This window comes from Gavia stellata, chromosome 9, assembly GCF_030936135.1.
Source record: "Gavia stellata isolate bGavSte3 chromosome 9, bGavSte3.hap2, whole genome shotgun sequence".
Lineage (NCBI taxonomy): Eukaryota > Metazoa > Chordata > Aves > Gaviiformes > Gaviidae > Gavia > Gavia stellata.
This window is the reverse complement of record NC_082602.1, coordinates 35,200,654-35,344,832: the sequence shown is the minus strand read 5'-3', so window position 1 is coordinate 35,344,832 and position 144,179 is coordinate 35,200,654. Positions and strand designations below refer to the sequence as shown.

General features: G+C 38.9%; 1 protein-coding gene across 1 annotated transcript; it reads right to left on the bottom strand.

Annotated features, from left to right (window-relative positions):
* Window positions 1-29,162: 29,162 nt before the first annotated feature.
* PLPP4 (phospholipid phosphatase 4) lies at window positions 29,163-91,006 on the bottom strand. The gene is made up of 7 exons (XM_059821318.1): window positions 90,951-91,006; window positions 70,919-71,027; window positions 65,815-65,905; window positions 62,413-62,476; window positions 60,697-60,821; window positions 33,858-34,028; window positions 29,163-29,362 (listed from the first exon to the last, which is right to left on the bottom strand). Exons 1-7 carry the CDS (start codon window positions 91,004-91,006, stop codon window positions 29,163-29,165), a joined length of 816 nt encoding a protein of 271 aa, XP_059677301.1.
* Window positions 91,007-144,179: the final 53,173 nt, after the last annotated feature.

Genomic DNA, 144,179 nt, shown 5'->3' with positions numbered 1-144,179 from the left:
CGTCATTTAATGAACGCACAAATACTTCAGAAACAAAAAAAAAATAGGAAGACTAGTTACCAGCTCCCTCTACACCATAAAGGTCTCTCTACTTCATCAATTTGCCACTCTCAGGATTTTGCATACATTAATTAATACATATATGATACCCTCCAGTTCCTACCTGGGCTTCATTATATCCTTGTAGACCCTCACAGCCCTACCCTCAAATTAAACTGATTCCACTCAGGCTGGAAGAAACAGTGTGGGTCCAGCAGTTTGCTATAGCTGGTTTTAAAGTGAAAGGTGAGATTGTAAGGAGGAACTGAGGAAGAACAGTCCTTTTGCTTTACCTGTGCTTTTTTCTAGAAATGAGTAAAGGAGAGGAATGTTCAGAATGGATCCATCAGAAACTGAGAAGAACAGAGCAAGTTAAATAAGGTCAAATTCCAAGATTATGGATCTTGAACAGCTTTTCCATCAAGAAATCCTCTTTCATTTTCAGTATTTAAAAGCTAGTCTTCACTGCAAGACATGGGACAGCCTTAGCATGAAGCACTGCCTAGCTAATCCACAGAATCCTGCTTGTTAGCAGAATGTCAAGTTCAAATCCATGTGAAAAATCAGGAATTTTAGCGATACACAGCTTAATTAATATCAAAGCTATGTTAATTATGAAACTTCATTTTATTCTCAATCTTGGGCATCTTCCAAGGAAGAAAAGGGACTTAAATTTAAACAAAAGATAGACGTGTACTGCTTTTATTGTAGAGCACAGATCACTATAGGAATACTTTTCCTTTTGATGCCCCTCTCTAATCTACATTTCTTTGGTATCATGATTAAATTATTGGACTGTAAAACAACTGTCCTTTCCCCCCTCCCATTCATTTACATCCCTCTTTTCACTTGTAAAATACTTTTTATCTTTTCAAACAGCCTACTTGAAGTGTTTGTGTCCAGCTATTCTGGCAGTTACTGTTTGAGATAGGAAATAGCTAAAGAAAAATTTTTTTTTTTGGAAAGCATAAAAACACACAAGAGAAATCAGACCCTTCACAGATAATGGTTTAATAAATATTATGTAGTTTGGCCATAACCTCTGGAAATAGATTGCATCTCCATTTTCTGTACTGTACAGGCTAAACGTATTATCACACCTAATTATTAATTAATAACCGTTCACTGAGTAACCTCAGCATCAATTTTTCTATGCAATTGCAGAGACTGCCAAACTTGTTATTCAATCCATGCACATCCTGCAGTATTATGAGATCATGATTACCCCATTTTCCTCCCATTTACTTTTAGTTTTATCCTCAGTGAATATTTTTAGGCTAATCAGTTTCTGGTAAATCAAAGCAACAATTCCCTCTTCTCATCAGCTCATCTAAGCTTTCACTTTCAGAATTTAACTGTGCGTATCAGAAGAACCACCTATATTTAACATAAGTTCAGGAACATTTTCTATGAGGACATAATATACCTAGAAACTTGTTTTTAAACGCATGCAGCATTCAGCAACAATAGCACAGAACAACACAGTATATGTCACTATATGTTAAAAAAAGTTTTAGAAGAGGACACTCTCTTACATTGCCATTTACCAAAAAGTTCTTTTATTAGCCATCAGCAACACTAGTGACGTTCAGTGGGAAGGAGGAATAGACACAGCGTAAGTCCCCATTGTTACAGGACGTGCTGAGCAGGTGGTAAGTCCAAAGGTATTAGAACTGTTCTGTTAATCATGTAAGTTACAAATAGTCCCAAGATTTCACTGAAGGGAGACTTGGTTAAGGCAAATTCGACTGAGAGTTTAGGTCATGTAGTGTTTTGGTGCTGTGACTCTAAGTTCAAGTGGAAGAGTATTTTTGATGTTTGCATCATTGCTGAGAATTGTATTTCTCCTATGAACAATATCACCAAGATCAAAAATATGTTCATTTTCTAAAATTTATAGCTTTTGATCTATAAACCTTTGTGACTACTTCAATGAAAATTGAAATATATTGGTTGAAAAATCTTTTTGTTCAAAAGCCATTCTGATGGAAATATATTTGCAAGCTTTTTTTGCCTGGCACGCATCGCAGAGAAATTGGAGGTAACCCCTGTAGAGATGGAAACTCTCAAAACCCAGGAGTACTTTGCTAATATCAAAATGAAATCAACCCATTTAATTAATTGCTGAAGTCAAGTGAAGTAAAACGCTGTGCAAAACCAACGTAACTTGTGAAAAGCCATTCGCATAGATGGATTGCCATGCAAGATTGAATTGGGAGGGTGCGCTGGCAGACAGACAGCCCAGGTAGCCCCTGTGCTGTGGGCAAACAAAACTGGTACAGCTGGCAACCAGACAGGACTTGGAATTCATTAACAAAATTCCACCTTTGTGCTCTCAAAGACCACATTGCTCACCACCCTGGAGAGAGCATATGCAGGAGGGCTGTCAGCAAAGCATGACCACAACCACCTCTTCCTGCCTGTAAAGACAACAAAATTCAGTTTTTACTTACCCGAGATGTCTACCTACTTCTGTCAGGTCACTCGAAGCTAGGTTGTAATTACAGAACTGCTGCTGCTAGTTTAAATAACGCCTGAAATTCACTGATGCACAGATTGTAAGGATATAGCGATATACTTGGCATATACACAAAAGAAGATGCGGACTTAAGTTAAAGAATGAGCTATCTAATATTGTAAAAAATTTGAGTACAGCCAAACAGCTATGAAAAATGAGGAAAAAAAATCATTGTTTAGAAGCTGATTTGTAAGGCTTTAAGCATGGCTGAATTTCAGAAAGTACTGAAAAATAGCACAGAACTGGAGTCATGGGGGACTGTTGACCCCATCTAGATAAGGAATCAAATACAACTCTATGACAGGGTGATTTAGAGATCTGCATCCCTCACTCTTACCTCTCTAAAGTTTATGCCAAAAAAACCCAGATTGCAGACAATTTGTTTCTATTGCCTTGCAGCTGTTCAGGCTCCAGAGGTTCCATATAAACAATGAGACCTTATGATATTTATACAAAATGAAATGACTCTCTCAAAGTTTCGGTGTTCACTTGTCCCTTCTCTGCAGATTGTAATTTTTCATCAGCAGCTCCTTACAGCACAATTAAGTTGGTGGCAGCTCTGACTGGAGAGATCATGAGAAGAACAATAGCATTAGTCCTATGATAAATCTCAAGGTTTTGTGCTGAGCTGGTGAAATTAGTACGACAAATTGCACGTGATGGATGCAAATGATCCAAGGAATCCCAGCCTGGAGCATGTAACTGCCTGGGAATTTGCTGAGTGTTTCTGCCTATGGAGATCCTTTATAGAGCCCAAGGCACCGACAGGCTGAGGAGCCGTGGGCTGTATTCCACATTTAGCCCCTGACTCACTGCATGGCCTCAAGTGAGCCTGTGCGCTTTTCTGTACCTAAATTTCAGCCTTCATCTTGTCAAATTAGTAAATTATTAACAAAAGGCCCTCCCCCCCATCCTAAATCAATGAAGTCCTTTCTCACATGTGGTCTTCATTACGCATTATGTAAATATTCATAATAACTGTTTCCCATTCACTGGTTAGCTTCCTACTCCATAAACTTGTTTTAATATTGGGGTTTTTTCTTAGTCTGTTTAAAGACCAAGATAATGACAGTATAAACAGAAGCACTTTCAGAGCAAAAATATGTGGTGCTATTATCTGAACACTTTCCATTTTCCCTCTCATTAACCTTCTGTGATACAAAACCGCCGCTAAGTCCCTTTGTGTGATTTACTGGCGAGACAGAAATGCACCCTTTTCCAATCACTTGGAAAGAGATTATATTCCTATTTTTGGAAAGAAGTACTAGTATCCAGACAAGTATACTATGTGCCCAAGTGTCTTTCATTGTTAGGAAATGTTTGTGTGGGGACATTTGCTGCAGAAATTTAACCCTGGCAGAAGGACCAGGCCAGGGATGTTCCCATCAACCTTGCTGGGATCCCAAAATGGAACCTGTGGTCAATGCCATGACACTCCTCAGTCGCCTGCATGGATTTGGTGTGTTAGCTACCTACAGCTCTGTTTTTCCTACACGTTTACCAAGCAAGCCTGTGTTGGTGAAGATTGCTGTTGATAGACCTGTAGCAACTGCTGCGGGCTGGATGGAAACACGATGAGCACAAATGTCTTTGAAAAGCTCCGGGTAGTTTGGATATAAGCCCTTAGGAACCCATATAAGCCCTATATCAGAATCCATTAGGTTCTGATCTCAGACTTCTTGTTATGGTCTGTCTTTTATGACAGCCCAGATCTTGCAAATTAAAGACCCCGGTGGGCACCAAGCCTCACTGCCTTTAGCAATGGATCTGGCAGCACACAAAGATGTAATGGCAGCATTTGGACCATGGCACACGTGTCCTTGAAAAATCACTTGAAGAGCTACGCTCTGACTCTACTGCAGCTGCTCACACCCACAACCTTTTATACTTCAAGAATGTGGAAAAAAAGACAAGGTCTGACTTGATTCTGGGGACAGCATTGGTGTCTGATTAAAGCTTAGTGAGTTCCTCTTATCTCCCTTACACAGAAGTACCACAACCTCTGCAGGTTGGAAACATCAGAATGATACTCCCCTTTGTGGACTTACTGAAGTGTTTGAGTAAATTCCTAAGATCTCATTTCAATGTGCTCATTAATATACTATTCATACCATCAAACCTGGTTTTGCAAGTAACTTTTTGTCCATCTTGTGGGTTTTAAATTTTTAATCAAATTACCTGATACAAAGCTACAGCTTATTTCATGAAGACAGAAGGTAAATCCAAAGCTCACCCAGATATTCTGAGCTATGTCAGGCCACTCCAAATTTCCTATCAACTTCAATAGGTGTTTCAGGATTTGGCTGTTCCTCTTTTCTTTCAAAATAAACTTGTAGGTGCAAGGCTTTGAGCCACAGTAGTCAGATCCTTGTTAAAAAGGTAGTAAAAAGCTTAACTTGCATAGCTCTGTACCACACAGGTTATTAGGATAAGGCCATAAGAGACAACTCTATAAGCTGTTAAAACAGTTTACATCCAACTACAGTAATTCACATCACATGACTGATGACATGAAGCGATTTTGCCTTCCTAAATGATAGATTTAAAAGAAAAAAGAAATGTTAGATTTAACTATACAAGAACTACACATCCCTTAGATAATGATGAAAGAAAGATCAGAACATTTTTCAATTTCTGTACATCCAAGGTAACAAAAGAATGAGAACTAAGGTCTAAACTAAACAAGTTACTCCATGAGACTTTTTTTTTAAAACTTCCTCAGGTTTCAGTTTCAAATAAAATATTAGAAAATATTCCTAACTCTGATATCTCAAACTAGAAAACTTTCCCAAGCAAAAAGAGTACAGTGTTTGTTCTGTTAGCAGGATGGACAAGGTTAGCTATTTAACGCAGAACTTTTATAGACTGTAAGAAATTAGAGGTGAAAAATCTGTTATTTAAGTTCAAATTTTCAATAGCCTGATAATCAAAGGTTTGTCTGTTTGTTTTGTACTGGAGTCCATACCTGCAAGTCCAAGAGGTGAGAAGGATTTAATTCTGTTTGACTATAAGCATGTCACTAGAGGGAAAACTATCCATTTAGTACATTTAAGCAGAGGGTTACAAGGGCTAACTCATGCACTCACAAGAACTTCAGGTGCATTTTTAAAGCTCTATTATGAAACTGGCCTTCAGCTCTTTGTGATCTCCCTTTTCCAATTTTAAGTATGTTCTTGTAGAATATTAAAGACATCTGTGTTTATTTTGGGCTAAGCATATTAGCTTGAGATACTCTTGGACATGCCAGGCAAATCATCAGAGCTCACTTGATACCACTTCTATGAACTACGCTATGATGGTTTGGGGCTCTCCCTACGACCATTTTCCCCACACAACTGTTTCCTCATTTTGTGATAATAGTTCAATATTCCTTAAGTCCAACTTCTCCTTATCAAGTGTATTTATTAAAGCATCAAGATCTTTATAATTACCATTATTGGCAAGGGTAAAGAATTTGTTCTAATTAAGCCAGTATAAAGCTAATTATCCAGTGCATTTATATAAAAATTTTAATTTCCTATTCATCTGTGTTTAGTTCCTTTTATAAAGTTCCTACTAAGCTAATGACTTTTTGTGTGTTCTTTCTTCTCTAGAAGAAAGAAGCATCCATTCTTCTTGGGGTACTTTTAAATCCTAATACTGAAAACCCACATATTCACGTGAGATACTGCTTTATTGGTCTGTTCGGTGGCCACTCCTTATCGAGCCCTACTAGCACTGAAAACATCAGCAAAACTTGCTTTAAGGGAACCTCCCGAGTGCTGAGCAATCAGACCATCTGCCAGTAAACCCGACACACCTCCCACTGGGATTTGTGCTCTCGCTCTTCCTCAGCTGTGCGTGGACCTAGAGCCAAAATTGTCATGCATTGTTATCAAGCTCAAAGCAGCCCCAGGGCTTAGGCAGACTGAAATCAAATGTCAGCTGGTGTCTGCTTTGGCTGTGGAGCTTCTCCAGGCTTCATCCTTAGAGTCAAGGTCACTCCTCTGCCCTGAGAGACACCGTTACTCATCCAGAAAGGACAGCTTTGTAGTTTAAAAGCCAGTAGTCTAGGCTAATGGGCCTTAGGATTGCCCCATCCAAGTTTTTTTCTGCTGTGAGGCAGAATGAATTTCATGTATTTGCTTTCTTATTTAGTATTTTATATTTTAGTGAGATAAAAAAGGCACACATGCAATGCTTGATAGGCAGTGTGACTGTAATACGGTCACAATTGACTGTATTAGGCTAATAATATCAGCAAACATTTTGTATACAGACTGTTAAACCAAAATAACTTTTCTTTGAGGGGGATTCCTTCTTTTGTCAGTTATATCGTTCATCACCTGCATGAGAAACACAGTAGTGTGAACTGCTGTTCTGTCACACAGAGAGCAGCAAGGGGCAGCACGTCCCCTTTGCTCAACGCCGCTTAGCAATGAGAATGGCAATTTGCAACAGGACTGCGCTGCCTGAATGGAGGGGGGAATTGCACGGCACTGAGCTGACAAAACCTTATATTTGAGTTGATGCTTCGACCACCACAGTCAATAAGACATTTTTAGAGAGCTTGTAGATAATTAGATTAATGAGTTGACTCTCCTCAAACACACGATTTGCAGTAAGCCTTTCTGCTCATTTCTTTATTGACTGGCACAGTAATGGTATCTATTAAACTTCACTCAACCATCAGGTAATACAAACACATCCCTGCAGTTGGGTGCAGTCAGAAAGGCCAGGCACACTATCGCTGCAGTACACATATTTTCTGAGACAATTAGCAACCTCAAGTTGGCATTAATCAGGAAGAAATAGGACTTTAACAAAGGACCAGATTATCTCTTGCTGGAATAGAGTTCTCTGAGGTATGATATCCACAAAAGGATTGTTTTATAAGGATTCATCTAAGCCTTTATCTTTCTATTGGTAATGAGAGAAGTCAGTCAATCCTCAGTGTAAAAATCCTGGTTGCTCTGAAGAACCACCTTGAGAAGCAAGAGGGTTAGAAACTGCAAGAGCTTTACTCAAAGCACCTTATTCACCTCATCCCAGCAGCTGGTATTCAGGGTTTTAGCATGGAAACCTCTGTCATTGTCCTTCAGTGATTCCTGAACAACAGCTAGCAGAAGCAAAGCAAATTAACAAAAACACCTTGAGTAGGAGATAGTAGAAGGAGCAGGATGGTAGTTAAAGCCTTGGAAGGAAAGAGGATATAAATAGCAGAAGACATAAGTATCCTGCACCTGTGAGCTAGATACTAACAAATCTAGTCAGAAGACAACTTGTTTCTGACAATATCTGGTTTTGAGGCACTTACTGTTTTAACAGTATTCCGTTAACTCAGGAAGATGAGTTTAAATAATGCAATTGTGTTCCAGGAGTTTGAGGAGCCATGCACTCACATGAAGCATACAAAATCTGTGCTTTAAAGGGTGCTGAAAAAGCACTGATATTTTCTTCCGTTTTACCAGTTAGACTGAATGGGAAAATTTTACAACTTTGGCTAAGCAAGTAAGGTCCCAGAAAGGACTATGACTAGTATGAGAAATGAGAAAAGCCACACGGAAATGCAATTGGCCCAGAATTAGCCCCTGACAAGACAATTAGCACCTGCAAGGCAAAGGGACCCAGTCAGTCTCAGCAGATTGGGGACTATAAATGTAATAGAAAAATTACTCACTGAAGAGGTCTAAGCTGAACAGGCACCCAGGGGAAAGAACTCATTAATAACAGCAGAAGGAACAACAACAAAAAAGCAGCACTAGAAGCATAGAAGTCCAAGAACTTGACAAGAGAGTCAGACAAAGCACAAATCCCCAAAACAGCCGGCTATTAAAAGGGTTAATAAAAATACTAACTTCTTCCACCAGCTTTTGCAAAGCTGCAAGGCAAAAAGCATCTGCTGTAGTATGCTGTAAAGCAGCAGGTAGAGCGATAGTTAGCTAAATTGTAGAAAGTGAGATTGGGGTTGGGGGCACTTATTTTAGAGGAAACCATTAAAACAGATACTGCTCTGTGATGAATGCGGTATTTTTGGTGAAAAGCAGTAAACTGTTCATACGAGTGATTATCAGTTGGAAATGAGAAGTGTCCTGTTGGTGTGATGGTGTTGGATGCTGGCGCATGTGCCAGGATGGCGGCAGATGCCTCAGGAACTAGAAAGCAAACAGCGGGATCATGGAGAGAGAGCTCTCACTAAAACGTGGGACCTAAACGCATGCGAGGGGGACGTTTAGTAAAATATGTTGGCTGCTCTGTGGATGAAAAGGCTGAGTTAATTAGAAAAGTAGGGGAATAACACATCCCTTACAGAGAGTAAGGATGGATTCCTAGAGAAGGCAGAGATCAGAGCTGAAAGGATCTGTGCAGTCCATGAACTATATAACCCTCGGCTCTCCTGCTGTGGTGTGTTACCTGGTCATAAGGAAAGAGAACCTAATCCCTTACTTATAGACCCAGCAGTTCCTGATAAACAGATACAGAGGAACCCATCCTGCTGCCTACAAAGGCAAGAATTCCAAGTAAGAATTACAGTATTTAAATGCTACACATTGCTGGGGTTATGGATGGTATCCCTAAAAATAATTAAAAAATATATCAAATTTGTAGTAGCTATTTGAGCTATGCTTGGCACCCCAGAAAGAAGCATGTCAAGTAGTGTAATAGTGGGGAGGAAACAAATATGCCAATAACGTAAGGTTGGGAAGAGGCCTGAGCTGTTAAGTGAAAGCAACAACGGAAAACTTTCTTGACAGTTGTCAAAATGCTCTTAAAACAGCACTGCGGCATCTTATCACAGTTGATACCAGTCTCAATGCTTCAATGATAAGCTGGGTGTTTATGCGAAGAGCTCGCTCACAGACCTAAATACACAAGAACAGCAACAGTAAATGCAACTGTCACATACATCTAAATTCAGCCAGTTGTCTGGGGAGTCCCCTGGCAGATCTGGGGAGGGTGAACCCTGCAGGAGACCCAGGCTGAGCCAGCAGCACTGTCCTTCAGGCACCGGCTGGGCTGGGAAAGGTCCTGAGAGCTGGAAGGGCTGTTACAAAACTGATGCTGGGAGCAATGAGAGCTGGCAGAGGGACCATGCAAAGCACAGCTTGGTTTGGGGGTCACAACTCCACCACTGCAACACAGGATGCATCAAAAATAGGTGGCTGTGTTCTTAAGTGGCAGTAGGATTGGTTATCCAAAGTTGCCTGATGGCTACATGAAGTTATTTCTCCAAATTATGTGTAGTGTAGTAGGTGAGGTCATCTGCAGTCCCCAAGGTGGACACAGAAGATGCTAATCTGGGCTTTTCAACTAAGTCTGAGAAACATGAACTTCAAGAAGCAGGGACAGCTGCACTGCAGTCATCATAACCAAAACTAACGGACTTTGTTACCCAACTACAGTGTTGCTAACACAAAAACCACAGATCAGTACAAAACAAGGTGATATTAGCAAATACTTACAGGCACCAACTTTCTGTATTTAATGAGTGTTGGGTTTTATGAAGTTTACTGCTATATTTTGCCTGAAAAGGAAGATAAATGGTGCTGTACCTTCTTAAAGGGTTGTGCCCTAAGCCAGGTGACGGATGGCTGACATCTCCTGGAGGGGTTCCTGCTGGGAAACTGATCAGTGACAACTTGCACACTACGTTTAACAAGGGACTGCTGATCAGCTTAAGAGCTACCCGAAACTTTAGAAAGTCTTCAGCGCCAGAGAACTGACAGGGCAAGGACACATCCCGCATTGGAAATGTTTTTTCTTGCCCTAGAAAACATAGCTGAACTGTACCTCTGTGAAACCAGGCTTCCTCCAGATTTCCCATGTGGAGCTTAAACTGATGTTTTAAATATATTATTCATTATTTACCCAGAAAATTAAGACTTGTTATGTTCTGAAGAGTATACTCTCAGAAAGAAAACAGCACAGAATAATACTGTGAAGGGTATTACCCATGTAACCAGGCTGAAGATCTAAGCCTAAATCTACCCATGTAGGTCACTGCTAGCCCTCACGTTCTCCTATTTATGTGGAGGATTTGCCTAATTCTCCACCAACCCGAGGCGTAAATATGATTGAAAGTATAAGTAGGAGTATAAATACATGGCAGAATATGCAAGCCTTTATGTATTTGGCATGTGTTGCCTCCTGCCAAAGCATCCGTATCAGTACGGGAACTGCTGATAACCGCTGTCCCCTGTGGGAGATGTGTCATCCTTTCCAAGAGCACAGTGAGCTACCAGGACAGTGCATGACCACGAACACCTTATCTAGCTGCAATCCAGCAGGAGCTTAGGATACATGAATATCCTTACTAAAACAGATGCATCACTACTGCAAATCCCTGCTTTTGGGGGAGTTAAAAAAAACCATACAGACTTCTTTAATCAGAAAATCTTAATGACAACCTTAATCATGCCAGGTGTTTTCATTACTATCAAGTTTAAATCTAATATAAATCTAACAGTTTGGTTCATTCTTGCTCCACAATTTGGAGGTAGGCTCTTAGATAAGTTATGGAGAAAAGTTATACTTAGCTTGTTAAGTCTTCAGTGCAGTGGGTAGATCTCCCTTGGGAGCTCATGCATCCAGAGCCAAAACCCACTTAATTTCTTTTTGCTGGCAGAATTACTACATAAAATATATGCCTATTTGCATGTGTGCATTGCCAGGTTAAGAGTGCTGAATTATAAAGCGAAGACCCCAAAAAAACATTATCTCCTAGTAGATAAAAAGTATGTAGGAAAAAATACAATAAAAATTCTTCCTGATAGCTTTGGCAATAAATGTTTAAAAAAATAAACATGTATTTGTCAGTCAAAAAAGATTGCAGGAGGGGAAGGAAATGGGTGAAAGAAGTTTGACTGCTAAAATAAATCTATGATTTATTGTTCTTCCAGTAAATCCTGAAGACCTAAGCTAACTTCCCTTGCAAACTGATGAAAGGGGAGTAACTCCAGCCTAAGGAACTGCTCTGAAATTTTCCCCTTGGACCTTTTTACCTGTCACAGCCAGAGTCCAAATTCTAAAGCCAGAGATTGTTTCCTGGTTGCAAGTTTAATCATCCACTTATATAGATTAATAGATTTTAAACAAAAAAATATGATGATTTTTCTTTAGCCTCATTTCCCATTAACCTGAGATTTAATTAGAGCATATCTTTTAGAAAGACACACAGACCTGATGTATGGTCTTCAAATAATAATATTACAGCTGCTTTTAATTAACCATCAGAAACCATTAGGAATACACATTTTCACTTGGGAAAGTGGCGTCTTATTTCCAGTTCGATTATTTCTGTCTCAGACTTTCTACCACCAGTTCTTGTTCCAAGCTTTGATTTTTACTTTCAAGATCCTACCTGCAGTGTAGTAACAGGTTCCAAGACCTTCAGCCAAGGGTTAAATATTGACCCTGACCTCTTTATTTTTAAGCCTGTGGCCATGCAAGTCCGTCCCTTGCAACACCAAGGTAGGTGTCACTGTGTGGTGTGCCAAATGTGTGCTATCCCTGGTAGGAAAGCTTTTCCTGCCAGCTTTCTGCATAGATACATACCTGCAGCTAAACTGTTGCTTAACCTGCTCTGGAATGCAAAAGCTGCACTATTATAGTGATTGGTATGCCATTGGTCATTAAAATTCATTAGTAAAGATAAATGTAGGTTATTTAGCCAACTTTCCATGTAATTGATCCATAGCCTTTCTTGGGGATTTTCAGACTTATCCCTTGGTGAATTTAATTTTAAATATATCATTTATAATGGATAATTCATGACAAATTAATGTAGAAGAAATAAAAGCCGTTCATACATAAAGCGTTGGCAAAAACTCAAGAGGTATGGAAGTACCGTTCAGGAAGACAAAATTTAGAGCTCCTGCCAGAACTCATCCGATGCTATTTGCTGATCAAGAGGCAGAATCCTTGCGAGCAGAGGACGTCTGCAGCCAGTCTGCACTGCGGAGCACTGGGGGTGCAGGCAACGCTGCTCTTCGGGGGGCCTTCAGTTTTGCAAAACCTTCCTTCTCCAGAGACATAGGGATGATCTAATATTCAGTGAAAGTCTTAATGATGCTATTAAAATAGAACTTACACAAGCAAGCTACAAAATTTGCTGCCACATGAGCGTCTGTCTTTGAACAATTAATTTTGGTTTTCTGAAACAACATTCTCTTTAAAATACGCTGTTCTGATGGACGTGTGCAAAGTACTATTGATGTTAACTGGGAGGGTTAACCAGAAAAATGGAACATGCTATGCTTATGAAATTTAATATACAAGCTAAAAATAAATTAGAGATGCATAAGTTACAAACACTGGATCTTTACAAAAATAGCTGTGCTAATAAAAAAAATAAAGACATTTCCTGAGTAGAATATCAAAGGCATAAAACTGACTGAGCTGGGGAAGCAAATGTTTCTTTCCAGGAAATCCAGTCCCTATTTTGAGATTAATATTAGCTGATAAGCAAATAACTATTTAAGGTGAGAACACTTATGCAAATAGTTACTTGCTTATGTATTGGCAATAGCTTCCCCCCTTAAAGACAAGGTAAACAGTGGTTTAACTTGGAGAAATTCTATAGTTTATGAGTCAAAGCAGTGGTTTTTTATCATGCATAAATATGGATTAATGTAATTTTTAATAGGATATAATAGGATGTAGATGTAGGATAATAATGCCTATGTAAGGTTATTATAGATAACCGTCATTGAAAGGTCAGAGTGATAGATGACTTCCAAGAATAAATTAGTAGGAAACTGGATGGTCACCTAAGGATGGCAAATTCACTACTGAATTGCAGTGGACTTGTTTTTTTTTTACTTCAAGATGTGCAAGTGCATCTTCTGAGTGTCCTGAACATTGGTTTAGTCCTGTATCCAAAGTCTCAAAAAGAATTTACGTGCTTGGCTGTAACAAGGCACAACAGATGGGCTCGGCTCCTTGCAAGACTCCTGGTCCCTGGTTGTTTAAGAGCTTACACTAATCTGAAGCAAAGCTCTGGACTTGAGGACTGTTGTTGCCTGAAACCCTGGCCTTAAACTGCTCCCTATCTTCAGAATATGGATTATTCAAAAGCACCCATCTCTACTACTATAAATGGGGTAGGTTGGTTGAAGGCCAACTCCAAAACCCTTTTGGGGTGTTGGTAAACTGGAGCTGAGCTTTGATTTGGTAGTGAAAGGTTAAGCTGAACATCACCATTACACTCCACGCTGCACTTCAAGAAAGAGAATTACAAAAGGTTTGCAGTTCCTTGACACTCAGGAACAGCACAGAGTCCCTGGATAGAAAACCAAAGCGATACTATAGACCTTTGGAGTATATATACTATTTGGAGGTAAGAAACCTGTCTCGTTCAGGAATCAAAAGGTCATACAATAGTGATTAATTTGGTGTATTGTTTCAGAAATAAAAATATTCTACAATGATTCTTCATGATATTTAAGATCTTAAAGTTCTGCTCAGGATAAATATAACTAATCCCACACGTTCATCTTCATTCTGCTGGAAGTTACAATCTGTATTTAGTGGAAGTCCCTGAAATATTTTCTTTCGTGTTATGCGTGATTGAGGTAATCTTCACTCCTTTCCCCCCCATATGTGTTTTTATTTTTACATGAGGACAACACGTACATTTTAGGCTATTTCTAGAAAATTAGACCGGGGTTTCAAAGGAACCCACCACTTCCCCAGTGCAGATGTGCTCTGACAGGTAGCCCACACTGCACTGCTTTGTTTTGTATTTTCTCTCCATTTCAGACTTTGCCAACTATTTTAAATGTCCAAGGTGTGATCTCTTGCTGCAGTCGCATTGTATAACACTACTAGACTTTACACAATGCTCCAAGTTTAATTTTGGCCAACAGCTAGAGACACAAAAAGAAGCCAGCTTAACCATATCCTAAATGGCCTGCAGCTAGGTGCCAGGGAGTCGTTACAGTACATCTATCTAACCAAGGATAGACAGATTCATTTGCAAATGAGTAACCCAAATCCAGACTACATGGCTTGAGGGCTTGAAAAAGTTTGCAGGATAATTTATTAGTGTCATTGTCTGCAGCTTTCCAGATGTTCTTGTCCTGGAACATACACAAGAGAAGATCCCAAATATATCAATAAAATGGGTTTGAGACATCTTTTTGCTAGGAGGCACAAAACCCGAAAAGTTAAGTGTGTTCTCCAAAAGGGACTTAAATTAACGAATGACTTTGGATTGAGGCCAGAGGCAGGCAAAAATATCACTGCAGTCCTTCCTGCTTATATCAAGGTAGAATGGGTCTCTAATCACTATTGCACCTAAAGAAAATCATAGAAGCTTTCCCATGGGAAGAGGGATACCTTCCTGAATGCCCAGCCAGTATCCCAGGAGAGACACCTGCTTCCCAGTCTCACACACCATGTTGATAACACATTGTCTCACAGGCTTCCATTCACATCAGAACTTTGTTTAATAATGCTGGTGGCTAATCATGCTGTCACTGCTGTCCTTCACCCATTTAATGAAGGTGCACTCCATGGATGCCGCCCCAGCTGAGACACTGATAATCTCTTATATGGGTCACTGATGCTTGCAATATTTCATCTTTGAGCACAAAGCCACATTTCCGTGGATTTCACAGGTAATTTGCAATGCTAGATGGAGCAATTTAGTTTTACATTTAAAACACAGCCAATGGAACTGACAAATCCAAGCAAGTAGCCTCAAGTTCATTGTAGTCTCGTGGCAAATCAATCTTCTCCTTCATTCACAGGTAACAAATTTCCTGACTTGCAAAGTTGTAAAACAATTAGCAGACGTTAATTTGGACCATACAGAAATGCAGTAGGTCATTAGTGATTGCTGTGGAGGAAATGGAAATGCTTCCAGTTATTTCTTGTATAGCATGCATGCTCAAGTGCAAGTTGCCTTTGTTCCTTTTTCTCCCAAGAAGGAACATCTGCTTTGTAGTCCCAGGCTCAAGGTTTATAGCTCACAGCATTCAGCTCTTTTCCATACTCCATGGCTTCCCTCATTAAAATAGAGATGAGAGACTATTGCAGAACCGAGGGACTGCGTATAACCATAAAGCAGCTATAACAAATAACTGCGTGGCAAGTGAAGTATGGTCACTGAGATTTAGAAGGAAAAAACCAGTCCTCCTTCCACATCACAGTCTCACTAGTCACAAGAACTGGAATGAACAAAAGAGTTGAGCCAAACCATTTCTACTCCATTCCTAGCTGTGCCCAGAATAAACTGTCTATGCCCCGTCAGATGAATGGTGTTAATCTCCATCTGCTTCAGGGAGAGGCTGCTGGAGTGTGCCCTTGCACAAGGGATGAAATAGGCCTTCATTGGGGAAGCCTCCGGGGCTCACCTCAGCCATTCCCCAGCTCAGACTTTCAAAAAGATAAAGCCTTTGCCTTGAAAGATTGCCTGACTCGCCCTTTTCTGCTTAGCAACGAAGGCAGTCAAAATTAAGGCAGCCACTGCTTTCCACCTGCACAGAAGCAAAAGTCTCAGCTCAAAGCACCTCAGTCAGCTGCTGACTTCGTTCCTCTAGCTCAATCCTCTGTTGTGATCCCATTTCAACAACATAAGAAGTGACCCTGAAGCCAGGCACACTCAGGTAACAGGAGGGTCATGGCACACAGTCAACTAACAATGAAAAGCCCTCAGTTGTCCAATAAAGTAATAAGAAAAGGAAAAAAACCCCAAAAATACCACAGCCCATGAATAAAACAATCCATCAGACAAAGCAGGGAGTAACCCTATGTTTCATGTCCAAATTCTAATCAGGATTTTCACTTAGCACAAAACCTAAGGAAGAGAAAAGCATAATAATACATATGATTGATTATTAACCTACTTGATTTTAAGTATGTGAAATAAAGGTTTAGTTAATACCTAATACTTAATAAAAAAGTGGACGATTCTAACTAGAACTAGGCATTAATACTTACAGACTTGAAATATTCCAGACTTATAGCCTATAAAAACACACTGAATGGGCCTCCAGCAAGAAACACTGGACATCAAAGCGGTACCTCTGGAAGGGAGGCAAGTCAGAGTGGTGATCTTTCATGCTTTTCCTGTAGAATAATAGGGTGCTGCTATGCTTTTTGTAAATAAATTCGGTGGTTCTTCTTTAAGTTGATGGTATTGATGCAAATCTAAATATTGTCTCAAATACTGCCGTGCACCCAGTATGACATGCATCTTTTTTTAGGAATACACCATATGATAGAGGAATGCATTTTCACTGGACTCATTTTACCATAAAGAAATAGAAAAAAAAGTCATCGATTCACTTCCTTCCAGGACACCAATTCTGTGGGGATGAACAGCCCTAAGCATTAGAAATTATTTCTGTCACACTTAAGCAGTGGACAAACTTTTGCTGATGGCAAGTGTGGCCTCTAAATAGAACTGCTGTCTAAAACCACAAACCCTCTCATATCAAATTGGGTTTATAGTTCATTGATCAAAACTTGTAAGTCAATAACTTCAATATTAAATTTCTAAGGAGCATTCTGACATCTGCTTATTGTGACCCTGGAAGGGATTAACTGGTGCGATTTGCTTGCTTCAGCAACTACACTACTGCAGATGAAGAGTTGAGGCTCAGATATTAGAGCCATGGGGGACCTCAGAGTACCAAGACGGTGACTTGCTTCCATAGCATCAAAGACCTTCATTGTAACAAGCACTGAACAAAGGAAGAAGGGGAAAACAGCTCCTGCCTAGTGGAGTTTAATGCCACAAGAGCAAAAGGAAAAATGAGAGCTACTTTTATCCCTCAAGCCCATTCATGTCCTTCATTGGATATTATCAGGCATTAAAAAAATCTTTATAGGTGATTAGAAGTGATTGATCCAATGTGTACCCCAGATAGCTATCCATCCCACCATCTGCATTTGCTGTGTAGCAGGAAAGGCTGAGATATTGTATCAGAGCTCAAGTATCACTGTGAATAATTGATATTAAGATTTGTTGAAATGGAGCAGTTTGACTGACCCACTTTTAGATTTCAGGGAAGTTCTCATGTAAAGAACTATTTTGAGTTTATGATGACTTGTTTAAGAGCATGCGCACGCCTGCCATCTCACCTTATCACAGACAAATTTATAGAAAATAACACACAATACAGTGCTAGTATTCAACTATATTTGGCCTCCATTGATTTCAGCAGGCGTCAAAGGAAGTTCTATTTCTTAATGACCAGTAATGACATTAATTTTGATATGAACTTTTCCTTATCAAGTGCATAGACTGTAAACAGAGTCAGGGATTCACTTGCCGGTGGAGGTTTAAAACCTCCTCTAGAGCAGTCTAAGTACTGAATGGTCTGTTGACTATAGAGAAAGCCCAAAGCCACTAAGCCTCATTTAAGGACCTAATGCTAGGTAGAGCCTGGCTCAGAGCCCACTTATATGAGCCAGTTCTTCTCTGAATAAAATCTGAACTGCTCAGCTGTGTATCTGGCACTGCTGAAAGCAGCAAAGAAACCATCATTTAACTGAAATACTAAGAGCCAGAGCTTTGCAGGAGAGTCTCAGTTTCTTAAATAATCACCTTTGGGAATCACTGCTTAATAGTAGTGAGCAATCATCGCACAAAAAAGATACTGAGAACTCATTTAAAAAATGTTGCACCTAAAAACTCAACTTCTAGACGTCTTTTTCCTGTGTAGTAGCATTAGCTATCTTTTTAGCTAATGATAAAGTAGCATCTTTTTCCTTTTGTAGCATTAGCTTACAAAAGTTAGTGGGAGCACTAATGAATGCATTTAGAAATGACCCAAAACATAAACACGCAACTTAGCCAGAAGGTAGACATGGTGTGTTTTATGAAAGCACATCACTGGACCATAAAATATCAGTTGTGACTCTACACCGAGGGCAGGGCGAGAAAGGTATTGTGAATCTTTCTCTACTTACCTGAACATTGTATGATTAGCTTCCCATTTTGAGCTTAACCTTAATGCCTTTAACACGGCGAGAAGAGTAAATTATACCTCTTGCCCTCCTCTGAAACTAAGCGAAAATTCAGCGCGATGGGGAGGTGACAGAAAAGCTTTTAGTTGAGTTGAGCTGACAAGAAGATGTATTTTTGTCCCAGTCTCTCCTAGCAAAGCCATTGAAATTCAGGTCACAGGATTGTTTTAGATCATATTGTGCCTGTTAGTTCTGGTGTTTAAACAAATTCTTCACAATCTTGGTGTACCTAGGTGAGTGTCAGCAATGCTACCAGCAAAGATTTAGAAGAGGAAAAGCAAGCTTACAGTCCTTAATGTACTATTTACTTCACTAGGGTCTGAGAGCGTTACACCTCACATACGATTCTGAACATTATACTAATTACGGCAGTGACTCTAGTCATTAGTGGATTATCACAACACAACCAGGCAGTTTTTCTATGATTTAACTTATAAGTACCTTAATTCATAGCAGCATTAACTACCTTACAAATGCTTCTTATTGTATAGCCATTACCAGTGCCATTAAACTCAATAAACCATCCTGTCATGCCTATAGTTTTGCAGGAAGATAGTAGAAGTAATGTAAGTCTTCCTCTTATTTTACCATTATGTTGTCCTTGCTAAAAATACGTACTTACTTGCCTAACAGTTCTGTATAACTCCTTAGAAACTCCTATAAGCATTAAATAGATGCAGGTTCAAAAAGCTAGTTGACTTCTTCAGAATAATCACTCCATAAAAGTAAAGCTAGAAGGGATTAGTAGTCTTGATTGGTTATAAACCAGTCACTTCAAGTTAGAAGCCAGGCTTTATGTAAGAGCAGATAGGAATATACTTAAGAACACAAACCCTGGTGCTTCTCCATTTATTAAGAGTTAGGAAAAAATATGAAGCTGAAAAAGTTCATTAGGTGATCTGCTCCAGTTCTCCCTGCTGCAGAAACCTTCCACAAACTAAGGACCATCAAGAAACAAGGTCAATTCTTCTGGACCCACTTTACACATAACAAAAAGCTGTTCTACAATTTCACTACATTAAACCATGCAGTGTTTAAATTTCACAAATTCCCAGCTGAAATGCACTCACAACTAATTTATTTCCATTTACCTTGGGTATTCCCAAATAGAATAGAATCTGTTTTCATTTCTTCATGGAAAATGTAAAGCCACTTACTAGTTATGAATTCCTGTAGCACCTCTTCTTGCACCATAGGCCAGTAACCCCTCCATTCCTTGAGCTTGCTAGCTCTTACTTAAAATGCTGCTGCAGGAGGCTGGGTTTGTCTGTGATTGTGCTTGTACTTCATTAGCCTGATTTGAAGACTCAGATCAGCTGTGCTCATCTCTCTGGGGGTTAGTAGCACAGGAGTTTTCTTGGAGTATTAAAAAAGAGGGGACTCTAGCTGATGCTAAAAATAAACTGGTAAAAAATTAAAATGGAACTATTTCCCATCAGAAAAATTCACAGAAACAGAAGAGTTGCACCAACGTTTTGGGGGAGGTTTCTCAGGCGGGGATAGAATTAGGGGACAGATTAGGAAGGAAAATATCACCCACTTGAGAAGAACTCTGTTACTATGGACATTTGCTTGACACGAGTGGGTTGGAAGCCTCAAAAGAGCAAGGGTGGAAATCGTTCTCTCCATATGCTGGCAGAGGGCTTTATACACTGAGCTGTATGGAGAGATCATAAGCTTTTTCCATTAAAATATTGCTAAAATTCTGAGTTTTATTAACATATGGAATTAAAACTATTTTCTAACCCATCACATGTTTGTGAAATGGGATTCCTGTTTTCCAAAGAAGCCTTGGAAACATGATTTCTAGCCCTTTGTTTCATGAAATAATTTGTTTGAAGAGGCCAGTTCCAGTCTTTTTCACACTCACTGATACAGAGAATGTTTTAAGTTGCTTTATCTTTGTTGGACAATGCTGCAGATAGGAATTCCAGCACATTCACTCCATAGACAAGCTTATACCTCTTAGATTAAAGTGACACTGTGACATTGCCATAATGTTCCTTTCCCCTTCCTTTTTTGCAGTGTTATATTAGTCTCAATAAGAACTCGCATCTGAATCTTTCATTGTGGCTTCAATCCGCTGGACTGGAAATGAAGATGAAATGCAGTTTTTTATACACAAACACTCGGTAATGCTGATAAGAAATGATGTGCACCGAATACAGACTAATACAATAGTATTGTAAATTCAGCCTGTCTGGTAAGGGAGATGATAGTTATTTAACAGTCTGTTGAGTAACAATAAATGATTTGTAAACATTGCCCTAAATAAAGCGGGGACTCCTTTCTCCTAATGACGTGATACAAGGAATTGAATACAAAGCTCAAGGAGATTTCTGACAATAATGTGACTCCCGGGAGCCTTCAGTGAGAGTCACCTACTCTGTGTGTCCAGTGAGGGTCAATGGGCAAAGCTCCTGGGACTAATAAATCAAACATTCACAGGATCACAGAATCATTAAGGTTGGAAATGACCTGTAAGATCGTCAAGTCCCCTTGTTTAGATCTCTTCCAGGAATTATGTAATGTGCATGTATCTTAATTAGCATCTCTTCACTCTTAATCTTCTGCCTGGTGTCAGAAAGTCACTTTGAGAGAGTGATGCTAACTAGAATAGTGGCAAAATTGGCCTTAGCCATGGTTCTCATACCAATGGCTCCCATGACGGCAGATTAGCGTCGTCTTTATTTCACAGATTGTTCCCATTCTGCCGCAGCGATCACACGTCAAAAAGCTGGAGGATAGAAATAGGCTTCTAACAGCAGTAATGTCACAGTGCTGGAAATGTGGAACAAGGGGAATCAGAACAAAGCTTTTTGTATTTCACAGAACAATGCTTACGTAGTTTCATTAGACAGTGGTCTGAAGAACAGCAGCTTTATTTGGTATGCTCTGTCTCCTCTTGAAGTGGCCACATCAGGGTTCACGCTGTCTTAAATGGATGATAAACTGATACCTGTGCCAGGCTGAGGATGTTCCATGACAGGATAGACTAAGAAGCTTCTTGTACCTCAGAAGGTTCTTAAAAGTGAAACACTAGCCTGCCGTGAGCGTAGCAGTCTGCCTTCTGAAGGCATCATGGTGGAAGTGAGAATTTTCCTGAATCGTTGTCTCCAAACCACGCTCGTAACAGTGCACTCACCAGTCACTCAGAGCATCGCGCAGATCAGATGCGCGTTTGCTCAACCTGTAACATCAAAAATGTGAAGAGCAGGAATCTGCTTCGGCTCCAGCTGTGGATCAGGATAAGAATTCCCTTGAACTTGAGAGCCAAAGTGCATCTGAATGCTTCTTTTTACTTATTACCCTTTCTCACTGCAGCAGTAAGAATTGTAAAAGCCATTTCTTAGAAGTGCCCTGTGGCTTAAGAGTGAGAGGTTTTGTGTACCAGACAATGGCAACCTGAGTTCTGTTGGAGCTTGTTTGGATTCGGTTGGGCAGTTCTGTAATGAGATCTATCTAGTCCCTTAAGAGTTGCATTCTGTGTTGTGGGTAAATGTTTATAATATGTAAGTGCATTAATTAGATTTGGAAGCTTATAGATATTGACACTATTCTTAACCCCAAATACAAAAGCTCCCGCTCTGGGATAAGTGTCTGTGTAAGGGATTAAGCTGGGACAGCTTAAATATATGTATTTAAATACATATGTATTTATTTCTTAATATTCCAAGCTATTTTATTTCAGTGGTTTCCCGTTACTTATTTATGTTTAGTCCCAGTATGACTACTGCTATTCAGAGGTCTCAGTTTCTCCATTTGTTATTCACATGACGTGCAAGCACTCCAGATTTTTCCATTCCTGAGATTTTCCAATGCGCAGATCTAAGCATAGTGTTTCCTCATACGGGCTTGCTTAGGGCGGCAGCAGCAGCAGGGGCTGGTGAAGGAGACTTTGTTTTCCTACTCACAGAGCAGGTCTGGAATGGGTTTCACGCCACTTGGGCAGATATTTCCATTCTGCGTGCTGGGCGCCCGCAGAGCAGCACTGCATTGCTTAACCCAGGAGGGGCAGGGAAGTGCAGGGCAGACTCTTTCAAGTCGCAGTGTTTGTGATCCCGTGAGCTATTTCACTGGCATCGATCTACATGTGCAGATCCCTCAGTCACAGCCTATTTATTTCATTTACATCAAAGAGGGAAAGTTAACCCAAACAGTTGATCCTAAAGTAACTGCTGGCTGCTTTCTCTGAGTGTGGAAATGAGAGTTGCAAATGTTAGGTCAAACCATTCCAGTCTATGAATTAAATCAGTGCTCCGAAGCCGGGGTGGTGGTGGGGGGTCTGTTGTGCACATCAAGCTGACTAAAGCTGTGACATCAGAAAAAAAGCAGTTTTCGAACAGGAACAAGAGAATATACAGCAAAACAACAGAGAAGACCACTTTAAAATCCTCCAATTAATGTAGAGAGGATGGAAGAGGGAGAGGAGGGAGACAGACACCATCCAGGTGTCTATAGATGTCAGCAAACACTTCTCTTCCCATTCCCTTCATCAGCAGAGTAGCTGCTCTGGAGGTGAAAAAGAATAGGAAAGGACCTAAAGGAGCTCAGAGGACATGGGGGATAGTTAAAAAGCACAGTTATATCTGTGAACAAGAAGCTGAATAAGAGCAAACCATATATAAACATTGGAATAAAAACAAGAGCCTCCTTGTGCCCAGCCCCATCTACTCCTGGCAATAAACTTGTTTCAGGCCATGTGAATTGAGACTTCATATCAAGTGTTAAATTGTAGTAGATCAACAGAATAACGGATGACAGCTGTAAAGCTGCCAGTGAAATTAAGAGCTTTTTTGGAGAACTAACAGAGAAACTGAGTCCAAAGGTTTAAGGTTTACTGAGCTGGTTGAATTGTTTCATGCTTGACATTCTGCAATACTCATGAACTGGTCGAATGCATCTGTGTGTTGTTTTTATCGAGTCAAAGCCCTGAGCAAGGATTTTCTATTTCATTCCCCAAACATACCTTGCTATACAGATTGCATAATGTGCGCTACCCATAAATGCCTCTTGGTTTTCCCTTTGGAAAGTTTTCTCAGAAGCTGGCAGCAAAATAATAATGGGCAGATCTTTACTTCTGTAACTTCAGCGTACATCTGTTGCAGCTCAGATGTTTTTAGTATAGTTATCTGGGTTTAAACATGATCCAAATCTGGCCTGAATGGTCTGAATCATGATTTCTTGGCTACCTCTGCAAGTTTAAGCAAAAATCTTGCAGCACTCAGCCAACGTGCCAGGCATCTGTAAAAGGAATCTCATGTCAATTCCGTGTATCAGGAATTACCCACCCAGTCTTGTCATTTTAATTGTATACAAGTTGAGCAAGTTTTCACTTAATGGCAAAATGATAATGTTTTCTCTCTGTTCAGAGCATGTTCCTGAGCAGGGAATGATTTGCACACCTGTGGAACAGTGAGTTCTCTACATAATAAACTGTATGAAACGGAGCGTATCCTACCGGAAACTTTTAATTTAGTTTTAGCCTCTTAGGAGAGCAATGGAGAAATTCGGCTTACCAGATGAGTATGGGGTGTACTCTAAAATAGTAGATGAGATTATATACCTTTTAAAGATGGGAAAGAGCAATATGGAAAATGCCTATAGGTATGCCTGTGGGTGTTAATCCTGGCTGTTCAACAATAAGATCCTGCTCAGCAATTTCAAGATACACTTTAAACTGTGAGAATAAACCCCTGGTAGATGCTTTAATTTTGTATTTAAAATAGAGTCAATTCAATTAACTAATCTGGAACTATTTGTAACTGATCTTTACATTGTGTCTAATCCACCAGCTGTGCTGTTGTTTATTTATATAATTTTGTTCTTTTTGGACTTAAAGCATATAAGCACAGCCTTGAATTTTATTTTACAGCATCACCTGAAGATTACCAATCTTACTGAATGCATAGCTACAAATGACATTTGATCAACATAAGATACTTTTGCTTTCTCTGCGTAGAACTGAATTTTGCAAATTTTGTTAATTTTGATTTATATGCGCAATTTTAAAATCTCATTTATACTGTTCTTAATTTTTCAAAGTGTTCTTAACAAAAGGAGCTGCCTATATGTATAATTGCCTTTCTAAGAGAATGGAGAAAAAAATTAGAGAAAAACACTGGAACATCTGGCGAGGATGCTTAGACTCTTTGGTCAATGAGAATTCTGGAGAAAAATAACAAGTGTTTAGAATTTTCTCTTGCAGGAAAGAAATTATCTGTCATGAGGGTGTGTAGGATCAAGAACACATTCATACAGCTTTTAAACCTCTCTATTTTCTATTATACAGAGGGACCCTGAAGGTGAAGCAATGATATTTCCGTGTGGTTGATTTTCTCCTACCCTATTGAAACGGTAACTGTGAATCTCTAGCCTGTCCTTCCCAGCCAAATGTTTAGGCACACAAGCCCTGAAACTTTACTTTGTTTAGAGCACAGCCACAACGGGATGACTACTGCAATGTAACACATATGTCTGGAAAGGAACTATAGGCTCTCCTTTTCATGTTTCAGTTGATGAGACTTTACTGGAGGCAAGATCCAGCCTACAGTGACAGAAGACCAAAACCTCAAATTTTGTTTTGAAAATAAGAATATTATTGTGAAGTGACTCCATCCAATACAGCAGTGTTTACTCTGGTGTAACAAAGAGCAGAATTTCTGCTTTCTTTGCATTAATACAAACATAGCATAACTCTTCAATACAGGACCCATACTGTATTTGTCCCAGCTGGCACAGCACTACTGTAAGCGGTAACACTGGTGAGTAGGTAATACAGAAATTTTATAATCATTGTAACCTATTTCTTGCAGAAATTCTGAACACATTCTGGACATCAAAAGCAACAGAAACATGTCTAAACTTTTCACTCCCATCATCCTGATGCTGCCGTGTTCAAGACTTTTCCCCTTCCGTTAGGTCAGAGCAACCCAACAGTTTTCTAACTCAGGAGAGATATATGTTATCACCAGCAAACACAACTGCAGACAATTTTTTTGCAATATTTTGCTGATTATACTCCTAAAAATGTAAGAGTGTGTGAGCAAAAACAGCCTTAAGACTTTATTCCACCTACTGGATGTGATGCGATTAGTGATCCAGGGCAGCTCCACTGAAGTCAACGGAATTTTAGTACCATAAAACAAAAATAAGGCTCTTTTTAAAAAGAAATCCATAGTACAGTTAAATAGAAAGTACATTAAATAGAAAGAACTTGCTGTATGCACGGGGAAAGAATTGAGGGCCAAATCAGATTAAACTGCACATGACAAAATCTGAGAATGAATCAGCATAAACACTCCAGCTCTGTTCCTAACACGTTGCCCGAGATACGCATTCGCTATGGGGACATGTTGCTGACTGGTTCACAGTCTCATGCTTCTCTTGGTTTCAGGAGATTTCTGCTGTGTTCAACTAGATTTTGTTATCCTTTTCTAGTCTAACCACATTTTTTATTAAGTATGGCACTCCTAGTATTTTTTGAGACACAGAACTTGAGAGATAAAAGGGATCTGGTGCAGCTTAGCTGGTTGAATATTTCAGAATTTCAACCTTGCAGACTTGCAATGTACATTTTCTTGGATGAAAGTTGGATAGTATATTTTGGTTAAAGGAGGAAGGCTGTTCCATTTTAGAGGTATCAGTAATGACTTTTGGAACTGTTGTTGTTTATCAGTAATGCAGTCACATTAGGGCTTGGTTTTTTGTAATACTCCATGTGGTTTATTAATGAAACTAACAACTTCGTAACTTTTATTCTTCTCAAAAAAATGGTAACACACAGATGTACAAACCCACATTCATGTGTTGTTTTATTGGTGCATTACAACATTACATTTCCTTCACATTGAGAAAGCATGAGATTAAAATACATTGATCCACAGAAATGCCTTCCCTACACTGACTTTGCACTGGTAATTACAGTACCTACAGATTCCTCCACAAGTTTCACTTCATTAAGTCTTTCATAATTTTAATTACATTTTAATCAAAGCTTTTACATTGTCTATTTTATGACTTTCAATTTAATTATTCCCATTAAAATATGTTATTCTTTACTGCTTTGCGAAGTTCACCAATTACTCTTGCAATGTAAGTATTTATGCTGCATTACACTTCATATTCCAATCCTTTAACAGCCACTGCGCATTTGAGGGCTGTATAAGCTTTCCCCATCCCAAAGAAGATAGCTTCTTTGTATCAAAAGCCATTAAAATACTGGGAATGTGTACAGCACAGTTAGGAGGCCCCACTCATTTTTGAGAATAAGCCAGATCTATATAAAAACATGCAAAATGCTCTATGCATCAGTATTAAACTTCTAATTTTGATTTAAGATTATTTTTAACATTTGCATATAACCTGGAAGACTAGGGTTCCTGCTGAAAGAAAAAGCTAATGGCTAAGCCCTATACAATGTAAAGACATGATACCCTTACTCTAGGGCTTTCATTAATCCTCCCATATGAAGTAATAGAAAATGATATCCCTGTTACAGAATTCTGTAGGATGGTTTAAAAACTTTATAGAAAGATTAAACCTCCACTAAACTGTGTGGATTTCTAGAATAAGAACTCAGTTACACTAGAGAAGTGTTCTGTCAAATCCGGTGCAAATGCAAGACCAGAATAATTTTGCTTTGTTGATGCTAGTTTTGTGAACTAGCAAATATACACCAGCAAAAACACAGTTATGTTTGGGTAACTGTCTCTATTCTAGAGCTCAGAATAATGTAACTGTCAGTAAAAAATCCGACCTCTAACTGATGCAGTCACACTGGTATCAGTTTTGCAAGTAGATCAGGCCTAATTTCTACAGAACCCTCCTGGATTCATGCATATTACATTCTGATTCTTAATGTCATTTACTATTTATAGTTCTTTCCAAATATCATATACATTTATATATAGTATGGTTGCATCCTCTTGTACGCAATTATTACATTTATTTTTAAAGGGATTCTAATTTCCTTGCTTTCTATAAAAATTCAGGTGTTGCCAATTAGGAAGCAGCTCTTCTCAGAAAATGTACAAAGATTACCTTTGAGAAAAGTAAATGAGAAGCCTTACATAAAGACACTGAGCTGTTTGAATCACAAAATGCCTACAAGGCCAATACATATTCCAACAGGAACACATAAATTATAATTATGGCAGCAGTCTCCTCCAGTCTAAAGCACCGTAATAATGGTCGTTGATCAATGCTATCTTGATCGCTTTAATCAGCAGCTCCGGTTAAGAAATACTCAACTGCCAAGATGCGGTCTGGAACATTTGCCTGCTTTTTCACAGGATATCTAAGAAAAAAAAATCTGGAATCTGACATTCTGCCATCCAAATGTACATCATTTCACAGGAATGTGATGTATACTGCATAGTGCATACATAACAAAACAGGATCCTACCAATAATAAATTAACTAAAGTCATACACTTAGTAATCTTCTCCATACCAACAGTGTTTTGATTCAGGTGAGTTTCAATTCAGGTACCAAGCCAACCTTCGCAAACACGATGCTCAAGAACATGATGAGCTGAAAATGTGCAATGGGTCTAGCGCAAAATTGTCTCCAGCACTCCTCTGGACATGTTACAGTGCTGGAGACCACCACAAGCATTCACGGTTGTGCGCCCACAGTCACAAATGAAAATCTTTGCATTTCTTTAGATCACCAACGCTGCAGTAAGTCACTACACAAGAATGAACATGGCACACCAAGATTCACAGAAAACATTGTGTTTCTTTATACTCACAGCTTTAGGATTTTTTAGAATTTGTTTTAAAGACTTCAGCTTGTTGAATGTCATGGGCGTTCTTTTCTTTCATCTTGTTTTGATGGTAATTACTGCAAGAGCTCTCAAAAAATTGTTGATGATATAATACCAAGTTTCTAACCCATCCTATGAACATATATGTTATTGCAAGCTGATAATTTTTACAGCGTGGAATTTCTTGAATGTCAGCATCATGCTGTGGAACTACTAATGCACAAGGCTTGGCTCTTACAAACACTTAACCATCCATACCTTGAGGTTGCTTGATCGTTAGTAGCTCAGAATGACCTTCTCAAAACTTGACAATTAATACAAAGTTCTACCAGCATGTGGAGATTTCTTATGTTAGAACGCAATAAGATAAACATAAGGGTGGTGCCCAACTTATCAAATTATATAAAGAAATGGCTGGCCACAACAGATGCTGAACATCTGATGAAAAGTGCTGTGTGTACTCATCACCCATCAAAATCAATGAGTGCTGAAGACGACCAGAACTTTCTAGGAGACACTCAGTACTTCAGAAAATCTGTTTCCAGATCTACTATATCTTCAACCACATCTTCTTAAAATTACTCTCTTAACCATTCTCCACATGGGCTTGTTCTTATTAATGTTCTTTCCCCTTCCCTCAAGTAGTCTATCTGTTTGCAGTAGACTGAAAACAGATAATTCAGTAAGTCAATATGAACTGAAAATTTAACTGTAAAAGTATGATGATATTATGGCATTAAAAATAAAACATTTCATTTTTCTTTATAAAAAGGAAAGAAACAAAAGAAAAAAACATGTACAGTAAGAAACACCGTGTTAAGAGATCAGTTTGGAGGAAATGTGAGAAGGCTAAAAGTTCATTCTGCACATTTCTTAAAGTCATACAGGACCCTCAGTTATTCCCTCTAGAGGCAGGCCAGTAGCATTATCTGCTGTAGGTCTCTCTTCCTTCTTCACAGAGTTCTGATCTAGCAGGCTGACATAAGATTTATGACAAGCTGTATTACCCAAAGGAGGGTAGTGTTGTCTGTAGCAAATATAAGCAAAAATGAGGCCAATGATCCCTCCAACGAAAGCATCTAGGTAAGAAAAGCAACAAAACCAGAAGTACGTTATCATGGAAAGGACAGCCAGTAGTGACAACTGTAAATGAAAGACCTTTGGTTGACCTGGAAGTGTTTAATCCAGAAAATGTCAACCTCAAATTTTCATAAAGAATCTGGAGCCGAATACCACAATCACATAGAACACATAAAATCAGTATTTTTGGGGGGGACACCTCCAACATTTTGAATACCCAAAATGTAGATGGCTGGGTATGTTTCAGGAGATGAACAAGGGAAATAGAATGTTTTCCATGGGGCATTAAACACTCATGATGTTCCAGCTTACTTCTGACCAGCCTTTAAGGGTAGGCAACCCACAAGTCGTCTTTTCATGATTTACAATGACCACCACCAGGTTCTCTATTTATGAACAATACAGTTGAACTATGCTGTTTACAGCATCCAGAGCTCTCCTGCTGACAGGTACACCTCAAACTATTGCTAGTCTGCTCCTTGTCTCTGCCTAGGTACCCCCAGGAAAGATGGCAGCTAAAATGCCAGATCTACTTTTGACTGTTTTGTATTCCAGAAGGCATTCTCCAGTGCAGACAGGGAGCATGTAGGATGTAGGACGGAAAATCATCTTCCTTCAGGAAGTGGGCCACTGTAGCTACAACAACTCATTTCACTTGCAGCTTCTGAAAGACCCCTGAGAAAGACAGCTGTCAAGAACAATTTCAAGCTGGGTGAGTTCTTCCTAAAAGCACCTGAAAGGTCAAAGACTAAGCATTCCTGTTAACTGATTTAACACCTTTTGAACATCTTTCTTTGATGCTATTTACTAACCAATACTCCTACCAGAAAATAAAATAAGATAAAATAAAATAAAGCCACTGAATGAGATATTTGCAGCTCTCACACATGGGCTATTTTAAGTTTTCCATGGGAATTGCATAGCACCTGAAGGGTAAAAGGATTTGCTTTGTTGTCAGGTTCTCCTTGCTTCTTGCTAATATACTCTTCCTGATCTGTGTTTCATTTTCAAGCAACCAGAGCAAAACTTCCCTGAAAATACACACTGACTTTGAAATCCTCAGATTTGAACACAAACAATAATGAAAGTGAGGCAAAAGGCACTGGTTAGAATATGACTTGACACCATGTTTTATTTTAATAAGGCTTGCTAAGCACTGCATCATCTGTGTATACCTGTGTTTCTGTATTTTACTTTCAGTTACGAAGAAACTACAGTGTAATAAAAGTAGCAAATCGTTGAGTTTAATGACAAAGAAGGGTTAATCAATACAAATTATTTTTGTCTAAAACAGTTAAATATGGATTAAATGCCCTAGTTTGTCAGTCTAGTACATATTAGGACAAAGGGCATGTTGTTCAATTTTCAGTGATAAATGGCTTGTAGTCATCGGAGGAGTGAAATTCTGAAGAGCCTTTTAACAGGAATAGCTAAGGCAGGAAAATCTGAAAAAATTAAGATTGAGATGGATAAATTTAAGAAATGTGATTATAAGTCACAGTTGTCTGTTGAGGAAGAAGACTAGACTGAATGACCTAGAAGATCCCTTCTAATCCTACGTTCTCTTCCTACATGCAAAAGGACATAACAGATCTATTGCAAACAAATGTAATAGAGGCTCAAGTAAGATTTTAAAAGGTGATTGTGTGTACACAGTATTTGCAAGCACACGGGCACTTATCCTACCCATACTGGTAGCTAACTGATTTTGTACCATTCAGACTGTCCCTGTCAAACTGTCATGGTACAAAGGGTACCAAGGGCAAGAATTTTCATTCTAGTATACTATTACAGTATCAATCAACCTGTAAAATATTTCATTATTGTGACAAGATTCATTTTCTATAAACCTGTGTTGGTTGCAATTCTCAGATTACCATCCTTTCCTTGTGGTTGATCCTGTTCCAGATGCTTTTTTTATTTTGCTTAACAATGAGGTCAAGCCTATAATTATTATTCTTAATTATGGAGAAACACCAGATTTCTGCCAGTCCTCTGTAAGTTCCCCGGTATTTCAAGACTTGCTGAAAACTTGCCTAGATAATTTCTTTCAAAACACTTACATGCAAATTATGCAACTCTGGGCCTCAGTTTGGGCAGCACAGTAATACAAATTCGCTACGTGACTTATGCCAAAGACTTCTAGCTTACTGAGCTTGACTAGGGATACTGAGCACACAGGCAGGTATTTTGACTCCTGTTTTTGAAGACAACAATTCTGTTTTGTTTGAGCTCTTTTTTTTTGTCTTTTTCTTTCCTTTGCCCATAAAGGAAAAAGAATATTCTTTCAGTCTCAGTATTGATCTTCACATTTTTGCATACAAAACTTCCACTTATTTCATGAGTAAATTAACATTTTCAGGGTTATAAGCCTATACGGAGATCTAGGGACTTAAAAGCAGTCAACACGTTCATGATTCATAATGAAATAGTCTAATATTCACCAAAACAACCACTAAGATATTGAATACTACATTTTCCAGCCAAACCGAAGGGAGCTCATAAAGTACTCATAATATTAACGTCCTGAGCCCACTCAATGGCTTTTTAATGTAAGGATACTCCACTCCATCTTTCACCTATAGCATGCTGTGTCTTGGACATTATATTGATGGTCCTTGTTCATTCCCCACAGCATAGTTAAGACTATCACAAAGCCACCATAAGTAATTTAACACAATCGGTTGACTCTGCTGAGCATAAAAGATGAGGCCTGAGCTTCTGTGCTGTATATTACAGAGTGTACTATTCTCTCCCTTGAGAATGCAGTTCTTTCTGGTAAAAGCATAGGTCACCTGCACGATAATGTCTGCCAGCCCTGTTCCTAGCTTGGGAAGAGCTGAGTTTTCAGCTCCATCTCCTTATAATTCAAAGACAAAAATATCAGCGGCTGTAATGGACGCAGCCACAGCCCCTTGGGTGTAGTTTTCTTCTATCATATATAAAATGCACCATAATAATCTGCCTTGTAGCACATGTTCCAGTACATAAATAATTCTTATTCTTGGCAAGAGATAGTGAAAACTGCATACGTGTTCAAAACTTGAGAGTAAACCTGAACACTCCTATTCACATTCATTCACACTCCTCTCTCTCTCTTTAACAGAGACTTCAAACCAGCCAAGTGTCACACACAGAGCACAATATTTGTAACTCTGCCCTCTGTCCTGCCTGCCAGCCTGGCGAGGTACGCACCTCACCTTCAGCAGCTTTGTGCTGGAGGCTCTCTCTGACTCGGAGTGTCAGTGAGCAAAGAAATGAGCCCTGTATCAAGAGAATGTCTCTGCAGGAAACCAGGAGACTCCTTAAAGAACATGTCAAGGCTAATGGGTGGTGATTAAACAGCTATCGGAGAACAGGATGCAAAAAACAGAACAAGAAAAAGCATGGATGAGCCTTGCTCTGGTATGCTGACTGCAGTATGAGATAAGAAATGCTCAGTGGGACAGAGATATGCTGTACCTAATTGAAACTATGTAGAGGAACCAACCGAATGATATGTCTTAGAAAACAGGTAAACAATATGTAACCAGTATGAAGCAGATAATTGAAAGGAGCACTCAGGACCTTGAGGGGAGTTTAATTTGCAAGGCCAGCAGTACCATACCAGCAATACCGCATAAAGCCAAGATGACCTACATAACAGTATTAGAAATACCAAGTCTGGTATTTCTGATAGGAATATAGGGATAAATAGGGAAAAGCTAATTACAGGCTGGTTTACTTAGGAGGAGACATGAGTGAAGAAAGGCAGGTACAAAGGCAGCAAAAAAGAGGGTCATGAAATAGTAAAAGAAATAGTAGATGGTAGGATTTTCTGACAGTGAAAGTGTAGATGCCGACAGACAGTAAACTGAATCATGGATGCTGGAGGGAAGCCATATGGACAACCTGCTAGACTCTCTACCAGGTCCATGTCTGTGGGAGGGTAAGGTGTGGTATAATTCCAACTTAACAGAATGAAGTCATAGAATTGTAACGTAGTAATAGAAGTGTGTAATTAATAAAGAACATAGCCTTCTATATCAGTTAAGTCTCACACCCAAATTTTGTCTAATGCACATGCAACCACGTATTAGCAGCCACGCACGTACCCAACAGGCACCTAGCCGGTACCTGGAAAAGCAGTAGGCAAGGACTAGACCACACGACAGAGCTACTCTGATGGGCCAGATCCAGCCTACAGCTGGATCCATCCAAGACAGCTATGGCACTGATGTACATTTGTAAGAAACGATGATGTAAAAAAAGACACTGATGTAGATTTGTATATAAATATGATGATGTACATTGTGTATATAAAAACAGAGAACGGTAAAGGGCCCCTGCAGTATTTTCAGACATTGAAACCCTCAGCAACAGTGCAGGAGCAAGGAAAATCTATAGCATACTATCATGTCGTAACTCACGTGATTTAATGAAAAAAATAAATAAATCAAAGAAATACAAGGCTAATTAAAAAAAAAGTAGAAAAAACGTATCTCCATGGCTCACCTTGCCAGTGATGTTTGTAATCACACATACGTGACAGGGCAATCATCATGGCACAGTAGAGTGGGAGAATTGCTGCACAAAGCCGCCAGCTCTTCCCTCGGCCATTTTCCGTGAAGCAGTGTAACTTTCCAGCTAAGTAGAAGGTGGTAAAGCCAAGGCCTGAAAATGCAACTGATAAAGAAAAACACAAAATTACAGTATTTTGTCATTAACACTATACGATACTATCCCTTAAGATCCTTTAAGATCTGACAGCAAGATCCTTCTACTGCAGAGAAGTCTTGGACTTTCTAGGGTGACATTAGGAGCTAAGTTGAGAAGTCCCATCTGCAAGAAATTGAGGGAGTTTCATAATTTGAATGATGATACCTATATAACCATATAAATGATGCTGTTATAACTCAGTATTTTAAAGGGATGTAGAAAATTGCCTATGTAAAGAGGTTTTTTGTTTTCTTTTTTCTTTTTTAATAACACAATCATAATCTTACAAACTTTAAAAAAACACAGTACTTTGGGGGCTGAATGGAAAAAGGTATTCTCCCGCAAGATCCATGACGTACGTATGTTCTGTTCTCCACAGCAGTGGTGTTATCTATGTAACAATGCAAGCAATCAGGCAAGTAAACACTGCAAAGCAAATCCACTTCCTCCTCGTAGATATTCAGCTATCACAAAATCTGACATGTCTGCAAATACTGTGTTACCTCTAGACATTAATCTATCCAGTAGCAACTGAATTTTTTTTCCTTTAGCAATTTACCTTTTTCCTCCAGGGGAAACATCGGCTGTGGAAAGAATCCCTTATTTTATTTGCATATTAAATTAAACATTCAGGCAAATTTTTAACCTGAGTCACAAAAGCTCTTTCTTGCTTAACCTTCACCATGTCTTTCCTGATTTTAGACCTATTCTAAAAAGCTAAGGTTCAAAGCAGAAAAGGATTCAGTCAGTGTGCACTGCAATTAAATTACATTTAAATGAGATTTTTAGGTTCCATTAACCTGTTTCTATAGAATGTGCTCAACTGGCAGTGATGACAGAACTCAGGCACCAGGTTCTGTGCTGAACTTCTTTCCTCTTGCAGCTGTTCACCTTCCAGAGGGATGCTGGATGGATACTTTTTTAGTATATGCATTTTTAATTTAAAAAAAAAAAACATTTAAACATTTTTTTTGCTGTAGGAAAATTAGTGCTGCAGCTGAACAAGTAGCTCTGTGAAACTATCTTCTATTTTATCTACAAATGTCATACTCAATTTTGCTCCTGACTGCAGAGATCAAAATAGAATATAAGCACGTAAAGCACAGATAGCAAAACTATAAATATTTATCCAAACATTTGAAATCCCTTTTCTGACTACCTTTATACTTTTTATCTTTATGATACCTAAGCACCTCTATAAGAGGTAACGGGTCACATTCACAGTACAAAATTGTGTTCTGATTCTGCACTCAGTGAATTTAATGGTAAAATCACCATCAGTGTGGGGTCAGACACGCATCTTTTTTCTAATCTCCTGCTAGGGCTTTTCAAATGCCCTTCTCCTCATGTTCCCAAATGTTAGACGTGATAAAATAATTACTTGGTGTTCTGCTGATAAATCTACGGGATGGTCAATTTTAGCTGACAGTACAATGGAGTGGTTTCATAAGTTTATACTACACAGCTGTTAGAATGCAATTACTGAAGATTTGCATTTCATCTTCAAACACACAAATAAATCACTTCTTTAGATTGGATGTGGCAGAGCAAGACAGACTGCTGATTAGTCATCAAACCAGTATAACAAATATATTGTTTCCTAGAAGCTTTTTCAACCAGTGCTGATTCTGTACTTGTCAGAAGACTGTGGGAGGCAAACTATAAAATATAACAAACAATCCTGAATAAATAAAAGATTTCTTGCAGACTGGGTTACCTCCTTGTGTACAGACCTTTGAGAGTCATATAAACTTGCTTTGCCTTTCAGACTATCTATTAGACAAGAAGAAATCATTTCTTCTGACATTTCTATGTCATGGTATTCTTGAAATGAATGTATTTTCCTAATAATAGCATGTCTTACACAGAAACAGGCTGTGAGATGCATAGGCAGAGCACCAGTCTATAGCCACCACGGAAAAAATAAACCTATAAACCTGAAAATGTATCTCAGAAAATTGGAATCCACCCCCTCCCCACCTTTTCAAACATCCTCTCCATCTCTTAGTACCCAGTGTAGACTGACACATTTAAACCAAAAATAAACATTTCTTCTTCTTTACAGTGTAGACTTTCTCTTTTGCCTCTCACGTTTGCTAGAATAGCCACTGGAATATGCAAAAGACAACACTACTCTCTTTTGTGCTCTTCCTGCTGCACTAGATAACTTTTGTGGCATTGTCTTTTGTATCAAAGATCTGCAGGTCTTTATAGGGTTTTTTTTTTTTGATGGCTAACGACACACATTTGCATCTGTGTGAGCAGACGTAGGGTTGTCCATTCTGCAGACCTTTGGAACTAGAAATATGTATAAACTTACCTGAGACTGCAAGGTCAGGACTCATCTGCAACATTCCCTCTTCCAGCTGAGTAATTGGAGTGAGCAAAACCAAATCTGTCTTGGATATTCAATATCAAGTGCAATCCTGGAATGAATACTTTCAAATACTTCCTCTCAAAAATTAGTTTTATTATCATATTTCCATTTTCCATCCCAGGTTATTAATTTCTATATCTTTAGAAGAAGATGAACTGAAATCTGAAGACACTATCTCCAGGCTGAAGCATCAAGCGCTTTGTGGCTTCATTTTCAGGCAATGTACAATGCCTAGCAATTTAGAGGGCTTAAAGAAATATTGCCCAAACCATAGTGTAGCTGCTCAGTTCACACAGACTTGTATTCAGTATTACTAGCATTTGTCAGGCAATTCAAATGTGTGGTGGACAGCAGCAGCAGATTTAGCTGAATGGGCTTTAGAGCAAACCTCGTGTTATTCTTAAAAAATTATTTCCCCAGAATTTGTTTTTTTCAGGATCTGCCACATTTCCAGAAGGAGGTGCTCATGAATGAATACGGAAGTTCAGCAGGATCTATACTTGCACTAGACACAAAGGCAGATTTTGCCTCAGATGGTTGATGTGTTCCTCTAATCTAAAGGTCAGGAAGAAAAAAGACTCACAAACACTCCTCCAGGGGAACTTACGCTTAATGTAAGATGGAAAAGTAATGTAATGATGCTGTAGCTTGTAGCTATGAAACTAATATTCTGTGGAGTAGCTTTACACTGCAATATTGTAAGATTGACTTCCCTTACCCTGGAGCGTGCACATCCATAAAGAGCTGCTTGACCCAATAGTCCCAGTGTGCGCCGAGTCAGCAGCAAAGAACATGGAATTAGCAGCTAAACGCCCTGGGATGTGGGAGCATCCATTATAAAGGTAACTATATATTCCAAGACAACTCAATTGCTGTGCACTCCATGTAGGCAACTTTGCTTGATGGCTGTATTTTGAAGATGTTGTCAGTCAATAACATCAAGAAAAACAATTCACTCTTCAAGAATCCTGGGCCTATAGGTGATATTTACACTGAAGAATTGGTCAATCAGTAGAATATATTTGAGAAATTTTTTTTCTGCACCAGCTAGAGTCTATACCTCACTGTATCACAAAGAAGATGCAAACGCACACATACACACATCGCATGCCCTAACATACTACGTACTGCCTAATGTTGTAATAGAAGTTATCATTCTGCATAAGAAGACAGATTCCAAAGAATCAGCAAAGCAATGCTCTTCATCTACACAAATACTCCTGCTAAGCTGGTTTTGTCCCAGACCATAAGAATTGATACTGTTTATATAAAGAAGGCAAGGAGCAATGTAACATACCAACCAGCCCTCTTTGGAGACACTGACACAAATGAAAATAAGAAAATCAGCCTGATTTAGTTTAAAACAATGTTAACTCAAGACAGATGTTGATGCAAATTCCAGACAGAAATACTTAACTGATTTTAAGTGTTGGAAGAGGAGAAAGGAATGAATCGAACACACAGTATAAAGAAATGCCATTTTAATCAATTGGTGTAGCTAAATCAAAGTCCTGACACTACAAGCTGCTGAACATCGGGAAACCTCGCCTGAGACAAGCCACGTGTTCTGTCAGAGCTCAACAAAACACTGTACATTTTGTGAACGTATTGAAAGACAGACGATGGAATATTTGCATTGTAGCAGCTCTGAGAGGTCTCAGCTGAGACAAGGTTACCCTTATCCTAAGTGCTATGCAAACAGAGACAGGGGACACTGTCCCACAAAGCTTTGCACGAAACTAAAGACACAAAGGCAAAGGAGGCAAGGTGAAGTGCAGAGAACGGAAGGGATTTGCTCAGTCAAGGATGAAACCTGGCTCCTGGAGAGCCAGGGTCTGTGCCCTAGCTAGAGGCTTGTGCTGCCTCACTGTTCTCCCTCTGCCTTCTGAAAGTTGTTATTTAACTGCTCTCTTTAAATAAGGCAGCTATGGTTTCTTAAGAAATTAATGGAGATGAAAGGAATTCTGGAATGCAAAGGGAAAATTTAAGTCTTACAGGAGCAGGTGCTATAAGCTAACTTAAAGGGGACAAAAGACTTGAAATGAGAGGAAAACACATTAAGCAATATTTGATGTGTACCCTTATTGTTTACTTCCATTTCCTGGATCTGCTGAGAGCATCAGATAATTGGTTTAGGGCCAACGGGGCTATTTAAACACCAGTAAAAATCCTGGATTTGCAAAACTTTGTACCCTTCTGAACAGATTCTGAAGGGAGCTGGGATTCATAGTGCACGTTATGCATGTTTTGGGTTTCTTTAAAGGAATCACTGCAATTCACATGTATTATATCTTTGCTGTATTTATATGGTTTTATTTCAAACTATTACCTACAAAGAATCTTTAATAATGCATATGCACTCTCCAGATAACATTCATGGTACCAGGATAGTCCCTCACTCATGAATAAACACTAGTTTGTGAACAATTAAATCAATTTCCATTCCTTTTTACACCTGTTCGAGCTGTTTTGCTTTTTCATAATGTAGACGTGCCAGTCAAAGGTGCCTAACTGATTTTGTTTGCAACATGGCTATAAACCATTCAGAGACTGTACTGCAAGTTCTGTCACACAATCCAAGCCAGCAGGGCAGTAGAGAGCAAGCACGTTGTCTCTCTGCTCATCAAAATGAATTCCCTATGCCCATTCTCAGAATGAGGCTTTTGAATACCAGTTACATATGGGATCGATCAACTTGAAGTCACCACTTTAAGTCGGTCCAGTTCACTAAGTGTACTGGCGTTTTTCTCTGCAGATAACACGGCTTATTTTGCTTGCTGAATAAGGACTGTTCAAAAGTTCACAGAGTTGGCAGCCGGAAGGGACCAGCTGATCTTTTTGTCTGACTTCCTACATATCACACCATTAAGTATGATCCAGTTAGCACCAGCATGTGAGTTTGGATATAGTATAATTTTCAGAGAAATAATCTGAAGATGAGGAGAATTATCTCAGATGCAAGAGGACTTGTAACACCAACCACTTGGTGAAGTTCTTACTGACAAACCCACAATCAAATAGTAAACCACTATCATCATGGGCCATCTTCATCTGAGGACACTTACAACAGGAACAGAAATATAATCACTGCTACGTAGGCAAAAAATCAGTAAGGCTCTCCAACAGCCTGCCTACAAGAAGTGCTGCTCCCGCTCCACCATAATCAAGTACATGCAGAATTGATGCAAACACTCTGTTACAAGCACCTATTGAGGTATAAGCAAAAGGAAGTATCTAAGTATGTTTATTTATGGTTACAGCAATGACACGAGCAAAATGCTTCACAGAAAAAAATGAAAAGCTGGCATGCCTTCTGCTCAAGGAGTTCAGGTACTAAGCTCTCATCCTGCAATTAGATCAAAGGGTGCACAATCTTGTCACCATGGAAAACCTCAAAGGGGATAATGGCAGTCTGTAAAGGTACCAGGTCCAAGCCTTGCAGATCTGATGAATGAGCAACCAGTAGAGGGTAGAAAATGGAAGAGTCAAAAAACCCCAATTGAATAGGTTTTTAGAACTAAGTGTATAGATGTAGACTTCTGTGTGAAGACAAGAAAGTGGTGTTTTGACCTTTACATCCTAATGGTTTAGGAATTACCAACTTAAGAGAACACCTTTCACCTTGGTTTTGTGTAGCTGGGGTATCTGGAACTGCTATTGGAAGGCATATTTTAAAACTGTACCATAATGGTACTTGAAGCATGTCAAAAAACAGCTTCCTCTTGGGCATTATCATTATAGGAATAAATAAAACCACATTAGACTCAATCTTTCAGTTTGTTTCTATCACCTTCTTTAAAAAAAAAAAGGGTTCACAGAAGAAATAAAGATGATGATAGCATCTAGAGACACAGCAAGCCCATCCTCACATCTGATTCTCTCCAGACAGGGGATCTAGGTGAGTTTAAAAACCTATCTGTATGGACCAAACCAATTACCAAGTTGAAATGCATTAAGTGAGAAACTGTGAACAAGAATCTGATCTAAAGCACCCCAAATAAATTATTCATTAAAAATGTAATTGCTTTTGTGGGTGTTTTCTGGAAATTGAACTACCCCATGAGGAACTTTAGCTTCTCAAGTTTTAATGAATGCTTTGCTAAGCACGCAATACTTGTCTTCTTTACACTAAGCAGTTTTTGAGCTGAAGAAAAAAAATCCTCAACTTATTTAAGTGGCAACAAATTAGGAAACTGCAAAACAACCATCCAAATGGCCTATGTAACAATCAGAGAAAATGATCCATCTCATTGTCTATAATGCTTTATACTTGCAGTGATTACTGTATATTTTCCAAATGCAAACACATACTATTCATCACTGGAATTGCACAGCAGCCTACTGCAATTTTAGCTAGGGCTACCAGTGAATGTTTTCAGTTTCACACTGTTCAAAGACTGAAATATTTATCTTTCCTGAAGGAAAAAGTATGATACCAAATGGCCGCATAAATTTTAATGCTGAAATTCAATTCAAAGAGGATTTTATAGAAGTACAATTCCCAGAGAATGTTTTGAGCTTATTATCACAGGCAGAATATTTTATTTTTTTTCCAAGTGGGACAGTCAATCACCTTCCCTTTGGCTTAGCTTTATTAATTTCTTTTCACAAACAAAGGCAGTTCAGCAGAAGCAACATGAAAAGCACATCACAAAATACAAATGTATGCAGGGACTTGAGAAACAAAAAGGCGGTATCAGAGACAGAGACATGTTAGAACAAAAATAGACCTATATTATCTGAAAAGCAAGTAACTAGAGTATTAGTCATTAGGATGTTTTTGCAGGACTGCCACACTGAATTCTCATGAAACTTTTTTGGTTTTTTCTGACATATTTTATTTTAATGCACCTTTCATGATACCTCTAACACCTGAAATATCTAAAGTGGTCTCAGGGTGCATCTTACTGCTACCAAAAAATGAGAACTAAGTTCTGGTATGTTCAGTTAATGATGCAATTTACAAAAAGTGAGCTTGTTCCATAGCCTGCTTTGCCATTTCTGTTGACAGAAACCTTAAACAAATCCCCTTTCTGTAAGAATACAGTAAAGACAAGCCTAAAAGGGCTCAGATTGTGGAATTACTTTAAAGAGAAGGGGTCATCACTCATACGCTAATGAAAGCAGCCTTAGCATTGATATAAGGTACAAAAGACTGTCTTGTAAACTCAGCCCTAACCATACAACTGTATCAGACTAGAAAGACATCTTTCTCTGCAAGGTATGTTTTTTACTCTTTACTCATTACCAAGATCTCCATGCTTCTCAATTACGCTTGGTGAAATTAGGTCCAACTAATGAACTTGTATCAGGTTTAAACCTAGGACAGAATGACATCAGGATGCAACTGGTCCTTGAACACACCCATGATGGTGCTGCTCTAGTGTGGTCCCTGGCTAACGCACTCTTCTCCTTCCAGGCATCAGGAATACCAAGTGTTGACTGACTTTTTTTTGTTAGATCAGATGTGCATACCTTTATGAAATAAAGTCCTGATACTATACCTCTAGTTTCTTGAGAAAAAACTGAGATTTAGAGTTGCCATGTTAATTCAAACAGGTCAGTAATAATTAAACAGCTACTACCCTGTCAATTATCAATAACCAGAGAATAAATTTCTCTTTCTGCTAGACATTAGCATAAATACAGTATCTAGTCACAAGCTTTAGATCATCAGCTCACCAACTCTAATACAAATTATTGTTACTGGGGGATTTATGAGGTATCCAACTACAAATAATCCCTGTCGAGAGCAATTTTTTCTTTCCAGTTCAACACTGGAATATACCAAGTCCCACACATTGGATCAGGGTAACTTCTTGCTTCCTGCTTTGCCATACATATGCCATCGGTAGTATCCTTGATAATGGATCACATCCTGCTCAGCTACTTGTCCTCCCATTCACCGTGCCGAGTATTTGTATCAATCTTTCAGGTATGTGCATTTAATTTAAAGTTTGTTTGAAGCGAATTGGTACAAGCATACAGATTAGCATGTAAAATACAGTTAAAAGACATTTTGAATAGTACCTTGATGGACAGAAACTTTACAGTGGAAGATCGGAATGCTTCTGACTTGTAAAGAAGTCTCTTAGAGAAACTTTTAAATAACTCTCTTGAGAGAAACAGGGACTGGAAAGTGGGTATCTTCATTTCCAGTTCAGTCTAGATCCTCTGAAGATCGCAAAAATAAAGTTACTGTCCATTCTGGAGTACACGGTAGAACTGGGATTAATCTCTTTAATCATGCATAGAAAAGGAGAAAGTATATTACCATATACTACTATAAAAAAAATAAATGTTATTGTGTTACATGCTACAGTGTAAAAGACAATGCATAGATCATGTTTGCTAGGCAGGATAAATACCAATGAGGAACCACTGGTTTACACTGATATGGTATCATGTATTGAAAACCCACATTTCTTTTAAATTCAGGAAAAACAGAAGGTCTTTTGGAGGTATGCTTGAGACACATACACAATCTGAACCTCAAACAGACTAACAGGATTTGATTTATTATTAGAGCTGGAAAACTAAACTTTAAAGAGTTCATCTCACAAGCCCCTCATGAATTCAAACAGCCTTTGTTACTGAGTGCTGAGAAGTAAATATGTCAGAGAAGAGGTAAAAGCATTAAACACAACCATTCCTGAGTATAGTTACAGTTTGAATTAAGAAGCCAATAAACCCCACAGGAGATTTTTTTTTTCCTTGCATATCTAAGAAATCCATTCCTTATTTCCCTGGATTCTTCTTTGAGAGGATGAAATATTTCAGAGAGACACTGCCATACAGCTGTTAATTAAGAGATTTATCTTGAAAATAGGGGAGTAGCAGCAATTACTGACAAAAACCTGTGGCTTGTAGCTCATATGTTACTTAAAATGTTCACTTTCAACTGAAGGAAATATGATTATCCTCCATGAAATTGCTAGCTAAAGATAATTAACAATTCAAATTTCGATACCCAACTATAATTACATGTACTGCAGTAATATTTTATATAAATTATACCAGGATAGCAAACAATTCCACTGAAATTCAATAATTTCTTCACTCTGAAGCACATAAATAGTTTTAATTTTTCAAACAAATGAATGGCTTTTAAAATGTAAAAATTTTTTCATTTTTACAACTGACTAATTTCAATGATTTAGTGAAAAGTAGAGGAGGAGCTAGCTCTCCTTTCACTCTAAAGACATAATAGTTTAAAGTCTCCTTTTTTCTTTTTAGTGACACAGCAAGACACACCACAAATACTACATTCATTTAATTAGTGCTTCATCAAGCAAATCTGGTGCAAGCATGAACTGCATAATCAGCTTTGATATCATCAGAGAAGGCAACTCCTCGGGGGTAATACTACGGTAATGCACTATACAGTGACACCAACACTGAGTGGAGCAGTTAATTGTGGAGATAAAGAGAAAATAAAATATTAACCAACCAGCCAGTCAACAGCAAAGGTGCTAGTTCTTAAAAGAACTGTTGTAGTGGTCCTCACCTGTCTAAGATGACAACTCATACCAAGGAGACACCTAGTCTGACTGTCAGAGACTTTATAACTGTTTTAGAGAAGCAAAAAAACCAAGAGATTTCTCTCTCCTTCCCCAAAACCAAGGAGTGGACTGGACAGAAAACTAATTTAGGAGGAATCTTGAGAACGCTTTCTGCCCGAATAAGCAGAGTTTAGCTAGGAGGAATGGGACACATCCAAACAAATGCAGACACTGGTATGTGAACCAGTTATCAAGACTCCAATTGCTAGAGATAAATAGGCTTTTCCAAGGTATGCCATATAACATTTTTTGGTAACAGAATCAAGGCCAGACCCATGAATAGGCACATCCAAATTATATTCCTGCTCCTCATATTTAACTCCTACCCTTTACCTACCCTACTGCAAGTGGCATTCTCTGGATACAGTGATACTCATTCATTCATTCATTCAGACTCTAGCCTCCTTGCCATACTAAACAATACCAGAAAGTGATATACTGTTCTATTGCTTGATAAAATAAATATCTTTTAACCCTTGCCTTTAGCCTTTTTTGTTATTTATAGCAACTAGTAGTTCCATTTTCTAGACAGGATCTTGCTGTGTTCACCCACACAAACTTACTAATTTCAAGGCCGTAATGAAGACAGACAGCCAGAGCTGGGAAGAGCAGGGAAGAGAAGAGATTTTCAGTTGGAAGGGACCTACAGCAATCATCTAGTCCAACTGCCTGACCGCTTCAGGGCTGACCAAAAGTTACAGCAAATTATCAAGGGCATTGTCCAAATACCTCTTAAACACTGACAGGCCTGGGGCATCGACCACCTCTCTAGGAAGCCTGTTCCAGTGTTAGACCACCCTCTTGGTAAAGAAATGCTTCCTAATGTCCAGTCTAAACCTCCCCTGGCACAGCTGTGAACCATTCCCACATGTCCTATCACTGGATACCAGGGAGAAAAGATGAGCAACAATACAGGCTAGTACAAGGAAGAATAAAATGACTAATCATATGATAGAGAACTCCTTGCATCACTGAGCGCCGCTCACCAGTTCAAATCCTATTTAGTCCTGAGTGTCTGTGTAAATGCTATGGTATCAGAAACATCTGGTCAACCATTCTGATCTCTATTCTCTGATTAATTCCCTCAGTAAAATCATGCAAAGATTTTTCCTTCCTCCCTTCTCCCCAAGAGGGAAATTTTTAAAAAAGAGCTCCTATGCTATTATCCACTGGCAGTTTCATCCGAGTCCAACCTACATTGCCTTCCAACATGATCAGAAACTTCCAACAATCATTTTCAAAAAGGTTTCTGGTTGTTTAAACAGAACGTAGAAAGTGCAGACAGAGAGACTTCTAAAACCGTTGTCTTAGTTCAGATTGAAACAAGCAAAAACCAAAAGTCTCAAGAGCAAATCAGTTGATTGCAACAAAGCTGTATTAGTTTTAAAAACATTTTGCATAAACTTTTTTTGTGTAGATTTTGTTAGTTAAAACACTGACTTCATTGTTTACTCAGTCCTCTGCAGAAGGGAGGGGAAAAAAAAAATTACCTACTTACTTATCTGTAATAGCTGGTGCTTTCTATGTAGAACTGACAGTAATAGCAAAATCCAAACGAGGCTTTCAGCAGATGTTCTGTACTTTTCTCTTTCTGGCATAGATAATATGCTTGATTTCCTGCATTTATCTCATAGCTTTTATCTCAAGAGACTTTTAATATCCCCTTGTTTTCAAGAGACTTAAATTAATGTTTTCATAAATCTTTATGACCGAGATTTCTGCAATTTGATAAATCAGTCAGCCATCTCTAAAGGTGCCCAGCATTTTAACTTTGTAATTAAATTTCAAGGTTTTTATTGATTTATTTTTCTTTTGCTTACAGCAGAACTGTAGGTTGATACTCTTGTTTTTATTGAAATAATTCTGGATTGACTCAGGGTTATTTGTATTACAAGAACATGTACTTATTTGAGTCAGCTCTATCACTCTTGCTGCTCAAAAGGGTTTTGAGTCAACCACTATCATTTGGAGACTGATCACTACTAGCTCTTGTAGAGTGGAAAACACACACCCCAACTCATGAAGGTGACCGCCCTGTAGACAGATTTAAAGTCCCCATGGAAACAGAATGGTTGGTATTACTTCCAAGTAGCCCTAGTCTAGGCAGAACGCTCTCATACATATTCTGGTTTATTCTTGTTGTGGGCTTCAAGACCACACTGTGATGTGAAACACAGTGCTACAAGAGGGGACTGTCATAACACTGCCTTCAACAGTATATGCCTGATCAGAATGAAAATGCTGCCACAGAAAGTCTTACCCTTAGTCTCTACAGACACAGAAAACAACCCCATCAAGATTAAGAGCAAGGACTGCTTCTACCAGTCATTCCTGATTGAACCTGATCAAAATGTTTCACAGCTGATGGGACAGTGGCCAAATTCACACACAAGTATCAGCTTCTAGTTTTCAAAACAGGAATTCTGACTAGACCTATGAGTCTCTATTTTCTTCTTTGCAGAGAAGGATGAAGAGATATCCTTCACAAGACCAGGGTTTGACCTGAAATTAAAGTTAGAAGAGAGGAAAGAAACATGTTTATGCAGTGAATACAATGAACATGCAACCAAGCCATGGTTTTGCTTGGGCTATTTACCTGCTTCTCATATACAGTGCAGTACCCAAGCTTCTCTTACCTTCCAAGTGCTGCCTAAAAGAGCCCACTGTTGAGCTTACCTACCTTAAAGAAAACTCCACACTGAAGGATATATTACTAAGGAAGAGCCAACAACACACCTGTTTTAGAAACATCTCTACATTTGGCTTGTTCTTACACAGAAATGCTACACAAAACCATACCGAATGGATCTCGGAGCGTGATGTCAGCGCTATGCTGCAATGGCAATTTCAAGGAATTTCAATATTTGCCAGTGGTGTAATGAGACTTCTTTCTTAAAGATGATCAGAAATTGATGTGCCAGCCTCCTCTGTCTGAGTTGAGTTGATAGCCATCCATTTTCAAGTTAGTCTTGAGCTTTCTGACCCATTTTGCTCCACAGAAGAGCTGTCACTGCAGTTCAGAGATGAAAATTGATCTTTAGATCTCTAGGGTAACTCAAAGACCTTTTAACTGAAAAGGTCAGTTAGAAGAATGATGTTCTTAGCTTTAGATACAGCTAAAGTCTACAATACCACAATCAAGTCTTCTACAGGCTGTGAAATCAAGCATATACCTTAACTTTAGCTTACTAATTTTGCCTGAAGAGTTACAGTTAGAGAAGAGAAAAAAGGGAGAATTAGACTGAAAGGTAATTAAGCTTCTTCCCTACACAGATGACAGCAAATTGAACAGCTATAATAACCAAGAAACAGCAATAGCTGTTGGGAAAACTGGTTTATCCAAGCTAAGCTCAGGGATTTACTCATACTTCCAGCTCACTGCTTGAACTTTGGCTCTCCAGCACTTGAGGAAGAATGATGTTGACTCAGAGTAATTCATTCTATTCCTCATTAATTCAAGATGATTCCATGTTTTCACTTACTCTCCTCTGAAGTCTTACTCTAGAGTTCCCTGCATGATCTGGTCTCTAGATTAGAAAAGCAAAAACAAATAAAAAGCTCCCCCCCCGCCCTTGGCATCCTATGTGAATCACAAATTACAGTGGACTGCAAGTCAGCACATCACAGTCCTGAGATCAAGAAAGCAACAGGCTCATCTGGTACAATTTCTGATTCTTCATGCAGTCCTTGGTATTGCTAAATAACATGTTACCCTAAAAAATTACATTACTTTCAGCTTTTCTTCAAGAAGGTCTGCTGAATTTTGCTAGATAGCAGAGAGATATAACACCTCATGCTTCAGTTCTTTCAGTCATTTTAATGAAAAAGGCTGGGTGCTGGTGAGAAGCAAAGAGCTTGGAAGCAAGCCCTCTGTTTGTAGAGAAACTGATGGAAAGATAAGGACATGTCCTTTCACCTTAAGATTTGGTATATTCTCAGACAGATAAGTGTAAAGCATTGACAAAGATGAACAGCATACCTGCATGGCTATATCTTTTCATAAAGAAAAGAGGTGGGGAAATAGCCACCTTGTTTATCCCAATAATATGCATTATAGCTGCTTGATAAACAGGCACCTCAGCCAGTTTATACTCAAACTCTTGATAGCTTGTGGAAATTAACTGTTAATCCTTCCTAGAAAAAGGGGGGAGCACAGACCTTCAGCATTCACCTTCTTTATTCTGGATAAGGGAACTATTTCCTGAGTACTGGCTCTAAAGTTGTGTATACTGACGTTCCTGGAAAAGATGGGATGCGCATGGTCATTTCCCCTACTGCCACCCGCATTCAATGACAATCATCAAATGCAAATTATATTAGCTTTCCAGTATAGACCCTTTCATTCTGCTCTTTAGGAGCCTTACTAAAGAGCAATCTCAAGAAGCTAACACAAGAACTCCGCTTCTGGGAAATATGTCACTGCTGGAGGGAAGGGTATGCATATTCCTAGTATCTGTAGGATTTGAGGGCTGACGTTGCTCACAAAGGAAGAAATGGTAATGTGGTGAAAAAAGTCAGCTGGGATTTCTCTCTCCTTATTCGAAGATAGGGCTTTAGTACCTCTGCAGAAGACTTTTTCGTATATATTCTCAAGCTTGTTACAACAGATTGAGCAATTACTGCTGTCATCCATAACAGAATCTGGCTACTTAAAGTAGGAAATTACTATTCAGGACTGATCTGAAGATGTAATCTCATTTATTATGCCAGCAGAAAAGGGTAACCAATTATTTTTTTCCTATTGCTTTTTGTACTTCCTTTCTTGGAGACACTGTTCTTACTCCCAACAAATAAGCACAGATTACCTCATATCCAGTACTCTTACAACGTGCATATCCTACTTCTAATATAAACAGAATCTACAACGTGTAACATGCTCCACTGGCAATGTTTTCTTAAAGCTATATTAAAGTGCACAGTAAGTATTAAGATCCTAATTTCTCGGTCACTGATCCCATTAACACTATTTGCTGATTACTTCTTTGATGGAGTCATGATGACTATTAATAGATCAGAATTCTTCAGGTCATTCAGTTCTGGCATTGATTTTGATCAGCGCAAGATGATGCCCTGTGTTGGAAATGGATGTTTACCTTGATTTGCAATGAGTTCATACCTTCAAAGGCTCACCCTGGATAATGAAATTGTGAAAAATCATTCTTCATGCTGTTACAATGGCTTACAACCTTGCAAATCTGGCCACTGCTAAAGTTAGTTACATTAACAGTGGCATATTACTATCTAGGTCTTATTTGTATAAAAAGTGCAAATTATTAAAAAATACAGTGAAAGGAACTGTTTCTTCTAAAAACGTGAATTCCTTATAAAAATGGGGTCAACCAATACATAAAAGTTGACTGTTTACATATAATTTGCCATCTTGTCTATGAAAACTGTCAGGCAAGTGTATGCTATAGCTTGAAAGGCAGAGAAAATAATTTTCTTCTTTACTTCTGAAAGGCCATTACTGTCTCAAACATGTCGAGACCCCCTTCATTCATCAAGGAAGTAATTAAAAAACATATGACATAACAGTAGCTGTTATTGTCCCTACAACCAAATACTCTGATTACATGCTTTGTTTCAGATTTCTGATGAAATTCTGATTTCTTCAGCTGTATTCAACAGTAATCGCTACAACTCTCTTTCAGCCAATATAATACAAAGAAGAAAAAAAAACCCAACAAACCACACACAAGAAATAAGAGCTCTTGTACAGCACTATGCTAACATTCACTCCGGAAGCTGTACAAATCAAATTGAGATGTTACCACAAAGTAATTTCTTCAAACCTTGATTTTTCCTTTCAAAAAAGAACCTCTGGAATCAATAAAGATTTCGGTTAAAAGAAAATAAAAAAAATCAATGGCACAATTTAGCCAAAAGTCAACTTTTCAAACTAATTTAAGTAACTAAACTGCAGCTACAAAAATAAAATCATGTAAGTGTTTTATCTCTTCTACTGCTAGCACAGCACTTTTAAACAGAAAGGGGTTTTTTATTGATTTTATTCCCATGAATCTATCCAACCCAACATGAAATTGTAGGTTTAATTATCTCTGCAGCCACTGTGTTTTTCAACTGATTTTCATTTTTATCAAGTTTGCCTTTCAGTCAAGTTGATGTGAAATCCACTAGCATCAATTCGGACCTTTCTATCTTGAGATCAGTGGTCGACACGAATCTCCTGAAGTTAAACACAGGGAAGCGCAAAGTCCAGTAAGTAAAGCCAGACTTGTCTGAGTGGTACCCAGTAAAAGGAGGAAAGACAATGGGCACAAAGTAAAGTACAGGAAATTGCATTTAAACGTAAGAAAAACCATTCTCACTGTGACAGAAAAAACATAGGTTTCCCTCTGGAGAAAGGTTGTGGAATCTCCATATTCAAAGATGTGCAAAACTTAACGGGACACAGTGCTGAGGACCCTACTCTCACTGACCGTGCTTTGATGATTTCCAGAGGTACCTTCAACCTAACAATTCTGTGAATCAAAATATAAGCTGATACAAACCACACTAGCAAGTGATTATTCATTTATTCATAGCAGAAACATCAATTTCAAGCTGCGTATGTGGGTATTCATGACAATCAGGGGCTCAATCTGCCACTGACTGTGGATACTAAGCAGTACAGGCTCTAAGGAGGTTAACAAGGAGGTTAAATTAAACTCTCACCAAGCCATTCTTTTTTTCTTCAGCACAAAGGTACCAAAACCAGTTTTATGCAACATCCTCAGACGTATGACAACAATCCCTTAGCTGAAAAACGCTGCTTAAATAGTTCTGACCAATTCAGAATTAACATATTTAAAAATAGTCACTAAATAAAGCTGAGGCCAAAACTCTGGGAATTGCAATCTGCTTGCAAATGTTTTGAGTAGAACAAGAGCCTAAAGGGAGCTACATCACGATGAATTAATCACTTCCTCTAAGAAAGCAAACAGGGTCGAGAATTTAGCATTTCATTCACACAGGATTTTTGGTGTTTCTAAATAAAATGTGTTGTGTTACTATTATTTACCCATATTGGCTTGTACAAGGACTTCATTACTATAGTTATGTAAGCATATAAGATATCTGACTGTCTAGGAATTTTTTTTTTTTTTTTACCTAAAGAACCTATTTTACTGAACATTTGAAGCAAGTCTGTATTGCAGAGTTGCTACTTTTTTCTAAGAAAGCTTCAGGAGATAATCCATTCAGAAATCATTTACCTGGAAAGCAGATCAGAATCCAATGCTATGGGTTTTACTGCTGTTGCAAAGCTATATTTACATCAGAATGGACTATCGCTTGTTGAGCTGAGATATGAAATAGCTCTCTGGGCACACCCTTTCTCTGTACAGAATATGGCTGTGGGCATTCCTTTAGCAGTTTAATATTAAAAAAAAATATTTTCTTGTGACTGCGCAATAAATAGTCAACAAATGTGAAAGAGAAGGCAGGTGAAGAGCCCCACACTCCAAGATCACTATGCTATGCTCCCCTCAACCCTCTCTACAATCACAGTTCACAACATTCATAACCAAACACAGGAACACAAGACAGATCTGTGGCTGGATGCAGTACAGCGATATTTCTGACTGTCAGCTCAGTAGTGTCTAGTTCCTTTACTTTGTTTGTCTACTTACTGCTCTGGTAACACAGGAACATAAGCAAACACTTAAGATCAGATCTAATCAGGAGGTTGACCCAGTTTTGGCAACGGGTCAAGACTCACTCATTAAACTATATTCATATAAACACATAACACTTTTGCAGCACTTTTTCGCTTGCTGCTGGTGGCCTATCCTCATTTATACAGATGAATTCTGCGTCAAAGACTCATGCCACGGGCCAGGTCTTTCTCCTTCTGATTTAGAGCTCTGTACCCAAAACTTGGTATCACCAACTTGGGAAGATGATCTGGATTCATATTTTAAGTCAAAATCTTCACAGCTAAAAGCTTAAGGAAAATAATTTCAGACAGCATTTGGAACAAGACTTGGATTTCTATGAATTTGTGCTTCTAAAACATGCTTTCCTTGATAGCTGTTTTTCCTATCTTTTATAGTATCCCTCAGTTTCCACCTCTTCATTCCCTAAACTGCCTACTAGTCCTCCCTCATCATACACACAAAGTAAGCTCAACTCCTTCTCCAGCTGCAGAAATCTCCCCGCAGTCCTGGTAAATGGTGCTTTAAATCAATTACCAGTCAGCATACAAATAGTCTAACAATATCCAGTAAAGTTGGTAGGTGTTCATTCTTGGTCAAAGGCTTCACCTGTTCGCTGCAAAACTGTAGCTTTTTCCATAAAGATCCTTCAAAGGATCTTACATAAAATTACTTCTTGGCAGCAGTAATTGAACTATTTGTAACTGACAGTCTCTTTTGTTAAATAAATCAGAAAAAGTAAAACTCTACCAGATACTAAGACCAGCCTTTCAAAGATTTCAGACCTAAGGAATGGAAATCTTCTTCAGTTCATTTGCTCCACTTCTAAAATTGCTAAGTTTTAAATACATCCTGAAATTAATTTCTTTGTTTTGCATTACAGAGTGACTTACAGGATTTTCAGAAGACTAGAGCATATATTGTGATAGCATCTATTTTACAGGGCATCTATTTGTCTTCAAACACTTGTTTTTCATAGCATGTGCCACAAGTGATACCATCTGACAGGAACTCCACATCTAAGCTTAGCCTTACATAGAAAACTTACAGTATGTACAATTACAACATACACTGATGATCACTCTATATCACTTGCCAACAAACGTATAAACAGGCTTTAAAAGAGAGTATCAGCGATACCCTGAGAGCTCTTAAAGCATCATCTTGGTCCTTGTGTTAGCTGGCAGTCAGCTCTCTTTGCACCAGTCCCCACGAACAGTGTAAGAACCAAGGGAGACTGTAACTTCTCACCTACTGCTGCTCATTCCAGCACACCATGCATCCCTCCCTCCTCCTCCTCATCATATCTAGTTCTACCACATAATTCTTTCAGACGTGATCAGATGTTTTCCAATGTTTTCAATACCTGGAGAGTCTCACAGTGCAGTAGCCCAACGAGTTATCTCCTGAACTCCTTATTAACATACTTGGTGCAAAAAACAAGCAAATGTGTTACCAATGATATACATAAGTACAGAAAGTGAAGTTAACATGACAGCAAAAAAACAAATTATGCAGCAAATTATTGGAACCCATAGTAAACTAATATTAAACTGTAGCTTAATAGAGAAGAATCATACTGACATGATAAATTCAGAGCAACCTGAAATGAAGCACCAAGCTCAGAAAAGAAATGTCCAATTAGGTGGCTCAAGATTAGATCAGAGGCAGCTATTTAGGATATCCTAGAGTGAACTCACAAACCGTATAATAACCAGCCTAATTTTAAGCTGCAGGAAAATCCTACTATGTAAGATGCTTAAAATTAATATAAGAAAAGAACTTTTTTAATTTGTCAGGAATCATCTATATATAGCAATGAACTGATGTAGTGTAAACGATACAAGAAGGCTTTTCCATCTTCAGTGTCTAAGAATCTATGTGCAGACCTGAAAGACGAAGTCTATTTCCAGACTGAATTCTGTATGATTTCAGCATACATGGCTTCCTGGCCAAACCTTCCGAAAACAGATAGAGGATAGCAGAAATTCACAAACTCCATATGCAAACTCTGAGTATATTTGTGTATTAAGGGTTCAAGAGTTTAACTGAGCTCCACTGTTCAAAATACGGGGAAAAAACCCAAAACACAGTATTTGACAGAACTAGCTTATATTTGTGACATTATTATTTATTTATTATTATTATTATTATTATTTATTATTATTTATTGACCATAAAGTAGAAAGAGAATTTGCCCCTTTAGTTCTCCCCCTACTTACAGCCACCTGACTGGTGATACAGCACCATCACAGCTACCTCACTGGTCATACTCTTTTCTTCTCCTTTGCCTCTCTGTCATGACCACCACTTCCTCCAGCAGCATAATCGTAGTGTATCAGCTACAGATTTCCTGCAGTTCGTTTGTTCCACTTGTAAAACTGCTGAATTTGAACATGCATCTTTTGCTGCTTCAATTAATGGAGAAAGAACACAGAGGGGTTGAAAACCAAATGCAGCATCAGCTGGTAAAGCACTAGTGTGGCTCAAACAAGTCATCGTTCTCTGTGAATGGAAGTTCTAACCAACTGTGATGGGTGACTGGCCGTGCATCTTCCATGCACCCCAGCATCCTTGTGATAGACACCTGCCAAGGATCTGGAAGAGAGTTTACTATCTAACCAGAGAAAGACAACAAATAAACTTTTTGTATCTCCCACTCCTGGGAAGTAAAGGTTTAATCTCCTATATGATAAAGGAATGGGCATGTTAATCACTTCCAAGTATTTTAAAACATTTCCCTGTGCTTAGGAAAAGAACTGAATTTTAACTGGTGTGCAACTGAAATCTGGACTTGTCATCATCTCTTAAAGCTATAATGTATGACTGATTTAGGGACAACAGCTACATCTGGTATTGTCACTGTGTGCATCTCTCCCAGAACTCTTTAGAGGTCCTGGGGCAATCTTCTCCCTTCTTCCTTTGCAACAAATGTAAGCTGCACCTCATCAACCCTACGTGCTTTACAGAAATGTGAGCTCTCATATGGAAAACATGCTCAGTATTTCTGTCACCTTAATTAAACACATACTTGACATATAGTCTTCTAGTCACAAGTAGAATCAGTCTTCCTAGTGCATGAAAAAACCCTGATGGTTCGTAGGTTGAACACATTCCCTGAAGAAATTTAGATATATTCTCTAAACAAAGATATTTACCCGATTATAGCAATGGTAATTTGAGACTAAAACACGGACTAGAAAGCTGACTTTCTCCCTCAGGATTGCACGGTAATCGTAAAAATTCTAAATTTTGTCACCAAAATAAACTCAGGCCTCCCTGTCCACATAAATACCGGACAATCAAATACTCACTGCTTGGCTTCTAGCCTATATACAGAATGGCACATTGTGAAATCTTCCTTGAACTGGCAAATGCATAAAGCTACTTAAAGTAACAAACAACTGATATTGAAAATAACCCTTCCGATTTATTTTCCGGTTTTTAATCATGGAATATCTGGTCTACCTGGAATTGCTCCACTGGATCTAAACCTGGTATTCTAAGCATTTATTTCCCATGCACTTTCTCTGCACAATAACACACTGGGCAATAACTAAACTTAACAAGACGCTTCTGCATGATGGTAACTTTTCAACCACAAATATTAAGAGTTAGATATTATTGATTTTCAGATACGTAACACTACAGGACTCTAGGTTCATTGTTCTGTTTGTGCAAAAATCTTGTCAGCCTGATGCAAATGTCAAAATTACATCAGTCATGAGATAAAAAGGAAGAAATCAATTACAAAATGCTTTCTATCCATCCCATTAGTGTAATGTATGCCTACAAATTCAGTGAGCTTTTCAGCTACCAGCTGGCTTATCCCATTAACTGTTCTATGTTCATTCACCATATTTTTCCTCTCATCAATGAGTTTTCATGTGTTGCATTCAGTGAAATACTCTTTATTCATACATTGCATTTTTCACCCTTTGGTATGCTGGGTAATCTTATTAATTCCACTTATTAATTCCAGACAATAAAAGGTTTATACTGATTTCTGCATAATTTGTTCTGTTTGCTTCATTAAATACACTAAATCATTCTGTCTGTGTTTCCATCCATTTGGTTGTTCATGTTAATTTTTTATCTGTTGCTTGCTGCTGCTGTTTCAATCTTGCTGCAAGGAGAGAAAAATGGTGAAGGGTCTTGTATCAGTCCATCAGCAGTTGCATTATGTACCTTCCAGCGCTCCAAGGAGTGATCTGAGGAAACAATGTATTCTCACTTCTGGGGCACATCAGGAGGTTGAAGTGGGGAAACTATGCCAAAAAAAAAAATATACAGCAAAAGGCAGTTCCCATCACGCTTCACCAAACACAAGAGAAAGTTTCTTCAGAAGCTCACCACAGAGATGGCTGAAATCCTCCACTCCTTACTATGGTCAGCACTTTCAGACGGTATAATTGGCTTTCGGACATTCAGAAGCTCCCACTATTCTCAGGGCCACATTTGAGAGAGACTTGCTTCTTATTTGGATAACAAGCTTGCAAAGTACAGCCAGAAAAGACCCTGAAGAGTATGTGTGCTTACTCCACGTATCTTGACAGGTTAGGATACCAAGAGGTATCTCCAAGGCAGGCTGCCTAAAGACTCTCTGCAAGATAACTCTATAGAAGACACACAAGAAGGACATGGGCAAGAGGAAGAAATGCTGCATTTATGATCTTCCTAAACGTCATTCTTTCAGTGATGTATGGACATAGAGAAGCTGCATGGTATCTTCACAGGCAGTAGCTTTAAATAGCGTAAAACAGCCCATGGATTACAGAGCCATGGAAATACTAAATATGGAAAAACAGACCTACATTTTGGAAGCATTTTAGCCAGAATAACTACATATAAACCTGTGACTCAGGAACACCTCTGAGCTACTGGACCCAGGCAGGAGTCTTGGCTCCCTACCCCCAAATGTTGGTTCCCTCAAACAAGATATACTGGCAGTTCAACTAGAAAAGAGGCAAAATATGCTCCAAACAACCCAGAAGGTCCAGGAACTTCTTTGATCCAGTAGAACATGCACTACTGGGTGAATTTCAATGGAGTCATTGAATGTTGGGTTGTGCTTGTGTAGATTCTATACCCAACTTGTTGTTATAAAATGTTATCAAGAGGAGTCACCTAACTTCAATAGTCTTTCCAGAAAAGGACAGCAGAAGACAGAGCTAGGAGGCAGCAGCCTCGAACGAAGTATGCCAGCTCAAAGTACATTTTCAGCAGCCACTGCAGGTAGAGTTCTGCTCCTCATTCAGAGGAGGTAGTAACAGCAACACTGTCTTCACGTGGGTCAACCTCCTGTTCTGATTTGGTACAAAATGCCTCAATTGTTTCAGGCAACTATAGTTTGCATCGATCTGCAAGTCACTCTTTGGCTTTACAAAACAGTTTGTGCTCCATACATTTTTCTTATTTGTATTACATGCACTCCTTGGCACAGGGAGATGAAAGACAGGGTAATTTAAGCCAAGAAAATCATCTGTGCTGTAATAAGGAGACCGCACTCTCCTTCAGGGCACAAGTTGACTCTCAAAGTGGAAGACAGGTGGTTCACAATATTTTTATTGAGTACACAAGGTCAGGTCAGGCCATCTGGGTGTGTCAGTACTGTCACTCTTGTTACACACCCCTGCACTACATTCTTAGAGCACAACATTCACAGCACCACAGACTTTTTTGTTAAAGGCCTCATTTTGCATGGATGAGGTTTTAGATCCTGGTATAACAAAGCTTTTGATTGACAGCCTGTCCAAGGAATGCTCTAAGAAAAACTGTTTTGAAGATGAAAATAGCTCTTTATGAGCTGCCTAGCAGCTTTTACTTCTGTTTTATTTTCTTCACGTGTTCAAGTGAAGTAGAAAATACCAAACTGCAGTGGGTTACTTGTAACTATCATTCCAAGAGAAGTGCTATAGTTTATGTCAACTCTCATCCTCCCCTCTTACATTTCTGCAGCCATGAAAATAGAAAAAAACCCACAAACAAAAAAAAATTTTTTTGGTGCTGCTTCATGAATTTCAATACAAACAGAGAAAGGATGACAGAAATCGGAAGAACAAAACTCCTTCATTTTACCTGGCAGCAAACTTATGCTGAAGGAAGGGAGAAAGGAGGCAAGAAAAAAATCTTGGACTGAGTTTATGGAAGGAAAGTTTGCAATTACCTACGTGTTAAGAAGGTAGAAGGACAGCTTTTTAAAACTGAGATAAGAAAGTAATTTTTCACAGGGAGTGGGAGGTAGAGGAGGTATAGTTCATAGATTACACAAAGCAAAATACTGAAAATGCAGAATTATAGCAAAATTTCCGAATATGAATTATTATATCCTCCACATCCTCATTGCTTCATACGTCCAGGAAGGCAGTATAATGTTGTGTTTCTCATAATATTTTTCAGTTTTCACTCTTCAATCTAGTGGGGGATGAAGTAACAGCAAGAAACTAAATATATTATCACAACTATAAACTATTCTTGATAAAATAATACTGAGAAACCTGATTATTTAAATAATTTTGCTACACAGAAGGAGCAGAGGTTAGCATTGTAAGACTATCAAATTAAAGTGGTTTCCTTCTCCATTATGAGACTAAAATATGTATGGATTTTAAGGCTTCAAAACACAGTATTGTCAGAGACTTAGATATTAAAACATCAGGCTTCAAACAGCTAAGTACTTCAAACAGCTGCAGAATTGCCTCACTCTAGAATACACTTACCAACAGATAAAAATTACTGCATATATAATACCTTTTCATTCTTATCACATTGTAATAAAAGGCTTTATAGTCGGAAATATAGTCAACTCAGCCACATGCTAATATTATATTAGTCAGTGATGGAGAAAGCTGTTCTCATAATTTTGATCTAAATACACTGGGCCATCATTCTGCTCCAACTGAATTTTGTGTGAGCTGCAGTAATGTAACTCAGTGCTTATAAAACCAATACCAGTTAAAAGTAAAACCCCAGTATGCATTCTATGGCTGCCCCACTGGCACAGGGACAAAGCACCCTACTGTGTGACAAGCAGTCTTGGTAAAAGAACTAGGATGGGTGCCAGAGCTAAGGAGAGCATGCTACGCATACAGTGTTTCTCGTTTGTGCCAAAACAAAAGCACTTTGGGTGTCTTCTGCAACTCACACTTCGCAGCCTCAGAGTAAACCGTTGCATTTTAGTAAAGGAAAGTGACAAACTGTAACACTTGCTGAGGGCTAATCTCTAGATTGTAGTACATCAGTGTATACATGCACTTATTTTAAGCCTTTGTTGTTATACATTGACAAAATACTTAACCCAGAGGATTGCAATTAATGTGACAACCAGATCTGAAGACAGACTACAAATAGCAATAAATACCATTTGTTCTAAACAGCATACAATAGATTCTGCTATTGTCTCTTTAATGTAATCGAAGCTTATAAACAAAATTTGAGACAGCTAAGTTGGTTTATTGTTTAGGACTATAAAGCTTATAACATACCCACAAACATCTACAACTCCCCTATCTGTTTTTGGGACTCAAACAAGAAAATGAGCAAGATCAGCTCAGAATGTCATTCATCTCATTACCCAGCTTGTTTGCAATATATAATTCTGCACAATTAGACAATTTGAAGTTATTACTTTAAAAAAAGACCAGAAAAACAAATTCCAGAGATATGACTTACTGGTACTCAATTGGCAGTTCTCAGAAACAGAACAGCACAAGGCAACAAACAACACTGGCTAAAAAAACAAAAAAAGCTCACAGTAATCAAGTTATTTTACAGATGAAAAGAAGTTTTATCAGACACTTGACATAAAACACTCTAGAAGTCAGCTCCTCAAGACAGAGAAAGGAACCTTTGTAAACATCTGAGTTAATACAACTAATTAAATCAGACATCTGAGTTTTCATAAAGCCACCTAAACATCTGTCAGAATACAGCATAAGCTAGGAGTAACTGATGAAACCATCAGACCCAGATTGAGGACCACCTCAAAGCCAAACAGAGTGACAAGAGACTGTGCTGTCCTAGGAGCAGACAAGGAATCACAGAAATTCCAAACATTGCCAAATTTACCTCTGTTTCCTGTCCACCTGCTCCTCTAAATAAGATACTATTGATACACCTGTTCCCCCATTACATACTACCTCTGTGCTGTCACGCTGACAGAAAAGTCAAGACTTTCTACCTATTCTCCTCTGCTTGCTTGAGCTGGGAACAGAGCTACCATTTACTCCTGCCCGTGCCCAGGCAAAGCAGTCCAGTGGCAGTAGACATATGAACATGGAAGTATAAGAACCCCTCAGAATCAAGATCCACACAGACAAGGATGTCTTTACCCACAGCCAGCAGTGGATACTGTCAAAAGAGTAAGAAAACAGGGAATGAAAGAATCATCCCTCTACTGGCATATTACAATAGCTTCTAATGCTATAGGGGCTTCTTGAACCTCACACTTTGTACTTCGTTCATTAGGATCACGAGCATCAAAATGCTGCAACATGATGTCTGTGTATTCCTTTCTATCCCTTCCACCTTCAAGCATACAACCTCCCATGAAGAAACCTTAATGATAAAAGCAGTTGAACTGTCTTTGTGACTTGAACTTAGGTTTAATAGATCTAGTACTTGAAAGACATTAACTAGATCTTGTAAAAAATATGCAGGTCAAACATGCCTTGTCACATTTCATACTTCAATGCAATATAACAAAATAAATATTTACTATATAGGCAAAGGTTGCATACAGAGGTCTGCATTAGGGAACAGATACCCCCCTCAGAACCCCACTGTTATCTTTAACCTTGAATAGTGCTTCACTCTGATAGTCCTGCTATGGCTTGCAGTGAAGTCAGGTGGTTCTCAAGATAAGGAAGGGTCACAGGCGCACAACTTTATTTCCAGAAGGAAATTTCTGGCAGTGGTAACCTAGGACAGAAGTTCAGGCCCCTCCAGCAAAAATCAGGTTCATGATCTAACAAAAAAAGAGCAATTCCAAAACACAGGTAGGACAGCTTTACAAAAGAGGAGCTGCATTTAAATGAACTTACAGGAAGAATGGATACTTGGAAAGCTTTTTCTGCCTTCAGACACCAGATCTGGATCACCTGTGCAGTGCATTTCAGAGTTCATTACTCCATCTGGAAAGCAGCGGTAAAAGAAATCGGGACGCGGTCTACAAAAAACACCATGGATATTAAAAATATAAAAGCTGTAGTAACAAATAAACCTCAAAGTGATTATTACATTTACTGCTTATTACATACAGAGTTCATTCCTTCCTGCCTTAACACAGCAACAGAAATCTCAGAATCATTTAGGTTGGGAAAGACTCTTAAGATCACAGAGTCCAACAGTAAACCTAACACTGCCAAGTCCACCACTAAACCAAGTCCCTCAATTCAAGGTCACTTTTTTCACAAGCAGGCTCTCTCCAGGAAGCTTCCAGTGCAGCATGCAAGTGGGAGTTGTCTCTGAAAACGAACGTGCAGGGTTACTCTTGCCTAGAGCAATCAATCTTGCACAGCATTTCCAGTGACAGAACAAAGTAGTGTAGCAACCCCACAAAGTTGCACAAGTCTTGCCAACACATCTAGCTGAAACAGGACTACAACTTAGGCTACAAGTTCGGCACCAAAACAACCACCAAATTCTAACGCCAGTCTTGATGCTGACACTCTATCTGCATTGAACAAACCTCCGAGTTTCTTTTGACCCTGCTCTGAGCTGAATGATAGCACGTAGGTTTGACTGGTGTCATTCTGATCCTGAGCTAATAAACCATGTAGAGAAGCAAGGCAAATGACCGCAGACTCAGAGACAAGCTGACAGAGCAACTAGTTGGCTTGGAGTGCAGGCAAAATGAGCTCATGTCTGCCTGAAGAAGATGGTGCAGACATTCTTAATTACATTTCAAAAGCACTCTTAAAATAAAAGTGTCAAGTACCATTATTGTCAGGGCATCAGTACTCTAGCAGAGAAGGTTCATCAGAAACCAAGCACAAATACTGCATCCTCAGTGCTGCAAAACAGGTGAAGTTGAACAAACGCAGCACTGGACTGTATTAATTAGTGTATGAATTCAAGTCAAATAAATATTTTTCAGCTGAAATTATTACAGATTTTGATAAAGAGCCAAAAAATACCTAAAAAAATTATTTTCCAGAGAGTTTTGTTTGCTAGTATTTTTCTGAGCCCCTCATTCAAGTTTATGCTTCTCTAAAAAATGGCCTACCTAGGAGTCCACATATTGCTTAGCTCCAAGGTTTGTTCTGCCATGGATCTTGACGTTACCTGGAAATACCACACTCAATAATATGCTTCACACAAAATGCAGTCACTGGGTTATATAGAGACTCAATTGATTCCTATTTAATCAGACTAGTGGCACTGGCATCTAAACTCCCACATGCTATGACTCTTCCCTTCTGTGTTGCCAATTTAATGAACTGATTTCAGCTCACAACTTTCCTTTCAAAGTCCTCATTTGTCTGGATCTGCCAACCGGTCAAAGAAATAACAAAACACAAGGGCATAGATTCCTACCACAGTTGGATGTCACATAATGAAGTTGTACAACACCTGCACCAGGAAAAGGACAGCTTCACAGGGGCCCGTTCTAATTCTGCATGCTTTGGAGCAGCAGCGATCTTTTTATTAAGATTTTTTTATTATTATTATACATCTTTTTATTAAGATATATTTGTCAATCTGTCTTCATTTCTCTTAACAGTTAAAGCTATCTTTTATAATGTGACAAGACTTACCTTCCCACTATTAATTTAATAGTGTTTGTGCAGACGCCATTCAGAGCTAGAGCCAAGGAAACAGCTACAAAACAGAATGAACAAACAGAACAATAATAACCTAAATACCAAGCTATAAATTGCAGCATTACAGCATTTGATTTACAGACTGAAACCTTTACTGGACTGAAAACTGAACGATCTTTGCAGCCTACTGGTTTTCTTATTACCCAGACTAAGGACAGACCCTACAGCAGCATAATAATCACATGACTTTTTTCTGCTTTTACCCTTGAGAAATCTTACTTCCTTATGCAAAGCCAGTTTTCCTATCATGCCATTTGCACAGGCCTAAATCATCAGATGGAAACAATTATTAGAGAATCAAGTACCATGTTTATCAGTTTTGCAATTTACTAGGTTAAAATCTTACGCTCTTTGTGTCAAGGAGAATTCCTGTATAGACCTATATGTAATATATATTATACATATGCATGTGTGTGTTTATGTATGTATATACATATATGTACGATGCAACTAAACAGTCCATTTTCAGGCTAAATAACTGCCTTTTGGCTAAAACTAGAATTGGATTATTTTTTTATTTTCCTTTCAAAAGGATGTGGATGTTTTGACTAAAAATCTTGACATTTTCCCCTTACATTTGCTTATAATAAACAAGAACTGTCATACTAGGTATGACTGAATCATCTTTTTTATTTGTACTTGCATGCCGAGTCCCTAGACTTTCTGAAGAACCTCATCTAAAGCCCGTGGCAATCTCCGCCTTGAGTTCAGTGGCACTTGGATCCAGTGCATACATTCCTTTTAGATTAAAACTGATTTAATGTTCCAGTACACACCGTAGCTCCCTGTTACAACACAAGAGCCACTGAATTTTATTTCCCATCAGAAAAAAAACCTATCAGGCAAATCTCTGATTTCCAGGAGAACAGTTACAGTAATACAACTTTCGATTATGACAGCTACAGGAGCTATTTTCTCATTGGACTGCTGCCCCAGATGCTACACTTCAGCAGCACTCATCCTGTCCCCATAAAATCTTTGCCTGAGGATATTATAGATCATAAAAATGTGTGTTTTAGGATCTATTTTTCTTTAAGTTAAAAAAAACCTGAGGTCCTCCATCAAAGCAAGAACAAGGGTTTTCTTAGACTGCAGCAATAGCTGCCATCAAAAATAAAAGAACAAGTCAATCCTAGAGACACTGATACTGTTCAAAAAAGTCTTCCACTATTAACACCTATGTTCACAGTGACCACTCAATCCCATGCTCTCTTTTTCCTCTCAATTGTCTTCTCTGTTATTTATGGTGATTGCACGGTGAACTGAAATTTTCCACAAAGTCAAATGCATATGACCAGCAATGTCACAGCACTACATTCTCCTTTTTAAAAAATGAGACATATAGACATATCTGCTTTCCGAGACATGCAGTAAAGTTTACTCTTTCCATTGAGCTTTGTCTTGATTGTTCATTGCATACCTGACTGAACCATGCCTTCAGTGTTGCGTATTCCGTACAATGGCAATCCAAGGATCAAATGACAGTGTGAATGTAAGCTGATAAGGAAACTGCATTTGCTCTCGTTTTGTTCCCTTTAGGAAAGATTCATACTGCCCACCAAAAGTCATATAATCTAGTCAGTAGAGAGATGTAGGCACTTCCAAGGGAAGGATTAAAGGCACCTACGTTAGGAAGATAACTACTCCTTACCCTAGATGCACTGAATCACCTTCTTTATACTAATAGCTCTATAAGCAAAGCATTCTCACATCACTTTAACCTTTGATCTCTTCTACGTATGATACCTAAAGAAATTCACTATTTGGGGGACTTCCTGATCATTAATTATGAACATTATGTGCCAGATCTCAGCAAATCAGTAAAGCTCCACCACAGTTAATGAATTTTTATATCAGCCTCACATCACCAGACACATTAACATACTGAATCACATTAATGTACAGTACACTTGAACATAATTAAGCTACAAGAAGTTCCACACATACTGAACAGGGATACCCTGCAGAACAGCACAACAAGGCTGGTGTTTCCTTAAAGTCTGGGTAGCAAGGAGAATACTGGGGAAGCTGGCAAGTTTTCTCCTGGACGTTACAGAGGGAATCATAACAGAAGGCAGGAACAGCAGAAAAAATGAATGTCTCTTTAGAACAAAAAGGTGAGAATAAGTGATGGAGAGACTAATCCAAAGCTCCTTTCCTTCTTAAACAATAGAAAGTGAAACTCAGAACTGTGACCATATGCATTTTATGAATCAGAGTTATTTCTACTGAATGGACTTGTCTTATAGTAATATTTTACTGACGTTTCAGAATTTACTACAAATGACTGGCAGCAGCCAAAACAAAACTAGGATCTTTTCACACTTGTGTTAGAGCAACTGGAGAAAGAACAAGCTACAGGAACCCAGCCTTGTCTAAAAAAAAATTTTCAAAAGCAGATACATAGTGCCATTTACATCCTATCTAGCTAAGGTAAGGCTGAGTATTGGTTTGACCTTACGATCTAAGGGCCAATAAATTAAAATGTAAATTAGTCAGTAAAACAGAATTTCAGAATTAGGCATATTTCAAACATACTGCCAACAAAACATACGCAGTTCTTAGTGCTTCAAAGTATCCTCTGCCACTGAAAGTGCTTTAGTCAATTTTGGTCTCTGGCACTATCTATGTAAGAAGGATCTGGGCATTTATCACTAAAAGATTTCAAAAGATAGGCGCAGCCAGAATTAGCTGGAACTGTTTAAGGCTTACCATCCCCATTGTCTACCTGCTCCTCTGCTCAAAGCTGCTGCCCACAACTGTAATTAGACCTCCCCCATAACACAGCCATAGCAGTTCACAGTCCAGGATTAAGTGCACATCCAACTCCACTGACAGTTTAAGATAGAACATCAGCTTGTGATTAGAAAAGCTGAGCCACAAGCACAGATTTTGCAATGGGGAACAGTAAACACCAGGAGAAGGGCAGAGAAAACAATGAGAGGAGTAATTACCTACACTAAGCAGCAGAGTCTCTCAGGACTTTCCAGTCAAACCCTTAATTTAGAATAGCTGCAAGTGTAAATAAAAGGTAAGTAATAGACTGGCTGTGACAGAAAAATACATATCTGAACAGACTCTCAGATGGTCTTGTCTTTGCTGATCGAATTCTGGCCCTTGCTAGCTCTATTGTGGAATTAAGGCACAGAATTTGTACATTTAGAAACACACATAAAAACAAAGGCTTTTGTGAGATGGCTTGCAACTATAACTGCACTGAAAACTACTGTAATGGACTGTAATGGAGACAGGTTTTCTTCAAGGCTTAGACTACAATTGGAATCAATCTCTGAGAGCTATCACACATTTTCCATCTTGAAGTATGACATACATTACCTAAGAAAGCCTCTTTAATTTCAGTCTTGTCTGTTCGCCGGATTATTTTCACCACAAAAATGACTGCTAGTGGCGTAAGGAACGAAATTGCCTGTAAAAGATAGCAAACATCATGTGTGAGAGCATCAATTTCTTTTCAGTCCAACTGATTAATAATTAGTTCCAGTTAGCTCCATTTAAACTGGAAGGCTGAATGATCTTTATCAAACTGCTGACCTTAAGCAAAGTGGGATGATTTGTCTTTGCAACTACAGGGCAATGAATACATTAAAATTGTAATACAACTGTGGGTTATAATTGATTTGCAATTGCCTGGAGCTGTATTTAAAATGTCAGCTTCGTAAATGAAAAAGCAACAGTCTATAAGGTCCACAATATTCATACACTGATCCATACAGATCTTGAACATTTTTTCCCACATTAAGCATTGCTCCAGAAGGCAGCCCATCCAGGCTGTGCTCTCAGTAAAATGCTATTCAACATAACAGACTCCAGCACTAACTTCCTGACATTTTAAAAATGCTCTTTATTTTACTTTTTGTTTTCTTTTTGTCATTCTTGAATGCATTGAGAAGATCATGTCTTTATGATTCTTTCATTTATAAGTGTTTGGATGTGGAGCCAACTGCTTGATTTGGTTCAAAGACAGAAGAACAACACCTGAACATCCACAAGTATACTCACTGGTTAAACAGAACCATATTCTTTTATAGTCAGTGTTTGTAGGACAGGATTCCTCCTACAAAGGACCTGAAATAGCATCTGCACATCAATGCACACACTTGATTTCCAAGAACAGCATCTCCATTATCATAGAGCAACTTGGACTATGGTTGATGATTCACTGTAAATGTGCCAGTTATCCCAAAAGCATCCTACTTTGTGCAGTGTCTACATACTGCAGTCTGTCCTCCCAGAGCAGGTATTTATTGTCTTTCTCCAGAGAGACATATCAGTTTCTCCCAAGCATAATACCAGGGAGTTTTTCATTAGTAGCTTGCCATGGAAACTATGATTTTGTTGCCAGCTGGTCCTTCCATCATCCCTTCTGTCTCAGACCATCAGCTGCAGAGGTAAAAGGCAGTTTGTACGCAAGGTAGCCCATTTATGCTTCTTGCTGGTTCCGGTCTAAGTTAACCAATTCCTTCCTGGAATCTACAAACCTCTTCACAGTCACATTTGTTCAAAACCAAATCAAGGTCTTTCAAAAGCATTTATTCACTTGAAGAAAAGTGAAAATTACTGTTTCTTTTTTAAACAAGGTGAAAATTAAGCTGTATATGGCACAAGGGGCGCCTGGGCTTAAGCAAGATTATGCTATCTTTACTGAGGCTGAACAGCTCCTTACTTCTTAAACAGCCCCACTGAAATAAAGAACAGAGACAGGACAGTCATGTTATGACAGAAGACATGCGACTGTCTTCTTTTTATAATACAGATTAATCCCAGTCCTCATTTTATGCTTTTAGAATACCTGAGTAAGGAACAACATGAAAATGCACTGTATTTGTTATTTTGATAGTGCATCTTGGACCAGATTCCCCTCACCTGTGTTTGCAAAATATTATCTAACTCAGTGAGGCATGCAGGTTAAAACACAGCATGGAGTCTGCTCCCCCTTTGTACATTTAGAAAGGCAGGCACCAGGTTTTGTGCAAAAAGTAGCACCATTTCTACTTAAAACTCCCTTCTGTCTACACTGTGCATGAGATTCAAGTTAGGATGCCAGTGCCATGTTACTGCTCCAGAAATGTTCACTTCTCTCTATCCTCAGCAATAGTTTAATTTCTGCTTTCAGAGAGAGAGTGAAATAAAAAAATGGTTAAAGCAAAACCTGGAATTATTAGTTTCATTCTAAAAAGTAAGGATTGCCACCAGAAAAGAGGAAAGATATCTGCATTCCATTGTTGAAGACCATGTAGAAATATAGCCAGGCTGACAGGCTTATAGTGATGGTGTGATGGAGTTAGAAATCTTTTGAACAAGCAAGAGCAGCAGAAAATATCAACAAAGAATAGAATTCAAGTGCCAGCTTGTTCCAAACCACTTCACAGTCAGACTTCAGAAATCTGGTAAAACTGCAGATTTTCTCATATTTCACAAGCATATAGATTTTTGAGAGAGATGAAGAACTATTCATGTTTGCAGTACATTGCTGTTCCTTACACAAAAGCATTAGCTGGAAGGTGTTTTTTATTCTGCAGCAAAATGCATATATAAAGAAAGTTTGGCTTGCTAAAGACTCCTTTCTCTTTATTTTGCAAAAAGATTCTGTATGGCTCATATCCATAACAGATTTGGCAACAGTCTAATGAGCAATACTGTCCTCAGATACATCTCAGTAATGTCTTCTTTTCCAGCAATGAAATATTCCAACATTGCCTTGCTTTTGTGAAACATGGTCAAAATCTCTCTCATTCATTATTCATTCTGGCAAGCCAGAGATATGGTAAAGTTATAGGGACTCCCACATACTTCCATGCATTCAAGGGAAGTTGACAGTACCTTACACTTTCCAAAACAAGGAGTATCTACTGATAGAGAGACAGAACAAGGCTCAGGCCTTTCCAGTCCTTGTGGCTTGCTTGCTGCTCATGCAGAGGTCAGCTTTGTCTAATTTGGATCTGGATTTGGAGTATTCACAACATTTCTCTTGAATTCAAAGCTCTCAGTGTATAAAATAATCCAGCAGTTCATAAACTCTTAGCGATTGCTTTGTGGTACACCATAGCCATATGTTTCAGTATCAGAGTACAACATTAGTGGCAAGAAATTCTTTACGTAATGAAAGCTTGTGATCCATCCTAGAGTTGGATTTTTCTTCTTTTTAATTAAAGAAATAAAAAAAACATTTAGAAATTACCTACATTTCGTAATTTAAGAAGCTGTTCACTGAGTTAACTGAGTTGTCAATGGTCTGAGCCAGAAAGAGAACACAGACGATACAAACATTACTGAGTCAGAGCTGCCTGGAAGTTCCACCTGCCATAAAGTATACCAAAAGCTGGCTCTGTGGGAAGTGGTTAAGAGGGAAGTGTGCTACATTTACTTCCCAGAATCGTGCTTCCCAGTGGATATTGCCTAGAGAACAGAGGCAAGACTAACAATTATCCCAACCGGTTTCAAAAATAGTTTCACCACCACAGCAATCCCCTGGACAATGATTCACTATTGGTCCTTGAACTCTTCAGTTATAAACACAGATCAGACAAACCAAGTAGCAAGGTAACGCTCAGCATAAGGAAAAATGGCAGAATTAAACTCAGTCTTCCCTAGCACAACAATGTAATGTTTAGTTTTGGGTTTTTTTGTTTTTACACAGCTGTCTTCCATTCCAGGAAAAACACATGTTTTTTACCCATCCAGGCTGAAAAAGTACTTAATAGACGACTTCTTAATGCAATATAAACAATGTGTTGGTGAATTTAAACCCAGGCCTTCAGCTTCTGTCTTAGAAGGCTGGGATATATTCACAGAATCACTAAGGTTGGAAAAGACCTGTAAGATCATCAAGTCCAATCGTCAACCCAACCCCACCATGCCCATTAAACCATGTCCCGCAGTGCCACGTCCACACGTTCCTTGAACACCTCCAGGGATGGTGACTCCACCACCTCCCTGGGCAGCCTCTTCCAATGCTTCACCACTCTCTCAGCAAAGAAATTTTTCCTAATATCTAATTTAAACCTCCCCTGGCACAACCTGAGGCCATTTCCTCTTGTCCTGTCGCTAGTCACCTGGGAGAAGAGACCAACACCCACCTCACCACAACCCCCTTTCAGGCAGTTGTAGAGAGCGATGAGGTCTCCCCTCAGCCTCCTCTTCTCCAGATTGAACAGCCCCAGCTCCCTCAGCCGCTCCTCATCAGACTTGTGCTCCAGACCCCTCACCAGCTCCGTCGCCCTTCTCTGGACATGCTCCAGCACCTCAATGTCCTTCTTGGAGTGAGGGGCCCAAAACTGAACACAGCATTCGAGGTGCGGCCTCACCAGCGCCGAGTACAGGGGCACGATCACCTCCCTACTCCTGCTGGCCACACCATTTCTCATACAGGCCAGGATGCTGTTGTCCTTGTCACCTTGTAAATAGGAAGTATGCTCCAGTTTTTCCTTACTCAGTTAGAAAGTTTCCCTAACTGAAGGCCTGAGCCTTTTAAAAAAAAAAATTGAAGACAAATTACATTGCTGATCTGCACTTACTCTGAATTCAAGCTCCTAGTCTGAAAAGTAAAACCCTGGCTTCACTGAAGACACAGGAAAAGATGCTTTGACGTAAGGGTACTAGGATTGGACCTCATCTGCCATGCCTATTCCTGCAAAATCTCCACTTTGACTGATGAAGCTTTTGTCAAGACTGACCTACTTGTTTTTAATAGCCTGAACTATACCTGTAATTTCTTAGCATTTCTGTAGTGGTCTATCTTACTGTCTCTTGTAGTTAATACATATAGATTATTATGATTGTTAATCATTGCCATTGAAGGTTATCAAAACAATGAATTTTGATAACCAGTCAAACCATCAAAATCAAGACAGCCAGTCGGCATGTCAACATCAGCTGTGCTGGGGAGAGACAGAAGAACGGTGACAGCAGAGCAGCTCTATGATATATTAAGTACGCTCCCAATGACCTCAGGATTGTTGGCAGAAGCTGAAACAAAGGTTTTGTCTACGTGAAAAAACCCACCAAAAAATACTTGGGGTTAAATATAAATCTCAGTGCCTAACATGCCTAAAACAAATCAGATTTCAAAATTTCAGCACTTAACCTACTAAGAGCATGGCAAGGTTTTGTCAGGTCACCCAACCAGCTAATTCAAAAAGCTTCTCTAATCATTTCTCTAGCATCCCTCTAACTTAACACTGGCTTAAATCTCAAACTGTAAAATCAGCATTCCTAAATTCAGTCACCTGGTAATGCTGCCTTTTAGAAACTCCCCACAATTTCCTGTGTTTTGCCATTTTGGACATTCCTGGTTTGGAAAACAATTGTCATTAGAACAAAAAGGAACATCCTACACTTCTGAAAGGTTTCCTATTGCTTAACAAATGAAAGTGTACTTAGTTTACAGCCATCAAATGACCAATAAACCTTTAGTACTTACAAACATAAGACGCGTAGGTATGTTGTCTGATTGCACCAAAGGATTTTTATACAGCCAGATCTCTTCTGGTTGGATAACCCGCTGGAATGGATCCAAAAATTCTGTAAAACTGAAAATAACAATTAAAGATATATATTTTTCACAATTTGAAACGATGACCAAAAACCCCAGAAGAGTCCTGCTGATTTAAAACTTCCCCCAAAGTTAATTATGGTATAGCATTCATGAATTATCCTTATAATACATTGCTATCCCACCTCACCACTTTTCAGTAATACAACCTTCATAAATATACACTTAGGAAAATGATTTTTAAAAGTCTATATTCTACAACTTTCTAAAAGTTCCATAAACTTTACTGTGGAGAATAAATTGTCTTTTTTTTTGTGGGAAAAGTGTGCAAAGAATATTGTGGGATTAGAAAAACCGCATGTAGCAGATGCTTTACACTAAAGAAATTATATACCAGGTATCAAATACAAAATGTGTCTTTCAAACATCAAGATCCAGACTTTGAAGTATGACAGCTGTATTTGCAGGATCACAAAGCAGGAAGAAAGAAGTAGCCCAGACAATTCCTTCTACTGACAGAACAGGTAACTTTAGAGACTATCTCCAAAAGAGACTTACTCGTAAAACAGGGTGGGCTCGCAGAAACACATTTTTCCTTTTTTTAAATTCCCAGTATTTTGATTTGGCTGTCAAGCTTAAGAAGAATCTAGCTCTGCCAGGAATGTCTCATTCTACCAAAACTGACTGTTTTAATTTCATTCTCACGTCATATAGCGTGCTCAAAGAAAAAAAAAACCACCAACCAACTAAACAAAAAAACCCCCACAGTTTTGTAATTATGTTATTTTGAAATGAAGAGCATCAAAATAAACTGTTGAGGTGACATTGTTATAGAGGAAGTAAATTATTTGTGTGGGTATCTTTTGTCCAGCACTGAAAGAGGAAGCAGGAATTGTGATCTATGACCGTAATCAGAAGTTTCAAAAGCTTTTCAGGACTACATAAATCGCCTCTCTTAATTTAAAACATACTGCTTTTTCCACAGTGTCCTTCACTACCCTTTAACTCTTCTTAGCTTTGAAGTGATATCAGACTTCCTAGGAAGTTTTGCCTTTACTTTACATTACTCATTTCAGGGCTAGTTTACCAGGACTGAAAGAATGGCTGCTGAGAGAAGACACAGGGACCAGTTTTATGCAGATTGGTCTTACCCAGTAAGTCAATGGAGCCAGAACACAGCGGCCCAAAGCTATTTTTACTGTAAATTTCCCAAAGCCAAGGGCTTTAAATCTCCTCAAAACCAGGTTTTATACAAGTAACAGCTACAACAATTGACTTTGTAAACAAAAAAAGCTCAAAGCACTTTTTAAAGCAGAGTAAAATTAAACCATACATAAATTAAACCATACATATGCAACTCCCCTCTGTGAAGACAAGTCCACAGATCTAGCCAGGTCAACAATTTCCTAAACAACAAGCAGCTTCATCCAGTCTTCCAGGTCTTAGGAAATCCTTCTTTTTATCCCTTCTGAGGACTGACCAGCTGTTCTTTGTTTTCTCACTGTAGTCTACAAACTCTGCATTAGCTACAGTCTCCCACATCCCCAGCACACACTACCAAAGACCCTCTTTACCTGAGCAAACTCAGACTCCCACTAGACAGAAGGTAGCAAACTCTCTGTCTGCTCCAAAGGGCCCAACCAACCTCTTCTTCCTAAAGGAAAACAACAAAATCTGAGGACCAAACAAGTCAAATACAGCCTTGCCACTTGTACTGATAGTTATGTTTCCCTTACTGACCTACATGGACAACTAGATTCTTCTTGAAACTTAAGGAGTCTAGTACTGCAAGAAGAATATTTACTACTACACTCAACTTCTTCAAATCCAGACTCCAACCCTGCTCTCCAAAGAAAGTGTAAGGTGAATCTCAGAAGCGTCAAAACACTTTGTTTCAAAATGAAAACTTAAATCTTTTTTAGGTTTAAAAAACAATGGCTTGTGCAAGGCATGAAAGAGGGAAGCATTTCTAAAGACCACCATTTCCAGGAAATAAAACACCTCATATATGAAAAATCTATTTTACAATTTTTCTCTTCAACTAGACAAATAAAGGTTGATTTCTAGACAATGCAAGCAACTTTGTTTCCAATTTTCAACTGAGAGTCCTAAAGTATATTATTTTTACTTTCAGTCTTTAAAGATATTGACGGCAGCTAGAAGAAGTAACTGCTGGTTGAAACGGTTCTGTTGCCAAGTAAAGTCATAGGCCTGGGTATGACATCCAACACGTCACCTGGGAGAGTTGAATAGCAAAGTTCACAGCTATACTGTCCAGGACTTAACATTTGTTATGAAGATGTAATACAGGATCCATGGCCAGGAGGTAGTTCACCGCTCTCATCTACACATAAATAAATAGGTAAGCTCATGCATGTCTGGGCATACAAGAAATTAAAGAAGCCACCTGAGTTTTAATGACTACATCTTTCAGCCAGTCACATCTTTTCTGACATACTCCCTCAGGTATCTGCTGGGCTGATGACTGTTTTGAGGCAGTTCTCAAAGCGCTGGGACTGATGGATACACCAAGGAACGCCTTGGAGCAGAGACACGTTCTTGGACACATCTAGGCCTTAAAGCATTTCTACTAACCAAAGCAAAGAACAAACAATACACAAACATTTATGCTTCAAGGTCATCACAGGATATCTGTGCACTTTTGGAAAATGTGTCACATTAGACCAGAGATTTAATTAATTTTACATTAGGACATTTGACATCATGAGCAAATGCCAGAGTTAAAGGTTTGGGGCTTTTCTTGTTCTTTTCCTGTCTCCTTGTTATGTAAGAAAACTAAGATTAAAGTATAGTTGTTTAAATCTGAGAAATTAAACAAAAATGAAATTCATAGTTCTCACAGGAATCATACTATGACACTGCAAATGCGTGCTAAGTCATAAAATTTAATTCCTTTAAGAGCAAAATAACACGTGCTAAAGAGATGAAACTATAATAAATAACATAAATACTACGATTCCAATTGAGGACTAATTTTCTGATTAGTCACTATCTTTGAATTCTTCTAAAGAAAGATTCATTTCAACAAATCTATCAATGACAGCAATAATTATTATAATTATTATTTTATTTTATAACAGCAGTAGCAGTTTTGTATCCACTACATATTAAATCTGGTTATGTACCCATTTCTTCCTCTGACTTGTGTTCTGAATGTCTTCCAGGAACAGTGTTCAAATATGCTGAAACATAATGCGGAAAAAAAAAGTTTGCTGAAAACAGGTAAAATAATTTCAAAATCTCTACTGAAGGAGGAAAAAAAAAATAGATGTAGAAGGTGGGAGATCTTGTCTGTATGAACAATGCAGAAATACAAAGTAAACAGTTAAAGGAAAGAGACTATATAACAAGAAATAACTTTTTTTATCTTCAGAAAAAGCTCAGCTGCTAATTAAATTTTTATGCCAAGACTCATAAGAGAACAATTCTCTTCTTTTTTTGAAGCATCACTGATGGGCGACTGGATACAAGATTTCACTAGCTTGAAGGCAATTCCCTTTGTACTCTATTAAACAATCATGAGGACATACTGGTTTCTAAGCTGCCTGACACTTAGTGATTTATGTTCCTTCGTCCTAACCAAAAATAGTCTATTGCTATTCATAAGCCAGCACAAGCTTGTTTAAATGACTAGATGTTATTAGAAATGAATGTAGCCCTTGGATAAAGAAAACTGGTTTCTAGACATTTTCTATTATGGTGGAAAACACAAGCTCAATCATCTAACGTCCCCTGGTAGCAGGTGGGCAACTTAGGAAGCTTACTTCGTATTAGTACATGAAATCTTAGTATTAGCTTTTTAGCCTTAAACTTTCTGCATGTTTACATATTCATCCAACATTTTTAACAGTTTAACAAGCAAGATTTTGAACACTTCAGCCTGATAACATATATTTAAGGCATAAAAGGACTTCCATTAACGTCAAGAGCCTTTAAATGTGACTTTCAAAGCAACCTAAGGGAAACAGGAGCCCTAATTCCATTAAAAACAGCAGTGAGGAACAGGTGCCCAAGTACCTGAGGTTGCTTTGGACATCCCAACATTACTGCCTACAACACTACACTAAATAAAAATGTTTTTCTTTCCTGAGGACACAAACGCTTCCAGGTTACATTAACTTCATTACCATTTAAGAGCATGTAGCCCTTTAAGATAATTTCTATGCAAGCACCACATCACAGACCGATCAAGGTAAAAGCACGCAGTACTTTTGTGATAATATGGACTAATAATGTTTTTTTATGAAACCATTCACTGGGAGTGAATGAATCAAACATTGCATAAATAGCCTCACAGAGTCTTTGACCTGTGCTTCCACCATGGTCTTCCAACTCCCATAATTAACAGCAGGGTACTGTTTAGCAGCTCACCTTGTTGTTTCAAACGCCGCTTTTGGTAGCTACCATTCGTTGGCATTCAGCAGCATGAATCAAGAAGCAATGACATTTGGAAGTTGCTAAGATCAGAGAAAGAGCAATAAGCAGTACTGCACTGGCAAAGTTGGTAAGGTAGAAACCTTTAAATGTTAAGAATAGAAAAGTACGTTCCCAATCTAGCTACAAGAACAGGACAGGAATAGGATAGATGGGCCCCCATTATGATTGTATTATTGTGTCCTGTTAGTGTTAAGATACAAACTACCAGCAATGGAATCATGACTAGCATTCACCTTAGAAGAACCTACTAGCATTACAAGGACTGCTTCTGGCCAACAGGTCCATATTCAGAGAGTAACAATATGAAATCACAGAGGAGAAGGCACAGGGCCTTTCATCCTGTCAGTCTTGGGGACCTAGATATCAGCTCCATGCGAAGTGTTCAGAGCACACTGGAGGTTAGAGACTGCTTCCTGGTTTTGAGCATCAACTGAAGGATGTGCAAGGGGGGTTTGTTTGGGAGAGTTGGATTTTTTGCCTTCTGCTTTGTCTCTGAAGAATTTCTCTTCTTCATAGATGCAGGTACGGGTTGTCCCAAGTAACAAGTGACAATAACTAAGAAAGGAGAGGACAGAGAAGTACATATGGCATGACAAAGCACCAGAAAAGAATGAACATGAACTTGTGATTGTGATACTCAAATCTTTCACACCCGATACCTAATGACCAACTCTCCTCTTTTCTAAGCATCATTTGTTGATAAGCAGATCTGATCCTAAAATGGCTTCGTATGCAATTCCTCATTTGAGCAAGTAATGAAGAGATAGCAGCAAAGCCACAGGTTTTCATGAACCTCTCTTATAAATCACTTCTGAGGGCTTGTGGAAAAAAAGTTTGGCTCTGACTACCATGCCCTGACGGCAGAACTCTACATGAGCAAACTCACCGCTGCCTCTCCCACAGGAACAGATTAGCTGTGACTGCTATTGGAACTCCATTCTGCACTGTCTTACATGGATATTTCCTTGAGTATTCCCCAAACCAGGTCTCAAATCTAGCAGTAAAAGCTTTTATAGCGTACCTGCCATGTTAAATTGTGCAATCAGTTGTCCTGACACTAAAACTGCATAGTCGTGAGCAGCATCAGTGAAGCTGAAGTTGGTAGGGCTCTGTATAGGTTGGCCTAATTACAGGGTATATACACAATACATAACTTAGTGAGAGATTCTCACACAACTGATTTGCAGCCCCAAGATTCTGAATGAAGAGCCATAAAGCAGAACACATGATAGGGCACAACAGCTGTGGAGATAAGAAAAATCAAATTCTGAAAGACAGAATTTGCTTTAGGGGTTCCCAACAAGTGACCTGGGCTAAACAGAAAGAGCCCAGTGTTTATATTGGCTGGATACATTGCACTGAACACTGCTTATTCACATTGCCTTTGCTCACATTTGAATCCAAGACTTCAACTTATCCATTCTGAAACATACTAATAGTGGGAAAAGCATTCATGTCATGTTATTTGCTATACCTGGAGAGAATAACTTATTCTCAAGCCATGAGAAAACCTAGTCTTGTTTATTCCCTATAGGTAATATCAAGGAAAAAGAATGTAACTTTTTAGTGGTTATTTTAGGAGCTCCTGCAAAGATAGACAAAATATGAAAAGCTTGAAATGGTCTGTGGCTGGAATGCAAAATTAACAGAACTGAAGCAGACAGGATAGCGATGAGGTGAGATAAGAAACAATGCCTGTGGTTTATCACCACTGTCCTGCTTACCACATGAATACCGGAGGAGTTCAGTTTCTGAAATGCTGCTGTCTATGCGTATTATCGTGATAAGATAGCTTTGTGTTAGCTCAGAGGTTAGCACAAGGAAAGATACCTGAGCCATTTAATTTCTACAGTAATTTGGGAAATCCACAGTTGCTCAGCCATTGAGAAGGGAATTAAGTATTGGGGTACAAAAAATATGACCCAGGCCCAATAATTAATGATGAACTGCAATTTCACCAAGGAAGAAGCTGACATGAATTAAAAATATAACTTCAATAGTATAAACTCTAGTTTTGATAGAAAGAGAAACTTTCCATATAGTTAGGGCTCAACACTGGGAATCAAGAGATTTGATGTTTTCTGCCACTGTTTTACAGTGCAAGGTATGGCAATTCATTCCAGCAAGAAGCGTCAATATCTGTATCAACGCAAGACTCCTAATGCTGTGGTTTGCTCATTAACTGGACTGGTATTCACATACGCCACGTATGCACTGCTGGCAAGCATTCAAGTAGGAAAGCAACAGCTTCAACTTCTCCATGGAAATCAAAAGTAAGGACTTACATTCTGAAATATATTAGAAATTATATTGCAGTAGATATTGACTGCATAAGAAGCATGTACATGAGAACAGAAATTAATGTTTTATTGGTTCTTCGTAAGCTTTGATAGAAAGGCATTATTATAACCATCATCTTGTAACTGCACTAAAACCAATTCATTAAGTAATTTACATTCGCACTAAGAGATACAGAAGCAGCTATAACAATAAATTATCTCTACCTTTCTAACAGCTAAAAACTTTTATTTCCCAATACAATGCCATGCAGTGTGTACACCTACCACTTCTGATTAACAATCTATAATCCTAATATGGAGCTTTATTGGGTTTGAGTGTCCTGCAGGATACAGGGTAGTTAATATTCACTGGGAACACCCTACAAAGATAATTCAGAAGCTGTTTTTATTGCTACAGAAATTAGAAGATCTGATGCCTCTCTTCATTTGCAGTAACCTTCTGTTTGTAGACAAGTATTTACGAAGACTGAGAGGAGTACTGGCAGAACGTAAGTGGTAAGAAAAATGTTGCAAGAGGCTTCTTTCTTTCAGTCTGTATTCAGTGCCCAATACCGCTCTGGGAATAGGGCAATTGATAGCAGTTTTAAAATTTCTGTATTTTTGAAAAGCTAGAAACAAAGCCTTTATACCACTTTCTAATAACATTTGACAGTCTAATCTGAATGTGTACAGGTTTCCCCACTTTTAATTCTGTGAGTGCACTTTTATGTAGGGAGGAGCCAAAAGTCAATGGAATTAAATCCTGGGACTGGTAAGGACAAAGGGTGGGGGCAATCTTTTGGTTTTTTTTTTTTTAATTTAATGTCAGAGGCAAGTCAAGAACTGGTTTTTAAGGATAGGTTTGCCTTCAGATGAGTCAGTATCACTTGATGTAAGATTTCCGAATATTTAAAATCAGCTAGCAATTGCAGTGTTACATTTAATTAGCACATATGCCCACATTAGCCCTTCAGATAGATGAGAAATAATTTTGATTAAGAAGGGATTGAAAATAAATTCCGATGCAGTTTTAAAAATATACATACTACCATGGCTGTCATATTTCCCAGATGTGCTGAAAGAGGAGAGTTTCCAGTATTTTTCTTCAGTCTTACTAGCAGGTTTCCTAGATTTGCCTCATATATCCACTGATTTAACAGAGATATATATCTAGGTGTGCCTTCTTCCAACGATGAATGGCCACCCTCTTTACTATCCTCCTCACAGCTAGCATTGTACCCTGGTCAGGGTGAGCTGTACTATTACTGGGCCAACAAAGCCAATCAAAGTTCTTCAACCAGAATGTGTCCAACTAGATGATGGAGTCTGTGCCAGTCAGTGTCTCTGAATGATTATTGAGCCACTGGACCCTTCTCTGCTACAGCATCTGGGGCTGTATTTATAAAGGCTTCATCAGCGGTGCCTGAGATTAGGCTCAAGTCTGCTACGGCACGTGACTTGAGCCACATGTACCCATACTGAATATACAGACAGAAACAGGTTAAAACCAGACCAAACCCCTCTGCTCGAATTTTCTCTTCCTTGCTTGGTCCAAATTCAAGAAACAATATGAATTAAATGAATCAGCAAGGAGGCAACAGCTGGGGAGTCTGGGCTCAGTTAAAAGCTCAGATTTTGAACTAACAACAATACAGATTCACAACAGGAGTCCTGCAGCTTATGAAATAACATATAAATAATATGTAAATGTTTTTTAGAATACCTAATATGAAATAGTGAACTAGCAATCTTTTCACAACGCTGAAAAAAAAGAGAATAGCCTGGAGTTTTAGAACCTAATGTTAATTTCCTTAGTACCAAAATTATACCTCTACCACTTTTTCAATCCCTGGCATTTGAACTCTCTCTGGGTAAACGGTTTCCTTCCTGTGATATTATTTCAGTCATACTAAACCTAAGAGGAAAGGGAAAGGATTATCTGAGCATGCATGAATAGCACAAGAACAAGCAATTAACACAGCCAGCCAGTTGTTCTTGTGTGCCTGAAAGAATCCAAGAACTTCCAGTCTTCACACACATTCTCCTTGCTCATGGGCTGAGCACTTTGAATGCAAGTAGCACTAAATATTGCTGAGTATCATTATTGCCGTATGAAGTGACTGAATCTAGAAAACTCCCATTCAATGGGAATAAAAATGGGTATCCAGGCATTAAACTACCTAACTAGCTTAGATACAGCCTTTTCACCATCATTTCTTCCTTACAGAAGCAGAATATTTGGAAATGAGGAAAGTGAAAGGAAGAAAGAGGGAACAGTTGGCCATGCTGCATTACAGCTTTAAACAGAAGAGCAGGAGACAAGGGTGGCTATACTGAAACAGGGAAAAAACCTGCAAAATTATTCAAATTGACATATTTTGGCTTGGTTTATATTTTTAAAACTTTCTTTGACCTAATACTGAAAGTGATCTTTGCATCTTTTGCTTTCTGGTCAGCAGAATATAAAATAAACCGTTCTGAAACAAAAACATATTTGTTTTGGCATTTAGCTGCTCCTGAGGTGAAAAAGCAGTTCCATCCTTGCAATCCCTGCTCACATGGAGCAGTGGCACAGCACTTCAAGCACAAGGCAAGCAGGTCAGAGCTGCTACTTATTATGTCGAGGTACAATACTTAAGGCGATACAGTACAGCTGCACTACTGTAACAGAGATAACCAACAGTGACAGTCTTACAGAAATAACACATACTAACAAAGTGAAAACTATTGGCTACTGTTTTCATTGCATTCTCTCTCAGTTAATAAAAAGCATGATTTATGGTATTAATTGTTGCCTCTATGCTCTATTTGTATTAAATATACCCTACAATGTAAGCTATTTCACAAAAGCCATTTCAATGTGTGTGTGTGTTTGGGAGGAGGGAGTAGAAAGAAAGGAAATCATCAGTATATGAGCACTGATGTAGCCATTAGAAGTGTCAAAGCTGGCAGTTGTACATTATTCTAAAGGGAAAAACAGACTTCATTTTACAGATTTAAATCACCTAAGCACATATCTGAATAATGAACCAAAACACCCTACAGACAGTCACAATTCTGCTTCTGACGTTTTTTAATGCTTGTTTTTGTTACATCTCGAACTGTTTTCAGCCAAACAACTCTCAACAGTTCCCTGGACAACTATTCTAGCTTTATAGCAATTTGACAGAGCTGAGCAGTCTGACAAAGTTTCTTCCATTTTCATACCTGCATGCCACACTCCTATTGACTATAGGTTTGGACATGAAATGAAAGTCAGGGGTTAAACTCACAAAGATGCTGAGTTTCTCTTAGCGACCAAAGCTTTCCCTCTCAGTTATTTCTGTCCCTCCACCACTCCTTCTCCAAAAGTCCCTTTGTCGCTCATTCTTACTTCAGTGCTTCTCATTCCTGTCCCTCCTGCAATGGCTCTTTAAGATCTTGCTTGGAACAAGGTTTAATCAGTTGGCCCTAGAACCTCATTCAGGAGCAATCTCGCTAATACGTTCCTCCGTGCTGCAGGATCTCACCTCTGTTCAGCCACTGCCCCCCGCCCCAATCTCTTCAAAAGCCCCATATCAAAAACCTACCACTTCTACACAACAAATTTTCCTTTCTCACTCACTCAGCTTTTCGCCAGAACCCAAATTTTAATAAAATGAACATGACTTGATAACTTGCTGCCAAGTTGTTTTTAGTCTAGACTATGTTTATTATATGAAAGTTTAGGATTCACTGTCTATCACCATTCACTTTAAACATACGACAGATAGACAGAGACATGACCTTGAAAGAGGACCTGTATGGCAATGAAGCCTATCCCCACATAATGCTGTACCTGAGGGGACAGGTTGAATAAAAGTGAGGATTAAGTAGTATCAAACAAATTGTCCACAACTAGAGCTAAGTGCCAAAACACATTCTCAGACCGTTTCTTCAGACCAAAAACTCAGGAGCTGCTAAGAAGTGAGAGAGGGGAGAAATGTTATGGACCAATCTAGAAGGCTTGATCAAGAGTTTCTTTGTGTGAAATTAAAACATTAATCTTTGGTCAAGCAGAAATACATCATTTTAACACAAACTGAAATATTTTGTTTGAGCATCTATTACACTCATTTTAATAATTAAAATGCTTTTAAAAATGCAAAATTTTAAAATAAAACACTTTTTTGGTCAAGTTAGTCACAAAATGTAATACAAATTTACACATTATTTTGTTCCAGTTTTTCCTTCACAGTTTCTGTATGCAATGACTTCATTATTCTCTGGGGAAAAAAGAGACCTGCCTAATGAAATGCGCAATCAAATCCAACTATATTAAAATCACTCAATCCAAAAACACTTGTGTGAATAACTACATGTTCCAGAGCATTAATAATGATTAAAAAAAAAAATTAAAGATAAAGTAATGGGAAGAGGAACATCACTTTTAGCATTTTGTAGCACTCACTAAAGCCCAACAGCAAGTTACACTCCTGTAAAGCACCTTGGACACTAGATGAGTGAAATTATTAATGGCCTCTCTGGGGGCTATGAGAGTACAGTCAGGCTATTAGATCTGTTCTCCCATTAGTGAAAACCAGCAGCTAATGAAAATATAACACTTTATATCAAATGATACTGTCCTCTGTTGTTTTTGATTTGCAAGGCTTCAAAACACTTGGCAGGGTGCCACAAATCCTTCAAAGTTGAAATATTTCTGAGCTGACATTTATACCTCCATTATAAATTTTAAAGTAGTAGTAAAACTTTTCACTCAAAATAGAGTAAAACATTGAACTGCCAGATTGCAGAGTGAAACATTTCACCTAATCTAGGATTTCATTTTCCCCACAACCTCGTCAATGCAGACTATTTAGAATATGGTATCTGGCATGGCACTGCCCTCCAGCCAGAAGGGATCATCAGCTTCTGCTCAGCCTTTGCTAAAGTATTCTCCAAATAACTTCGAACTGGTAACACCATTTCCTTCTCTGCCCATCAACATGAGCCAAAACTCTCTTACAAGAAATTTTGCTTTAATATCTTTCAACTTCTCCCCGCACACTGGAACACTCTCAGGCAGTATAAACCTCAGTCCACTAAGTTGATTCATGCCAGCTTACAAGGCCACCTAGTCTGTCTCCTCGCAGCCATGCGGCAAAGCAAAACTCTACGTAAAATACTCTAAAGATACTTTAGTGTAACTTGCTTCTTAAAATTTCCATTGGTGGGGATTCTACGTATGCCTCAGGCAATCTATGACAGCGCTCAGAAGTCCTTACAATTATGTTGTACTTCCCCACACTCAGCCTAAGAAAAGCTGTTTGCCTTCTTCATACATCTTCACGGCAGCTGCTTACATGTGAAGATTACTGCCGTGTCTCCTCAGATTTCTAGATTAAACAGCTCAATTATTTCTGTCTTTTCTCAGAAAAGGTGTTTTCTATACTCCTCTTACCATCTTTCTCAACCCTCCTCAATTCTCTGAAATTCACCCGCATAAGTAATCTTAATCAGCCACTTACTATGAAAACACCAGTTGTAAACCCTGTTTACTCTAGCCTACAGTAAAACAATTCCCACTTATTGCATTTTATATAGATGTAATTTTAATTAAAATTCAGTGGTATTTTACCAAGGAAAATATTTAGCCACTTGGATAGTAAAAGCTGAAAGTGTTTTGTAATGCAGAGAAATAAACAAATATAATACATAGTGACTATAGCAATCTGATTTACAACAAAGAAACATTCCTAATCTAGTTTTCTGCAGAAACATACAGATCAGCCACAGAGCTTCTTGCATAGCAATGACTTGTGGTCCAATGATCACAAATTTACCATTTACAAGCCAAGGAAAAAACTTGAATGGAAAGTACCTTAAAACCCATGTGGTTATGAAAAGCTTATTTCAAGCATCACATCTGATGACAACTTTGTCTCTCCTGTGAAGGCAATCTAGTGGTATCATCTGTAAAGCATGTTATTCTGATCATCTGTAAAGAATGTAAAGTAGTTATTCCAATTCAGAAACCAGTGAAGCTTTCAAGTGTAAGACCCTGATGTTCATTAGTGGTTCACAACCAATACTTTAACTAGGGACATAGGCATTGTCTTTAACTTTCTCTCTTTGTCCACTAATCCTTGCCAATGTAGATGCAGCACTCAGACATCACCTGTTCAGTATCAGTACAGTGCTTACTACAGGAAAAAGTTACAAGAGACTAAACTTAATCCTTAATCCACTTTCAGCGACAATAATTCTGCCAACTATTTCCAAGTACTCACTTTTCAAAGTCACCAACAGATTGGGAGACTACAAAGATCTTGGTTTATTGTGCCAGGTATTGCACTCTCAGCAATAAGACTGTACTTTTTATTAAAGTCTTTGCCATAAGAAACACAGTTGTGTCACAGCTTGACTGTGGTTAGATCAAAGTATAAAAATCAAGTTTTTAAAAGAAAAATTTCCATTACAGAAACCCTGTCAGTCTTAACATTCTCACTGTAAAATGTCCTCAATCAGGGCTGGGAACAAATAAATACAAAGTGCCAAAGTCAGCGAGTAAATAGGATTCAACAAGAAGAGACACAAAGTCACCATTTACTCCTCAAAAATCTGGAACAGATGCTTTGGCATTTACAGTAACATTCTTTTTTTAGCATGTATTCAGCTGTGAATTTAGCCATGGACATCAACTGTAAATCCCATCCTATTAACAGGAGAATTAGAATTGCTGCCATTAAATCCCCTTTTTCCCCCCCTGGAACTCAGGGAAGACAAATGAAATAAACTTAGTTCCACGATCTAAAAGTATTGATACAACAATCTGTAAAACAGTCTATCTTTTGCACAGACCAAAGTCTGCACAAAAAAGACAGGTGCAATAGCTGTTATTAAAGTCAGTAAAATCCTACCCTAGTTTCAATAAATAAAATAAGAAAACAAAGGAAACAGAAGCTTCAGCTCCGTGGAACGCCAAGTACCAAGTCTCTCTGTTAGCTTGGTGATATTTCATAGGTACTAGGACAGGCACACGGCCGTTTTGTTGTGTGTTTCATATTACACTAGGTATAATAGGTATTTATGGCCTTTTGTTTTTACAGTAACCTCTCAAGGACACAAAGCTGAGCAAAGTTAAAATTCAGGTTACTTTGTGATGTATCAGCTGCATTCAGTGAGTTACAGAGGCTCCACGGCATTTTAATTCTTCCATTACTTCAAAGGTATAACAGACTGTGCTGAACACTGGAAGAAGTCTCTTGTTGGTCTCTTCTCCCAAGTGACTAGCGACAGGACAAGAGGAAATGGCCTCAAGTTGCGCCAGGGGAGGTTCAGGCTGGATATTAGGAAAAATTTCTTCACCGAGAGAGTGGTGAAACACTGGAACAGGCTGCCCAGGGAGATGGTGGAGTCACCATCACTGAAGGTGTTCAAGGAACATGTGGACGTGGCACTGCGGGACATGGTTTAATGGGCATGGTGGGGTTGGGTTGACGGTTGGACTTGATGATCTTACAGGTCTTTTCCAACCTTAATGATTCTGTGATTCTGTGTAGTCTGTTGCTTGCCACTGGAGCTCAATATGCAACCTTTGATATATGTTCTCAGATCCTAAGCACCAGAGAGACTAAGGTCTTTTTTATAGCAGGTCCTTCCCTTAACTGTTCATTAACCCTGCTTAGTGAACCACACTTCAACCTTGGCCACAAAACTAAATCCTTCCCTCATTTTAATATCATCTAAATTACAGTTTACAATAAAGTACCTATTTTTAAACAGGTTAGTAATCAAACACATTGATGTTCTCACTTCCTATTATCATTACTATTTGAGAAACTAACACTGAAAAAGTTTCAAGCATATTCAATATTCAACGGGTTTGGCTACTGTCCACATACTTCACGACAAAGAATTTATCAACTAAATGAACAAAGGGTGAGAAAAAGAAGTATTACTCTCCCTTTCTTGATGAGAAATGAAATGCAAGACTTTTAAGATGACAAGCCAAAAATCAGGTTCCAAACAAAGTCAGAATTATGGGATACTCAAATCGAGAATGCAGAACACAAAAAGACTAAGCAGCTCATGTGGCCAAATACCTACTTTGCTTTGAAACATTCAGCTAGAGAGCCTAGGCTTAAAAGGTGCTTTGAAATCTTGATCCAACTCATTTGTGTAATTTGGCAGCGCTTGCGTGAGGAAATAAATCTTAATGTCTCGGACTGGTGATTTCTTCTCAATACTGTTTTGCTTATACTTCCTACAGATCTCTGATTGCTCATGATTCTCAGCCCAGTCTATCCTCCAAAAATGCAGTAGATACGACAGAGAAAAGGCAAGCACAAACTGTGAGAAGAGTAAAGCAGAACTGCAGCGTTGTGGAATTTCCTCAGCTAATTGATTTTCTGTCTGTGTTAACAAGACAATACATAGTATCATTTAAGAAGGCAACATATGCAGAATATCCAGAGGATCACCACCCATGACAAAGCAAGCTACTTTAAAGAGCTTTCCACACTAAATCCTGATAACTTGATTAAAATCTTAATATTGTAAACTTGTAAGAAATCCAACATGCACAAAATCAGCTTTTATTTACTTAAACCAGAGTCTGAACATGACACACACACACGAAAGATGTCAGCATTAGTCAATACTGTACACTCACATGTGTGTAATATAGATGTATGTTAGCCTGCAGATAAACATTTATCCCCAAGGGAGGCTGCTAATGAGACTATGCTGTAGGGAAGAAATCCAATTACTCTGAATGACATTTATGTATTAATCACATCACGCTCACTGAAGAGCTCAAGGTTTGATGAAGAAATCCTTGAAAGACTGTCTTCTTCATCAATTAGACAGCTCTAGAAACATCAGCGATATGCTGTTGACAAGTCATTGTGCTAAATATACTACAACACATGCAAATTCTTCTATCTTCCTACCACGACAATGATGTGGTCTTCTAAAACTTCTGAAACAGATGAAAAAGTTTTCCTTGTAGGAGATACGTAGAACAGAACAACATGTATTTGCTAAGAAGCTAAGATATCCCTACTGGCAATTACAGGCTCACTCTGAGCTATCACTCAATTAATTCATTTTAGGAGAGATGAATAACATGGTTTTAAGGGCATCATTCCTGTGTAAAAATATCAGGCTTGCTCACAAACCTTTCTACAATTGCCTTAACTGAAAAGAAAAAAACCAAAACAAAGACCCAAGTCAATCAAAACAATTTGCTTTCATCAAGCATTTAGTAAGTGACAAATGCCACTGTCCACATGGAGCAGATGAAATGATTGCGTTTAACGTGTTTTAGCATTAATCAGGCATCTTAAAATGCTCCAGGTCACAGGAATAAGTACGAAATGAAAAAACAGATATGTGAGACCCTAATTGAATCCTTCTTCAAATTAGTGTTTGATATTTTCTATAAACAAAGTACATGCTCACAGTTGTTAAACAATAGACCATTTCTACTTCTAAGACCTTACATGAAAAATTTCACTTTAAAAAAACTCCAGTTCTGTACTCACAGATATTGCTTAATAAATAAAAAACTAAACAAGCAAAAATATGAAGTGAGAATTGATTAAAGTCAAGGTTTAACTCAAAAATATTTGAAACTGCATAATGTAGTAACAATGTAACAGTCAAATTACACCATGAGAATTTTCTTTGCCTGAAGTAACAAACCATCTATGCTCATTAGGATCAGTTCAGCCCAGTCAAAAGGTGTAAGGCTAAATATTTTGAAAACTAAAAATGAATTTGTTAATGTTAAGGAACTGGGAAAAAACGTAGGGCAGAAGAGAAATATCACTATTCTCCTTACAGTTTGTAACTTGCGGCTTGAGAGCTATTTTGCTGAAGGTACTCAAAGAACATCTATTTACCTTCCCAGTAAAGTGTGCATCGAGCATGTTTCTGACTGCAAACAGTTGTGTTTGGGTTTTGGTTTGGTTTTGTTTTGTGTTTTTTTTTAAACTCCTGCTTCTGAATTTCAGGCAGCTGTAGTTCTTCTAATAAATCTTCTCCTAACTAATCCTTCCTTCAATAGTAGTAAATCCTGAGGGCTAAAATGCCCTTCAGCACAGATCTTTGTAAACACAAGCCCAGAAGCTTGAGTTGCTTAATTTCAATACCTAAACCCATCTTTAATTGCTACGTTAGCAATTGCTAAGAACACAACATCTAGAACTGAGTCAGTTGTTATTATCCTCACTGATTGTCTGTTGAATTCATCCAAACCAATACACAACCATCAAAAAATGTGTATTACTTGGAATGGTGTACATTTGCATGACAGAAGAGAACTTAAATAATGAGTACAGATTTTTGCCTTTGGTGGAATGACTAAAGTTGATAATTATGGCAAGTGGGGGGGAAAAGGTTGCCAGTCTCAAGTATAGAAAATATGGCCATTGTTGCTGTAAAATACATTCAAATTGGTAATACATTCAATTTCAGCAATCATCAACATAAGTTTTCACACCTCCATTTTTGTGAAATGACATTTATCACCAGGCAAAACTACAACACGGAATATGCACGTTTTTCTTTTCCATTTTATAGTACAAAATATGCCAGTATATTACTCTGAGTTATATTAATCAGTAGGTTGAAGCTAAAAAGACATCTGGGAGGCACAGATGGTTCACAATTGGCAAATAACTATGGAACCGTTATCTTCAAGGTCAGATTTCGAACACTACAAAGGTTGGTAGTGACCCAAAGTCATCAACACCTTTTCAGAATGAACTAATTCTCTTCAGTCCAGTTCCTGGTGGACTAATATCTGTGTCACGGCTGGCATTCACAACAGAGATGATCTCAGACCTAGCCTCAACTTACTGAAGTTAATGGCATTCCTTTCCAAGGGATGTGCCTTACAAGCCTTTTCATTCCTAGAAATAGCTTCTGCAGCAGAGCTTACATTGCTGCTGCCTCGATTCCAGTCCCAGGGCTTGCAAATTCACCAGTAATTGGTCATACTTGAAGAGATAGTTCAATGAACTCAACACTCCATAAAAATCCTTGCCCTGGCTGTCTACAAAGCCACAGAAAACACAGTATTTAAACTTCTATAACACAAAAGTTCCAAAATACAACTAACTTCCTCTTTGGAAAAACAGAGAGAAATACTGAATACTATTTTAATAGCAAAATACTACTTCAGTGGTAAGATAATATGAATATAAAAGCCGTTCTTCTGGTCTAGCTAGAGATTATATTTTGCAGCCATTACAAACAAAGTGCAGTTCTTCACAAAACTAAACACCAGCCTGGATGTGAATTTAGAATACTACATGTTCAGTACTTTTAGACGTCAATGAATGCTCCAAAAGACCTCTTACAAAGTCAGAATTATTCCCCAGAATTCCAAGATAGAAGAAGCTGAGCTACGTGAAAATATGAGACGTGCTTGTGTAGTCATTTGCCATTTGGCATTATGGTGGCTCTACCACAAGCATTTTCTCTAGCCACCCCTCAGTTGACTTTAGAAGCACAGCATAAAGAATAGCGAAAATTACAGAACATTTCTGAGAGGAAACGAGAACAGAAGACAAGCATAACCTAGAGATTACTACTTATAATGGGGCATGATTTACATAACATGATAATAAGCTATATGAAGAGTTCTCTTACTGGATGCTGTAAATGATGAATTACACATGCAATCATAATGAAGGGAAAGGTTCTGATTTAGCATCAGTTTCCGAGGTCTTTGCTCACCCTGTAATTCCATATACTCCAGAGAAGAGTTCTGTTGAAAGGAAGAGGTCTACTTTCAAAGTAAGATGCAACTGAACTGACAGGTATCAAAAGATACCTTACAGGTTTTTGAAGGTATCAAAGTTTATCCTAAAAGGAAGAAGATGACACTTACCAAACACGTTGCAAATCAAAAGATTTGCATCAATATTCAAGAGATATGAGCACTGAGGAAAAACTGAAATATCAGTAAATTGGGCAACTTATTAATTAACCATGAGAGGTTCAGAAAGGAATCGCATCAAAGCATTCCAATATCACCAGCTGTAAGTCAGTATCACGGCTTAATAGATGCCCTATACTATTACTGCCTGCACCTGTGACCAACAGGATCCATGGCTAAGTAGACAAACAAGTAAACAGTAGCAGAATCTGATCTAGTTTCTGCGATACTGCTGAGAGATCACAAAGATTGAGAATACTCATCTTTAAGCATTAAGCAACTGAAATGCAAACTTATAGGAAGAGCGTAACTTTTCATTGTTCAAATGCCCAGAGAACGCAAACTGCCAGAAAGAAGAAAGGGGTACTGCCCTGAAAAGAAAGGGGGAAGCCTGCCTGAGTATACAGCGCAAAAGAATATGTAACTGCTTTCTCCTAAAGAAGGCAAAAAGAAAGACTGTTCCTGCAGCGATAGCTGCACATCTTTCAGCAATCACATTTTCACGACTTTCCTTCCTACATACCAGCGTGCGGATATGCTTCTCAAACCCAGCTACGAGACAGAGTTCGCGTTCCGCCGGAGCTCCTTCCTCAGCCCCGAGCACCAGCGCTGGGGCCGCTCCGCTCCGGCTGCCTGCCCCGGAGCTCACAGCCTGCGGGTCCCGCTGCTGCAAGCCGGCTGTTGGGGTGCCTCGGCAGATGAGACCTCACAGCAAAAACTGTAATCGTCCAAACGAAAACAGCAGCAGGGGTTTTTGGTTCGGGGTTTTTGGTTTTTTTTTCCGGTTGGTTGCTTTTTGCACACTTCTCTCACAAACTGTACTTTCTCCGACAGAAATTTCCCGCAGGTCTTCGGCCAAATCCCAGGGCAGAGAGGGCTCCCTGCTGCTCCTCCAACGACTCGCACCCCGTGGAAAATTCCCCCCCGGCACAGCGGGCCCCCCACGGACGGGGGCACGGCGGCAGCTCCCCCTCGCTCAGGGCTCCCGAGAGGGCCGGCGGCAGCTGGGGGGCTCCCCCGCCGCGGGGCCCGCCTCGCCGCCACAGCCCCCCGGCGGGTGGCTCCCGGGCAGGGGCCGCGGGGCGGTTCACGGCCGCCAGCCCGCGCTGAGGGGCGGCCAGCCCCGCACCCCCACCCCGCACTCCCCTGGCCCGACGATCCGGCACCGCGCCCGGCTGCGAGGAAGGACGCGGGCGCCAGAGCGGCCCCGGGCGCCTGGGGCGACGGAGGAAAGTTGAGGCAGTCTGGGAGGTACCCGCCGGTGCCGTTCAGGCTGGAACCGCCCCCCCGCTCCCGCTGCCCGGCGGGTACTCACACGAAGACCCCGAAGAGCAGGACCCGTATGCCGATCTCGATCGCCAGCTCCCGCATGGTGGGTCCCGGCGGGCTCCGGCAGCCCCGCGGCGCCGCCTCTCATTCCCCGCGCCGGGCGGGGGCACCCGGGACGACTCGGCCGCCTCACGCCGCCCGCCGGCAGCCCGCCCCGCCGCCCCGAGGGAGGGCGGCCGCCGCGCAGAGCCCCGCGAGGTGCAGCCCGGGCCCCTCCATCCCCTCTCAGCCCCGGCGGCTGCCCGCGCCTCACGGAGGCGCCGCGTCCCGTCGGCGGCGCGGCCGCCGCTGTGCGGGGAGCGAGGAGCGGCGCTCGCTGACGCGGCGGAGCCCAGCGCCGGCACGGGGGGAGGGTCCCGGTGACTAACGCGGTGTCTCCCCGCGCGGGGGCCGGGGGATCCTGGGGATCTCCCCTCCCCTCCCCGCCCCCGCGGCGCTGGCGAGCCGCGGCCGCGCCGTCCCGCCCGCCCCGGGTCCCGCCGGCCTGGGGCGGCCCTCCTAGGCGGTCCCGGGCCTCTGCCCGCGCCCGACGCTGGGGAGGGGGCCCTGGCGCCCTCGGTGCCGCATGGGCGCGAGGGGATGCAGAGAGCGCTTCGCCTGCCTCGGTTAGCGCCGGGCTCCCCCCTCCTTAGCTGGGAAGACATTAACCCGTTGCCCGTCGGTGCGAAGGGCTGACCCTGCGTCCCACGGCACAGCCCGCAGCGTGCTGGATCTCAGACCCCCTCGGGAGAGGAGCTGGGCTGGCGTCTCTGTGTTCCCCTCCGATTCCTAGTGAAACACTGCGCTCCCGAAAAGATGGAGGGGAAAAAAAAAACCCTGATAGCGGCTGTTCATAAAGACTTAAACTGCTGGTCGTTTGTGCAACGGGCAATTACGTACCAGACCACCCGTGCTGGCACCGGTCTTGGCACATTTATTAATCTTTGCATAAAGCATTAACAACGTTTGAATACTTCCTGCAGTATGTATATAACAGGCGTTCCACCCATTTATAGACATTCATGCTATTTTAAACCCTGCTTCTTCTTGTTAATGCAGATAACCCGGCATGTCACTCCTTCACTTGGTCAGGTTCTGCCCAGTATGTGATATTACAGCCTAAATGAGCGTTGAGTTCAGTGTCCGTTCGTTCCCAGAGCTGGGTCCAGCTCAACAAACAGGTAGAGGAGGTGGTTATGTGGGACTGCAAATTGCTGGGATGGGAGAAAGGGGGCAAAACAACCACGGCCTTGGTTTACTCCTGTGATTCTTCCGATCCATCCTTCATTCCTCCCAATGGCAAGCTCTGAGCCACCCTAATCCTTGTACTGCCTTAGCCTAGTTTTGCACAGAGTTCATTTAACTTTCTCTCTGTGTTGAGGGATTGAACATCTATCCTGAACATCTTTATTATAATAGAAGTTCAGCCTTAAACCACAAAATGCAGCAAACTAATGCATATTTAAAAGTATTTAATTATCGGCTTTCTTGTGGCCTTTGAAGGCATGTCCTTCAGGAAAGTGTTCATAGCTATTAATACCGCACATAGTTACAAAGCAACCGTCAGTATTGCAGCAGGGATCCAATTCACTTTACTAGATGATTATTGCTAGAGAATTAATGCCAGAGAGGCTTTTTTAAACCTATGCGGTTAATATATCCACTGTGCATCAGATGGAAGCTCTGAACGCTGAATTAACTGCCATGTAGAAAAACTTTTATTGACCATGTTTGTGGAAGACCAGAGGCATAAGCTTCCATACTGACAGCATCTACAGATACCTACATCAGTCCTAGATTTGTTGCAAGGAAGGTGGCTGAAGCCCAGAAAACACGGGCATGTGACTGGCATTGGAGAGAGCACTTCAAATGTTTGTGTTACTTAAATGAGATCTACCTCCCTTGTATGCCTTATTTCACTAATTTTCAAGGCAGAGCTTGGCCAACTATTTATATTCTGGATTTTAAAAAATGTGATTCTGTTTCAGGAAACAAAGCTAAATTGTGAAATCTCCCTATTAAGCTGCTGTTGTTGGTAATGGACATGTCCCCTTCCTTTAAGGACACTCAATTGCTTTGTCTTCTATTGTCAAATATTTGTACTTCCTCTAGTTTCTGCCCCCGACAACAGAATGTGTACGTCCATTGCTTGCTAGGTGTGCACAAGAAAAATCTTTGTTTTCATGAAGAGCCCTTCCTTACAGAAATAGTCTCATAATTTGCGTGAATCAAGCCAGTCATGAAACGAGGAGCTGCAGGGACTATCAGATAACGCTGGCGGTCTGTACTGCAGCTCCCGGTTCCACACAAACTGTGGAGGAGGCGGGTGACAGAAGCGGGTAAGCTGTGTTTGCCCCCCTTGAGCATCTGGACACCAGGTATATAGTGTTTAAAGGGGAAACAGTTACCAGTCACACATCTTTTCCCCTTTTCATTTTTGTCCTGGAATTATATGTATTTCTTCAACTGTGTTGCCTTAACTTGTGGATCCTTCAACCCCTTTGACTTCACTACAGTACCTTCGCTACTATCCTGCTACAGAAGAGGGGATTTTCCTCACAGATTTGTATTAGTGTTTGGAATTGTTCAACTGTTATCAGCAGAGCTCATAAACAATACTAGTTGTAAATTAGAAATTAAACAAAATTTGTCCTGCTGCAGCTATCTGCTTGCAGTGTTCTGATTCTCCAATATGTATCAGCTGATGGCGATTTATGAAGCATAAGTACTTCAGATTGATTTTGTTGAACCTAGACCCAGCTTGCAGCTGGCTGCTGAACAAAACTTGCTTTGACTTTTAAACCAAATATGAGTTATAGGGATAACCAGCATGGAACAGATTTAAAGCTACATTGTGGCATTAAGCTCCAACCCTGCAGTAGGAGCAGTGCAGAGTCACTACACTGCAGCAGATTTTCAGAGCAAACCACTGCTACCCTGGGAAGAACCCAATTTCCTATTCATCCCATCCCTACAACGGGCACAGCAGGTGCTCTCAATGCTACTCATTTTCTTAGGTGTGACTGCAAAGGAGAGAGTACAGATCCCACTCCAATGGAGGTAGCTATCAAGCCTTTCAGGTGGCTAGCCGGGGTTCTCAGGATTTTTCTCTCACGAGGATTCGTCTCTACTTGTACTGACTCCAGTTGGGGAGCAGAAAGGAGAAAGCTACTTGGATCCTTTCCTCAACTGTATACTTAGAGGGTAGGCTGAGCCACCTGCAGCCTACTTTTAGTCCACAAAGTGATGTTCAAAGGCAGCTGCAAACAGCTGCATAGCTGACACTGCTTTTCTGGAAGTTACAGCTCTCTGCCAACGCAGCAGGATGTGTGCGTGCTTCTTGCCTGCCTTGGGGCAGAACCTTGCAGCTCATGGTGAACCGAGTTTAAAAAAGACTGATTTTTCCATCAAAGCAGATAAACTTTATCCTGCGAAAAAGCTGTGGAAAATAAAAGACTTGCAGCAAAAGGGATGTGACAAAAACCTAAGTGGTAGTAACAACTGCAGAAGCTGTTTTTTCTGACTGTTTCCTAAGGGCTTGTAACTCTTCTGAGATCTTACGGACAAAAAAAACTCACTAGAAATAACGTTGTCTGCTCATTCTTAGTTCTTGTAGTTGTGGAAGCTCTTATATCCATGAAGTTTCATGGGCTGATAATGGATTTTATTCTTTAAAAAGGATTCTTAAAAAGGTTACATGAAAGACTAACTTTTTTAGTCTTCTGTGGCTACATGCACTAGTTAGTCAAAGAAAAATCACAGGTCCAGCCCAAAAGACAGCTCCACCATCTCCATCTATATATTTTTTATGTTTTTGTATCAGAGACAAGTATTACTTATGAACATTGATAAAACAAGCATTCTCGGGCTGCACAGGTGAAGAAAAGCCAATCTATGAAGATTCACAGGTAGTGTTTCAAAAGTTGAAGAAAAACATTTCAATCCTAAGAAATGCATCATCAGTTGGACAGTTCATACGTTTCAGGAGGGGAAGCGATAGCAGGATTAATTTTAAAAGAAAGAGTATTGTTCAATTATTTCAGAATTCAGATTAATACTTTTAAACAACCTCTGTTTTTCACATCATTGCAAAAATGTAGAAGATTGAAAGTCATATTTAAGCCCCATTGAAGTTGACAGGAATCTTTCTACTGGTGTAGCATGTTAAAATCTGTCATATATATCCAAAATGAAACATAGGAAAATTATCCTGAAAAATTCCTATCATTGTGCTCGCTCAAGAAGTTCCACTTAAAACTAAATTTCACAAAATAGCTCATTATTATTATTAATAGAAAGCAAAGGATGTTTACTATTAGGACTTTACGTTTGTTCATTCTTGAGTCATTTAAAGTAGTGATTATGTTCACTCTTTAAATTTTCTTGGACAAAGTACATTTGTCTTCTTTGTTCTTTCAATGCTTAGTATTAGTGCCTAATCTATGAATATAAATACAAATACTTCAGTGTATTTTTCACAAAATCACATAAATTAAATTAAAATGTCAGAAAATAAAATAAATTTTAAATGGTAGAGCTGTTTAGATCGCCGAAGTGTACCTGTTGATAGAAAACATATCAAAATGGAATATCACCTCTATTTTAAATTATGTCACTTCCTTTTTTTTTTCTTTTTTTTTCCTCAAAAGAAGAATTTTGTGGATCTAGGCACTTTTCAGAAGTCCAAGTTTTCATTGTAAGGGTCACATATGTAAGGGTCAGCACCTGCAAGCTTGGGGCCCATCTGCACAGTAAAACTAGCCCATCTCTGAAGTAAAGGTTTTCTCAGACTTCCTAACTCTGTCTGGGTTAGCAGAGCGCTTTGGAAGTTGACTGAGCTGCACTCCGAGTATACCTTACTCATGGGCATAGGTGGGATATGCGTACAGTCAGCTCTTGTACCCAAATGAGGTAGCAAACGGGCAATGACAGTATCAATGTCCCTGTGCCACTCAACTACAGTACTGAAAGTGTTGTCCCTGTCAGTAAGAGGGATGTCACAGTCCTGCTGAGGCAGTGAGACTGGAGGCAGCGTGAACCTGAGGACACAAGCACAACTTGAGGACTTCATCCCGTGCAGGCAGGCCCGTTTGTGTGCCTGAATATGTGATGAAAACCAGAGGGCTTTGTATAGATTGAGGCGCTGCCCGGGTCAGTCTCATTGATTCTGTGGTGACACTATTAACCATGTGAAACTCTTCCATTAAGCGGAACTGGTGCAACCAGTTCACATAAGTCAGTGAACAAGAGCCACGGTTTTTTCTTTTTTTCTTCCCTGAACTTTTCCCAAAATGTTGTAGTTCCATAGCCCTCTTCTGTCTGTCAGTCACTATTTTAGGTTACTTAACCTAAAACAAAATAATGAGGAATGAAGAGGATAAGAAATTTGGAACACACATTTCTGAGAAAATCTCTCTGTATATGTATGAGTACCTCATGGGAAACTCTTAAATCTGCGTAAGTAATTTCTTAATTACTAGAGCTCATTCCAGAAACAACTAGCCTATGTTTTCTGTTGTTAATTTCTATGGTACAAAGCACATCTACAGAATACTTCAGCTGATTGCCCAGAGAAAGATTATGTGACAGGTTTGTACTACGTTAGGTGGGTCAGATCTACACCAATACTTCAGAACCATGTTACTTAACAGAGAAGAATGGCTATTATTTTGTGTTATTACCAAATTACAGTCATTACCAGTAATCACTGTTATTACTAATGAAATTAGGATTCCTTGAGATCTGAAAGATTCCCCCGAAAAGAAAGCCAAACCTAGAATTTTAAGATACCATATAGAGAAATTTGTCTAGAATATCTGAAACAATCATGCTGTCTGTGGACCAAACACGCGCTCTCTTACCCATTATAACTTTACTGAGGCTTTTTGCTGAGTAAATGACACACTGTTTAAGCCATGAAATCACTGGTTATTATTACCTTATATACAAAGGGGAGTATCTGAGAGCTGTAAACTTTGGTTTACATTTGCTCATGATGATGCCACTACTGTTGAAGTCAGCAGGCAGTGTACTTTCAAGAAAGAGCCTTTCCTTTCAGAAAGTAAGAATTATGCCTCTAGCATATAATGATATCTTACACAGATATTAGATAGGACTTACTACATAGCCCAAGTTTAGTGCTACCTCTAAGTGATACAGGTTTTTCATAGGACAAAGGAGGCAGACGATTGATTCTTTGTAAACCCATATAAGAAGTTTGGAATGAGCCCTGACCAGGCAAGGGTCTTACCCCAATACATATATGTGAAATAATTTTGTATGTTTTAGGAATGATTCAAGTGATGTTGACAAAAGCTTGACAATTTTGTCAACTGTTCATAGTTCTGATACAAAATCAGGTACAGCTTGGCAGCCAACTTTCATTTTGGAGTTATTTGTCATATGACATAAAACTGATGTGGGTTCAAATCCATTCAGATCACACACTAAGACTTGTCTGGAGGAACAAAATTTCCGGTTTCCCATTGCCTAAGTCTGTAGATAACCAGATGATTAAGCAAAAACAGACAGCCAATCACTAAAATCAAGCCTGGCATGACAGTTCAGTAGCTTTTTATTCTTCAGTAATTACAATCTATTAAAAAAAACCTACTTATTCTTTCAAAAACATAAATGAAAGGCTATTTTAGCTCTTTTCTTATACTGTTTTTATTTCTGTCAGTGTTTTTTTCTTTTACCTTTTCCTGTTTCTCTTATTCTTCTCCATGTCTGCTTGACTAATTAAATCTAGGTCACCATGGGGAAAAACCCTCATTTTCTCTTCCTCTTCTGCACACCACATATCGGGATTCCCTATGCATACTCACAAAGTTACCCTGATGTAACTGCTTTGTGCTGATTGACATCTGGAGCAATCAAAACTGAAGTAGAGGCAGAGCTCTTTTCTAGGGGAGTGGCAGCCAAGAGCTTGAACCTGAAACTGTCTTTTGCTAGTTTATGTCAGTCAAGAATTTTAGCTTTCTGAATTGGTTAGACTTCTTGGAGTAGTGGAACACTGCCAGCACAAAATAGTTTAAATAGTTTAATTCAGGAGATTTTGTCTATTACACGTTATTAAACTATCACAGGTTAGCTTGCTAATTTTGGTAAGTTAATTTTGTATGAGATGTAAAAATTCAATTTGCAGCAACAAAACCTGTTTCTAGGGCTTAGCAGCAATCTTTGCCTAGTATAAGACAAATGTCTTCGGGTGCCAAGGAGTAAGAAATCAGTATATGTCAATGAAAAGACAGACTTTATTCTAGTTCTAGCCTTCAACAACTTCATAAGGATTGACTAGGTGAAGAAGTGCCCTGGTCATTAGAGAATCCTAAGTAGCGCTGCTGGTCTTACTGGAGAGTCTGACCTATACTGCACACCCAGATGGAGTGCACAGCCCTTGGCTGTAGATTCAGCACTAGAGTAACTCCAAAGTCATGGAGGGTTTTGTTAAGGAAACCAGAGTGAAGACTGAGAACATTTTACTTATTCTGTACATGTCTACACAGATGCATATGGCAGCTGGGAAGTTCCCATCATCAGAGGACTTGTTTGCCATGCCATGTATACTGCAGATGATTTCCGTCCTAAGTACCTATTGGTACTCTGATGGACAAAAGAAACTTCAGAGAACAAAGGTCAAAGGAATTACAAACCTCCATCAGCATGATGTAACCATGCACATCTTAATTGCCCTAGATACCATATTTAAACATTCATAAAAGCAAATAAAGTTTCTGTTTATTTACTATGCAAGTGCCTACAATTGGCTCATGATTGCACCGAATTAAGCAGTTCTTCTAAACATTAATGTGTCAGCATATTCCAGTAGTTGCCATTTAACGAAATTGTGTCAAGTATATAGTCTGAAAATTTATTAGGCTTGAGTGTATGTGCTTGGAGCCATCTCGTGGCCCAGAACCACACTGCAATAAATGTGCTGCAGCAGACCCGGCCAGCACCCACCGCATCCCGGGCATCCCACCCTGCCAAGGCAGCGAGCCCTGTGGCCTCCGCTCTAGCTGCTTCCAGTGGGATTTTTCTACTGAAACCTGGCTTATGGCTTTCAAAATATGTCATTTATAACTGTGCTTGACCACGCTGGACAGGGACGTATTTTCAGCCGGCATACTATTGCACCTAATAATCAGCATCTTGGTGAAATTTGATAAGTCTAAATAATTAAAATCATGTGTATATGAAATTGATATATATTATTTATAAGCCAACTGACATTTGCTTTAATCATAGCTTTAGTACTTAATATACTGTGTATATTGTTGTGGGGTTATAGTTGTAAAAGTGTTAATGCTCCCATAATAAACTTGTGACAAATTTAAGTCTTTAGCATTTACAATATTTAGTATTCTTGTGCAGTATTTAATAGGAGACTGTGACTTAAAGCAGACATCTGCTATCTTTAATCCTAAGTAACACTTCATGCCAAGAATGGCCTTATTGACTTCAATGAAATGGTTGTGTAGTTACTTTTTTCTTTTTTTTTTTCGCTTTTAAATGTTGTAGAAACTTGCCAATAGTTCTCACAGTCATTTCAAATTACTCTTGACCCAAAAAGGAACATAGTGACGCAGGACAATTAAATATAAGAGGTAAATGGAAGAACAAGCACAAACAACATGAGTAGTGCAAAACAAACTAAAATGGCCATTTGGATTGGACAGAAGTTGCAAAACAAACACTCCAAAGTTTGAATACGACCTGATGGTTTAGTACCCCAGTAACAATAAAGGACCATTTGTTCAGGTTTCACCTGGATTTTTTGCAAGTACTAGCCATTTCATCTGGATTTTGTGTAATGAAGAAGCCAGAACATTGAACCTACTCAGAGCAGGATTTTGTTCTAACACAGTTCTATTGGAAATAGCCCCGGGAACAGCAAAATGGGACAAGACAGTGTGTTAATACAGCTTCAGACTCCGCATTCCCCTTTAAGCATGCCATTTGTTGCATAGCCTCAGGAATCAGGCTCTGTAACAGCACACTTGAGTGCACGGGGCTCTGCATTCCCAGCACTGGAAGAACACTGCGTTCTGGTGACTGTGCTCACTGCAGCGCTATCCGAGAGCTTCAAACACAATGTGTCAGGGGTTTCCCAGCAGGAATCATGTTTTATTGCTGTTCTGTGGGCTTCCTCAGCCACCGATCATATCAATGTTATGTAGGAGGAGAAACGGGATTTTCTGCTAGATGAGAATGAGACCAGTTTCTTTTAGCTGTGAGCTACTGCAAAAGCAATTTCTAAACCAGGGAATAGGAAACACCACCAGGGACTTCACTCCTCTTTAAATTCTGTGATTTTGTGAGATTGGGTGTATTCACACACACTGCTGCAAAAGGAGCAACTTTATCCTCACATTAACATCTTACCTTGTTGAATGCTGAACTGTCCAGTCAATAACTGCAGAAGTAGAAGTCCTCTTAATTCCACGGCTAATCAGGATACATCAACGATGTTTTGTTGGACACGTGGCACAGGTCAGAGGAGGCAGAAACATCCTGATTTAGTACCGGTTTCCATGAATGCCACTGAAGGCAAACTGAAATTAGATTGGAACACTTCACGCTACGTGTGACTGAGGTGGCAAAACTTTGTTCCCCAGCTTGAACCCTGGAATTCATGCTTCATAGCACTTAATCGTAATTTATGTGCTTGTTTAAATATAGAAGTCACTGCTAAGGCCCAGACTGGGTATGTATATGTGTGTTACTGCTAATTTTGCCCATTTTGCTGTAGTTTCTCAAAGGGAAGACTACTAATAAATTAAACACAGTGGCTGAATCCCAGCATACAACATCAAGCAGTCTGTGTTCCAAGCCAGTTTCATCAGCAGCCATTAATGCTGTCTAGTGGGGAAAGTATACACCATTTATGTAAAAATCCTGTACTTCTGGACATCAGCAGCTCCATGAGTTGGCAAATCTAAATGCACTTCTGTAGGTAAGCCAGAGATTGACTGCCATATGTCAGTGGGATATGGTAACAGTTGTTGATAATGATGAAGTAAAATGACAGGCAGCTGATTTAAATTACCTCCACTAAGCTTGGTGCCATCCCAGCCTATAGCAATGTGGATGCTGGCTACTCTAGGTATGTAATCAATATTTAGGTTTCATTTCATGAGGCAACTGTGTCTCCTTTTAGAAGTAGAAATAAGCAATTCTATTGCTGGGCAATTTTCCCTGGGAAAGCCTAAAGCAAATACTAAATATTTATTTGGCTTTTAAAACATATTATGAAATTTTATGTATTGATTTGTAAATAATGATACTTGAGCAAACTAGAGCAAAATGAGTTCATATATTCTCTACTTTCCACAACTGCAGACTGATTTTAATCAACTAGTTTTAAAGAATAAGCTTTTACACTGTTTGATGGTAGAAAGAAAGCTGTTTAACATTATGCTATACCAATACTGCTGTGTGCAAATATTGAACTGTAGAACTATGTTTGGCAAAAAGATCTCTTTCTGCTGTGCAAATACCCATAAAAGGATCCTATTGTGGATTCAACCACAAATTACACAGTTTTGAAAAGGATATAAATTCAAACTAAACAAAATTGTGGGATTCTTACAGAATTCCATATTCATTGAAATTAGTTCTATGTATTTATCATATTCAGTGTAGTACCACAGGTGTAATAATGATTAGCTACTTATTGTTGGGTTTTAGGGAAGAACCTAATATTACTCTGAATGTTTAGGCTCTGTGAACAAAAAAGAACAGAGCATCTTTGTTAGCAGTTCAGCCCACAAATACAACAGGCTTTCTGTTAAAGTATCCAAGGCTTTTAGTGGAAGGCTTGACATATTCTATGCTCTAATTTGTTCTAGAGGGAATATTTAACTCAACTTCATTGGAAGTGGAGTACAATAAAGCAGTAGGTACTTACCAGAGTTAAGTTAGAGTCTCTTTCACTGGGCTGGCACTGTAAAGTTGCAAAGATATACATTAGCTAAAATGCTTTAAAATTTTTAGGAATGCATTTAATTAAGCACACTAGAAAATTCCTGTGTAAGCAATACAGCTATTTTCTTTTCTTCCATTAGGTTGACTTCACTGATTATTCTGAGAGGTGTTTTTTTCCCTTTTCCTACTGAATTTTTTATTTAAAAGAGTAGTACGAATAGAAAAGAATTGCTACTTTCAGAGGAAGATATGAAAAACCAATGTCTTCAAGTGTCTATTTATACAATTTTTACTTGAATAATTCATCCCTCTTTGGTCCCCAGTGTTATTAATGATAATGTATGAATGTGGTAAGTAATCAGTTATGCTAGATTTGTGTTAAATATGGCAAAAAATAATACATAGACACATCAGACTGCTTTCTAATTATTAAAATTCTTTTAAGAATTTCCCTTTCTCAGGATCCTCAATCTTCTCATTTTCTCTTCCAGTCTTGTAATTTTCTTACTAGTTGACTATTGGAATTCATATCGTCTTGTCTTGTTTTCTGCTAGTAAAAAAAAAACAACTGAGTATTTTCTAAACAGTGGACATGAAATGTTCATTATTTATATATACCAAAATAGAAGGCTAACTTTAGTAATATTAATGAAAAATGCACATTATTTTTTTTAGGTGGTTCCAAAACTGTGGATCCCCATTTTGCCCAACATTCACCATCACTGGAGGTGTTCAAGGAACGTGTGGATGTGGCACTGCGGGACATGGTTTAGTGGGCATGGTGGTGTTGGGTTGATGGTTGGACTTGATGATCTTACAGGTCTTTTCCAACCTTAATGATTCTGTGATTCCTGATATTTCAACATAGTTTTTTGGATACTGGCATTCCATCCAAGTTTCCTACACGCAGGTGGAGTAAATTGAATGAATGAATCCTTGGAGCCAAATGACGTGTTCAATTACCCTTATTTTTTGGTCCTCCGTGATTTTCTGATTCTGTTTTTCCATATCTCTTCTGATTCTTCCCTTTTATTCTTCTTCCCCAATCTTTTTCATTTCTTTTCCTCCTTCAAAGAATTACGCCTTTTCCCAGCCCCATTTTCTTGCTCCGGATAATCAAAACATATTTACTGGAGTGCAGTATAGATCTTGATGGAGAAAGGGGATATTACCAGCTGATGTTTTAATGCTGGTATTAACATAGTTAATAGGAGTGATCCTTTTCATGCTCAAGAACTGGAATTGAGAGAAGTTTAGATTTATAGTGGTACAAAATTATCAAAACATTCTCAGATCAATATAATCCAAAAATAACCTTGATTTCTCATTATTTCTGAAGTGACTATGACTTGTCCTCCTTTGTAATTTTCTGCAACAGTAAGAGCGGTTGAAAGGCTATGTCTCTAATTCCTGCTAGAGGCAGTGGAAAAAGAAGTTCTTTAAATTTACAGTAGCATACAAAGGGTTTAGCAGTGTAGTGGAGGACGTCGCTCTTGAACAAGGGAATCAGGTTGTGATTTGTTTCAGCACTGTATTCAGTCCACGGATTTAGGCTGAAAATTCTCATCACTTCTTTCTCGACTTTAGATCCTAGCCTGGAAAACATTGTTTGGGTTTATTATTTCCTTGCTTTTAAAGGAAGCATCGGGATATACCATGAAGTTAACATTGTGGTGTAAAGATATAGGTGTTTATTTTTGAAGAGAAGACATTAGCTGCAGTTTGACAAGCTATTCATTGGCATACCAGTGAATCTACAGTAGTCTCTGAGGTATTGATGATATTCCCACTTATTTATTGTTGTGTTGTTATGACACAGCAATTGTGTTATTTAATTATTATGATATTAAGATTCAGTGACTTTTTGAGAAAGGCTTTAAAGTTTACATGACAAGGGATTAAAAAAAGCATAATCTCAGTTTACTGTAAACTGGGAAAAGATAGTAATGGAAAGGTGTAGCAAATATCACAGAACAAGCATTTTGTAGGCAAAAAAGGTGCATCTTTTCATCTGCAAGTCATCTAGGTCATGAACACTGGGTATTTGCTCACAATTTTCCTTTCAGTAAATGAGGGCACAGTAGTTTCCTGCAACTGTATGAGCTTCGCAGACCTGCCAGAAAGAGAAATTTGTAACTTTGGTTTACCAGGGATAATTTGAGAAGAAAGTGCTGTGCTGGAGTACTTAGTCTTTGAAAAACTGAGACTGTGCTACCTGCTGTCTAGGTAGGCACTGTAGTAATGGTAGTCCAAATTAGCCCAGTTTCAGTTTATATCCAAAGCACTTTCAAAAGGTAATGCAGAGCAGGGTTTTTGAGAGAAAGTGAGAGTTCACTGGTTTCCAACTCTAAACGTATCAGTGGGAGATCTGAGACCTCCTTTTGTCCTCCAACAGTAGGTCACAAGACAGGCATACATCTTTGCATCTGTGCTGGTTTTGGCTGGGGTAGAGATAATTTTCTTCATAGTAGCTAGTATACGGCTGTGTTTCGGATTTGTGCTGAAAACAGTGTTGATAATACAGGGATGTTTTAGTTACTGCTGAGCAGTGCTTACACAGCGTCAAGGCCTTTTCTGCTTCTCACACCGCCCCACCAGCGAGTGGGCTGGGGGTGCACAAGGAGTTGGGAGGGGACACAGCCGGGACAGCTGACCCCAAATGACCAAAAGGATATTCCATACCATAGGACGTCATGCTCAGCATATAAAGCTGGGGGAGGAAGAAGGAAGGGAGGGACATTCGGAGTGATGGTGTTTGTCTTCCCAAGTAACCGTTACGTGTGATGGAGCCCTGCTTTCCTGGGGATGGCTGAACACCTGCCTGCCCATGGGAAGTGGTGAATGAATTCCTTGTTTTGCTTTGCTCGTGTATACGGCTTTTGCTTTACCTATTGAACTGTCTTTATCTCAACCCATGAGTTTTGTCACTTTTACTCTTCTGATTCTCTCTCCCATCCCACCGGGGGGGAGTGAGCGAGTGGCTGTGTGGTGCTTAGTTGCCGGCTGGGGTTAAACCACGACAGCATCAGACACATGATGGAAAAGAGTCCACAGTGCAAGTTTCTGCAAGGAAGAAATCTGTGTTTCTTAACTGTGGCACAGAGCCACAGCTGCTTTTAAGTTTTCCATGTCTTTCAAGCTCTCCGCAGAATCAGAGCAATGCTAAACTGTTGTCAAGAGAATAGAAAAGTGAGGCTAAAGCTTTGTGAGTTTTCCTTCCAGCCAATAAACCTCTTACAGCCACTTATTTGGTATCTAGAGACAGAAAATAAGGCTCAGAAAACATATGAGCAGCCAGTCTGGTTGTTTCAAGTACCCGATTCACGCTCTGAAATGTAAAGTGCCTTGAATAAAGAAATCAAAAAAATAGAGGCATCAAAAATCAGGTATTTCTTCAAAAAACTGTAGCTCTGTATAGATGATAATGATACATGTCGATAAAAATGAGAGTGAGAGAGGAAAAAGACTTAAGTTCAGCTCCTGAGATGTAATTGTATATTGCCATTATGCTTTGCAATTTTAATTGAGTCATCCAGCTCTCTTTGATAAAGGCCCTTCTACAACAGTCTGAAACTTCTGATGTTCAAGAGATCAGACATAAACAAAACCCACAGTCCTGTGTACAGTGGGCACCTGTTTTACACTGATACCATGCAGTATTTATATTAACGTTTTAAAATTTAGAACACTCTCTTTACTCAAAATTGAGTTCCTTTCAAAACAGCTCCAAGCTGAAAGAGACAATAAAACCCATTTAAAGCTCTTTTCTCTTTGAAGAGCATATCAATTTCAAAGGCACACAAAGCCATCACAGTCTAAATTGAGATGAAGCTACCAGTTCCTAACCAAAGCACCATAGCCTCTGGAGTTTTTAGCCTTGTAAGAATGACTTGTAATCGTTAAAAGAATTGCATAAATATTAAATAACATATTTGATATTACAGAATGTATCATGTAGACTACTTTGCATATATACTTATTATGAAAGTAATAGCTCAAATTGTGGAAAGAATCAAACCTTGCCATGCCATATGGGAAAGCTATCTGTTATTTCATTTACTGTTATTTACTGCATAATTTTAAATATATTTCCTGCAACGTATCTGTAGTAAAATAGCTTTTGTCACACAGGCTGCCATAGTAAACACTGTAATACCTACCGTCAAACACTTGCATTTTATATTGCCATTGTTAGGACAAAGGCAGCAATGACATTCAGTGTTATTTCAATTTATAACTAAAAACCTGGGGTTTTCATTCTCTCCCATAAGTCCCAAAGATCTGGGTTCTCTCCCCAGTAACCTGCGTGTCTTCGGGCAAGTTGATTACCTTGAGTGAGAGCCGAGAAACTCCAAGGTGGTGCTGTGTTCTGGGTGACCTTCTCCAGCCAGACGTTTGAGCTGGGAAACATGAACAAAAAGATCCCTGTATTTCCAAAGTATCTACATGTGCTAAGCAATCTTAGAGCTTGTGTTGCAAGTGGACATCATTGTTAATGAAAGATAGGACAATAGGGTACATTTAATAGATATGTAAAAATGCAAAGCAGAAGTAAGTCGTCATTTATAGGTGTTCAAAATATCATTGCAGTAAGCATTAATGTTTTGGTTTTAAATTCCTCTGTGTTTCAAAAAATAATTGAAACAAGCAGGTTGGAAAGCCTCTATCAAAACTGGAAAATGCAGGTCTTTTAGATTCAATTAATTTCTTCATTGAAAGGATCTAATTTCTGGGAAATCTATCTTTACTTTTCCTGCAAGCCCAAACAGTAGAAACATTTTGCTTCTTAGGGAAAAAAAAAAAAAAGAGAAAGAAAAAACCCAATAATTTTCCAAATTTTCCACAGAAACATAGAGTGCCTGATCAGCTTTACTGAAACAGAGATTCCTCTATGAACTACCAGCTTCTCCCCAAGCTGGCAGATCTTGGCATAGGCGCGGAGAATAGGGACAGTTTCGCTGCTTGCACAGCAAATGACCTCACATCTAATGAAAGGGGCATTACAGTGAAACATTCAGCTTCCCTTTCCTTTTTCAACATCCCCCCGCCCTGGCTTCTGTAGTAAGTTGACTTTGTGTGCCAATAGCAAAGCAGATGGGAGGCTGCCTCTGCAACGAGCAGATTTTAAGTCCCGGAGTAGTGATAAAAACTCTGAAGGCTGTCATCAAATGAGTAATGTCCCACAGAGAGATGGAGTTGCACAAGCCACATTTTACCTCAGCCAGACCGTGCAGCTCAATATAGGGATCACTTCAAAAAATGAAAGGGGTTGGGAACTTTATGGGATGCTGAAATGATTTTATATTTCCTACAACATTTCTTGAGCAAAAAAGAGAAGCTCAGAAACTCTTAAACTCTTTGTTTCAGGATTGGGCAGAATTAGAAAATCTTCTGACTAAGGTGCTGTGCTTTCAGCTGTGATTATATCAGTGGAGCCTCTGAAAAAGAGAAACAAGTTAGGTGGTAAACAAAGGGGATCCCAGCAGAGCAAAATCGTACAGTAACATCTGTGTTTGTCTTTTAGCTGTTCTGGAGTTCTTTTCATGAGGAACGCCTGGGGGAAAGTTTTGAAAACAGGGCAATATTCTAATCCTTACTAGTATGTGTTGCATATGTATATATGTTAACAGGGAGCACAGCCTATTAGGAGTGGGGTTGTAGCGTGAAACGGTGCTGAGCATTTAATGCCTGTTACGTATATTTGGGAGGGTTGCTCCACACTGGATCTAGGCTGGTGCCCTGAACTGAATGTCCATGAGGGCATTCATTACATGGGGTTTTATTCATTAGATGAGTTTCCAGTTTCCAGATTAGGTGGATTAGTTTAGTTTCAGCCAAATAAAACTTGGTTTCTGTGTTCTGAGACACAATGACATCAACCAAAATGTGGTAAATGGAAATGATCAGATTTTCTCAAAGAGCACGCTCCTGATGCTAACACACTAACGAAGACGCATTTTCAGACACCAACTGCAGTACTGAGACCAGTAAACGGTTATGTATCGATTCAGGCTTTCAGGTTCCCAAACCTCAGAAACAATTCATCACTCCACTGGGGTGCTTAGCAGGTTATTCACTGGAGCTGGCTTGGATACATTTCAGACCCTTTTGCTATGACACGATTCTTTGCTGACTCCACCCACTCTTCCCCAAAAACCACGCAAGGTACCAGAGAGGGATACCACAGAGGGTCCAACAGAGCTGTTTGTCCAGTCACCAGGCTAACAGCTATTGTTCATTCACATTCTACTTCCCTGTATCCCTTTTCCTGTTTTATCTATTGACCAAAAGTGTGAATGCTAAAATAGATGTCTGAGACAACGGGAGTGACTATTTGAAGACTGTAAAAAAGAAACGTTTCTCCTGGTTTACATTTGTGTAATTTTAAATTACACAATTTATATATAAATTTATATTTACACAATTTATATATAAATATAAAAACACAAATCCGTTTTTATGGTGGTTCACTTCTGAAAGGAGGATGCCTTTACTAGTGAAGAAGAGCCAAGAAGTAGACCAGGAAATGGGAAATAAGTTCCAGTGCTATATACAGGTTAATTCCTATTTTCCATCTAACCTTATGCAAACATCTTGGTTAGTGTGTAGATTGTAACTGCACCAAAAACTGAGCTGAGTAACAAAAGAGGAGGAAGTTCATAAGGATTCATTTAGATCTCCTGTTGATCAATGCATATCTATTCTACTTAGAATTTAGTAACTACAGAGGAGCAGGACCTATACAATCTAAGAAAAGCAAAAGACACACAGGCATATCGAACAAAATACCTCTGGCTGAGATGAACTTCCATACGGCATGGGAATTTGTAGCACACACTGGTAAGAAACCATCCAATGAAGGGGAACTGACCTGGAAGATCCTACAGCACATTGCTGTTGAGCCAGCTGCAAATCATCAGTTCTGGAATCCGGAAGGGAAGCAAATATGTTGTGTGCAGCTGATTACATGGGCCAACAATACAGCTGAGTTAAGAACAGAACACAACACAAATCTCTAGCATGAAAACCTAACTAAATAAGGACTGGATTTCTTCTGTCTCCTTTTGTGATCTGTTATTGACAGCATCCTGGCCCAAACTGGTCAGGAGCCTTCTGAAGCATGTGAGATCTCTAAGAGACAACAAACGTAATTTAGAAGTGGTCTGCGACAGAACACAGCTAGAATTTTTTATCAGGTAGTAATAAAAAAAATAATCCCAGGAATCTTTGTTCTGTGGTGGTCAGAGACCTGTATGAGAATGAAATATGCAGCAGCTACCAGGTTTATCTCTTTTGCAAGAGGGAAAATCACTCTCGACTACAGAGAGGTTAAAGTGACAGGTCAGAAGTGGCTCAGGAGACAAGAAGAAATCTCTCAGAGAGGTTTAACTAAAGCCCTGGGATTCAGGGTCCAAATCCCTGAAAGAAGATGGGGACAAAAGCTGCTCTTATGAGTTCTAATGCCAATTATAAATGGCATCTTCTGCTCGGTCATGAAACTACATATGGCAGGTGAAAGCAACACGTGGGGTTTTTAAATTATCTGGATTTGTTCCACATGGGAAAAATACATCCTTATTACTTTTTTTTATGAGATCCACCTCTGGTACCTTATGCTTAACGATCAGCGTGATATAAACCACAAGTCACTGCTGATGCACAAAAAGGAGCACAAACAAGCCGTGTTACTCTGCTGATTTATATCTAGTGTGGCTGCAAGAGTAAACCTAGGAAATGCCTCTTCCTTGCCATATTAGAAGCTACAGATTACACTAAGCATATTTTCAATACTTACTCTGTGCGTCTTGGCTCAGGGCTGCTTGTGTTTCTAGAGTAAAGCCTCTTCCATGTATTCATAACTTAATTCCTTACTGAGACCCCTGAGATCTGTGTCAATGAATGGATTCTTAAGATGTTGTTACTATTTAAAAAAAGGCCTTTTGACTTTTCAAATAAGAATTTATTTTAAAAATACATTGAAGAATGCTTTCATTTCACGTTTGTGGGACTCAGTGAGAGGGAAGGGGAGTTATGCAGGCGTTCTCTCCCTGGTGTTTCTAACCTTTAATACGTTTGAAAATGCACCAGTAAACAAAGCAACCCAGATAAAATACTTAAACAGTTGCTAAAATGTTTCTATCTTTTTGTCCCCTCCTGCACTGACCCACGCACATTTTAATGATCTTTGTGGAAAAGTCAGCTGACATATAACAGAAAGTGGGGTTCCTTCTATGCTATTTTACAAGATGAATTTCACAGGAAATTCTGTGGAGTCTCTTCCTCTAGCATATTTTGCTACTTTATAAATAATCTTTGTACATACCTATTCCATTTCTATGCTACACAAGTCCAGAGTAAAACCAGCCTTAAGACTTCATTCAGTTTTTTGCACTTCCATACTGTGGCAGATTGGAGATTGTACAGCAGCTAATAAGCTAATATAACATAAAAATATGTAATACATTCTATTGTTAGCACTATTTATCAATCCTATTACAAACAGCTCTTAGAGAATAAAATTAAATCAGTGTTGCTGTCTTATATGGTGTTCCTATAACAAGGAACAGTCGTGGTCCAGGAAGTTTACATCTATACTGGCAGGTCAGAGAAGAAATGGGGAAGGATTGATATACTGATGTCAGGTACAGAAAGGGCCAATTTGAAAAGCATTTTTCATTTAAGCCCTGTTGACTTTCCTAGAAATTGGGATCCTAAAAACCCCCTAGTTCTGAATGTCTATCCAAGAATCTGAATTCACCGTAGTCATATCACCTCAATTTGTCATCTCATATGTTGTATAATTCAAGATGGTCATTTACACTCCCTTTATAGTCAATGTAGAGAGAGAGTAGCATCTTCAGAGAGGAGGTCATCCTGTCTATTTTTGGTACAGATTTTATAATGGGATAAATTGCTTTATGAGGTACCTATATATGACAATATGGCTGAGTATAATGCTATTTAGGAATATAAACATAGAGACAGATGAACAAAAGCTATTAAAATACTTTAAAGATTTTAGTTCTCATGAGGGTTAAAATGCTTTCTAATTTTGTCATTTTTTGTGACTTCACTTTTGCTTTGTTTTAAGCTAGTCTGACAACGTTTGTTAGTAAGGCTTAAAAATAATCCCAGTGTGAAACATATTTAAAAATATGCATGGATTTTATTCAATGAAGTCATCTAAACCGTAAGATCATTAAACTCTAATCACCTACTTACACGTACAAGATATTAGATGCTACCTAGTCTCATGAGCTCGGCACTAAGAGTGACATTGCATTTGGAAGAGGTATTTCAAGTGTTTTACAACTTCTTGAGAGAGAATGCAGTTGAGCCTAGAGACTTGGTGTAGCACAGGTTTTAGCAGATCCCAGGCATTATTAGCTATAAGTGTAGGAAGGTTAGTTCACAAGTTAAAGGTGATGATTAAATGCCACTGTAAAAGGAGGTAGAATTTTAAGAGTGCTAAAATTACTTTTGAAGATTGTGCTTTTTGACATGAGCCAATCCCTCCTCCGGCAGGGACATCATTTCAGTTTTAAATCTTAGGCAATCACTGCTTCTCATAACTTGTTGCTAAGTTCACAGCCCGTTTCTCACCAGGACCCTCAGCTTGCTTCAAATGAAATTAAGCCTCTATTTAGGAACTCTTTCTTTCAAAATCAATACAACATAAACGTGCAGTGGCACCAGGCACACTTTTGCGAACAACCTGACATTTGTTACTCATTTGGAACATGTTATTTTAGGATCCTTAAATCAGAAGGGAAAAAAACAAAATTAAAAATATGTCTCTGCTTTTGACACTGCCCATCTCCTTGTCCCCTTCTCCAAAAATTTCAACTCCCCCTCTGTAATGTTCAAAATGTTTCCCTAGTTTCCTGACATATTAATTCTTCCATTCTGAGTGACAGTCATGCTGTTTTCAGAGGTTCCGTTCTTGTCTGCCAAAGGATAAAAATACGTCTGGTCACCAGTGCATCCAAGGTAATCCTATTCATATGTTGATGGTCCTTGAAAAGCCCTTCATTCCAACCTGGCAATGCCTACAAGTTACCTAACTCCCTTCAATTCTGCTTTTCTAGAATAAAAATTTTCCCTGTGTCTTGACAGCATCAAAGTAAATGGGTAAAACGAGCCAATGCAGCAACATTCAGAAAGATGAATGGGTAGAAAGAACCATATCCATCTTTCACGAGAGTAATGCTAAAATTCACCACCCTGTCTGTCCCACAGCTACTCAAAAATTATGCCACTGTTTTAAAAATAATGAAATTTTTAGCACAGCAGCTTGGATACTTTTCTATTCACACCGCAGGCATCCTTTCAAGGAGGGGTTTTAGACTCTGCGCTGGAGTGGAATGGTCGAGCGTGGTGCGGTGAGGGGGAGGGAGGGACACGAACAAGGGCAAGAGAAAAGAAAGTTATCGTGATACTACAGTATTAATTCCTGAACCCTAACGCTCAATATTTGGCTTTAATTGAAAGAGAAAATTTTCTGGTGAGAGGGGAGAGGGCCCCGAGCACACCCTCTCCCCTCCGGGGGGGAGGCCCAGGGCCAGCTCCGGGACAGCACAGCGGAGGGCTGCCCCTTCCCGCTGGGAATGCTCCCGGACCCCGCTGCAGCCAGCCCCTGCCCCTGGGAGCTGCTTGGTGCCGAGGCCTGGCTTGATCTACAGCTCCTGCCGCACCACAGCCCCCCTCGCTGCACCCCGACAAGCTGTGTTCGCACAGTAAAGAACAGCTTCGCTTACGAAAGACAAGAATGTGCTGTGTAAAAATGCAATTAAGGATATAGCTCTGAAGAAAAATAGTTGTAGTACACCCATAACTAACCATAATCTCTTAGCTCTGATAAATCATTACAGAAACTGGCATTAATAAACTCTATAGTATTACCAGAATTACATACTGAACTGTCTAAAGGCTCCGAATGTTTCCTTCCTGAAGCACTTGCTCCTCACATATGGGCTTCCCTGGTAGCATCTCAGGTCTGCAATGTTACAAAAATCAGTAATCTTCCACATGTGAGCTTCTGTTCTGTTCATCCCTGCCTTGCCAGGGAGCGAGACTGTGTCAGAAAACATTGGGATCCCACAAAAATGAACGCAGGTCATGAATTATTGAAGACAAGTATTAATATCTACAGAATGAATAATATATGTTGAAGCAAAGTCTCATTATTTTTCAAATCTCTTTTGTAACTTGACTCATTGCTCTTTGCATATGAAATTATACTCATATACTCTACATTACAATCAACTAAATATTATTTTCACAAATCCAAATGTTAACTCACTTTTTTTTGATACTTCAGATTAGCTCCATGGAATCCACCATCGTAGGAGTCATTATTTTTCCTGGTGGACCAGAAACGGGTTTTGAACATCCCTAAAGCTCTAGACAGAGGAAATCTGAAAAACATCACATTTGGATAATTTACATTTGAAAGGTAAAAAGAAATGGAAGACTGGCCAGGGAACCGTGACAGTCAAAGTAAATTCTTTTTTGTTGTGCAGCAAGTGCTATTGTAGTGATAGGTACCTGAGGATAGTGAGAAGATAAAAGGAAGTTAGGAAGAGGGAGTCACAGGATATCACGAGGTGATAAAGCTGAGTGATAGTACATTTGTTAATAGTGACATTAAAGCTTTTTGCTTTGTCATATACAACTCTAGAAGCATGACTATGTGACAGCTTCCCAATGCAGTCTTTTTGGCTCTTCATAGAGACATAATCCTCTCAGAAAAACTAGCATGACTCGGGATTTAAACTTTTGGCAAGGATCCCAGAAAAGAAATTTTGGTAAGGGACTAAATTATGAAGATATTGCATCAGCAGATATAGAAACACATTTTCAGAACCATATGTGCTGGCACAGCAGAGCAGGGAAGTTGTCACGCACGAATATACATTTGTATCAGACTTTGACCTTCAAATGACATTTTAACCTCTATTTTCAAGAGTGTCCCCTACATTTTGTAGTGTAACTGCAGTTACCTAGAAGGTGAAGAACAGACCATGAGCAAATTATTCCATGCACAACATCTCCCAGACTCTGTGACTGTCTCTCCTTAGAACAGCAGTCTAGTTACAGAAAGGGCTGAGATGGCGCAAGGTGTTTTTCCTCTTGGGTGTGGAACTTCTCAGGCACTTCAGGTTGGCACACAACAGAGGCTGGATCCAGTTACGACAGGTGTTTCTGGAGTGCAATGGTCTGAAAACAGGAAAGAGTAGTTTTGTTTCCATCAACGACAGAAATGTAAACATTTTCATTTGAAGGAATTTTTAAAAATCAGAGCTAACAGAGGGGTTTAATTTACTCTATTTAAAAGTGAGGATTCTCGTGAGAAGTCCAGCTGAGGTTTTCCTGTTCCATGGTTGGTAATCGAGATTTCTCAAGAATGCAGATTTGAACAGTACTTGATCCATAGGTTGTCAAAGTCAGGTTAGATGGGGCTTTGAACAACCCAATCAAGTGAAAGATGCCCATGCCCATGGCTGGGGGTTGGACTAGATGATCTTTAAAGGTCCCTTCCAATACAAACCCTTCTATGATTCTATGATTGGACTAGGTGCCCTAAGGTTAGTCTGTCTTTTGAAGTCTAGAAATTCTTCTAAATTGCTTTCTCATACTCAGGTCCAAAGGTGGCCACATGATGTGACCACCACAGACCTGTGAACCACAAGTCCACATATGTGTAGTAATCAGCATGCAAAGGCTGTCCCAAAATTGTCTCAGAAGACGGCGACAAGCCAATCTAAGCCTGCTCGGTTACCAACAGGGAGCATCCCATCCTTCCTCTTGATCCTGCTTCCACATAATTACCCTTAAGTTATTGCTAGTGTTATGTGGCCCACAGGGTAAATTCAGTGATTTCACTATTCAAATGAAAAAGAACCATTTAATTTTTGGTGGTTACATTTTCAGTCTGATGATTCATGCAGAACTGCATGAATACTAATGCTTGCTCAAAGAAGCAGGAGGGAACTCGCAGCTGGAGGAGGTCAAGTTAGACAACCCCTTGAGATGCTGAATCCAGTTGTGAACCTGCACCCTGATATTCTCAAAAATTCCTTTATTCTGAATAATAAAGCTTTGAAATATTGTGCATAATACATAGCAATTTCATACCTACAGAAAATTTCAACTAAATAATTTCTGAAGAACAAGAGATTTTAACACAGATTCAATCATTACACCTTTCATTAAAGAAGTGGTAAGATAGTCTGCCCTGTATCACCTCACATCAGAGCCAGCAATAAAACGTACAGCTGCATATTCCAATTCAGAAAGTGTTTTGATTTTTATGTAGCCTGATTACTGTTAAAAAATATTATGAAAATGTATAATCTTTGATGGACATACTGGGTGATTTTGTTTGCATAACAACTGTAGATTCCTTGTAGGATGACTGAAATAAATAAATACAATAAAAAATGATAAAGTTATTAACTTGCTTTCTGTGCTGTAATGGTGAATCTAAAAAAAAATTAATAAATTCAACACCATGGTGTTCTAGGCTGGTCCACTTTTCTGTTGCTCAAATTAAAGTAGATAAACTTATTTATCAACTTAGCCCTCAGTAATGCCACTGCCCTGTTTTGGTCCCACAAAAATGAAATTACTCTTTGAGTTACTGGAAGTCATTGCATTTCAAATCTAGGCAGTTACCTCTATAATAAATACAACTAACGTGGATTAAGTATTATGAAGAAGAGGTAAAACTGTGTGTACACCATTTGGACATTGAGATATAAAAGAAGCTTTATAGTAATACTGAAACAGAAAGTGAATCGCAGAGCCAAAGTTCACTGGGAAAATTCCAGGAGAATATTCTGTATTCTGTATATGGAGCTACCATAACACATAAAAGTAGAACCACATATAATTTAATACAATTAAAGTAACTGGAATTTTATTTATTAAAAAACTTAATAAATTAATATAGATTCAAAGCATTATTATTGTATCCACAAATTAGTACACCTTTAGAATGTAGATTTAGTCTCTTGTAATCCTTGACAAGTGATCAGACTGTAAAAAATAAGAAATGAGACCCAAAATAAGAAAGGATAAGTTTTTATTATTGAAACGAAATCAAAAGCAGACTGCAACAAATCCGCCTATAGCTTTTCTGTATTGCCACACTACAACATGTATAGCACCAACAGAGAAGATTTTTAAGAAGGTGAATTAAATAAAACCCTTTTGATGTCTTCATATGGGAACTCATTGTACTATTTTACCAGAGGCAGACAAAGAATCCCAGCATTATGTTTAGCATTTAGCCAGGTCCTTGAAATACGTGACATCTGATAACTGTACTGTCATTTGCCTGTTCCCATTTCGATAAATTCCTCTATACCTTCTGATATATTTTCTCTTTTGTTGAAATTAATGATCCAGCTCTGTAAAGATTTTCTTGTACCATGCACTAGTACAGTGGATATAGATCTCCCTGAACCAAAATAAATGTTTTATAGCATCTGTTTCTCAGCTGCAGATTCTTTTGAGAAGTGGCAGGAATCTGGGACTAGTAGCTATGCAGAGCAGGCAGATCACCTAATCACTGAAATCAGATTTGCATGCTTGTTTTTTGCAGTGTAAAGGGAGAGCACCTAAGAAAAGGCAGCAGTCCAAGAGATGCTGCTATCTCTGTGATATACAGTACGTTACCTTGTTATACAGGGAGTTATACAAGGAGTATTTCAGTACACATTGCTCATTTGGATTATTTGCTGCTTGGACTAACTGAATGGCAGGTAAGGAAAGAAGGGGCCAGTATACTGATAAGCACATCAGCTTTGTAGCATGGTGCTAGCAGGATGAATGCAAATTCTTGTCCTTTTTTGTGGGAATTAGGGGAACAGTTTCCCTCTAAGACAATGTTCTATCGAGGCTCAGAATTTTCTTGTGCTGATCCTTCACCAGAACGATTTGTGAATTCCCTCTGATCTCATGTCTGCAGGAACCACAGCTTTGCTAGGAATTATGCACCATACTCGAAAGCAGAGCTGGTTCTATTTATTAGTTCAGTTATTTCACAGAATCACAGAATCAGTAAGGTTGGAAAAGACCTGTAAGATCATCAAGGCCAACCACCAACCCAACCCCACTATGCCCACTAAACCATGTGCCACAATGCCTCGTCCACACGTTCCTTGAACACCTCCAGTGATGGTGACTCTACCACTTCCCTGGGCAGCTTATTCCAGTGTTTCATCACTCTCTCAGTAAAGACATTTTTCCTAATATCCACCCTGGCGCAATTTGAGGCCATTTCCTCTTGTCCCATTTCCTCAGCCTTCCCTGGCAATTCCTTCAGCTCTGCAATTCATCTTTCCTAGCACCTTTCCCCCTTTGCATTCCATCTGGCTCAGTAATTCCTGATTTGCTAGGAAAATTTTGATATAGCTCCTCACAGAACAGAACAACTATTCAAAAATCTCTCTTGATTTCCTGCTTATGGACATATGCCTTCTTCCTATCTCAGTTTCCATTAATCTAGCAATATCTGTTGACATAGCCCTTTGCCAGTTCTTGTACTTTCTCATTTCAAAGTCTCTGCATTTTTTGGCATGTAGTCCCTGCTTTTCTTCAGAAATTGCCTAACCATCATTTGCTTTTGGGTTTGGTTTTGGGGGTTTTTTGTTTGTTTTGATTTGATGATTCTAACCTAATTTCTTGTATGCAGTTGTGTTTCGTCATAGCCCTTTTGGGAGGATTCCCACCTACGGTGCAAATTTTAAGATCTGAATATACTATTGACGGTTCCAGTTTCATCTATCCCAGTGTCTTCAGCTTGATCCTTATGCTCTACAACTCAGTAGAAATCTATATTTAAATATGTATCTTAATGCCCTTTGACACCTTGGAGTAAACTTTACAGCCCCTTTTTTTTTTTTACTTCTCTCTTTTCAACTAACTTGTCAGTTCCACCACAGAGGCTGTCAGGAGCTACACAAAGTACATGCATTTTGTGCATTAATATTTATAAAGACAGGCAGTGGGATGTGATTTTCATGAAAGAGGTTTCATGCTAAATACAAAGTATTTGTGTGTTAAATTGTCCATCAACAAAGAACTAATGCATCAAAGAATAACCTTTACTTGTTCATCTATGCCATCAGTCTTAATTCAGAAACCCAGCAATACCCTTAAACAGCATAATTATGTAGTTAACCTCACACATAAATCTTCAGTGTAAAAATTAGGCGTGTGGGCTGAATGATATTTTAGCTTTCAGTTTCCATTCTAGAGCATTTTGTTAGGCTAACGAGAAGAAACAGAAGAATAGCTTGTAAATTCAGGGGGTGTCATCCTAAGACCCTGCTTGAATTCAAATCAAGGCCAAAAAATCTGTGACAGAAATACCTCACGTTACTTGTTTAGTTCTGCAAAAAACTGAATACCAGTTTAATGAAGGTTCATTGCCTGGTTTTGTGCTGTAGAGAGCCTGGGATTGAAGTGTCATGGCAGTGTATGGGTAACCTCGGCTCCCATCTCCCGGTACGTATTCTGGGGTTCCTGTATCCTTCTGATGAAAGAGCCTGATTATACTTCCCTACGGAAACGTACTTTCCTAAGAAAAGGGATCTAGAAGCAAATGGGCCTCCTTAAAACAGTGTATAAATGTTGCAGGTCTGTAACATTTGATGTTTCTACCCTGTACTAATGAGATTGTTGCTTGTAGAGCGCTTCCTGAAATACACATCACTGCTGCTCAACATGCAGTCCACCAAGGGCATTGTGGACGAGCTAAAGCACAGGCTGTGCCCCCAAGGAATCACTGCACGCATAAATGCTGTCAGCTTAAGGACTTTTACCTCCTCAAGGGCTTATTCGGGGTTATGCCAGTAAAACAGAAGCTCGTTAGCAGAAATCAAGGTGCTGTCTTATGCTGTCACAATTTACAACTTATATCCAGACAAGCTAGCAAGATGCAAAAATAGCTTTAAGCCATATCTATTTTCCAACCTTAGATCAGGTCAGGAACCAACGTGGATTTTTTTGCTGTAATTACAAGTGAAAAAAAGTTTAAAAATTTGCCCTAAAACTAGCAGGCAACTGTCCTTCCTGAGAGGTTGCGCTGACAGCCGGGGACTGGCAGAACGCAGCTGGAATACATCCATGCAGAACAATGTCATAGGAGCTACCGTCCTGAGAAGATTCCCTTCGTTTCAAAGTATGTCTGGATAATCTTTCTCTACTGCCCAGCATTTATTCGGTGGTTTCCATTTCCGTGTCTGTGCCTTTCTTTCTTGTCCGAAAGGATCTGTCTGCCATTTGTCATCTGATTGGGAAGTAATTCCAGAGGTGGTGTTTCTAATTACAGACACACTATTTTCATATGTGTATATTGCTGCAGCTATTTCTTTCATCTGCCTTTCCTCCTCAGTAGACTCCAAGGTGTTTAGTCTTAACTTATAAATTCTTAATGAGTTAGTTACGGAGCACTGGGCAAAGGTCAGCTACAGAGGGACTCTAAGCTGATGCCTGGTGTAATTGCTTTTCACAGTAGAAATGCTACATTTTCTCTTTTCATCCCAGAAAGAGTAGCATCCTTCCTTCTCCAGCTAAACCAGCAAAATCAATACAATCATAATTTCTCTGATTATCATGTTCTTGTGATTTTGAAAGGCTGCATTCTGTAGAACATCAGAAGAACATGATAATCAATGCAAAGAACTCCCAAAGTATTAGACTGATTCCCTGTTTTTCTGTAAGCAAACACAAATACATATACCATTTATCTCATTTAATGCAAATTCCATTAGATGCTACAGGGTGTTGGGGCTCCGTCTGCAAATGCAGCTGATGGTGCTTTCCTCATGTAGGTCTGCTAACTACTACTTTCAGACAGCAGATTTAATCCATGAAAATAAATTACTCGGGAATTAGCTTCACAGGAAAAGCTGGCTCAAAAATGGATCAATTTTATTGTTTCAGAAAGTTCGTAAGTGTATCATTTTTCCCCAACAGACACACCTCTCAGAGAGATATTAACTGTAATGGAGCAGGTTAAATTATTAATATCTTTATAAGATGGGCAGGCTTATCACAGTTTGAAATTGGTAAAATAATTGAGCTATGGAATCTATGGAGGGTCATCTATCATAATGTACTAGGTAACCTTCACATACATGCCCAAGTGTCTTTGATTAAGGGCTTTTCTTCCTTAACTTGTGATAAATGCTGGAGTATTAATATTCATAAGCTTGTTACTGGAGACAGAGAACATATTCCAAAACAGGAATTGGGCAGAATTAGTGAGAATAGGAATTACCTAGAGAAAGAAAACTTCGAGCTTTCAAAAAAAAAAAAATTAAAAATTGCCCACAAAGGAGAAGAAAAGAGAGTTAGTTGTAGCACTGCCATTATAAGAGGGTTGTAAAAGCTGCGTAGGAAAAAAGGTAATTTATTCTAAGACTACTAAATTTAAATTAAGCAAAGGTTAAGCAAATGGCTTTAGTAGTTGAAGTCTGGGGAGTTCCAGCAGCCCGTAATATAAATAGGGACCCAGTCTGTTAAAAAAAGATATCTGCTACAACTATGACATTTCTTCCCTCTAATTTTGTGTAGCAAATGTCTGTAGCATTAAGTAACGCAACAACATGTTGTTTGCCAAAGATTCATACAGTTTTAAAGAGGGCCCTCTAGGCATATTTGGAAAAGTTCCACAAACTGATTGCTGATTTCTCTTTTTATTCCAGAAATAGAGGTAACCTGAGTGCTGACAATCGTTGTATTTGGAAACTAAATTGATGTAGGTAAACAAAACAAACCAGAACACAGAATGAGAGATTGAGATTGCAGGAAAACAAGGGACTTGAAATGATGCTGAAAAAAGGTCCAAAAGACTTATATTCCATTACTTTGCTCAAATACCTCTATGCTGCTTTGTATTTTTTTTATAAACCAGTTAGGGAATAAACATTGGTACAAACACCCATATTTTCATACAAATTTAAATTTCAGAAGCAGACAGAAGAATTAACTACTACTTGTTTTCCATTCTCATGTTTATAACTTAAGTGGTTTCAGTTACCCAGTTAGACATCAGAAAGACTAACATGTGATACAGGTGATCAGTTACTCATCAAAACCAGGAACGAATATCCCTCAGGATAAAAACTGCTTGTCTGTGCTGTTCAGCTTTTGCCTTCGGGAAAATGAATGCATTTTCAAAATACTGAACTGGCATTTTCACTGATTAAAATAAAAACCTAAATTCAGCAAGAATCTTGCAAGATCAAGCCAATATGAACACTTTACTGTGCAATAAAATTTCTTCTTTAGCAGAACTTGCAGGTAATATGTAAAGCCCCACCAAAGCGTATACAGGAAAGATTTACTAGCCAATAGCTGTAAAACCTGCAGCTACAGCCCTTCAGTTTGGCTCACATCCTGCTCTTTTTAGTCAACAAGGTAGTGGAGATAACCTGATTAAGGCAGAAGCTGTTTGCACCCTCATGTTAAATGATTTGATATCGTTCCAAGCCGCTGTGGTAAGCTGAAATAATTAACTGAGGTCATCTCAGTTGTTCACTCTCCAAAAATCAGATTCTGTTCTTTTCTTCATTAAAACATATGATTTTTTCTTTATGGGCAGAACTTTTGTATTATCTTTTTAGCTCTTAGCCTCCTCTTCAGTCCCTGTGCAAGCAGGACAATTCTGGAACATGAAGGTTGGTGGTGTTTAGCATTTTGAATTGCTGCTGCTCTCCCAGCTATGCAAAACATATTATTGTGATTCCATCAGCTGCGTTTGGCTTTACAGTTCTCTTCTCCTGTGGCTTCCAGAAATCTGAGGTGAGATTTCACGTGAAATTCATCCCAAGATCAGAGGGGACCTGTTTGGCTAAAGCCTCATACAGAGCCTAATGACACCAATGGAAAGATTTCTTTTGATTTTGACAAGTACTGCATTGCACCTCCTACCTACCCACAGAGACATCTCATCTTCCTCTTCTGGCAGATGGTGGCTCAAGAAACATCTTCAACATTAATGCTATTGAAATATCAGGGAAATCTATTTCCACACAAGTTCCAAAATTTGGGAATTATTCCTCCAAAATAAACTCTTGACTGACTCTTTCTAGTACCAATTCTATCTGCTGGGTCTTATACAATCCATTAAATTTCTCTTTGCTTGCATTATAATGGCTTTCTTTTTTATTTTCTGTTCATTATGTATTTATTGTTTAGAAGATAACACTTTAATCTTTCCTTTCCCTCATTTCTAACAGTTCAGTCATGCTCATCCAGTACAAACTTGATTTAATTTCTTGGTGAGGGCGACAGGGAAATTGAGGAGGTGCCCTTCATTACTCTCTTCTAATTATGTTTCTAACTCTGCTTTCTAAAATAGCTTTTAGATGCCTTCAGTTCTGGGGCTGTTTTGAATCTGATCAGCGTCTCATTATCTGACATTTTTGGAAAACTGCTGAAAGATATAAACTAGCCTAACTTGGAGACTGCTGCAGTGTGCGTGTCTTGTAATTTGAAGCAGGAGGTGTGAGGAAATGCATTCAGTGGTGTATCAGTCCGAGGCTGGATTTGGTATCTTTGAACTTTGTGATATTACTGTTAGCAGATAATAATCCATACAGATTCAACCACTTATAAAAACAATGCTTAACTCCATTGCATCTGTCATAAGACAGTATATACTTGATTACATAGGCATAGTCAAAGTATAAGTTTTCTAATATCTGAAGCAGCTAATATGCCCCTTTACCTGACTGACTATTTTTGTGGTGTATGATCTAGTCTGAGAGAGACTGCAGTATTTTTCTTAAGTCGGCACAAATTTCCAGGCTATGGAACTATCAGTTCTTTCTTTATCTTTCTTTTCTGTGTCTTCCTTTTGAACATAACCCCTTGGAAAAGGGGTCTGTTCCCCCTTGATGAGCAAATCCAACTTGGGAGAATGCATCAGGACAGAAATTCCTGAAAATTATATGGCTGCATGGGGTACAACAGGCATTAGCAGTAAAACCTCTTTGCTTTAAGAAAGAGTTCATTGCTGCCCAGAGGAACACAAACTATAGAAAATTCATGAGAAAATAACCCTCAACAGAAAGTAAATCTGACCTCTTGAACTTCTTTCTCATGGGCTGATGGAGAATCTTCTTGGTCAATGCCATGAAGGTCCTCAGGAATGCTTAAGATTGACATCCCTCAAGTCTCCATTTGGCCATGATACAGATTGGATCACTGTCAATTTTTCTATTCCCAAATGAATGGTCGTTGCTCTCTAGACCTATCCAATCCGGTGTGGCTCTGAAAATGAGGGAGAAGGCAGGAGGTGGTCAGCCCTCACACTTCTCTTGAAGCAGCCATCAGAATTGCCATTTATTTGTCTCCCTTTGTGATACTTCCTATAATGGCAGTCTCCTGCCATCGGAAACTGGACTGAGAACATTATTACATTTTGCCTTGACGTTAATTCACCAGATTAATAGCACCTATAAAAAAGGCAGTAGCTCCTTAGCCTACTAAGTCCAGGCTTTGTACAAAATCCAGCTCCACAAGCAAACCTGAGTGTTAATGGCTAGCAGCATGTAATAAATGCACAGTACAGCCGTGCAGTATACTGGTGGTATCTGCTAGGATTTTCAAACACCCTGCCTTTGCAACTGCTTCAGCAATAAATGAGTAGTATAGTTTGGCTCATGTTTTCTCCTCTTACCTCATCTGATCCAAACTCTCTGATGTCAGGAAATTGTGGCTTAAAGAGTAGGGTGACAGGTATATCCTAGTCTTTTCTCCCTGAGCTATTCCATAGCATCTCTGATTCAATATTCCCTGCATCTCTGAGATGCATCTCAGACTCAAATCTCTGCCATGCCCTGAGAACCCTCCAACCTGTAGGCTGTAAACTCAGTTGTGGATATCTTTATTTCATTCCAAACCAGTGAGTACTTAATTACTTTTACAAAACCCTACAGCTATGGCAGATTAAGCCCTCTGCAAATGTTACCTATAGCCCTCTGAGAGCACTTTCCCGGGAGGTCAGGAATGTGGTTTAGACCTTATTTTCACATGTGTTAGAGGAAGACCTTCTCCCATACCTCAAAGAGATGTTTTAACAAATATGCCACATCAGCAAAGGCAAAGGGTCCAATGCCCCTTTACCATCAGCAAAGGTAAAGGGTCCAATGCCCCTTTACTTAATGAGTAAACTACACAGAAAAAAATTACTTAAATGTTCACAATCATGAATGCTAAGAGAGAGAAACTAAAAGCAATGACGTTCCCTTAGTTATCATCTATACCAGCAAGCTGTTGGCAGCTCCCCATTCAAATTGCTGGCTTTTACCTTTCCCTTAAGCACTTCCAGCCATTGCCTGGGGATCCCAGGAATCCTAGGACTCAGGGCTTCTATCAGCTCTTGTCTCCAGCCTTTCAGGACATCACTTCTGCACTTTCTCCCTGTGTTCTGATCCTTTACTCTCATGCCACCGGTTATCTCTCCAAGTCTTATCATTCAATTACCCTTCTTTCCCAGATGCTGCACACATCTGGAATGGGACTGCTAGAAAATTACTGGAATTTGCATCCTACAGATAGGCTCACATCAACCCTACAAACCACCCTAACTCAGGCATCCATCCTCAGCTCTTCTTTAAACTTATCTGAGCACTTCATCTTTCCCGTTACCCCAGATTTCTCCATCCCCAAGCAGGATCTTACTGCCTTTCCTAAGAAGTGCAGCAGGACCCACTGCTACATTTTCCTGTCTCCTACCCTATCATTCTCCATCCTCCCTGCCAGGTACCTCCTCCCCAATTATACCACTTCCCACCTTTTCAACCAAGTATCGGTGACAACCTTCTACCCATTACAATCACATATAGTGAGAGACACGATCAGCCCATGTGCTGTAACTGGTAATTTAGCTGCATATAATCTCTACTCATTTGTCTCTGTGAGTGACTGTGAGCCCCAGCAAATCAAGCATGTATTTCAAAATGCCTTTTTTACTCCACAAGACCAATGAACGAGACAACCTGACCCACTTATAGCCAAAAAGACCCTTCCATTTTGTTCATAACAAAAAAGTAGTACCCTTAAACTCAAAAGGAAGAGGTATCTATGATTAATTTCTCCCCCTCCCTAGTTTTTAACTTTTCTTCCGCTGGAGGCCTATTAAGTCTTCTAGCCAAGTCTCAAGCTCCTGTGCTGATTCCCATCACCCGGGCCTCTTTGTTTCAGCATCTGCTTTTCCACGTCCTTAAAGGACCCAGGCATCCTGCTGAAATGCTCTTCTAGCCACTGCCTTCAGACTGGTTGGAAATCTTCAGAAGGAATTTTCCTGTCTGTCTGGTTACCAGTAGCAGCCTCCCTAATTTCCTACTAATTTATTCATCCAGCACAAAGCTAAACTTCATGCCACACCGGATCACAACTATCTTTTGAAATTTGAAAATGGTTGTGGAAAGGGAATTTTCACAGCAAGCTCTCCTGGGTGTGCTCTGACATTTCAAAATCCAGTAGGGAATACAGGTACCCAAAACCTGCAAAAAATCCCAGTTCCGTAACTAGAGACAAATTTGGATGTCTTCCCTGCTCTGAAAATTCTGACAAGTACAGTTTAGTCTGAGTGTGATTTGTGTCTCTGTTGGGTCATCTCAGCTTTTTCAGCTTTTACTTAGCAATGCACAGTTTACACCCATTTACAGACATTCTGGCTCTGGATCAGCAAGACTCTGTTAAGAGGTGATTGAATTTATATTCATCATGGGAAGCAATTAAGTAAAAGCAAAGCGTGATTAAGGATAAAGAGCAAAATACTAGGATGGAAGCAACAGAAACAGAAAGAATGCAAAGACCCTGTTCAGTCCCTTGAGTCCTCTTGCCTATGGCTATACCTCATCTCTTTTTTTCCGAGGGACTGTGCTTACTCTCCTGTTCTTGGCAAAATCTATACTCATGATATTATCCTGATGTTAATATATTAGAATTGAATGCCAAGAGCACTATAATGTGAAAATATGATATGATATTGCTTTTAATCCCAAATGAATTAATTGCAATTACATGGCAGGAAATACTAAATAAATTATAAATGTTAGAAAATATAAAATAACATAATTTTGTTTTTCCTTTTCTGTGAGTTAATCATCTGACTTCATTTTCCGTCTTGCACAGTAGTTTTTCTATGTCTGTCTGTTTCTAGTGTTAGAGCATTGCTACTTTCACATCCATGAAAATCACAACACTCATTACTTTCTTGGGTTTTTGCTTGCTTATTAATTTAGTCTAAATTAAGCAAAAGGAATTCCACTGGAGCATCAGTTCAACATTAGGAGCTAAGCTGTTCAAAAAGCAGCGGTTTCCATCTTTAGGGAAAATTCTGTTACGAGAATAAAACTTACATTTTTTCTGGAATCCAAACCAACAATTTGAGTTAGAAACATCCAACTCCTACAGCTTCTCAGTGAACCTGGCATTCGAGAGCTATAATTTAATTCGGTATGTGCAATGGATTTCCAGGGCTTTCTACAAAATACTCTCACTGCAGACAGGCTTAAAACTGTGCCCTGAGGCATTTTATGACGAATCTTTTGGACCTTGTTTTGAGTTCAGGAAGAGTTCATTAAACCCAAAATATTTTGAATAAATTTCCAAAAAGATTTTATTTAGGTAGAAAGATCTATTAAGAGCTCAAAAAACAAGTGTCGTTACTGGAAATAGATAACATACATATATAACTTCTTGAAGAATTGTATTGCCAACTTCACCAATGTTTTCTAATAAATCAGAAATGTTTTATCATAATCATCAAAAAATGCAGTTGGAAAGGTTGAAATGTACTTTCAGGTGAAGAAAGAAAAAAGATTTGCAATTTCTTACTAGCAAAACCAGAGCCGTTTTATGTCAAAACTAAAATTTTCCTTCATGCTGAAATGCCAGTTAAGCCAGTTCTCAGTAGAAATAATTCATGCACTGAAAATCATGGGGGTTTTTTAGAAAAAAAAAAAAGGCAAAAACTAGTCCAGTGACAATTTTGAAAACTTGGTAATAAAGTCAATTAAATATTGATTAAATATTGCAAAAGATTTAATGGGAAAAAAAGGAGTAATTTTGAACTCTCCCAGATAGAGACAACCTTGGAATTCTTTTCAGATTTATCTTATCTTTGTTGGTTGTTTCTCTAGCTCCAGCAGCCGATAAACAAACTGAAATAATTCAATACAATTGATTTTGCAGACTTTTTCCCACAAAAGCAGGTCAAGATCTAAGTGAAATCCAAGCATGAATGTGGTATAAACACCCTTTTTCAGGGAAGGATTTACCTAAAATCAGAGGATCAAAGGCCGTTGTTCCCTGTTACCGCTCCTGGGCTGCACACACACCGGGTCACACGACAGAACCGAGTTATCCCAAATTCCTGCCTGCAGACCTAACTTCTGTCTGCATCGCAACTGGATCAGGCCTTGCTGTGGTACTTGCTGAGATAGCTCATTCATAAAGTATATTACACTTATGGGGTAGAAAACACCTAATAATAAAACCAAACAAATTCCAGAAATACTGTCTTCATCTGGCATCTTTTGCAGTCTATCCAGTACCTGTGGAAAGAGAGACTGTATCCTCACCCACCTGCCAGAGTCATAGTTTGCTAGTCCCCAGTTTGCTGTCTACAGTAACATCATCGTCTACATAGTGCAGCAAGAGCTTAAATGAAATAAGTTTTCAGGCAAGTTCTTTCAGCGTGATTATAGGTAGTGCTGCCGGCTGCTGATGCACGACCAGAGCCCATCAGGTGTCACACAGGAGTATAAGATACTGAGATCCCCTCAGAGAGGACTGTCAGCTGGAAAGAAAAGGTCCACAAGTACATGAAATTCTGATATAACTTCCCACGGTTAGTTCTAAACAAAAGAAGGGCCAAGGTTTTACACCAGCTGGGCATTGCAGAAGAACTCAGGTTATTCTAGACACCAGAACTAAATAGAACTGTTTCTGACTTTCTCCTCTCTCCAACAAGCAGGCACGGGTCTAGCAAGAATATAAACTCTGATTACTTCTTCCTATACAAATCCGTCCAAAAATATTTTACTGCAATAGGGTGGGGTCCTGAAATGGGGGTTTATTTGCCAATAAATAGTACATTCAAATCAATACAAGTCTCTGCACTGGGGTCTCTTGAATCTGCACAAAGCCTCAGCGGAGTCTGCAAATGCTGGAGATCCTCACCAGGACCTCCATCTGACTTCACACGTCTCTCTCCAGGTACTTCCCTCTTTGGATAATCGTTATGATCGTGAGTATCCTCATTGTTATTGCCCAGAACTTCCAAACAAAAGTTAAAAATGTGCCACTGGATTTTATTTTTGGTGGCTTCTGTCACGTGCATAGATGTTACAATTTTTAAAGCCATGGGTTTCAAAACATCGTTAGTGAAACTCAGTTGCCATTGTTATAAAGAGAAAAGAGATTCAGAATTGCATAGGCAACATGACTCAAGTAATTTTGGAAAGGCATAGCCCTGAAATTTGTTCATATACTGTTTTGAGAGAGCAGTGAAAAATATGTATGACAAAACAGCTTCAAGATGAAACAGTACACCATACTCTGGTTTTTCACCTACTGCAATCATTTGGAGTTTAAAAAGAATTTTGAAACTGAGAAATTAAAAACTCTTCCATCCACATATGAAAGGCTGATGGGAAATTACATTCTTCTAGTTACCTTAAATAGGTTTCATTTGGTATCAGAAAGCACTGCCCTATATGAAGAAGTTGTCACTCCCTTTATAACCGCTAAGAATGCAGGACTTCTGCCCAAGTTTGAGTGGACAAGAGGAAGGTCAATATAGATTTGTTATGTGTGGAGAAAAGGAATATAATATCTGGTTGTGGCTAGTGCCAGGACAAGGTGCTGAAGGTGCTTCTGTCATACTACTACACTGAATAATGAAACACATTCATCAGCACTCCTTGCTTTGGGGAACACAAGGGAAGAATGTGCTGATGTTTTGAGAACAACTAGCGTTCTCTTTAATAATTTATATATTTATGAAACAAGTAATTCAGCTATTTTGTAAATGCGCTGTAATAACAATAAAAATACCATGGAAGGACTCACGTAATGAGTGTCATGTGTTGCTTGGAATGGGTTGACTTGATAAGATTTAATGAATTGGAGATTAAGACTGTAGATTTCCCTCAATGTAAAAGCACTGGCAGCTCTGTAATTTGTGTCCTAACAGGGAGAAAATGTAACAGTAGCCTTTAAACTCTCAGTCACAGCCACCCTTTTCCCCTGTTTCTCAGAAGATCATCTCTAAACATTTCAGGGGTTAGCCACATTCTCTAAACACTGATTATGTTTTAAGCTAGTTATATGTTCTTGAATATTTGCTGTGCTTGAATGCAACTTAAGTCAGAGGTGTTAAATGTTTTGAAGAGGAGAGACATCTTCAAAACAAAGATCTAACAAAGCTCGTTTGAGAAAACAGGGCAGGAGGCTGTGTCCCCCGTGTCATGGAATCAGACCTCAATGAATGCAGATGCCTCTCTAAATAAAACTGAATTTACTGGAGCGAAGCTGTGGATGGAGCCCCTGAATACTTCTCGGTGTCTGGAAAAAAGTTTGCCTGAATATGATTTAGCAGATGGAGGAGGAGAAAAGACTCCATGCAAAAACAGTTTATTAAAAGACATTCATAACATGATAGGGAACTGAATTAGTGAAATATTGCCTGGAGTGTGTGTCAGTGAGCTGTTAATATTATTTTAAACAGAAGCATCAAGAAGAGAGCATACAAAAAATTATAATATATGTATATTAATGTATAATATAAAATATTGATTAGCATAGAGAAAATTAAAATAAGATAGCATCTAATTAATCTGTTTAACTTCTAAATGACTAATTAATCTCATTAATATAGTCAACGTTTGCTAATAGATAACAGAAATTAACTGCAGTTATTTCCCCCCTTCCATGTTTAGGGACAGCTGGGAAGTCATAGGAAACACAGAAATTTTTAAAGTTCGACTTTTCCCTGTGTTTGTAAATGGGTATTTCTAAGATGTCTTCACGAAGAAGCAGCTAAGAGCAGCAGTTGCCTGGAAGTACAGGAAATTATCCGAGCTGAACGGCAGCACAGATGTAGCAAGTTCAGTTTTCATATGGATTTATTACCTTGTTATTTGGGAGGTCTGGAGCCAAAGATATGGCTTAGAGCTTATAAAAGCAAGTCGGTTTTCGTACTTTCCTTCTTCTACACATTTAGCAGTGATTCTTTACCTATTTTTCTGTCTATACTTCAGTTACGCTACATTTCCAAATGATTGAAGCCCATGATCTTTCAGTACAGTCCAGTCAGAAGAGAGACATGAGTTAGGGTTTAACAGCCCTAATCATTGTGGAGACTAGACTTGTTCCTGCTGCTGTTTGCTAGTGAGTATCAAAAAAAAGTCAGAACTCCATTAAAAATCGTGTTTGGTCAGGAATTTTAACATTAGCCATAAAATGCAGTGAGTATTGAAACAGTATATCACAACTCAGCTTAACGAGGTGCCATAAATATCTATGCACTGTGTAAAGACCGCTACCCAATGATTACCTTTGTCAAGCTCTGTACTAATATCTTTAAAGAGGAACTGTTGAATCTAAGGATGGTTTGAAATGTATTTTTACACACCAACAGTTTCACAAACCTCATTCCAGTTTTCCATTCATTAAGTCATTATAGGAGAAGGACCACCTTAGGCAAGGGACTTCAGACTAAAGCATTTTCACAGTTCTTCAACATTTTTTTCCTCATCAAAAATTCTGATTTAGCAAAACAGAGGGGAGATGAAAAATTTCACGATTCAAAATACTTTGTTACTATCCCTGTCTTATAATTATCCCTAAAACTGCTTGGTGATCATTGTATGCCTTCAAAAAGCTCTGGTTAAAGTTTGGATACTTTTATACTCTGGGGAGTAAAGAAAGAAGCAAATTCTGTTAGATTAAAACCAAAATCAATGCCAAAAATTGCCCTTGTTTACTGTGATTTAAATACATCCAGTCATTTCATTATCCCCAGTGATGTAAGTAATGCCCTACATTGCTCTGGATGGAACTAATTCCCACACAGCCTGGGAAGTGATTAGGGATCTTTGAACACACTATGACAGATGCAAAAGCAAAAGGCAGATTGTTGTTGTGTCCCCTAAGAGTCGGAGGCTAGGGAAATATTCATGTTCCATCCAAATGTTTTTCTTCTGGTGTAAAAAAAAGTTGCTGCAAGATTAAGCTCTTGATATATCAACACTTTCAACACAAGCAAGTAATATTATCACTGACTTCAGTGGAATTGTTAGTTGCCTGAATTAATCTATGAGTTTATATGCTTTTTCAGAGCAATGTCTAAGAGATTTTTACATCCTTCTCTCTCCGTATGACGAAAACCTGGATTAGCTAATGTACCCATGTTCTATTCAAAATACAGCCATTAAGACATTTAAATTAAACATGATCAGTCAGCTCTGATCTAAGCCTCAGCATTTGTAGAGTTTTAATTATAGTACAATATGCAAAACTCGTATACAAGTTTTGTAAAGATGCAGTGTTCAGTGGCTGTAAGTGTCAAAATCCATGTAATGTACTTTTCTCCTTGTGTAAATACTCCAGGAAGCTAAAACAGTGACTTTGATTAAACAAAATTGTCTCATTATTGATCTCTCACGTAACTAAAGCAAAGTGGAACCTCTCTCATATCAGGAAATCTGTTCTGCTTTCTCCAGTAAGGGAATATTTTGTGCATCTCTAAAATTGTATCAGCTCCAAAGATGAAACTCAGGCAGCTATAGCAAGGCCTAAAGAATCAAAGAGGAAAAATATTTCTCAGAAAACTCCATCTGTTATCAGTCTAGAAGAGGACTTGTAATTTGTGAAAAGCACCAGAGTGCTGTCTGAAAGGGTACTGCTTATGCTCATCTGCTACATGTTTTCAAACATTTACTATAAGCATTTCACTTTCATCTGGGAAGCAATTACTAATGCATTGTGGTCTGCTGTTTAGCAGCAGCGATGCAGTGAGCTCTCGTCAGAGAAAAATGGAGACTAATTTACTAAGTCATTTTCTGTCCAGCAGCTATGGTAAGGAAACTCAAATATAGAAGACAAAGCAACTAAGACTATTGTTCCTAATGGGAAATAAAAAAAAAAAAAAGCAGAAATAATAAAACAGGTTTTGAGTGAATATCAATAGTATTTAAAGATACAAAGAAAGCTCATTAATGTGGGAATGCAGCTGTGTGACGCCAACCAAGAACTTCCCAAGACAGATAAGGAAAGGAGAACAAAGACTTTAAGGCAGTGGACTGAGATGGGCCATCAAGTCGGCAATGTCTGGAGATGAGTCTCTTAGAGAAGCACATATACTGCAGTTGCTCTCTGTCTTCCAGTCTTAATTCAAGAGTTGGAATGTACTGATTTGAAAGGAATTTATTAAAAACTGTAGGAAAATACTAAGATGTAGACAAGCAAAACAAGGACAGCTTTTTAAAAACTTTTCTTTGTGTGCAATGAGCCTGTGGCTAAACCAACTTGTTTACAGGAATACTTTTTCAAGTCACCTTAATCAGCAACTTCCACAGCTTCCTAAAAGCAGGAGTGCCTCAATGCTCATAAATACTCATAAATGCCTAATATAATTGGGTTCATTGGTTTGACAGAGGAGAGAGGAAACGTATCCCGGCTATCCAGACATGCACCCCAGCTATCCGATCTAAGCATTTATGGCTACCCAACTGCAGCTAGAGAGGGGTTATTAAAATAAGGCTTTTTAATACAGAAGCATTTAACAGGGTCTAAAGCTATAACCAGAGCTAAAACCACTGTGCCATATCCCCTTCCCTCAGGTATATCAGTTTTACATGAGTAAAGTTTCATTAACTTCACTGGCCCTGATTTAAGTGGAACAAGGGTTCTTGGCATTTGAATATAAAGACTGCATTGAGAAGATTTCTCTATGCAGCTCTTAAATACTGCAACACAACTATAAAAATTTGAAAATTCTAGTACCCTCCTGCCCATGACCAAGTAGCGATTTAAACTTGCCAGTGCAATCTGCTATATCTCTGCTCCTGTTGTACCCTTACATCTATACCAGCCATTCTGGTGCCAAAGCGCAGACTGAGTGGAGACAATAAAAACATTGTGCAACAGTAAGATATTTCTTATTTACTGCTTTCACGTTGGTATAATTTCACTGACATTAATGTAATTACCTCTGATTTACTATGGTAAAAGGATACAGAATTGCATGGAACAGATAGATAGGTAGTCTCCAAGTCACGACATAATCTTTTCAAATTCAGCAAAAGGCAGCTGAAGTCTTTCCGCACTCATTTTAGACTGTACACTTTAATGGCACCTTATAAATATTTATGAAGTTCATTAACAGACATACAATATTTGAGTTTTAATTGCTTAAGGACATTAAGACTTCATTTTAATAGAGGTAATATAATTTCTGAATTCTTAGCGTACTAGCTCCAGACATTGCATTTTTAAAACTTAATGGCGATGATGGTCGTGAGGTCAGAGGAGTTAGCAAATATAATTTTCCAGACCCATCTGAAATATCATTAATTCTGTCCCTTGCATATAAAATGAGCTGAGTTATCAGAGTCACAGTTTGTTTAACATATGGCAAATCCTTTAGACTCTCATCTTCTATTCCTCAAATAAACTTCTCAAGTTGACAAAACCAATTAAACTAGAACAACATGAAGTGGTATTGGGAAACTGTTGAAAATCACAAATAAGATTAATATTCCATCATATTAATGGTTTCATTAAACACTACTAAACACTAACGTGTTTTATTGTGTGCATTAGGGAACTTACTCTGCCAGATCCCAAACCAAAAGCCATTTTGCCACCTTTTTAAATTTTATATTTACAGAACTCTACTGTCCAATTTACCTTCAGGTACTGCTTTTGAAAGTCAGTGGATTCTCTTAAATTCTTCATGGGAGAATAGGTCTAATATGGTTTATTTCTTCAGCTGGAGTAGGTGGAAGAAACTTTGACAGGTTTGCTCTGTTTCATTTCTGCCAGCAGTTAAAGAAATACATTCTCTGACTACTTCAGCAAGCTTTTATTGCACCTGGTTTAAAGAGTTTTAGAGGTGCTGTTACTTCAAAGTGTTGTTTCCACAATAGCAAAACAAAATATAGTTCTTTCTCCCTTTTTTTGTTATTGTTTTACAGTGCAAAGAGGAACAAAATTTAGCAAACTCTTATTTCAGTCAACAGTTTCAGTGAAGAAACCCTCCCAAAGGGATTCCCTTGGCCTTAAAAGAGATCAACAGGCACATTTATCACACGATATTCCAGCTGTGTCCCACAGTTTTGCAGCGTTCTGCAGCAGCTGGTAGCATACCCTTACTAGGATAGCCAAATTTTAAAAATCAGTTTGCACTGTTATTGGAAAGCAGAACCTGTGCTGCTTCCTAAGGTAGACTCTTCAATGTCCTTAAGTGGCATTTTTTTCTGGACAAATTCTTATTGAAATAAACTATAACCTTTTAGAACCTTTTAAGACCTGTGGGTCTTAAAAAAACCCTATGAAAATCTAAAAACGTAAATCCGTGATCGGAGAGATGGCTGTAATTGAATAGGATCTATGACAGAAATAGAGCTGGTGGTGAGATGATGAATTCTGAAGGATGTCTATATATTAACATACTAATGTATGCCATTAAAATAATTCTAGTAAACTAAACTGTGTCTGACTAGGTGGAGGAGGTAGAGAAAACTCACGAGCAGCCACTATAATGAAAGGTCTGGCAGAGACCAGCTCTGTGGAGAAGGTTTCAATGGAATGAAATACACTGAAAGTTATGTGGTAGTTATTATTACATTTAAGGTCATAGAATTATTGATTAGAAAGGATCCCTGGAGATCATCTACTCCAAACTTCCACTAGAAATGGGACCGTTGCAAAGAACAGGTGATGTCAACCATGGCTTTGTCAACCCACATCTTAAAAACCTCTATGGATGGGAGATTCCACAACCTTTCTAGGAAATTTTGTTGTGCTACTGCACTACCTTACTAGTGAAAAGGCTTTTCCCCAACATGTCCATTCTGAACCTCCCAATCTGTAAGTTGTTGCCAGTGCCTGGTGCTGTACTATCCGCCACACAAGAGTTTGGTTGGCTCCATTGCCTTTGGCACTCCCTGCCAAAGAGTTGAAGGTTGCTTATAGATTACAAAGTCTCCTCTTCAGGTTAAGGTCCCTGACCATCCTTTAGCCCTCAATTGCACCCTTCCTGGTTTCTTGATATCCTTCTTTAATTGGCCTTAGTATTCCACGTGTAGCCTCACCAGTGTCAGGCGGTGAGGGATAAAAACTTCTGTCAGTCTTCTTGCCATGCTCCTCCTAGCATAGCCACATCTGCAGTTTCTGATACTTAGTGAGAGCACACTGGGGGATCACACTCAACTTGACGGTCACCACAAACCCCACGTCTTTTTCAGCAGCACTCTTCCCATCCTATACTGATGCATGGGCTTACTCCACACCACATGCAAAACATTTTGGTTGAATTTCACAAGGTTCTCATCATCCCAGTCCTCAAGACCCCTCTGAACTGAAGCTCAACCATTTGGGCATGTCAACTATTCCTCCTCCTTTAGTATCATCCACAAATTTATAGAGACTACACTATGTTTGTATAACTATGACTTTCTAAATATGTTACAATACATGGTTCTGCCTTGCATATTATTTACCCTTGTCACTGTTATAGAGGGAATTGTCTTGCAGTCAGAATCCAAGTCACATCTGCCAGGATGATCACAGCTGTGTCAAGATTCCCTCTCAGTACCCAGCCTGTAGGCATAATAAATGTTAAGCCCAAGAAGTGACAGCACTGAATGACAGTTTTAGAATATTTTGTTAAGATTTTTTAGTAGGAAAGGTAGATATTGCAAAATTAAAAGTGGAGGTAAAAGTTTCAGGGAATTCTTTCAGTTTCTTCATATAATTAATTTAAAATGTATAAAACCTTAAAAATCTGTTTCAGTGTCTTCTAGATGAAATAACTTCATTTTCAGTTTAAAGCAATGTTTTAATTTAGAAACTGATGAAATTAAGAGAGTCAAAATGTAGAAGTGTCGGTTTAGTTGAAAATCTATTTCTTGGTTTTTTAAAGGAAAACTGTTATCCCCAAACTGGTGAATCCACTATTGATACAGATGCATTCATGACCCAAAACTGAAAGCCTATCAAAGTACACTTCAAGGTTCCAGGAGATGTCTAAGACTCACAGAAGTCTTTTATAACCATGGTAGTATCCTCTACCATCTCTCATTTTATCACTCTTTCTGTGAGTGTGATTTTTGTACGTCTGAATATGACTGAATACAAGTCAACAATGTAATGGCAAATTGTTTCTCTAAATTGTAACAACCCTGCTTAAATTCATAGTAGATTTCTAGTACGATTTTACTGATCCTGTACAGATTTGTGTACTTGTGTCTCTTTCAAACACTGCTTGGACAAGGATTTTGGGGCGACTAATCCTTGTGAAGGCATGTGAACAAGAAACCTCAGGAAGGAGAAATCCGGGTGCAAAAGACGAAAGCTGTGACTGACCTGTAGGCATTGGAGCGGAGACTTCACAGATACCCCAGTTTTGTTTCTCCATACAGCCCGTAGTCGGTGAGCCACAAAACTGCCTGTTTTGAAAGTAGGTAACTTCTAGATGGCGTTATAGCAGCCTTGCTTTCTATACTGAAGGGCCTGTCTAAGTCAGTGAAGTTTGGCCGACAGATAAGAAATAAAACAAGACAGATACAGTCCTGAAAAGTAACAACCATGATTACTTTAATGGAGCAATTCCAAAAAAAAGTATTCAGTGGTTACTATAATGGAGCAACTCCAATAAATGTATTCAGTGGTTGTATTTAATTGAACTCTTAGGATTTGTCTGCATTTGGAAGTTTACCAAAATAGCTAGTCAAGAATAATTACCATGCTAGGCTCTCTAATTCAGCTTTAAAGTGTCTTTTTCCTATTTAGTATAACCTACGCTGGAACTATGCCTGAAGAGCTGTTTTGGAAAAATTCTGAGTAGACAAATCCTTATAATTATGAAAGAGCCACATAATGTAATACAAAAGGACCAGGCAATGAACATCCAGCCCAGAAAAGATCTCAAATTTGTATTTCTCTATATCAAAACAGTCAAATAGGACTAAATTATGCACAAAGAATTGTGAGTTAAAAGACAAACTGAGAAGTGGCATCTCACATGCCTCAGGTCTCTCAAAAAGTTCTTCAAACATATGCGCCTTGATTTAACTAAATTTATAAAACTTCCTTAATACTTGATAATTACCTTAAGATGACAGGGATTTAATTTTATCTGCAATTCCTTTCATTCAGTTTGGCCACTAAAGTTCATTTCTTGGCACGTGTTAATTCAAACGCCTTAAAAGATTACTGTTTTGTACTGAGAAAATATCTGTGTGGCATTTACAGGCCATTCTTATGCAACGAATGCAGTGCTATATCAGTGAAAAAAAAAGAGTTAATGTAGAACCCATCCCTCAATGTCTCTCGGACACACAGTAACAGAGGTCATTGCTGACATATTCAGGTGGAAGCCTTAGCATAGAGGGACCTATATTTACCTACAGAGACTCTTGTTTGGGATTCACAGGTGTCACAAGTCCAACACGAGACAGAAAAACACAGTCAAGGCAGATTAAGAAAAAAGTCAGAAGGACTCAAGTCTGTGAAGAATTTGGAAGAGAAGTATAGGTCCTGCATGTTTATTTCTACCACTGGATCAGTGAAGGAATAAAAATACTGGCTGCAAAAGAGAGACTGTTTTGGGAGAAGCAAGTGCAGGACTTCTTAGAGAATGATGTTAATAGCCGAAGAATGTTTAACGCTGACAAAGCAGGAGAGGGGAACAGTTTTAGAGCATTTTAGTCTTGATTTTGTCTTGATTTCTTGTAATGATGTTCAGAAACATAAGCAAATTAACGCTGAGAAGTGACAATAATACCCCAGTTGAAACAAAGTATGAATATGGTACCCAATGGCTGAAGCTCTAAGAGAGACCATGCACAAACTCCAAGACAGTCTTGCGTATCAAGAAGAGATCCCATTATATCTGGCATAGCAGTAAAGGTCTAAAGAAAAGGAGGTCAACCTAGAGGACTCAGGGAAACTGCAAAATAATTCAGTAGCTCTTTGGACATAAGTCTGTTCACAAGTCTGTATCACTCATATGGATCTTCTGTTGACGCTTGAGAACACCAAGGGGAGGTTCACCCTCTCTCTTGTCCTTGAGACCTCCAGGGGTGCTTCGATGGTTGCTCTGGCTGGAGCCTGTGGCTATGTGAGAAGCAGCATGGAGAAGGCAGCAGCAGAATGGGACAGCCAAAACCCTGAGCACAGTTCTACAGATCAGTGACTTTAATAGGCACCCAGATGTTATTTTAGGAAAGAAGAAGGACCGGTATCATTCTGTAAATATTTTGAGTGCTCTGTCACTGTTGTTATTTTTGTTAACACTTTTTATAATTTTGTGGAGTTTTATAAATTTTTTTTATAAATTTAATTATAAAATAATTTATAAATAAAAGGGTGGAGTAAATGAAATTTGTGTGGCTCATTACATCAGTTCAGGGCCATAATACCTGCTGGTTTTAGTCAGGTAATTGCATTTGACTTCACTGCAGTAAATCGTGTCCTGTCACTACACATTACATACCATTATACACACGGTTAAGTTTGATGCTTTGAAGGTGACTAATTGATCTAGTTTTACAAGAAGGTAAATTGATTAATCTAGCATGGTTCACAACATGAAGTCTGGATGCATGTGTCCCTTTTTATGGATAATCACTGGATCATATGGGGCTGCAGGAGTCTGAACATATGAAATCCATTTTGAAAAGAGCAGTGATACTAACAAAGGCCAAGCAAGTGCTGCCACTTTCTTCCAAGAGTCCACTAAAGCTCTGAAATAAGAAGTAAGCCGTTTTCTTATTATTCTGCACACGTTTTCCTCTTTCACTCAGGAAAACCAAGCCCTGATGAATAGCCAGAATGAGAAGTGGAATTTCGCTAGGAACTATGGTACTAATTTCTGGTAGCAGGGTCTCCATTTGCTAAACACCCCTAGCCCCAAAATGCTGCCCCATCTGCAAACTGAATGTAAGTGCTTGCAGCTCAGTTCATTCCAAAATGCATTGCATTACTGCACTGCTACATCTTTTCCACAACTATAAATAAGCCTTGGCTGCTGCTTTTTGTTTTTTCATAGCTAGTGCAATGAAACTATGCAGTAACAATTCCAACAATGCAAACTAAGTATTCTCAGCTAGTATAAATGAGGGTTATTTCGCAAAAGGCAATGGACTGAAGCTACTTTTTGGCTCCTGGAGATGGGGATCAAAATAGTATTAGCGTGAAACCTGCTGCATGGAGCTATTTAGCATTATCTGTGAAGTACCTAATCCCCAGAAACTTCTTTCCTGGTCATTAATCACAATATGCTTGTTATCGTGACCTGCTAATAGAGCGGTTGGGGAAAGACTGCACTCCTAGTACAAAATTCTGCCTCATCTTTTCGTCCTATATAGTGTTTTATTATTTTGCTTTACCGTAAAAGAAGTGAAATCAAAGAAACCCCACTTTAATTTTGTATCAACACAGAAAGCTACTTTGGAAATCCTATGGCCCACTGGGGTTCTAATCAACCATTCTTTGTATCTTTACAGAAGTGTGACTATAGATGTTTGAATTATCATCACCAGTTTTGACCACTATAGCATTCACTCCCAGATGCACAAGTAAGTTCAAATTTTTCAGCTTTCCCTTTTTTAAAAATCTAGGTCATCCTGGGAATGGTACCAGAAAATTCTTATCATTCAAGGAGATACCCCTGTTTATAAAATACCAGATCTCCACAAGCTATAATGAAGATTATGGGATCTGTTTGAAAAATAATTGAAATCAATCATTTTGCAGACTACATAGTTCACAGAATTCTGTAAGGCAGGTGCTAAGGAAAACGCAGCCCTCAAATTTCAGTACCATCACAAGAAACTGTATTTTGCGAGACTGCCTACTGCTAATAATCACTGCCAGGCAGATATGTTCTCAAATGCTGGAAAGGGACATTTGTTCTCTGGCTGATGAAATGAAGACATTGCCTTATGAAGTGCCAACATCTGTCATCTTTCTCCCATGATACTGGAGTAGTTGGATTATTTGAAAATTTCTTCCTTCTAAATGGGCTGCTGCTTTCATACCCATATAAGCATCTGAGTGTTCTAGTATAATAGTGAAGATAAACTGAAGATACTATGGTCTAACAAGGTCCTACAAACAGATGCTCAATTAACTTGAAAATAATGCTAAATGAACAGAAGCGATTGTCTTAGATCCTTTTTCTCTTTACTACTAATTTTTCCCTTCCTGGCATGTCTTCATTTCAGAGCTGATGTAAAAGTATATATGAAAGGTAACGAATGATCCATGACTTATGCTAGATAGTAAAATAAATTCAACTGATACAATTGTTCAGAGCATTTTCTACTTTACATTTGACAGTTCCATAAACATACGTTCAACTATTTCTTCCCTCTAATGAGAGAAGCAAAGTTAATCCCAAATATTCACAAGGCAAGAACAAAATACTAAACTCAAACTCCAAGGTGAAATAATAACTTGTATTGAAATAAATTATTGAAATAAATTTGTATTGAAATAAAAACTTGTCAATTTTCTCCAGAAGTTTTGCTTCCTTATGTATTTTTGTAACTCAAATTAAGAATCTGCTTCCAGCACTCAAAATAGGATTACATTAATTATTTCCCAACTTGTTCATCTTGCCTGAAATTTTCTGAAGAAGTTTGTCAATGGATGCCAGTGTGAAGCATAATTTATCTATCTATTATCTATCTATTACCATATTTATCTATTGGTGAAGCACTATCTCAGCTTTGCCAACAGGGAACAGAAGCAGAGTAATTAATTATTTGTTTAAAGACAATGGTGCGTCTTTCAATGGTGAAAGAGGGAGGGAAGTCATTACATTCATCTCAGAGTCAACTCATATGCATGTGCAGTCTCCAAATGAATTTTGCAAGTCCAGTGACAAACTCAACATTTTCTACCTGACAAATATACTGCTAATATGAGACTCCAGGAAGTGGCAGAGAAGTCGGAAAATCTTTTTACTTGCACAAATTAGATTGAAGAATGATAAGAAAGCCAAAGAAAGCTGGGTTATGTTCACTTTGGAATCACAAGTTTCTTGGGTTTGAGTAGATTCATCATTGGATACTGCGACGTGGAATGTAAAAAACATATAGACACAGAAGTATGATATTTTCTTTAAAATTCTGAGGCTTAGTGAAACCTGGGATATCAAAGAACTTTCACATTTTCTTCTTCCTTTTTTCTGTTTTATTAAACTGTTTTCTAAGTGGTATAGACCAAACTACATTGCTGGTCCCATTTTCAAAAAGATTTCAATCCATTGCATTAGATTGGTTGGTTTGGAGAACAAAAGGTTTTCTGGCAATTGGTTTATCCTTCTTTCTGTAATGTAAAGTATTTGTATCTGGTCCTTGAAATCTTTTATGCCTATATAGTGACAATGTCAGAAAAACAAAGCCCACATTTGTAATGAAAGCACCAGCTCACAGTTGTTTCTCCATGACACCTGAGCACCCATTTTTGTGCACAGTGAAACCTTTGTGCATTTTGAAGCTATGTCACACACATGTAGAATAATAACAGCCCATTTATTCAGGGTTTACTGACCACAGAGTACTAGGGAAATGCTGAGGATAAGATGAACATCTTATTTCAATGAAGTTGTGACTGTCTTCTACAAGTCCTTTTCATAATTTCTGAGGCTTTGCGATTGGTATGCTCGCTGCTCAACTAGTCTCCTGAAGGATGCACGTGCAAAGCGGCTTTTCTGTGGCATTAAGCTTTCTGGCTGACACTTTCATTTGGAACAGTTCTGCGCCAGAATGGGTTATTTTTCATTTTGACAGGTGGAAAGGCAAGAAAATATAGTAAATGGAAGAGGTTCAGCTGGCACAAATCTTTAAATGCAGTCACACAATCACAGAAATGTGTGGTTGGCAGAAACCTTACGAGGTCATAGAGTCCATGCCCCTGCACCAAGACAGAATCAGTTATGACTGTCATTAGCAATAAATGTTTTTCCAATTCAGCAGCACTGACAACACCATACTTTGACCATATAGTCTATTCCAAAGCTGCCGTATCCTCACCATTAGAAAAGGGCTTTTTCTGCACATGAATCTTCAGTCTTGCTAGAATTTCAATCCTGTTCAGCATGAACAGTGAGAATAGACTATTCCTGTCCACCTCGCAACAGGAAGACTGTGCGAGTTGTTTCTTTAATAGGTTTGGGGTTTTTTATGTATTGAGAGATGTCTCAGTTTGCTTTAAGTCTTCTCTTCCTCGGGCTAGCCAAAACCAGTTCTTTCTTTTTTTTTCCCCCCTCACAGATTATAGTTTCTACACTACTGATCAACCCCCCCACTTTTCTGTAAACTTTCTCTACCTTTCTCAAACTGCAGTGGCCAAAACCAGACCAGGTGGGATCTTGTTTATGATTAAGAGACCGGGAGGAGAGCCAACGATCTTGCAGGCTATTCTCTTGCTTTTACACCCCATTATGAGTGACTCCTTTTGCAGAAATATGCTATTATTAACTCACATTCAGCCCGTGACTTGTTCTTACTCCACGCCCTCTCAGTAGTTCCCATTGAGTAATTACACAGTTGGTATTCCTCTCTGTATGTAGTACGTAGGACTGTCCTTGCTGAACTCTGTCCTAGCTGATTCAGGCCATTTCTCCAAACTATCAAGACTTTAAGTTCTAATCCTGTTCTCTAATACCGTCTTAGTCCATGTTCCTCTGCAATGCCTGTAAGTCCAGTAAGCACACTGTCTATTCCATCATTTAAAACATTAATGAATGCACTGAAATCTGACTTCTGCAGAACACTACTTGGTACATTTTTACCCTGACCCAATGAATAAAACCTACCCAGGGAAGGTTCGTTAGCCTGTTTTGTGTCCATCCTATAGTAAACATGCAGTCATTTTCTTTCTTTATCAAAATGTCATGTAAAGCATTGTCAAACTCTTAAGCCAAAATTCATGACATCTCCTGGTTCTGCTCTGCTCATAATGTCTGTTACCTTGCCAGAGAGATACATTGGTTTGGCTGACATAGTTTGTTCTCAGAAAATTCACACAGCCTATGACACACATGGTTACCCGCGTGGTATTTCTCAAAGGGTATGTGATCATTTATTTTGGACTGTTATAGAAATTAAAGTTTATCGTATATTCTTGGAATTAATTGTCTTAGAATCTATAATTCTTTTTTCCTCTTGCTATACTTCTAAAAGACAGAAACTGTATTTGAATTTCTCCTCTACTGAAACACTGCTATCCTCCAGACTCTTTCAAATGTAATTATCTTAATTGCTTGCAGTTAACTGATGCAGAAAGAGTGTTGAAATGTTGCCCTTTTTGGTGTCATGGACTGATAGCTTTTGTTCTTCGTTGACTAGATTAACATTTTCCTTCGTCATCTTTTTACTATTAAAGGACATCTGAAGTGATTTCTTAATCTTTCCTGATAGTTGTATCTTACTTTGCAACTCAACCTGTATCATCTTTATATGTTTGTGTTATTCTTCATGGCGTCTGCTCTTAGTAATCTGGGCTTATTTTTTTTTGCCTGTTTCTTTTCATCTTCTATTACAGGCCAACAAGGAATTTATTGGCCTATTCCCATTTCTTTTGCCAGGAGCCTAAAAATTTTTATTGAGGAAATAAACTAATCATCTTATCTTTAGTCCAGTACTTTCCCTTTCAACATTGCCTGTTGCTGGTTTCTCACAGCCACTTACTTACTTACCACTTTATAAAATTCATACTACGTCCTACCTACCCAAATTAACACGTAATTTCACAAGTGATACTGTATCAACTACTACAGCAAAGAACAGCTCAATTTACTACAATTTCTTTAATTTCCTTTTTTTGGATTATCAATGTTAATATCAAAGAAAAATACGAGATTATTCCAACAATATACTTTCTGTAGACTTACATAACGTTTTTTCTCTTCTTCCCATTTTGCTTCTATATTTAAGCTGTTTTCTTCTACACATCTGTTTCCAAATCTTTGTATTCCATATAATCCAAACCAAATGACTGGTTTGGGCCTTATCACTTCTCCCTCAACCTCTTC

What these genes read in the sequence shown, in the direction of transcription:
- PLPP4 (XM_059821318.1), bottom strand. Translation starts at nt 91,006, where the DNA reads ATGCGGGAGCTGGCGATCGAGATCGGCATACGGGTCCTGCTCTTCGGG. An exon ending in ATTAAATTAATAGTGGGAAG is followed by an intron (nt 60,822 to 62,412) that starts GTAAGTCTTGTC and finishes TGTTTTTTGTAG; the next exon opens with ACCGCGTCCCGATTTCTTTT. An exon ending in TTACAAACATCACTGGCAAG is followed by an intron (nt 29,363 to 33,857) that starts GTGAGCCATGGA and finishes TTTCTTACCTAG; the next exon opens with ATGCTTTCGTTGGAGGGATC.